Genomic DNA, 144,179 nt, shown 5'->3' on the forward strand with positions numbered 1-144,179 from the left:
AAAATTATAGGCAGATAAAAATTTAAATAAATACAATAAGAACATATACATATGCTTGTTGTTTAAAATTAGAGTTTAATTAAAGAAAAGACAAGTGACTATTTTGGGGGTAATTTTAGGAAAAAACAAATAGAAATTGCATTTATGCAAACAAATGTAGAAGGGAAAAAATTGAAAGAATAAGTGGGTTTAGGAAAATTATCCTGTAACTAAAAATAATTAAAATGCAGCATCAGTTTAGAGGTAAAGTTATGTTTATAAAGACTTTGCTTATTAAAATTGGTAGAGATTTAACAGACTTATGAGAGTTCAAAGTTGTCAAAAAAATTTGCATGGAAAAAAAAAAATGTGTAATTTAAGGGAAATTTTAAATATCCCATGTCTAAAAATAATTTCAATTCAGCATCAATTAAAAAGTCAAATAATGTTTATAAAGACTTTGTTTGTTTAAATTGGTTGAGATTTGACAAAGTTATGAAAGTTCAAAGTTGTCGAAAAATTTACAAGGGAAGAATTTAAAGAATTGATAATTTTATTAAAGTAATTAACTTAGAAAATATGAGTATTCTTAGATAAATATAAAAAATTGTATTTCAATTATATTTAATTTATTCATTATCAAATGACGGAAAAGTCTAAGGGAAAGTTCGTTTACATTATTATTATTATACCATTTTCAATCTCATTTATTTCAATAAATAGTCTAGTCTTCCGTCGAAAAACCAAATAAAATAAGAAATTTTAAAATAAATAGTTTATAGATGCGGAAACTTCTATATAAGTAACTTGCTAAAGTGCTTCTCGCAATTCGTTAGACTACGATTACTTGAGCTAGATTGGGGAACGGTTCAGTGATCAGCTTCCCTTTTCCCATACCCCCTAGTTTCCCTAGCTTTTCTGCTGTGCTGTGCTGTGGTTTGCAACGGTAGTCGACGCTCCGTTTGCTTGGCACGCGCCGTCTTTCAAACCTTACCTCGTTCCTTACCAGCGTACCAGCTTGCCACCTGTACAGGTATGAGTATGCGTGCAAAGAGGAAAGATCTATGAGCAGATACTTGCCATATATACACGAGATATTACAGACTTGTGTACATATTTACTTGCCTATGTATGTAAGGCATACAAGCAAATGAAAATCATTGTCTTTTTTACTGTAGTACGTACATATAATTATAGTTGCTTTTGGTATATGTGTATATAAACTATATTCATTCAAGAATTTCAGCGAATGCTAAAAATAAGTACGCATATTACAGTTTGGAAATAAATAATATATTTTAAAGCATTTTCGAGAAATCCCTGATCTTAATTAGCCGAAGTAGGGCCTCTCCCCTTCCCTTATGGCTTCACAAATTTCTCTGTCTTTTTCATTTTATTTTTTTAATTTTTCAATTCTCTCTTACACTAATTGTCTCTGCATTTTTGTTATCTTATAACTTTCTTTTCGTTTTCTATATCCTCTGATCTTGCGTCCTAATTTTACTTTTTATGATTCTTCTATTTATATATAAAAAAAACTCTTTGTCCTGACCTATTCACTGACTGACTAATCATTGAACATCCCAAAGCTTTATAAGCTTCTTGTCTAACCAATAAAATCCTTCTTCGGTTGATTTCGTGATTTTGTTTTTCCCCAAGCCCTGCAAGAAATTTTGGATCTATTTAAAATGTTTAAGTACCCCAGACCACAACTTTTCAACTTTTTACCCTTGCCGTTTATAATTTAAAGACATATATAAATTAGACTTATTGTAAATCTAGAATCGTATATCCTAATTTTATTTCAACTTGTAAATAATTTTTTGTCGACTGTTTGTTTAGATCTCACTTACGAATTCTTCACCTAGAGAGCTCGCTACAATCTCTGATCAATCATAATACAGTAATCGACTAGTGAAGATCGTTTCAAGAGAATTTTCTCTAAATATCAAGCACAGGGTGGAAAACTGTTGTTTCGTGGGACCAAATTTACAGAATAACAGGAGAAACCCCTGCATAAAGTCTGAATAAAAAAATACATATATATCGTGCAAGCATTAAATTAAATTCGTCAACCTGTAGAGCTCAAAAAAACGGTCGAAAAATTTGGTCAACAGAGGGTTGATGGAAACTAAGTCCCCTTACTTTGAATACAAAAAAAGCAAGCTCACTTTAAATATTGTATATAAAATCATAAGCCACAAATAACTATACAAGCAATTGTGCTGATGTGATAGTAAATAGGAGAATACGAGTATGTAAGAATGCAAAGAGAAATCAATGACCCAGCCTACCGGGTAAAGTTGTACTTTGAATACCCTTCGTGTACTCTTGTTGAATGTTATACGATTTTATAATTTTATTCGGTAATGTGTAACGTTTTGAAGTGCCAAAGTATATAAATATATGTTCTTGATCAGACAAAAATACGAACTTTGTTTATAATATTTTTGACAGTTTAAAAGTCAGGTTTTCATTTTATAATAACAAAAATAATAAATAAAAAAATGCATGTAATTGTATTAAATTTTTAAAATAACCACACAATTTTTTATAGTCTTAATCATGTTCTAAGAATTATAAGAAAATATAATAAATTAAATGAGAATTTGTATTTCCTTGTAAAATAAACAAAGGGAAAATTAATAAATTTATATATTTTTATTTTATTATAAATCTCATTACTTTTTATTTAACTTGTTTTACTATACGAAACTATAACAAATAGAATCAATTTTGTATTTTGTTAAAACGATAGCTCGAGAAAAAAGCTTAAAACAGATATGATGACTAAAACTGTTATCCCACAAAAAAAAACCTCTACACGAGTTAAAGTCTAGTGACGGAAGAAATTCAAGCCCCAAAATTTCTGATATCCAATTTTGTGACGAACAAATTTGAAATTGCTTTCGTCACTAGACTGCTCGCTTGGCTCCCTTTGCTACAGTCGAGCATACTCTACTGTCGGAGACCCCGGACTTACTATGAAAAAAAAATTTTTTTCATACTAAGACTCGGATTTCGCCCGATCGGTCCTATGACAGCTATATGATATAGTGGTCCGACATGAACTAACTTCGGTCAGGATGTATAAAACTAACTTAAAGTATTTCATTAAACAAAAAAGTTTTTATACTAAGACTTAATATTGGACCGATCGGTCTTATGACAGCTGTATGATATAATGGTCCGACATGAACTAACTTCGGTCAGGATGTATAAAACTAACTTAAAGTATTTCATTAAACAAAAAAGTTTTTATACTAAGACTTAATATTGGACCGATCGGTCCTATGACAGCTGTATGATATAGTGGTCTGATTTTAACCAACTTTGGTTAGGATATATACAACCTAGTTAAATGCATATTGTATTAGTTTATTTGAGATTTCTCATAAAACTAAAAAGTTTTTCGTACTAAAACGTGATTTTCGACCGATAGAAAAATGTAAATATTCAGTTAACAGGTAATATCTTCCCAACCCCTCAACCAAAATTTATGTTTCATATACCAAAAAATGCAAAATTTTACGTACTACAACATACTAAAATTTGATAAAAATCGTTAGAGCCGTTTTTATCATAAATCGTCACCTGTAAAATGTTACCTGAGTACTTTAGAAAAAAAATTTAAAGATATGCCTAAAAGCCCTCAAACACACCTTTCTAATGATATATAGAACATATCTGTAGCTATGGTTTGAAAACTGTTGAGGCTTTAATTTTAGCGGGACTTAGCGTTTTCCCGCTAAACTAGCGGTTTTTTCAAAAAGTCGTAGAACAAACATTTCTAGATTTTCGAAATGGAATAGATCCCTATCATTACATCTAAGCTTCTTTAGCGCTTTGATACAAACAGACAAACAGACAAACAAAGAAACTAACTTTTCATTTCATTTTGAGAAGTCCACTAAAAATTTCAAATTTTTTTTTCTTTTGATCCAGTTATCGGATTTGGGTGATCGAGGTATCAATCGACGCGTATTTTTATTTAGAGTTTTTAAAAAATAAACAATTTCAACAAGAAAGCCCAACAGCCCCGTTAGCTGCAATCATTTAAATTTTGCCCCTCCCACTTACATGCCATTTTGTAAGTTAGGACTAAACCTTTCGATCGGTATATAACTCGATCTGATCGGACAATCATAGCAAATATTCCAAATTAGCTGTATATATTGCTAGTCGCCTTTCGCACCCTTCATAAATTAAGGTGAGACTATATAATTATTTTTAGAAAAATATTTAGGTAAAATAAGCAAGGGTATTTTATGTTCGCCATGTCGAATATAGAATATATTCATTGTTAGTTTTATATAAATGTATGTTAGTGTGTACATGTTTGTGTAAAAACTCGTGCGTAATGCAACAAATGTGTGTATTGTGACTTACGAGTACATTTGTTATACAAGTTGAGTTCTCGTGTGTTATACACAATAGTATACATGTGTGTTAAGCCACGCGCGCTCTTCACATATGTATATGCATTAAATATATACGTTTCTCTCTTTCTCTGTTGATCGTACTTATAATAATAATAAAAAAAAGAACTCGTCTCGTACAGCAGACACAGGTAACACTAACGCTCCCGATTAGTCGGCCGAGCCACAGGTTTGAGTTTGAGTGAAAAGACAGCCGACCAACCGTAACAAGCCATCGGACCAGGTTTTTGAGCGTGGCTCAAAGTTCACACACACGCACACACATACACATTTTGAGTGAGAGCGCCGACTTGAGAGTCGAGAGTCGCTTCCGCCGACCATTCGCATTCAACAGCGAAACAGTTTCTCCTGAGAACTCTTTGAGTACGGTCCAACCGATCCACCTGGCAAAGAAACCTGTTACGAGGGTTGCCAATAGAATATCAAGTGGAACGCGCCTGGTACTTCCTCATCCCCCCGAAACCGAACCGCACCTCGTCAATTCCCAGCTCCGTCAACGTTTAAGTGTCATTTATTTAGATCTCAACGATCTATATACATAAATACATATATATAGAAAAGAGAGTATATATATGAATAAATCCTGAAGTTCAAGTTGTTAAAAAAAAGAAATTAAAAGTAATACTTTCAGACATACATTTTGTAATTTTAAGCCAAAATGTTTAGTGAGTGATTAGTTAGTGCATGTGATCAGCCTTTTTTGGATACCTATAAATGCAGATCAGAGATCAGAGATCAAGTACGAGTACGACTAAAGCCTTGTCCTAACAGGTGAGTAAATTTCGACTTTAGAATTTTATTAAATTTATATATTTATGAGTAGATCACTTAATTGTTTAATCACAACGAATTGGCCTTAAGTGTATAAGCCATTGTCTAAAACAGAAACAAAATGAGAAATGCCAACGCAAATGATAATTAATTTTTCCTGAAGATCAAGAGCAAAGTAACTCTTTTAATGTACGTACGTGTATGTACTTTAATTGTATGTATGTGTATTTTAGACAACGACAAAAGTTTTTTACCCACGATACTGACCTTGAGCTTATTTTTCCCGTTTTGCGCTGAGAAGTCTATTTGTAAGTCTCGTCTCTAGTCTCTAGTCTATAGTCGCCATTATTCAGCGCGAGTGTGTGAAAATCCGTTTTTATTTTCCCACTTTTATTTTTCATTCAAATTGAATGTTGTGCCGAGTATTACGCGACCAGAAAGAGAGAATACTTTTGTAGAAGATACTCTGCGGGCCTTGGCCCCGACTTCCATTCTTTTTCTGCTTCGTCTTCTCCTTCTCCTTCCATTCCGTTTGGGGTGTGACCGCCCGTGACTTTAGTAACAGTGACAGTGACTCAAATGGGAAAAAGCCGTGTTTTGTATTGTATCATGTTGTTGTATTCTTATTACGTCTATTAGTACAAATGACATCATGATATAGGGACTCTAACATCGAATTTGCATTTAAAGGTAAACATTATATACATTTTTCCCGCCACGACACCAGCCGGTATTTACAAGCATACAACTGAAGAAGAAGAACCCTACCAGGATCAAACTACACTCGTACTACACTACAAGTGGTTCTTCTGGTGGTGGTTCCGCTCTACGCTCATGAAGGTTACTCCTCAGAGGGGCAGGGAGAAAGGGCCGACGCAAAATTGTTTTGTCACTATTCATTTTCACCCATTTCAAAGTTTCCCCTTAATTCATGTGTATAATTCACCTGTTTGATTTCTCTTGTAATAAGTGTATCATATCTATCAATTTTTAGCAACCTGAGAAAACAGGATATTATAAGTTTAAGCACTTCTAGAAAAAAAACGTATTAATACTAACGCTTTCTATCAGTTTTTCTTAAATATAAAGTATATGAATAAAATAACTACCAAAATTGATTTGACTGTTGCTGTTTCCAGAATATGAAAGCTAAAGAGCTTGTGAGAAGAAAGTAATAAAATATATTGAAATAACAGCTTAATAAATATTTAATAAATATATCATTAACATATGCTTCAACTTGAGAAAATAGATTAAAAAATGTATACTAATGTATCCTATTTTCAATAGGAATATTATATCAATATATAAGAATTTTGTAAAATAAACTTTTAAAAATAGTTAAAAAAGGAAAACTTGTAAATTTGCCTAAACTATGCTGTGTCAAAATTTCAGCCTCCTTGGTCTTACAGTCAGTCAGTTAGGACCAACAGTTTTATATATAGAGATAAGAACAAAATTGGAATATACCTTGCAAGAGTAGAAAACTGAAGAAGCTCCATAAGCAATACGTTTTAATAAGGGTTGGAAAATCCGGTGCATCGTGGAAAAGCCAGTATAAAAGGAATATATATTGTCGTAATACCTAAAGCAGATGGCCTATTTGCCCATAGACAGAGACACGCTCGGCTAGGCCGATGCTCAATAAAAATACAAAACACTAAGGAGACAAAAAAAAGGCATGCAACATATGCACATTACGACGCTAACATTATTGCATTAGTCCGAACCCCTAAGATACACATACACACACACACCACAACAATGCACATGCACTTGACTCTGCGATTGACCCCTAAGAGAAAACGGCGACTCGACTCTTAAAAAGGTCAATTATAAGAACAGGTGAATGAGTTTCGAGCGCGCGCGCGCCTTCAACATATTTCTACATATAGTATAGCTCGTGCGTGTCCTGCAGGATGAATGGAAATGAAAATGGAAATGGCAGAGGGAGGACGACAGACGAAAGACGGAGGAAGGGAGATGGGAATTAGGGGAATGGGAAGGGATGGCACTGAACGGCTGCAATGCAATGAGCGGGAAAATGCCAATAGTTACATTTTGAGCACAGGTAAATTCATCATTATGTGCAGTTGTCATTAATAGATTAACAGGTCAACAAGTTCATAGATATTCGATAAAAAAAATATACAACTTTTAAAAATATGAACTTTAAGCGTATTTCGTTTTATTAAAATATATAAGATAAAAATAAAACCTTAAATACATTGTTAAAATATTGGAAATTTAATAATATTTAGTTTTATTTGAATATTTATATTTTTATGCCAAGGGGTCTTTTAATAATATAAATTCTGCTTGAAGGTCTTTGCTGCTCTGGCTATAACTATATTGTAATTGTAAGTTAGGACTCATTTCTAAGATACAATTATATAAATAAATAAAATAATAATATGAAATTGGGAAATGTGTTTAATAGACAGACTTAGGCGTGTGAGAGCCAATACTTCGATATATATTAACCAATAATACCCACAATATAGATAAAAAATTGAATTAAATATGCTTCTTGTCAGCTTAAAATGACATTTGTGTCAAAACAATTACGTGACTAATTGTATTTATTTGCTATGGCTTTTTGATAATTATTATTATAACAGTTTCTTGCTGTTATAGTTATTTTTTTTAAGTTGCTTATCTTTTCTAGATCAAGTTAAAAAAATAATAATAATTATATACATGAAGCTTAACGATTTTTAAAAATCTTAAAGAAGTGCGAAAACTTTGTTGCGATAAAATAATTTTTTGGTCAAAAAAATATCTCAAAGACGAACGCTCTCGACAACAGTGCTAGCACATTTTATTTTGATTTTTTGTTATTTATACCTTCAGACCGTTCCAATCGCCATTATTAGAACATCTTGTTCAACGTTTCGTTAGCTTAAAGCTACTACTGTTGTGAATACCTATGCACTTTCAGTTTGAAGCGATATTTCAGCGACCTGAAGTTAGAACGTGTGCCGAGTGCCTTATATACCCTGTAGTTATGCAAATTTATAAATAGGGTATAGCTAAAAAATATTTTTCTAAAGAAATTGAAAAAAAAAAAAAGATTTTATAATAATTGAAAGCTTTCTTTAATTTAAAATTAATTCTGTTATATAGCGACAACTTAAAAAAATTGTACAATAAAGTTTTATAAATATAATGAATATTTAAAAATTGAGTGTGACATAAATATACTTTCTGGTCAAAGTTATAGAACTGCCACTGATAAAATAGTAATTGAAATTTGTATTTAAATTAAAATTAATTATTTAAATAGAGACAACTGTAAAAAATGTTGCAATTACTGTATCAACATAAGTTTCTTTTATTAATATTTCTAATAAATTTATAAATTAATTATAAAAAAGATATATAATTTTCTGGACAGAGCTATAGAAAAACCAAGGCTACAAACCGGTTCTGAACCGAGCCTAGTAGAACCGGTTCGGTTCGGATTTTTAAACAGCCTGAACCGGATCATGAACCGAACTCTTTGAATTATTTATTTTGCGAATCCGAACCTAAGTCGAACCGCTTTCTAAAATAAAAGGTTCGGTTCGAAAAAAAAATTATTTCATAAATTTTATGGTTTTCTAATATCACGCAATTATTTGAGACTTCGGATTAGGTCATAGGTCATATTTATTTATTTATTATAAACAAAATATGATTTCTTAAAAAAAAATTAATTAGTTCAAAATGTGGAGAAAAATGTATAACAATACAAATATTTTTTATATAAAATTTAACCAAGGTTCGAACCCAAACCTTGGGTTCAGGGGGTATATAAACCAATTCGCGAACTGAACCGAACCGATGTCTTGCTCTATGGCTCAAACCGCCGAATCGAACCATAAATAAAATTATGAAGGCTTGCAGCTTTGAGAAAACCAATCAATATATTATAAAAGCATTATTATGATAGAGACAACTATAATAATAATTTGTTTTACAGGGTATTCCTTAGTCGCGCACTGTTGACTAGAGCGCTCTTTACTAGTTTTCTTTGGATTTTCGATTTTGTTGCTGATGTTTCTTTGGCTCGTCGTACATTACCAGTTGTTACACAAGTTTTTTTGATCAGGTGCTTGTAATAAACGTGCTCGCGGTTCAAGCGAATATAAAAGAACGGTTTTGCGCCCGTCTTCGTCTCTGTCTTCGTCTTCGTCTGCACCTTGGGTTTGTCTTTGTCTAGATTGTCGGTCCTGGTTCGGTTAACGTTTCTGAATTCAGTTTGGGGCGGTTCTGTAGGTAGCACACTTTTTCGCTAGTTATTTCGCTGGTTATCTATAATTATGAATGGTAAGTTGGATCGATCGATCGTTCGACTTTCGTTCAACAACATTTTGGTTAGATGATATTTACGGATTGGGCAGTAGCTACTACTTGTGGGTTAACATAGTTATTGAAACAGAGTTCACGCTCACTTTTTACAGGTATTGATGATATGCTTATAATGGAAATGCAGACGTCGCCACATCTTAGCCACGGGCTAACGACACTATCGCCGGTTCTTGTGCACCAGCACCAGCACCAGCATCATATTATCCATCCAACCCAGTCCCAATCTCAGTCCCCCCTCTCACTGCAACATCCGCAACATCCAAATCCCCATTCGCATCTGCATCGGCATCAACATCAGCATCAGCAACTGCAGCATCAACTGGCACAGCAGATGGGAGGAGGCTCATCAACATTGCACACACTACAAAGCTCCGCATCCTCAGCTGAGGAAACTCATCCGCATCCGCAATCGCATCCGCATCATCATCATCAAAACGCGAATAGTCTAGTCTATGCCAACTCAACTCAAATCGATGACAAGTCCAAGGGTAAGTTAAAGCTTATTATTTTTGAATTATAATAATATGTAGATCGGAAACCAAAAAAACGAATGTCCAGAAATTATACAGTACGTTCAAATTTCTATTCATTTCAAGCAAATCACCAAAAAAAAACTTGTAACTATATTTTTATTTTCCTTATAATTCAAATCCGTTTTAGTTCGAACTTCTCTATATTATTTTAAAATTGTAGTCATTAATTTATCTATATTTTATTAAATAGTTAAGAAAAAAGTGTAATTTCGCAATTTTTATTTAAGAATCAAAAATAGCATTGTTTCGTTAATTTTATTAAAAAAAAAAAAGAGTTATTCCGTACCTTTTAAATAAAAGTTAAAATTAATTATTATTTTTAGGCAATGTGTAAAAATATGAAAATATTTTTTTGCCTTATTATTAATATACAACTTTATAGTTCATATCAAAATATCCGTCAGACAGTTAACTGATAATATAATGCTTATAAATCAAACAGTCATTAAAAAAATCAATTCCAAGATCGGTTATCGTAAGCAGTTTTCTCAGTGTAAACTGTAGGTAAATCGATACGGATTACAATGAACTAAGCAAAAGATTACATTTTCATTGCATTTACATTTTCGGGAGCTTCTAGAAAAACCACCAAAAAAAAAACCAAAAAAAAAAAATTATTATACGTTTCTGGCTTGGGTAGGCAAATTGCAAAGAGGGACAAAAGCAAGTTTAACATTTTTAGCTGAAGAACAATAGCTTATGCTCGAGGACCGAGGGCCGAAGACCAAAGAATGCGGCTATCCGAAAGACAAGTGTTCACCGGTTTTCCGCTTCAGTTTGGTCAGCCAATTTTCATACTGGGCAGCAAAGGGTATTCTAGTTTTGTGCAAATGTATACAACAGACAAGAACGCATAAGCGACATTATAATCTGTATTAAAAATTCCAATCAATATATATACGTAAAGATGTGTATGGAAATTGTACGTAAAATGTTAATTAGGAGCTTGGGCGCAGGGTATCTAGTAGTCCTGCACTCCTTCATTAGATAGTTCTTACTTGTTTAAGTATAAACTTGAGATTAATTCTGGAAGCTGCTAAATGTGGTAGTTGTAAGGAAAAAGGGCGCATGTACGCTGATAAAAAAATATTAAATTTGAATATCTATTCTTGATATATTAGGCCATAAAAAATACAAAATATAAATAAATATTTGTAAACATTTTATACAAATCGATAGTGAGAACTAAATCAGCTTATGTTAGTTTAGTGATGAAAAAAAAATCAATTTATTTATTTTTGAACATGTAATATTTTATATATGTGACACAGTGATGTAAGAACATCAATTAATCGTTTTTTTTTTAAGAAATATGTATATATTTTTACATATAAATTTTACAAAAATCTTAATATCGATGTAAATGTAATAAAATATGTCTTCTACACAACTGTAGTCGTAATCAAAAGTTGACTCGTACTTCAATGCATTTTATTGCAAACGAGTACTAATTTTTTACAGTGTACAAATGGCTGCTACACTTCACAACGATGCAGACATCGTTTGTTCAAAGATTCTTTTTCTCTCTGACTTAAATGTATCGAATTCTTTCGCTGACTTCAGTCACGGATTTTCTTTCGCAATGACAGCTTATTCGACAAGCAAACAGAGTTCTAAATATAAACAAACATTGGCAAAAGGTTTCCCTAAAATATACATCTTGTGTCCATCTTAATGTCTGCATTGCATCTAAATGATATTAGAAATTTTCAAACTACAATAATTTCTTAAATAAATAATTATTCTTGTAATCGTAATTTATTTAGCTTTACTCATATGGGGAATGAACCAATAACGAAAATATTACATAGTAAAATTCTCAGTTAAAAACTAATATTATATGAATATTATATGAAATTTGTTTCCTTTTTTAACAAATCCGAGATTAATCGAACAAAATGCTCTACTTTTACTTAATAATTGAATTAAAATGAAAATAACCTATGTCAAATGGTCCTCAATCTTATTTTCAAAGTTCTCCACCTTAACATCGACTAATATTTTATTATCGAGTTTTAGAAAACATTCTGCTATATTTGGAATATTTTAAAATTGATATTTATTATGTTAGATTAGATTGGAAAAAAGCTATTTTTCAAAAGAATTGATTTGAGTGTTAAATAAAATATTGTTTCTTACCTTTCAATTTAATTTGCAGTACAAAAATTTGACGATTACTCAAATGGTATAGTTAGGGGCATACCAACACCGACTATCCAAGACTCAACGAATCCAGTTGGCAGCAGCTTTATAGGTCAATCCCAAGGTACTGTCGAATGGATAACGGCAATGAACGATGTGCAAAACAATACGGGTAATATTTTGATTTGATTAATAACATCAATAATATACATAATTAATTCCTTTTGATTTTATAGAAGACTCGCACAGTTCACAGGGCAGCATTTCTGGAGATGGTAAGTCAATAAAGACAAATAGTTTCTTAAATTAAATTTGAATTGTAATTATTAAATTATAATATTTGTAAGCCGATTCATTTTCATGATAAAAATCCACAAATGATTTTTAGTTGGTAGAAAACAGGGAACGCAAATAATAATAATGATGATAAAAAAATGTAAGCACAAAAAGAGTGAAAAAAAAACATAAAATATATTTTTGTACGGGAAATTCGAAAATAAATATTAAATATATATAATATATACTTTATAAATAATATAATAAATAATTGTTAAGGTCCCTGATAGTAAACCAGTCCCCTTTGTACCGTGTGACAAATTATAACAATTAGCCAAGGTATCATTATTTAGCTGCTTTAATCCGGCGTTGCACTTGTTCTTCTAGCCAGATTCGCAAGTTGGCCAACTGACCGTTCAATCTACTGTGGTTTTCACTTTAATTGAAAAAGAAAAAAATCACTGCTTAACCACAAAATGCGTTTTAAGTTTCCCAACGTCTGGATCTGTTAAATGTTGGACGTTTTCTTGTTCTGTTTGCTTCAATTCAATTTGAATTGAAATGTTCCCTGATCGTGAACTTGATGATGATTTTGTCTTGTCTCTAATGTACGGACTGGGGAATACTTATGTATGTGTGGGTAAGGTGTGGGTATCCGTATCCGCTGTCTGTGGATTGTTGTTGTCCCTCTGCCTATACCATTCATAATAATGCATAGTATACATTACAATCAGTTGACTGTTCTTTTCTTTACTACTTAATACTTGGTAACAAGCCGATAACCGCACAAATGCAAAACACTTGACCAACATTAACATGTGGTATTCAGATGAGATTCTTTGACGGATACTTTGACTTTTTCTTTTAGCCGGAAACGTGAGAATGATGCGACTTCATTCATCTAAAGTGCTACAGATTTCTAGATTCCTATGCGATACAATTACAATAATACAAAGTGGAAATATAACAAGATATCTTCAACCAACAGGTGCATTTTCCCATAATAGTCAACTCTTATTACTTCTTTATATACCCGTTACTTAAAAAATAAGTAAAAGTATGTATTATGTTTTCTTATCACTGCGGACGGCTGTTCACGTTAGTGACGAAAGCAGCACGAAGGGTGCGAAAGGCGACTTACATTAATAAAAAAAAAGCGAAAATTGGCATTCGGCACTGCGCAAAAAGTAATTTTTATGTACAAAGAAGCTCACACTTTTTGCTCACAGTGTACAATGCCAATATTCGCTTTTTTTTTATTAATTTATATTTTTTTGTTTAAATTTTAAGATTAAACTGAATTTTGTTCGTCACAAAATTGGATATCAGAACTTTTACCTCGTGTAGAGGTTTTTTTTTGTGGCATAATACTTAACGTTATCTATTAATATTATCAATTATCGTAGCATATTATTATATAGCACCAAGATCGGGCAAGTAGAACGGCAGTAACAGCTAATCAAAGCTATTAAAAAAAAAAAAAGGCAATACGAGCACGCAAAAAAATTCAGTACACTCAGAAAAATATGCGATCCTAAAATTAGGTACGACCGTACTTGAATTTATACCGTTTCGTTCTTAAAATTTTAAGATTGCTGTGTACTAAAAATCTTGAATTAAGTATAAAACGATCTTAAATTTAAATTTGTGACTTCACATTCGTATGGCAGCTATCCCAAATAGAAGTACGATTTTATCCAAACTTAGTCAGAATATATAAGACCATTGAAAATATATAATCCGTGAGTCTCGATAAGATACCTCCACCACCTTAGTTAATCAGCACCTATTTCGAAAGGTCGCTAACCAAGAAAATACACCATTATTTAATGGTATTTAGTTTTTGTATTTTGAATAGTATTATTACACATACTAGTGTATGTTTTAAGATTAAAGTTAATTAATTATGACAATGTTTTGTACTAGAAACAAGTACATTTTGGTCTTAGTTCAAGATTTTTGTGTACTTAAAGTAGTATGTTTTCATTTTTTTCAGACTTGAAGTAAACCCAAAACGTACTTGCGAAAACCGATCTTGAAATAAGATTTCTGTTCTCAATTTTAGAAATTCCGAGCTTAGACAGCTTTTAAGATCGTTTGTACTTAAAAATGGCCTGTTTAAGTACGGAAATCTTGATTTTTTTCTGAGTGTAGTTTTTATTAGGTAGTAATTTCTATAAAGTACTTTAATATATATTGAAATAAGGAACGGGTATTCTATGACCGGGGTCTCTATACCCTTTCCGACTTGATATTAATAGAAATTGTATCAACGTTATGTACATATATAAATACAAAATATATAATAAAAAGTTGCTTTAGCCGGAGAATTAATTAATTATATGAGATGAGAATGAGCAAACATGGGATTGATTAAGGCTCATCTGTAATTTTACATTTCCCATTTCTGAATTTCCAAATTTCGCAATTCCCAATTGTATGTTCAACTGTTATTAAAAAGACCACAGAGCGGCAGTTTCGGTAATTCAGTATTCCATCCCCCACAACGAATGCGACTCTGCTCCATTGTTAATTTTAAGTTGACAAATCACTTTTAACTTATGTTTTGACTTTTCGAAAAATATCCTTTGGGAATTGCTTTAATTATTATTGCGTTGATTTTTATACTCTAATACAAAAGCTAAAAGCTGTTACAATATTGTAATACAATTTCGTATTTCGTTCTGCTTTGGGATCTGACATTTAATTCACAGCGACAATTTGCATAATTCACTAAAATAGGGAAATGCTTTTTGTATATTTAGAGCCAGTATATCAAGTGCTTCACACATTTTATAACATGTTATAACACTGTTTAAACTGTTACATTATTGCAATAAAATGCTGTTTTAAGGAAACTGACATTTAATTCACAAGGATAATTTGCATAATTAACTATATATAAAATAGGAAAATATTTCTTGTATAGTTTATTGTTTTACGGAATCTGACATTTAATTCACAAGGATAATTTGATAATTAACTATATATAAAATATTTCTTGTAAAGTTTATTGTACGCATACCCATTTTTTTTAAATTCTTATAAATAATAATATGTTGGCATTATATCAAAGCTAAATGGTAAGATATATCTGAATAATCTGGGGCGCTCCAGAAAGACAAACCAACCAAAATGTTGGCTTTCGCTGGTTTACATTTCTGGAACAGCCCTTAAAATGACATAATGTATTTTACTATACTTTATATATCTTTTCTTTCTTTTGTTACACTTAGAAAAATCTCAAGATTATCGTTTTTAAACAGAAAGCTTTCTAAGATTTGAATTTCCAAAAATGGGTACTATAATCTCCGGATATCTTAAAATGAGAATGTTCTAGATTTAATTGGGTTTAATTTAAGTCTGTAGAAGATCGAAACTTATTAGTTTAGGTACACAAATATCTTGAATTAATCCAAAAATGTATTATACTCGTTTCTAGTACATTAGATTCTCATTTTTATGTTCTTTTTAATCTTGAGATAAATATTTTAAGTACAAAAAACAAATCTTGAGCTAGATTAGTAAAAATACCTATATTGTTTCTGGAGGTATCATAACGAAATTCACTGATTTAATGGTGGTCTTCGATACTCTAACTCTGTTTGCTTATAATCGGATAATTATTTTAGATGCTCAGTCAGAATTTTAAATTTTAAATCGATTCATATTTAATTTAAGATTTCTAGAACACAGAAAACCTAAATTTTAAAAACAAAACAATATTAATTCAAGTGTAGTCGTACTTAATTTTAGCATGGCATATTTCTCTGAATCTAGCTGTAGCTGCCGTTCGTTCAGGACAGAGATTCCGCAAGTTAATCATAATCGAATTACATATAAATCTTCAATCAACATGGGGATGATATTGTTGTAAAGTCAGTCGACTTAGTGGGTAATGGGAATATTCGAATTATGTATGTATGTATGCAGTTTTTTACATACATACATACAAGCATACATATATAGTATGTAGATTGTCTCAGTTTCAGCCAGATTCTCAAAGTGTGGATATCTGCTCTCTCATTTGCACATCAACCATACTCATTTGCAAGTGTCTGTGAGTGAGTGTGTGAGGGTGTGTGTGTAAAAACCCCGCTTGTTAATATTTTTGGCGCTAACATAATTACTTTGTCTTTATGCGACAACAACTTGTTGTTGTCATCGTCATACAAAAGAAAAACAACAACAACAACAACAAAAAGAATAGCTGAAAGCAGCAGCAGCAAACGCACACACAAACTCACACGAACAAGCACACACACACACACGAACACAAATACACTTGAACACAAGCTGGCATGTCTCGATGTCGACAAGAAAGCGTGAATGCGATAGTTATACAAGGTGAAGTCAGTGTGAGTTGGAGAGGAAGAGCGAGAGCGAGTGCGAGAGCGAGTGCGAGAGCGAGTGTGTTGAAAAATGCTTGAGTGGCAACAACAACAACAACAACAACAATAACGGGCACCGCTGTGATTGGTGGTGAGCACATCTTTGTCTAGATGCTGATTGGCGGAAATCATGCTGCGTGCCTATTGCGTTTTCTGCTCTCTATCTGCTGCTCTCTCACACTGTCTCTGTCTCTGTCTGCTTCTGTCACGGCATGATTGTGTATGACAGAATATGCATGCTTACTTTTATATGTATAAATGTGTAGTCAAGGCTAAGACCAAGGCGATAACTTTGCACTTTTTCGATATATATATATTTTTTGTTTTTAAATAGAAAACAATTGTCAATTAATGTTATTTTTAACTCGTATCACAAAATGCACATTATGATCGATACAACCTTAAGGAATTTCTATATGATTTGAACAGATACGGAAAGAAATCCAAAAAAAATAAAGAGGTACAGCACAACTTGAGGCAACAACCTCTCTGTCCGACCTAATGCCATCGGCTTAAACATTTAGCGCCAATCCAAAGGAACGCAAAAACCAACTGGCCAAAACGCTACCTTTAAAACACCACCACAATCTCAATAGTACCCCAACTCTGAGAGTATCAGCATCAGCAGCAGAAACAGCAGCAGAAACAGCAGCAGAAACGGCAGCAGAAGTGTATGGCATAGAACAGAAAGCAAATGACGGTACACTGAGAGCCGTCTCTCTGGTTTTAGTTCGTCTTCATTGGCTCGCTGCAGTGAGTCGGAGTCGGAGTCGCAGTCAGAGTCGGGCGTTCGGACGGTCGGGCAGTCGGAGTCGAGGTCGGGCAGTCGTGAAGTATGCGCAGGCCGTTGTGGTTGGGCGGGTGCGGTGGCGAAACAAGGACCAAGGACACGCGCAGCACACACCAGCTACAGTTACAGTTACAGGCACACCGATACACAGATACACGCACACCCTTACACACAGGCACACACGCACAGAGACAGGGATAAGAAACAAACCGTGCGCAGGATCTCTGCGGCTGGCAGCAAACAGTCCGGAAAAAATAGCTAGGAATATTTCACGGCACCAAAAACAAAGCAACAACAACAACAAAAAATCTCAAAATATATAATAAGTTAAACCACGACGACGACGACGACGACGACGACAAGATATTTTAACAAGCAAAAAAAAATAAAAAAAAGAATACAAAAAAAAAACAACAGAACAGAGATGAAGGAAATTGGCCCGGTTCGCGTTGACACGAATGAGAGTGTACAAGAATGAACAAGAATAAACACCTACACTACGGCAAACGTCTCGCCGCAATCCGAAGTCGCGGAACGTGAACACGGGATTCTGTATCTGCATCTTGTCTGTATCTCAGTTGATAGCTGATGTTTATGCTAATTTTTGGTATCGGTATCGGTTACAGTTACGGTTACATTTGCCGTTACCATTACCGTTAACGTTAACGTTAACGCTACAGTTACGGTTGCAGTTACACTTACAGTTTGCGTTTCGACTTGTCTCACACATTTTTCCGGCTTTTACTACTATTGACATTTATCATAGTAGTCCTAAGATTATTATCTCGAATGAACCATCGTGTTTCGCGTTTTGTAGTGCGCGATAGTCCGCGTAATCCAAAGATCTAACGTGAATCGAAAACTGTGCCATCAAATCTAACAAAAATCAAGTCCAACATCCCAAAATACAAGTGTTTTCGAGTGTCCCAGTTTTATTGTGATCTGATCCTTAAATTCGCTTATGTACATTGTACATATTTATAAATATATATCAAGTTAACAAAATAATACCGTTCAATTATGGATCTTTCAACGGCTTATCGTTACAATCAAAACATGATGGAATATTACACATGTAAATATTAAGTATTTATCTCCCCTAATTTGAGTTCAAGTGTCCCTCTCAAGTTTCATTAAATAGTCATTTAAAGAACTCGATATTACTTAATATATGGAACAAATTTCAGTAGTAGGTCAGTAGGTCTTATGGTTTGGGCTGCATCAGTCAGTGAGTAAGTGAATGATTGAGTCAGGACAAAGAGCTTTTTATATACAGATGCAGGAAGAACACTTTTAATTTAGATTGCCGATTTGCGATTTTGGTGACTGAATGAGTGAGTCTAGACAAAGTGTTTTTTATAGGATGAACACCTTTACATTAGGTTTGTCGATGTTGGTGACTCTAGCTCTTTGAATCACTTGATCACACTGAATAAATTCTCAATTAATTTCAAATTTTTAATATGTCAATACAAATAGAAATTACACAGTACTATCTATAAAATCCTTGATCATTTCCATTTAAAAGGGACAGACGTACTCGGATTCAAAGCTGGCAAATAAAGAATTCGAGTCAGCGGAAGGCACTAAATAAAATAAAATTGTACAAACAATTTCGATTGACAGAAAAGTGAAAAATAAGAAAATGATAATAGAATGATGTAACGAGGGTCAGGGTTAGACTACAGTCTACACAGCAGCAAAGAACCGATATTTGCAAGAATAGAGAAATACAGAAAAAGAGAAATAGAGGAAACCCTATGTTCGAGTACCCATTGCGTACCTGTGTGTGTGTGCGTGTGTGTGTTGTGAAACTCAATAGATACTTCATTAAATGACAATCGCATTGGCCATTTGGATTACTGCTGTCACATACAAAGGACCTATTGTCCAAATCCATCAATACAACTCGTATCCCGCTGAGCGCACAAAGCAACACAAAAGTCCTGGACACCTCTATAGAGCGATCAGTTTCCATTGCCATTCTACTCGTATTGGCGAGTGTTTTTGAGTACTATTCAAATTTTTATAGTTTTGCGAACCCCTCCTGCATTCAAAACGACAGAAATTCATGTTAAATTGTTTAGCATTGAAAGGTTTTACTCGTAGTTCGACTATTAGATAGAATTTTATGACAATTTTAGACAAAAATAACATGTATCATGCCAGGATATAAAAAAATGTGAGCTGAAACCAGAAGATCATTTTGTTTAAGGTTATGTAACCATTAGAAGTAAACAGATCTCAGATATAGAAAGAGTTACAAGTTCCCAATAAAGCGTGTATATTAAGTTAAATTTAAACAGTGATCCTTATACTCCTCGCATATTTCCAGTCCCTTCTTAAAAAGGAATAAAGCCGATATCTACAGTCATTTTTGCAACTCTGCAATGCGAATTTTTCAAAAAATCCGTTGATTATCTTATGAAATGTATTTAAAAAAAATGTTTACAGTAGTTTTATCCGTTACTTAAAAAATAAGTAAATTGATATATTCTGTTCCTTGGAATGTATGTAACAGGGAGAAGGAGACTTATCCGACCCCATATATTCTTGATCAGCGTCAACAGCCGAGTCGATATAGCCATGTGTGTCTGTCCGTCTGTCTGTCTGTCCGTCCGTATGAACAATATGATCTCAGAGACTAAAAGAGGTAAAGTAACCAAATTTGGTACCCTTTCCGCCCCCGCAAATTGCGAAAAACCACCACACCCACAGTTTTTAAGATAATAAAGTTTTTATGGTAATTAACGATATCTAGTAATATTATCTATTATCCCACTCAATCGTATCCAAATCGGACAAGTAGAACGGAGGATATGGCGATTTAATGTTTTCAAAGTACTTTTATATATATTGAAATATGTAACGGGTATCCTATTGGCGGGAATCTTTGACTATAGCCTTCCCCACTTGTTTTTTTTTTTGGTTATATTTATATATTTGAGTAGCATCCAAAATTTAAAACAAATAAGATTAAGGTTTGGCATACAGGAATATATATTCAAAATTTGTAGCCTCTAGTCTCTGAGCCTGATCTATAGCCTCTGAGATGCACTCATACAGACAAACGGACTGACAGATAGTAAAAGTATGCAGATTATACGGTCAGAAATGCGACGTAATGACCCCGAACAAAAGGCATATCCATTGCATACTTTTAGGAGCTTGTATTTCTTTAAAAATTAAAGCAACCCATACTGCCGTTCTATTTAACCAATCATGCTGCGATTAAGTATGATAATAGATAATAATAATAGCTAGCTATGGAAATTAATCTCCTATAACGACTCGACTGTTCATTATGAAGTAACTGGTGTAAGTAGTAAGAGCGCTATTAGCGAGTTTCCGACTAGAAATCATATGGTACCTAATTTAAATATATACAGGTGTATTCTACACATCTCTTACAGCGCTAAAACAGCCCAAAAGCAATTGTTCCTAAAATCAAGAAACCATTGCTTTTAAATGTCTTAAAAATTCTTGAGAGATATGACAAAATTTAAAATTTATTAAACTGAATTAAAATATCTGTAAATTGAATAAAAATGCAACAAAATGTTTGAAAATCACTGCGGACGGCAGTTCGCGTTAGTGACGAAAGCATCACGAAGGGTGCGAAAGGCGACTAACTATATATACAGCTAAGTTGGAAAATTTGCTACGACTGTCCGATCAGATCGAGTTATATACCGATCGAAAGGTTTAGTCCTTACTTACAAAATGGCATACTAAAACTTTTTCTAACCAATCTGGGTCATGAGATACGGGGGTGTAAGTGGGAGGGGAAAAATTTAAGTGATTGCAGCTAATGGGGCTGTTGGGGCCTTTTGGTAAAGTTTAGAGGTAAAGTTTTTAAAATTCTACTTAAAAATACGCGTCGATTGATACCTCAATTATCCAAATCCCATAACTGGTTCAAAAGATAAATAAATTTGAAAAATTTAGTGGACTTCTCAAAATGAAATGAAAAGTCAGTTTGTTTGTCTGTTTTTCCGTTTTCATCAAAGCGCTAAAGAAGCTTAAATGTAATGATAGGGATCTATTCCATTTCGAAAATCTAAAAATGTTTGTTCTACGACTTTTTGAAAAAACCGCTAGTTTAGCGGGAAAACGCTAAATCCCGCTAAAATTGAAACCTCAACAGTTTCCAAACCATAGAAGCTACAAATATGTTCTATATATCATTGGAAAGGTGTGTTTGACGGCTTTTAGGCGTACCTTTAAACTTTTTCTAAAGTACTCAAGTAACATTTTACAGGTGAAATAAAGTTTTTTAACTTACGTTTTGGCGATTTCTGACAAAACGGCACTAACGATTTTTGTTAAATTGTTAAATATGTTGTAATACGTACAATTTCGCGTTTTTTGGAATATGAAACATAAATTTTGGTTGAGGCGTTTGGAAGATATTACCTGTTAAGTGAATAAATACATTTTTCTATCGGTCGAAAATCACGTTTAAGTACGAAAAACTTTTTGGTTTTATGAGATATCTCAACCAAACTGATACAATATGCATTTAGCTTAGTTATATATATCCTGACCAAAGTTGGATAAAATCGGACCACTATATCATATAGCTGTCATAGAACCGATCGGGTCAAAATTAGGGTTTAGCATGAAAAACTTTTTTTTTTGTGAGATATTTTAACCAAATTTATAGCATTTGCATTTAGGTTAGTTTTAAAAATCCTGACCGAAGTTTATATCGGACCACTATATCATATAGCTGTCATAGGACCAATCGGGCAAATGTCAAGATCTACTGTGAAAAACTTTTTTGTTTTATGAGAAATCTTAACCAAACTAATACAATATGCATTTAACTTGGTTTTATATATCCTGACCAAAGTTGGTTAAAATCGGACCACTATATCATATAGCTGTCATAGGACCGATCGGTCCAATATTAAGTCTTAGTATGAAAATCTTTTTTGTTAAATGAAATATTTTAACCAATTTAATAGAATATGCATTTAAGTTAGACTTATATATCCTGACCAAAGTTGGTTCTAATCGAACCACTATATCATATAGCTGTCATAGGACCGATCGGGCGAAATCCAAGCCGTAGTATCAACTAATTTTTATGTACAAAGAAGCTTACCCTTTTTGCTCACAGTGCACAATGCCAATTTTCGCTCTTTTTTTTATTAATTTATATTTTTATTTAAAATTTTTAGATTAAACTGAATTTTGTTCGTCGCAAAATTGGATATCATAAATTTTGGGGCTAAAAATTGCTTTCGTCACTAGACTTTTACCTCGTGTAGAAGTTTTTTTTGTGGGATATTAAGTTTCTAACAGGCAAAAAGAAAGGTCTGCTGATTCCCCTGTTACATACACTGTAACGAATACAGCAAACCCTTTTACTCTACTATTAACGGGTGTTGAAAGAGAAAATACAAAAACGACTGAAAAGTGCAGAAAGTAAAAGGACTGACGTTGCAAGTACTCATAGATGCGTCGGATAAGTCTGCACTTAATTAGCGAATTAATATCGGAGAGCAGAACACATAAGTGCAAAAAATTAAATGATGTGTGAACGACTCCCGCCTTGGCAGTATGTTTGTCATTAGGTCTGTATTCAGATTCAGATTGAGATTCTTTAGATCAGTTTAGGGCGGTGGATTTCTCTTTTCTTTTCTTGGTGGTTGCCCGTGCATGACAATTATGCTTTCCTCTGAGCAAATAATTTGGATAATACAAAAATAAATATATACGCATACGTACAATGTTTGCCTGTTCCTCTCTCTCCCTCTCTTTCTCTCTCTCGTTGGAGCTTACCTTCTTTCTCTTTCATTAAATAATTACTTCTGTGAAACATCAATCCTTAAACACCTATGGGAATTTATTTGATTTTGCAGAACACTGTTCAAAAAATGTTTTAAAATCAAGATTTTGATCTCAAAACTAAGAATTTTAGAAAATACAATTAGCTTTTGAGAACATTTCAAATAAGACCAAGTTCTTTTTATAAGAAGAAATGTTTTGAAAATGTATGATATTTTAGGAAGTTTTTTAAATGCTTAATATTATTATTGTTGTTCCTATACTATGTTATTGTTTCGAAAAAGTGGTACTCGAACCCGCGCTTCTTCTCAACTGACTCGGCGACTCTAAACTGAGCGATTTTGATTCTTATAATAAGAACTTGGATTTTTTAAGTTAATATTCTTAGGTTTTAAAATGATTTTATTTTAAGAACATAATATTTAAGATGAAAGTTCTTGGACTTTTTTTTTTGGAGTGTACAGTTAATTGATTCATGTTTATAATTTTTTGCTTGAATTTTACACAGGTCACGGTGGCGTCAATCAACTGGGAGGTGTCTTTGTGAATGGTCGTCCCCTACCCGATGTTGTACGACAGAGAATCGTGGAGTTAGCCCACAATGGTGTCCGTCCCTGCGACATATCACGCCAATTGAGGGTAAGCCATGGCTGCGTTTCTAAGATTTTGTCGAGGTGAGTAACGAAAACTAAAGATTTGGCATTAACTTACTTCAATTTACATACATGTTAGAGGTTTGAAGATCAATAGTGTTAGTTTAATATGAATTACAAGTTTAGAAAGTGAAGAATTCGTAATTATTACATTTTCTGTAGAAGTTGTCTGACTGAAATAATTGTCATTTGGATTGTGGGAGTTTTATAAAAACGTATGTAAATTGAAAGAAATCTAGCAATTAAAAAATAAATACATACGTGAAGATACACATGTGTGTTTATTTGTTACTCAAATAAGAGTTGGGAGCTGGGAGACCTGACGGAGCTAAATCCGAGCTCGGCAAACTGTATAATAAATCTTTGGCGGTCACCGTGCTTGTTAAGGAGTGAGGATACATCGGGATACATTGTGCTCCGAGCTAAACGATGGCTGACATTCAAATTGTTTTTAATTGAAATGGTAAAATTGCTGGTTCCGTTTTGCAAATGGTTGCATTAATCAAAGCTTCCATTTTGTGGATAATGGGAATTTGTCTGGGTAACTAACGTACATACGTATACAATGTGCATAGAGGGATTGAAATTTGACTACCTACTCGTACCCATGATAATTAATGTCGCATCTCATTTCAGATATTACGAGACTGGTAGTTTTAAAGCCGGAGTCATCGGAGGCTCCAAGCCCAAGGTTGCCACCCCACCAGTAGTCGATGCAATTGCTAATTATAAACGAGAGAATCCCACAATGTTCGCTTGGGAAATTCGGGATCGATTACTGGCCGAAGGTATATGTTCGCAAGATAATGTTCCCAGCGTATCATCCATTAACCGGTAAGTATTGCAGTAAATATAACCTTATCTGCTTAATACAAGTAAACCAACTACAAATAGGCATTCTATAATCACATACTGAATTTTTGCAATTCGATGATGTGGTATGACTTTTCAATATTTTGATATTTTTGAATTCCTATAACTTTGTCAAATCTGAACCAAATTTAATAATCAAAGTCTTTTTAAATTATGTTTTAATTCTAAACTAATTCTGCATATAAATTATAATTAATTAAGAGATGTTTAACTTAATTTAATTTAATTTTTCTACAACTAACCCTTTTTTGTTTAATTTTTTCCTTGTAAATGTTGTTATAACTTTGAATTCTCATAGCTCTGTTAAATCTCAACCAATTTTAATAAATATAGTATTTTTAAACATTATTTGTCATCTGAGTTGATTTGCACATTTAAATTTTTTTAAATATTAAAATTTTTTATTTTTTTAATTTTTCTCAAAAATTATCTTTTTTTTCAACTTTTTTCCTTTTAAATTTTGTTATAACTTTGAACTCTCATAACTTTGTCAAATCTCAACCAATTTTAATAAGCTAATTTTAATAAGCTAAGTCTTTTTAAACATAATTTGCTCTACAAATTAATCCAAAATTTTAAATAATTTGAGTTCATTTAAAATATTTGTCAAAAATACCAATTATTTGCTTATTCCCTTGATATATTTCTACAAACTTGGAACTTTTAAAACATATCTTAACCAATATTTATATATTTTTTAACAAAATAATAAATAACTACTGAACTCGACAATTTTTGGTAGTAAAAATGGTTTGGTTCGGTAAAACTTGGAGGGTTAAAAATGAAAGCTCTTTATAATGTGTATCTGTATCTGTACATTTTAATATAAAAACAGTTGCATGATGTCAGTATTCATAGCGGAGCTAGTGTTGTGATGTTTGCTTGCTGTCATGCTGCTTACTTCCCCATCCGTATCCGTTTCCGTCCAGATCCATGTTGATGGGTGCGGTGTGGTGTAGTACGGTGTGGTGCGGTACCACCGTCATTCGCTACATGGCCAAGCACACTCTGTTGGAGCTAATAAAAATATCTAAGTAGTTTTTAGCGTTCATAATTGCGGCACAATGCTTGACACACGACCACCACAAAAGCCAGCTTCCTTTTCGTGTTCCGGTGCAACGTTCCTTGCCATCATCAACGGAACGAGGCGACGTCGGTCGTTGTAATGTATAACGTATATATATATATATATGTCGTTGACCATAATTCATTTTATTTTGGCCAAGGATGCTGCCAGCAGGCAGCTGCTCACCGAATACCATAAATTAGCTGCGCACAATATTCAACGACTCGACTGTCGACTGTCGACTGTTGACTGTTGAGAGGTGACTAAAGTCAAAGCCTAAAAGTATGCCGCACTTGTTCACACTCCGTGCGCAGTTTTAACTGGGGATTTAATTGCAACCACACACACCACACACACACACACACACACACACACACACAGGACACGTGCAGCCATTCAGAATCAATTCGCTACGAATTACGTTGATGATGCCGATGATGATGACGATGACGATGGATATGCAAAGGGCATTGGGATGTCATGTGATGAGTAATTCCAGGGAATAATGAGCATAAGCTATAGCCCTAAAGCGTCAATGTGTGTGATTCAGTGAGCGATGGATGATTCACTCTCAAATACAAGTGAATGTGAATTACCAGTCGACGGACATCATCTAGTATAACATTCCCTAGAGTGTAGCACTTAGAAAGTGACTTTGCCAGCACTCAATGTAAGCCAATCGTCCCAGTCCCAATCCCAATCCCAATCCCAGTCTCAGTCCCTCTGGTGGGCAAAACAAAAGCCAAATAAACAAATCGAAACACCACCAAAGTATCTGCAGAGCATCCCAAACATATGTTCCAATTGTGTGCACTGCCAAACTACCCAACAAAAACTCAATCCAATACAATGAAAATCCACTCTTAACCCGGTGTGATTGTCATTTTTTGAAAAGCATAATTTGATTTGATTCCACTCGACTTGGTTCCCGGTTCCCTCAATTTGACAACCCTCTGAAATTCGCAACTCAACTGCCTCTAAAAACCAGAACTCGAATATTCGAATATGGTTTTATGGATAGAGTCTATTTTCTTTAATTGAGCTGTAGCAAGTGCACAATCGCCCCTTAGTATATATCTTTTATTTCTCACCCAATTCGCTTGGCTTTATTGGATATGACATTGAGCTCCTGAGAGTTACTGAGCTTTTGGAGCGAGAGAGAGAGGACAATTTAAAACTAGCCAATTGTTTCAAGTGTTTCTTCTTCACTCATTGGTCACTCAATGCTATAAATCACATTAATGTGTCTGCATCACGTCCGAATTTCTCTCCCCACTCCCCACTCCCACACTCACGTCGATATCAATCAATTTCAATCGCTTGTTGGGTTATAAAATGAAAAAAATTGGACTGACTTTAACAAAGTTTGATATCAGATACAAAAGTATCTTTTTTATGCAAGAGTATAACAGGCAGAAAGCTAAAGAAAAAATACAACTGAAACAAAAGTTTCTTTTGTAAATGTATAAGTGTATCTTTAAGATACAAATGTTTTTGTATAATATTTACAAGATTATAACAGGCAGAAAACTAAAGAAAAAATATAGCTGAACGATACAAAAGTATATTTTGTAAGATAATTAACCTAAATACACTCTATACTAGTACTCAAGTGAGTTACTATACATAGAAAAGAACTGTATTATGTAAACTTTAAATATGCTTGAATTGAAGCTGAGTCACAGCAAATTTATTTCGATTAGAATACTTTTGTGCAAAGGGGTCGATATTCTTATACATATATATTAGAATGTATAAATGTAAATAATACATGCAAATTTATTCAAAGATTGACTCCGTGACACTGTCCAGACTTAAAAGTCACAGTCAAATCGAAGTACCAGCTGAAATTTACCATCGATTCTGTCTTCTGTAAATACAAATGGCGGATAATGTTTCGAGCAATTTAGCTTACTTGAAGAAAACCTGGCGTTTCCTGTGTATTTCAATATTCTAAAAAACAAATTTCCTCGTACTCTAGTAAAAGTATTCTCGCTTAAAATCTTAATATGCATTCAGCATTATTTTTTAGGTCAAAATATAATTAAAAATACATTACTTATTACATTTGGTTGAGACATGGCAAAGTAATGAAAGTTTGAGCTTGTCCAACAAGGGAAAAAATTAAAAAAATGAGTAATTTTAGAAAAAATTTAAATATCCCATAATTTAAAAAAATTTAAGTGCGGCATTAATTTAAAGGTCAAATTATATTTAAAAAGATTTTGTTTATTAAAATTGGAAAAGCTTTAACAAAGTTATGATAGTTCAAAGTTGTCCAAAAATTTACAAGGGAAGAAATTAAGAAAATGAGTAATTTTACAAAAAATTTAATTTCCGCATAACTAAAAATAATTTAAGCGTAGCATTAACTAGGAAAAACAAATATATTTTAAAAGACAATGTTTATTAAAATGGTTTGAGAGCTGTCCAAAAATTTACAAAGAAAAAAATTTAAAAATAACCTGTAATTTACCTTAATTAAAAATAATTTAAATGTACACTCGGCAAAAAAAAATTAAGATTTCCGGACTTAAACAGGCAACATTCAAGTACAAACGATCTCAAAAGCTGTCTAAGTTCGGAATTTCTAAAGTTGAGAACAAAAATCTTATTTCATTTCGGTTTTTGCAAGTACGGAAATCTTAAAATTAGATTTTTGGGGGATGCTTTAAGTACGTTTTGGGTTTAATTCAAGTCTGTCAAGATTGAAAACATACTACAACATGAGTACACAAAAATCTTGAACTAAACCCAAAGTGTACTAGTTTTTAGTACAAAACATTGTCATAATTAATTAACTTTAATCTTAAAACATACTCCAGAATCTTTACTAAAATTAGGCAAATTAACAAAATTAAATACCATTTAATAATGGTGTATTTTCTTGGTTAGCGACCTTTCGGAATAGGTGTTGATTTTACCAGCGATTCAAGCTCAACGTCAAGAATTCTAAAAAGAAATATCACAAAATGTACTTGTTTTTAGTACGAAACGATCTTATTTTTAACTTACTTTCAATCTTGAAAAAAACTAATCTAAGTACAAACAAATCTTAAACTAGTTTAGTACAAATAACTCAGTTGTTTCTGGAGGTATCTTTTCGAGACTTACGGATTATATATTTTCCATGGTCTTATATATTCTGACTAAGTTTGAATAAAATCGGACTACAATTTCGGATAGCTGCCATAGGTATGTGAAGTCAGAATCCTAAAACTAAGATCGATTCACACCTCACAGCAATCTTAAAATTTTAGGAACGAAACGGTATAAATTCAAGTACGGTCGTACCTTACTTTAGGATGACATATTTTTCTGAGTGTAGCAACAACTTAGAAGTCAACTACTCTTAAAAAAGACATTGCTTATTAAAATTGGCTGAAATTTGACAAAGTTATTTGATTTCAAAGTTGTCCAAAATATGCAAGGCAAAAAAATGTGTAGTAATTTAAAAAGCACTAAAAATTTGATTCCGATTGACTATACAAAGATTATCAACATAAAGACACAAAGTTTGGCATTTTTCCCATTCAATTATTACTTCTTTGAAATGAGATTTTTCCTAACTTTGATCTTCTATTCCCAATTATTGTTTTTTAATGTTGGCAATAGAATAACGAGTATTTGTCGAATGATATTTGATAGATTGTTGTTGTTTGACAGATTGCAGCACTAATACTTGTATATATCCTTGCAGGATCGTTCGGAACAAGGCCGCGGAGAAGGCCAAGCACGTCCACCATCATCAGCAGCACCAAATGCCACAAGGCCTGGCCAGTGGACACAATGCCAGTGAAAGTCTCGACAGCAGCACGGGAGCGGCAAGTGAGCAGCAAATTCAGATTCAGCCGAGCACCGCAACCGGCACCAGCAATTCCAGCAATAATAACAATAACAACAACAGCAGCAACCCATCGGCATCAGTTATTAGCCATACGCCATCTGCAACGGTATCGGGAACAGGATCAGGATCTGGATCAGGATCGAGTGCTGCCAGGCAAGAAATTGGAAGCACCAACAACAGTGTCAGTGCTACAAGTCAACAGGCTGCTGAACAGCGTTCATCTGGTTCGGGTTCTGGTTCCGGTTCCGGTTCCGGCTATAGTATAAATGGCATATTGGGTCTACAGCACGGACATCATCTGCACAACCCTAACACCAACACCAATACAAACAACAACAACAACAACAGCAATAGCACTAACAACAACAACAACAATATATCGGATCCAAACTGCAAACGCAAAAGAATCGAAGTACATGGTAAGCCTATCGAATTATTTATCTAAACAAAACTCGATTTTCGACCGTTGTTTCCTATGGCAGCTTAATTGCATATTTTGTCAGATTGGTTGAAATATCTCAAACAAGAAAAAAGTTTTTCGTACTTACACTTCACTTTCGACCGATCGTTTCCATGGCAGCTATATGATATAGTGACCCGATTTGAACCAAATTTGTTCAGTATGTATAAAGCCAACTTTAATGCATATTCAGTCAGATTTGTTAAAATATCTCGAAAAACGAAGAAGTTTTGCATCTACATACCAAGTCTGGTGACTCTAGCTCGTATAGTCTCTGAGATCTAGGTGTTCATACAGACGTCAGGAGAGCAGGACGTTAGGTCACTTGGAAATTGCTATATCGACTCGGTTATTTACGCATCCTTCTGCCTGTTACGCTCATTTTTTTTAAAACAAACGTAAAAAAGTCCTGTACTTTTTTTTATTACGGGTTCTAAAAACATAAATCACATGCTATTTCAAATGCTTATTAGATTAAAGCACTTTTGTACGAACAAAAACCGATGGAATTTCGTTCAGAAATCCGATGCGAATAAAGTGAATAGGCAATTCACCGACGGTGAAAGAAATGTCGTCTGTAAGATCAAAATTTAACAAATTTTAATTTTAAAATATCTGGGAATACTTCAAAATTGTTTAATTTATTGTAAGAATTCAGGAAGATTCAATCAAATCAATAAATAGTAGTGTAAGTTTGTGTTGGGTAGGTAAAATCATTTTTTTTTTTTTTGGTTCTTTGGCTATAGATAAAAGGCAAAGAGACGCGGCACATGTAATAAGATATACTTGACTATTCAGAAATATGCTGGGAATGAATCTCAATTTGCGATTTGCATATCTTTTAATCTGTTAAGGTCGCGAAACATACTGACAGATAGACAGCAAATGTTGTGCATGGAAATGCTTTTGTGGCCCATATTAGGGTCAGCAACCAACCGCAGCCATCGTTGTAAAATGCGTCCTTGGAATCAAACCCCAGAGCCAATTATAAATGATAATATCTTAAGTAGTAGATGGTGCTGATGATGCTGTTGCCGCCGTCGCTGTTTTTGCCTCTGAGGGATGATGGATAAAGCTGTCATTAGGCAATATGGAAGCCAGATAATTTTGTAAAAGCATCGCGACTCGCACTTGTCATTTTCAATAATCGCCCACTAATGGCAATTTCGGAAATAAAAATAAAAAAGAATAGAAATCGCACCCCAGACTGTCACGGAGTGTCCAGATTGTGCAGATTGACTGAAACTGAACCTGAACCTGAACAGCCCAAACATCAAACAATGATGATGTTCCACTAACAATACAAAACTCAAACCCTTACTTGTACCTTTAGATGAGTACTCGGACACTTTAGCCAGCCACCAGTGGGGCAATAAAAATAGCAATAAACTCGATCCCAAAAATCAACCCAAAATCTTTATCATCCTTTTTTTGTTGCACATATTCCGTTCCGTTCCGTTTTGTTCGGTTCGGTTCGGTTCGGTTCGGTTCTGTTTTCTCGAGATTGCTTATCGATTCCCTTAGGAATTTGCATTGCCTTTAAGTGTTGTAAGTACTTAGGCTTGAATTTGTGGCAAATTTGTTCAAATCATCTCGATTGACGACGCAACGCAGAACGTAAGCAAATACGAGAGGATTCTGGTCAAAAGTCCTTTGGTGTTCCTTTTGTTGTTGTTGTTGTTGTAGTTAGGGGTTGAAATGTGGGCGTGAGCATTAAGCTCCACCCTTCTAATACGACAATAGTACTCGTAACGGCAGCAACATCTTCTGTACATCTGTGTTTGTTCAGTCACATGTGCAAAAAAAATGGGAATAGGGTGTGATTTCAAAACGCAGTGCACATCCGACAATAACATAAGGTTGCAAACTGATTCAGCACCAAATCCCACAACAGGTTCGATTTTTATTTAGTTTTTAAATTTCTCCAATTGAACCATTATCAAAACCATTGACCCGCCTATATATTAACCGACCGAATCTCAATCTAAATCTCCATCCGGACTACCAAAAAAACCATTAAGACAAGATAGAAAATTGTATAGCCTTGCAGAGCCCTTTATAAAATATTTGACCTATTGTTTCTATACTCATAAGAACCTTACCGCAAAATCGCACTAAAACAGTAAATTTTAAGACTAATTTAATAATCGACCTAAAAAAGACGCCAAAATTAAGGGATAGTTTTTTAAAATAAGGGGATAGATTTATAATATTATAAAAGTTTTTATACATTTTAAGGATTAATTTTTCATAAGCTTGAAGCGAATTTTCTTAAACTATAGAAGTTTCTCTAAATTTTACATAAGCTCCTTGGTATTTCTTCAAACCGATTTTTTATAATTGAGTTTAAAAATATATATTTAAAAGTTATAAAAATATGTTAGTTAAATTTCAAAAGGTGGAAAACAGGACAACTGAATATTATTGAATAATAATAATTTTATGTAATATTAATGGTGATATCCGTCAAGACGTTGAATCGCCTGTAATTTGGTCAATTGGTTTTCTTTACTTATCTTACGCGTAGTTGTGTTTAAATGTGTGTTCATAAGTGTTTTCAAACAACAGTAAGCACAAAGTTTGTAAGACCATTACAATAATTTCTTTGAAAACACTTAAAATGTCATAATCAGCTTGTTAACCCGACCCCGATAACCTTAAGAGCCTGAGGAGAACCCTCTTGAACCAATCTACTCTACATGTGGACATGTTTATATCCATTTGCGGTATTCTGGCCTGGGTAACTCTCAATCCGTAAATGCACTTAACTGACACGTGCCGTATTTCGCAGTCAACAAAACTCAACTCTTCGATAGCGAATGTAACAGCACTAATTTAATTATCATTGAAATGAGAGGGTCGTAACTCAAAAAAAAAGATAGAGACAGACACATAGAGCGAGAGAGAGAGAGAGAGAGAGAGCAATATCAATATGCAGAATAAGAAGTACAAATAAAAATCAATATTATTTTTTATTTTAATATAATATTAAAATATTTTATTATTTATATATTTCAGATGAGAATCGTGATGTTAATATGCATTCCGAAGACGATGTCAAGCGACAGCGATTGGCCTACGGCGGAGATCAGATATATTCTAACGTAAGTGTCATCTTTCTATAAAATAAGGTTTAGTTAATCATATAGTTAGACTTCAACTTCAGTTAAGAATAAAATAGTTTAAATTTCAGAGCTGGGAATAGATATTTAATTTTTCAATAAGCGAATTTTAACTAACTTAATTACGGAAGTATTCCAGGACTACACAATTATTTTATTTAATTCGTTATATGTTTCAATAAACCATTTTCTCCATACTTTTCCGTTGACACTTTTCAAAACTTCAAACCATCATAACTTTTGGCAAATCTTAACCGAAAGCAGCACAAATTGTGCGAAAGGCTAATTTGGGAAATTCGCTATGACTGTCCGATCAGATCGAGTTATATACCGACTGAAAGGTTTAGTCGAGCTTACAAAATAGCGTACAAAACCTTTTGCTAACTCACCTGGTTCATGAAAAAAGAGGGTGTAAGTGAGAGGCGAAAAATTTAAATGATTGTAGCAAATAGGGCCGTTAAGGCCTTTTGGTAAAATTTTTAATTTTTTGAAAATTCTAATTAACTGATACCTCGATCACCCGAATCCCACAACTAAGATAATTAAATTTGAAATTTTTAGTGGACTTCTCAAAATGAGATGAAAAAATTGTTTGTCTGTTTGCATCAAAGCGCTAAAGAAGCTTAGATGTAATAATGGGGATTCATTCCTTTTTGAAAATCTAGAAATGTTTATTCTACGACTTTTTGAAAAAACCGCTAGTTTAGTGGGAAAACGCTAATTCTCGCCAAGCATTATACCTCAACAGTTTCAAAACCATTGAAGCGAGAGATATGTTCTATATATTATTGAAAAGGTGTGTTTTGAGAGCTTTTAGGCCTACCTTTAAACTGTCATTCTAAAGTACTCAGGTAACATTTTACAGGGGAAATAAGGTTTTTTAGCTGACATTTTGTCGATTTCTGACAAAACGGCTCTAACGATTTATGCGTTTTTTGGTATTTGACACATACATTTTGGCTGATGGGTTTGGCAGATATTACCTGTTTACTGAATATACACATTTTTCTATCGGTCGATAATCACGTTTTAGTACGAAAAACTATTATATCATATAGCTGTCATAGGACCGAACGAGCGAAATCCAAGTCTTAGTATGAAAAACTTTTTTTTTCTTAGTAAGTACGGGGTCCCCGACAGTAGAGTATGCTCTGCTGTAGCAACGCAAGCGAAGCGAGCAGGGGGCGGAGCCCCCTAGTTTTCTTTATAATTAAAAATTTTTTTTTAAATATGAAATACATTCAACAACTAAATTTATATATTTTACTCTTTGCCCGCATTAATTATAAAGTTACAATGTCAAAATCAAAAGCAATTGCAAAAATTTCTGATATCCCATAAAAATAACCTCTACACGAGGTAAAAGTCTAGTGATAAAAGCAATTTCTAGCCCATAAATTTCTGATATCCAAATTTGTGACGAATAAAATTCAGTTTAATCGCTGCCAATTTTCGCTTTTTTTTTATTAATTTATATTTTTATTTAAAATTTTTTGATTTGATTTTTTGTTCGTCACAAAATTGGATGTCAGAAATTGTTGGGCTAGAAATGGCTTTTGTCACTAAACTTTTACCTCGTGTAGAGTTTTTTTTCATTGTTTTGATCTCTATATTGATTCTGTATCAAAATTAAAAGATATGATATTTTTGCCTTCACTATAAATTTTTTCCGTGTAAATTTTGTCCATGTTTTGGGTATTTGTATAATTTTTATCTCTACTATTTTTCAATTCAACAGGAATAAAGTAATTTATTGTAAATAAATTTCAAAGATACTTTGCTACAATATGCAGCTTTTCCTGATACTGGTTGGGGCTCCAATATTTTTAGCTTCCCTACAGTTTTAATTGGAATATATTTATAATTATTTAATCACTATTCCCAGCTCTGATTAATTTTCGAAAACTTAGTAAATGTACATTTTCTATCCTCGATTACATTTAAATATACAATTATTCGTTAAAATGTAGATTTGGTCTGGTAAATGGTGTATCAAGGATGAGCACAAGTTGCTCTCAGAACTGGGAAATTTGACAACCGGCACTGGAAACGGAGCTCCAACCTATTATGAGGCACCAAATGGATTTCCATCGAGCTCAATCTCATGTGCGACTGTGGGAAGTACTGTTGGGAATGATTCATCTATGTTGTATGATAGCATTGCAACGATATCACAGGGACAGAGCACATTATATACTCCGCCGATAGGACCCCCAATTGGTGAGTTACAAGCTCTTTCCTTCTCTAAAAATCTCTTAGTTTAACTATTTATTTCGTGCAATTGTTTTATTTTTTAACAAATTATAATTTTTAAAATTATTTGTTCATTACTCTTATTATTTTTACAATTTTTATGAACTATAGGGAGCAGTTCTTTGACGCCCCTAGTACCCATTAGTTTACCAGATATGAAATTTAGTGCAAATATACAGGAACAGACCATCTCACCTTTCTACACAGGTAAGAAATGGCCGTATAGCCGTGTGCTAGATTCGGAAATATAATTTAAAAATGCTCCGAATTACAAATCTATATCTAAAATATGAATTATACAAATGGTTTTGCAACTTGCCTAATGCTTAGGATTCTTCAATTAAATCCAAAATTTTAAAGTTATTTTCTATAATCATTTTACTTAATGTCGTGAAAACGTAATTAATAAATTAGGAAATTCAAAAAAATCAAATCAAACACATTACTTCTCAAACTTCACAATGTTCTTCCGGCGGTAAAACATGGAATATTTCCATTTGAAATACTGTATGCTCAAATAAAAAATATAAGTTTTTGCGTGACTTTTCAATAAAAAATTGAAATATAATTATTATTTTGCAAAATTAAAAAAAATGAAATGTGAGAATAAAGAAAAAAAATTAAAATTGAAGGTTTTTGCGGATAATAGAGAGCAGAATATAAATGGAAATTATTGTGTAATCCAAGTTACTAATTTATTTAGCTAAAATTTGGTCGCATAACTGTTATTTGCGGTCCCTGGTATAAATCAAATACAATAATATAAATAAATATGTATTAATGGTTTTAATTAGCAATTGCCATCGAAAATGGTAATTACCCAACACTAACAAGCTTGGATAACGCTGATAACTCCCCGGTGATACGGGTCAATGATGCAAATACTGATTCAGCAAGCTTAGCTCCGTCAAATTCAATCGGAGTTGAACGAAATGATTCGGGAATAAAAGACTCTGTATCTATCAACGATTTGGAAAGGGAAAGAGATGAGAACGCCAACAACAAGAGTCATCCCAATATCGTTGATTTAGGCAAACATCGTGGAATTAATCATGTGAATCATCATATACCGGTAGCTCATCTGATGACTGAACAGATCGAGGATCCGCAGCAATCGTTGACCAACGTCAATACCAATACCAATACAAATACCAATACCAATACCTCATCTCTAATACTCCTGCAGTCGTCGTCTAGTGCGAATAATAACTCATCGGGCGAGGGACGTTCTGAAGTCGATTCAATTGCTAGCAATACCAATAGCACATCTATATATGCCACGCCCACAATGCTACCCAGTTTTAGCCACTACTCCGCAGGCAAGTTGCTCATCACATGGCCTAGAATTCTGTTCTCTGATCTATAGGCATATAAATCTATATAGCACAATACTTCTAAGTACTCTTGGTGGTGGCATTTTATTTTTAGATTCAAGCAATATCTCTTTAAGTATAGCTACATGTTTTATCGCTGCAAATCGAGCAATGGTTTGATTAAATTTATTATATTTTATTTATATTTTCAATAAGTTCTAAATATGCAATATCAAGTACTTATGATTTGCTAAGTTGTATTATATTTAGATTTATTTACTTTTGCACACACATCATTTCTGTTTTTTAGCACATTATAATATTAATTAATATTCTTTTTAATATAGTTATATAAATAACTTTCGCTATAATTTGTATTTGCAGCTTGTGGCTCCGTAGTGCCAAGTTCTGATTACGCATATAGTCCTGCCTATACCCAGTATGGCGGTGCTTACGGATCGTACAGTTATAACACCAGTAGCGGTCTAATCAGTAAGTAACCAAAGTGATTATGGCCCATTTATTTAAAGCCGAAATTATTTAATTTTTAAAATATTAATCTGAAATACAATTTGTGTTATGTTATATAAAAAAAATTCATTTAACTTGATCAAAATTTTTAAATAAGTAAATTCCATACTTTACTACTTAAAACCAGTCTTATGAAACAATTTTTTAGAATAATAAAAATGAATTTAAATTCATTTCAGTTAATATTTAACTATAATTTGAATACATAAATATATATCTGAAATACATTTTGTATTATTTTTTATCAAAAAAATAAATTAAACATATTTTTATATATGCTGCAATTTAATTTTTTTTTAATTATGGGTTATTTAAAAATATTCCTAGAGCTACCCGTTTTCTTAATTTATTCCTAAAATTACCAATTCTCTTAATTTTGTCTCTTGTAAGTTTTTGGGCAACTTTAAGCTCTCATAACTTTGTCAACATTTATTCCTAAAAAATTTAAAAGAAAAAATAAATTCTGTTCAGTTAATATTTAAATATAATTTGTATCAAATAAATATATATCTGAAGTACAAACTGTAGTATATCTTTTTACTTAAAATCAGTCTCATAAAGCACCTAGTTATTTGGAATAATAAAAATATACTTTGTACAGTTAATATTTAGCTATGTTTTAAAAATGGACCCCACAATAATAAACCACGTAAATCAATACGTGAATATATACAAATCTTTGTCCTGACTCACTGACTGATCATTGCACAATCCAAACCATAAGACCTAGTAACTTATATTTCTGTCTTTGGCATTACTGTTACAGACTCGTCGTACTATTATGAATGTGGTCAAAATCAAGCACCCCTCAACCAGGATTTACGATCACCCCTCGCCGCAACCAGGGCCAATTCTTTAGCCTCTGCAGCTTCGCCAACTGGAAGTGCGTGCACCAAGTCGGAAACATCAGATATATTTCTCGTTTAGTGCCTGGATCAATCTTAAATATATATGCATATATGAAACCCAATTCTGTACAAGGCGGAACATTCAGGGAAAGAGAGAATCTTTCAAAGTTACTATATGTATTTATGCGAACATATATCACCGGTTTGGTTCGGATTTCACATTTGTTTTTACCCTCCGAACCTGAACTTAAACCGAGCCGCTTTCTTAAAAAAAGGAGGTTTGAGAATGAAATACAAGCAAAATTTGGAGTATGACGATGATAGTTTAAATGGCGATGAACTGAACTCACGAGAACAATTCTCATACAATTAGTTAATTTGCATTTACAAATCGATTCACAAATATACACGTACGAGAATGTATATTCGAGTATATTACCGCTCTGATCATTATAATGTAAAAAAAAAAAACCATATAAAACTGCACAAAAATTAGTAAGTAAGTAAGATTATAAATAATAAGCATCATTATAAGAGTATAATTTAAAAAACAAAAACACAATTGAAACCAAAATGTCCGCTAAGGAAAAATTTTACCAAATACAAAAAAATGCATGCAAGTTTTTTGAAAACTTTCAAATAATTTAAGTTAGAGAGCCGTAGATAACAAATTTTCGTACATAAACAATTTGTACATAGTGATAGTAAGAGAAAGAGTGTGTGTAATATTGTTTATATATAGTGTATATTATTCTACATAGGCTATGACTTCTGTTATATGCGTATAATTGGAAAATTATAATATTGGAAAATACACAACAATAATAATGAAAAGGTACTTACATATATCGATATGTTTTTGAAAAAGAGCCTTAGATATGAATGTATGTATGTTTGTGAATCTGAGTTTAGTGATATATCAAAATTTGAAATGGAAAACATTTCAATTCAATTCAACTGCAGCTTCAATGTGCACTCATCAACCAACACTCGTAGTTGTAATTTAATGATAAGAACAATGGAAATTCAAAGGCAATTGCTTAAACGAATACATTTCAAATATTAAAATTTAATTTATTTATATTATTTATATACGAATGTACTTAAATAACTATTTATACATATATATATATATATATATATATATATATATATATATATATATATATAAAATATATCTTTAACGATGTAACGAAATATATATATTTTAAGTGCTCTCGTCTGTACATCGAATTGCAACTCGTATTTAATTCAACTTGAATCGATTACGGAGCCCGATAGTTAATAGGAAAGCACAAACCAAATTCTGTATAAATACATACTTTATAATTCTTAGAAAACAAGAAATAAACAAACAATTATATGTTACATACAAACATATGTATGTCAAGATTAAAATAAACATGAAACTACAATGTGTATTAAAGATGAACTGTCCATTTCTTTTATTTTTTCAATTTGAAAATTGAAAAGAGAAGCAAATGTCTACAACGCCATCTGTTGGTCATTGTAAATTATTCTATCCGAAATCTTTTATTATTCTTACATGCTGAAAAAGAAACCTAGTTGCTGTAACTTCTAAAAGATGGCGCTTTTTACTTTCGACACCGCGCTGTAATACTAACGGTCTCTATGGGTAGCTGTACTCAATGCTTAGCACGGATTAAAACCCAAAACCAGTAAATCTCGAAGAGCGAATTAATTTTCTAATTTTAAACAACAAACAAAGTTGTTTTAAAGGAAATATGACAAGCCATTAAAAATTCGAAATTAATTTCAAAGAAAGATAATAATAATTTAGATGAAGGTTGGCAGTTCATCAACTTCTGCTAGAAACAAATAATAATTGCACCCATTTAAATTTAACAAATAATGGTATTAAAGTTTTGTAGAGATTTATATCTCTGTTCTTTCAACGATTTTTAAATTCTTTCTCATACAGTGGTCGGCAAATTTATTTTAACAAAATGTAAAGTTAAATCTACTCATAATTTTAACTAACTTTATAAAGATTTTAACATCAATGAAAAGGTCATTTAAATCTTGTTTGAATGATACAAAACGTTCCTTACCCCATTAAGTACCCATTGACGATGGTATAATCTAGTCAAATTTTAAAACTTTTTCTCTTGGGCTTGAACAAAAAATGTTTTAATGCAAAAAGTTACTCCAAACAATTCTAATAGTGACTAAAATCTATTTGTTTATATTTTTTATGATTTTTTTGAAAATTGCTAAAATTTACTATTTTGGCCACTTTTCCTCCTTTTCATACAAAATTTTTCTGAGATCATCCCATTCAAAAAATCATAAAAAATATGAGCAAAGTGATGTTGGGAAAATTCTTTTTGCAGTCACTATTAGAATTGTTTGAAGAAACTTTTTGCATGAAAACAGTTTTTGTTTGAGCCATAGGAAAAAAGTCAAAACAGTAGATTTTTACATAATAAATTCAAAATATTCAATGGGTACTTAATGGGTTAAGGAAAATTTTGTATCATTCAACAGATTTAAGTGACCTTTTTATTGATACTAAAATCGTCATAAAGTTAGTTTAAATTAGGAGTAGATTTAACTTTACGTTTTGTCAAAATAAATATGCCGACCACTGTAACTTTCTACAGTTCTGCTTTCTTTGACTTATTATTTTTAGTAGTGATAAACAGAGAAGTTTTTCAAATGTGCAGAGTGTTTCTATTAGCATGCGCAGCACTGTATGGACATAATGCATGATAAGATCTTCATATACATACATATGTGCGAATGCATTCACAAACACATACACAAATGCATACAAGTGTGGTGTGTGTTTGTGTATGTGTAAATGTAAACACATGTGAAAAGCAATTCTAATGTGGAACCTATTAACTCTCACAAAGAGTAAGAGATATTTTTATACCCTGTAACCATATGTATGGAACAAATGGGTAGCTACAAATATATTTAGTTAATCCTTGCAGACTCCAAATACATTTACAAAAATATGTGAATTTCTGTATACATTTTAGTAACAATTTTTATGGGTCATTCAGGGAAGAGCTTTTCACAGAGTATCTATTCGTCTAACATTGTCAATTACATGGCATTTCATTATTATTTAGTGTCCGCTACTTGCATTTATCTTTTAAAAAAGAGCTCAAATCTGTTACATGTAAAAAGCATACATAAATATAATACATATGTACATAATAATAGCATATATGTATGTTTGTTTTAATATATATGTGTGTATACGAGTGCATATGTAGGAATATCTATGTTCATAAATATTAGCCCACAGGATGCGTGGGGGTGATATTAATGTTGAACACACACACACACCCAAACAAATACAAATGCCTCACAATATAATCGTAGGGTATAAAATAATCAAAATTCACATACACTCTCCTCCACTTATATGGGATCACTTATTGGTTTTACATGATCGCCAAATTGGATATCGACTAAAAATACTATGAATAACCAAATAGGGAGCACAATTTGGTAATATACAGGCCTGTTCCGGTTTTCACTTCTATTTTTATCGGATTTAAAAAAATGTAATTTTTCACGTTGCAAAGTGAATTCAATACGCAAGATATTTCCAGATTGACATAAAAACAGGTTAAAGATTTTCACTTCCGACAAATCTTGCCGAAAGTGAAAACCGGAACAGGCCCGATAAATTACGAATCAAAAGCTGAGAACACTGTATAATATTAATGATGAAAAGTTTAAAGAAAAATCAACTAATAAAATAATAATGTACACGTTTATTACAGTTTATTAAAAAATTTAACAGAATAAAAAAAAATCACAGTATAACCTTAATCTTAAATTAACGACTTTCATATATAAAATTCTTTGTCCTCACTGATTTTACTGTCTGATTATTGTGAAAGGCAAACCGTAAGACCTAGAAAGCTGAAATTTTCACACAATGTAGCTAAGACGATTTGATCGTGTAATAATAAATTTTTTTTGCAAGGCAACTTGTAAATTATAAAATAATAGATACACGTGTTACTCACTTAAAATGTAATATTTGTATTGTCATTATATGAATATTGAGCAGTGTTACAAGTGTTGATTGTGTGGGTGTCAATAGTATGTGTGTGTGTGAGTGTGTGTGTGAGTATGAGTCTGTTTATTTTGCGGCTGTTGAGTAAGCGTTTGCTTTGCTTTTTCTTTCGGGTATTTCAGTCGATTCTCAAGTGCTGGCCTAACAGGTTCCCCATCTCATCTCAATCTCAGTCTCATCTGTCTGCTATTTAGCTGTAGTCAGTCATACAAGCATACCTTCGTAAATAAATAAAATTCAACACGAAAAACACCGAGATGAGTGCGTGGAATTTGTTATTGTGAAAGAAGAATTGTATACATACCATCGATGTGTGTATTTGTATGTGTGTGTGTGTAATTAAGTATTTTCTGATAAACTGTGATCTTTCATTTAGTGTTACTGAAACTTAAATACATAGATATTTTTCCAATGAATTTGGTATCATAAGTTACAGATACAGATACATCTTCGAATATTGGATATATTTATACACATATACAAGTTTATATGCATACAAATACAAATACAAACACATAGACATATATAATAAACCAGAGCCACAAATGCAAGTTTAGTATGAGATTCTGTGTGGTGAAACAGTGGGACAAACTAAAAGTAACTAAGATCATTCAAACCATCGTTAAATCTATATATATATCACAACATAGTCCATAAGCCATTTTTGGGGCCATGTGGTATAAAAATGAAAATACGTAATGAACCTCAACGAATTGCCGAAACAATCCAAAGTATTTTGAATTGGAATGATATTTATATTGGAGTTCATTCCAAAAATGGGATAGTTGAAAGTTTTCGACAGCATTTGAAATCTTTGAACAGAGATAATCGTTCAAAGTGTTGCATTATATTGAATTTAAGGAATGTTCATCATGGTGATCATCAACAACAACGACAACGACAACGACGACGACAAAGACAGCAACAACGCAAACTTATTACATATTTATTGTACAAGTTAACACAGTTGTGTTTTGTCATTGTTTTATTATTGCCATTCCTAATAACCTACAATACATTGATACAACAAGTCAGCGGTCAATATATCAATATTGACCCAATATCTACATCTATATCAAACTCAAATGCAATTTCATTTCAAATAAACCAGAGCATTGATCTAAAAGCTGAATTTCAAACCGAACAACACCATAATAATAGTTATAAAAATAATGAAAGAAATAATCATATAACAAATAAAAACAGTTATCCCATATACACGTACAATCACCGTTTAAACGGATATAGTCTGATAATTCTAAGTCAATCTGATAATTATATCAATTCCCGAGTTGCCGATACAAGAATCCCAAGTACAAAGCCAGATAGTATATTGTATGCAAACGATTCCTTATCCTCAATACTACGCACTAAGAGATATATTGATATTAACAATAACAATAGAAGAGAACACAAAGCTGACAGCCAAATATTGAAAGTATCATTTGAGAAACACAAAGATACTAACAACAACAACAAGATGTACAAACAAATAATTAATAATAAAGAGAAACTTACCAAACTGGTTATGAACGGACTTGGATTAAAAAAACTACCGGACATGAAGAAGGTGAGCAAAATTTTTATGATAACATTCCATTAGAGTCTTCTCTTTATTTTCTTTAAATCAAATGCACAAAAAAAAATTTAGTTTTACAGAAACTTTTTTCAAATTGATGATCAAAAAATCATTATTATAAAATATTAAAAAAATATATACATAAATGGATTCAAACAAAATTGTTTTTTAAATTAGATTAAAATAAATAAAATACAATCCGGAATTTCCATTTTTATGTGTAAGAGATATACCAGAATTTAATAAGTTTTTTGAAATTTGCAATTAAATCTAAAACAACATTTTTGTTCAGTGTAGCTCATATAAATGTATCCATAACATTTAATTATACCATCTTTTTAAATACATTAAATTCTAATGATTTTTAAATTGAATTAAAATGAATACAATACATTTAAGATTTTCTTTACTGAATAAATTTCATTATATTTTGTTATTAAATCAACAACAAAATTTTTTTGACCAGTGTAGCTCTTACAAAATGTATCGATTTGCTAATCTATTTATATCTATTTTAATTTTTTACCATCTTTATAATTGCAGGCAAACATAAGTCAAATAGAATACTCTAGCAAATATTTAGAATACTTAGAGCGCCTTAAGAAAAGCGAAGTACGGAAAAGCAGCGAGAATCCGACGGATTCTGATATAAATTTACAAATTTTAAGCATTGTAACAAATAAATTTAGCGAGATAACGCGAAGGCGAAAGCGAAAGCGATCAGCCGAGAGGAGAAAGCGGAAAAGTCGAGAAAGGCGAGAGAAGAAAACGTTTAGGAAAAGCCAAGGTCATAATCTAGGCGATAGCGAGAGGACAAACATTCTATTACATTTTCCCCTGCGCCTAAATGATGAACAATTTAAATATGAGCAAATTAATGAGGCTAATGTGAGGCTAATGATGCTATATAATCCAGCATTGGCCGTCTCCTCCAGATCAGAGTCAATATCTAGAGGCAATAGGCGAAAGATCAACAACAAATCGGAAAAGGATTGTAACAACAACGATAATTATCGAGATATACCAAAATTTAACCATAATCAAAATCACAATCAAAAATTAAGCAATCGTAAAAGTAAAGTACACGTATTAAATCTTAAAGTCTATCAAATGATGAGAATGAACAAACGTCAACAATTGGATGCACGTCGTATTGAGTTTGAGAGTTCGAATTATAGATTAGGAAACTCGGATGAAACTCGGAGTCAATGGATTGAATTCGATGTAACCGCTGCGGTTCGAGCCTGGTTAAATAAGAGTCATGAGAATCTTGGCATTGAAATCCAATGCGATAAATGTAGACGTATTGGAGCTCGAATCTTAAGTGAAGTATCTACACCAACATCTACAGCACCTCAGGATCACGAAAGGGTTGAGGATAAATTTCATTTGACACCAGTTTTGAATATTATTGGACACATTGGTCGCACTCACAGCGAGGAAGCAGCTCATCCCAATCATTACAACTTGTCATCGAATACTCCTCGATATTACAATCATCGGCAAGCGAATTCTATGAACAATTCACCCAATAGTTGCTATCGAGCACGACAACGTTGCTGTCGTCATCAGTTGGATGTGGCCTTTAAGGATATCGAGGGATTCGAGTTTATACTACAACCAAAGACATTCGATGCCGGCTTTTGCAAGGGTCGTTGTCCTCCCAGACATAATCCAGCCCATCATCATGCCCTGCTGCAGAGTCTAATTTGGCAACAGGATCACAATCGGGTGCCTCGTCCTTGTTGTGCACCCTCAAAGCTCACCGAGGTCGAGATCCTGCATGTGGACGAGGAGCACAGTGATAAGCTTAAAATATCCACATGGAGCAACATGCAAGTCTTGGAATGCGCCTGCTCATAAGAATCTTTTACCTATCTATTCTACTTATTCAAGCCACATACCTACCTATATGTATATTAGCTTAATTTGCTATTAGTATTATGTACAGTGTACTCTGGGAATTATACACAACCGCAAGCAATCATGTATTTGAGTCAAATATATTACATACATAATTAAAAGCTACAAAAATGTATTCTGTTTATTGAATTAACAATCGATTAATAAGTACAAATGCTATTCAAGAAACCAGTTTCTGCCATCTGGCTTAACCCGACGAAGGTTTCCCATGATGCATTATAAATTTTACATATATTGCAACTAGAGATCAGTTGGAGACAATTCGGTAAGCAAACTATTATCAAAATATAAATTATTTGTTAAGCTAATTAAATCAAATCTTATACCTTGACGATTTTAATTCAATCATTTAAAAATTTTCGTGAAATAATAATTAATTTTTAAATTAAAAAAAAAATTGATATGATTTTTCACCAAAATTTAAATTTTATTTATTATCACTGCGGACGGCAGTTCGCGTTAGTGACGAAAGCAGCACGAAGGGTGCGAAAGGCGACTAACAATATATACAGCTAAGTTGGAAAATTTGCTACGACTGTCCGATCAGATCGAGTTATATACCGATCGAAAGGTTTAGTCCTAACTTACAAAATGGCATACTAAAACTTTTTCTAATTCACCTGGGTCATGAGATACGGGGGTGTAAGTGGGGGAGGGAAAAATGTTTATGATCGCAGCTTATGAAGCCGTTGGAGCTTTTTGGTGAAATTTTTTATTTTTTAAAAATTCTTATTATTAAAATACGCGTCGATTGATACCTCGATGACACAAATCCGACAACTGGTTCAAAGGATAACTATATTTTAAATTTTTAGTGGTCATCTCAAAATAAAATAAAGTCAGTTTTTTTGTTTGTCTGTTTGTCGATTTGTCTGTTTGTATCAAAGCGCTAAAAAAGCTTAGATGTAATGATGGGGATTTATTCCTTTTCGAAAATCTAGAAATTTTTGTTCTACAACTTTTTGAAAAAAAAAACCGCTAGTTTAGCGGGAAAACGCTAAATCTCGCAAAAATTTAAACCTCAACAGTTTCCAAACCATAGAAGCGACAGATATGTTCTATATATCATTGGAAGGTGTGTTTGAGGGCTTAAAAGTTTAAATGTTAAATAAAAATATAAATTAATAAAAAAAAAAGCGAAAATTGGCATTCGGCACTGCGCAAAAAGTAATTTTTATGTAAAAAGAAGCTCACCTTTTTTGCGCACAGCGCACAGTGCACAATACCAATTTTCGTTTTTTTTTTTAATTTATATTTTTATTTAAAATTTTTAGACTAAACTGAATTTTGTTCTTCATAAAATTGGATATCAGAAATTTTGGGGCTAGAAATTGCTTTAGTCACTAGACTTTTACCTCGTGTAGAGTTTTTTTTTGTGGGATTTAATATTCACTCTTTATTTAAAATGTTTGTTTTTTACTATGAATTTTTTAACTGAAATAAATAAGGTCAGCAGTACCAGTTAAAAATATAATTTTTATTGAAAAAAATTTAAGAAAATATCAAGAAAAAACAAGTTTAACCTGATTTCAAGATATGTAAAAATCAGGGACCGAAATAATTATAAGTTATGTTATAAAAATTACTTGGTAATGATTATATTTAATTTTTTTATGTTTTTCATTAAGAATAAACATTAGTTTTGAGTAATTTAATAAAACTTACATCATAATCATTATTATTGATCAAAAAACATAAAAATCAAAAATATTCATTATCATTGATCAAAAACTTAAACATCAAAAATGATTTTTATTTTTTTCGCTCAAAATAAAACTCAAAAAAAGTACTGGGGGTTAGCTTTGTGATTCCTGTATAAGGATACCCAATAATATTGGATAAAAGTCGAACACAGAATCCCTAAATTACTGTCAAGTTTTTTTTTAGCGAAAAAATAAAAATCATTTTTGATGTTTAAGTTTTTGATCAATGATAATGATTATTTTTGATTTTTATGTTTTTTGATCAATAATAATGATTATTTTTTATTTTTATTTTTATTGATAGAAAATAATGAATATTTTTTATTTTTATTTTTTTGGTGTAAGTTTTATTAAATTATTCAAAACTAGTGATTATCATTGAAAAAAAAAACCTAAAAAATCAGAAATCTAAAAATCGTGGCGAAAGTGCAAAGATTGTAAAATTATAAGGATTTAAGTGATAATTATATTTTCTAGGACAATTATAAGTTGGTGTTTTTTTTATTAAAAAAAAAGTAATCATTATTTACGGTCCCTGGTAAACAAATAACATTTTTCCAATCATTCCAATACATTTATCAAGTTTTATTATGATATCCCATATTTTTTTCCCATCCCTGCTTTAATGTGAAATTAAAAGTTTTCCCTAAAATTTTAATATTTTATACTAACAGACTGATCTTCTTCTTTCAACTACGATTGTTGTTTTATTTAGGTATTATATGTATGTTACGAGGATTAACATTCAGCCAGGCAAATAATAACACATTAAAAAATTATATAAAAATATATATATGGTTAAATGTTTTCGGTATTATATTTATTGATTGAGCTGGTAATTAAATCGAGATTTTGTGTATTTAATTTTTGACTGTATATTTAATTGTATAGATTACCAATTACTTAAAAAATCAAATCCTTTGGGTATTTGAACTTTTTCTGGCAATAATTTACAATTTTCGGCATGTTGTTGATATTTGGTTTCATTTTCGGAATCGGTCGAATCAGTTAAATTACCTAACAGAGTGTTTTTCGAACCCGAATTGGTTAATGGATTATAATGTTCGTCATCATCGCCATAGATTAATTCCTGAGTGGTGTTAGGATGATCATTTACTTGATCATGATCGTGATCAGGATCATTCAATTTATTCAAGGCCTTGGTTGGGACAGGTGTTAAATGTTTGGTGTCCACTTGAATAAATGGTTTATACAAATCATTGTCCTTCACAGTCATACTATTGGTATTGGTATTACTAACTATCACAGATAGATTTATTTGAGATTTGGTCTTATAACTGAATGGATATGAATGCTCGTCGCGATAATCTCCAATATTTTCATCGTGTATCATTTTTAAGCCGGTCTTTTGATAAATAAATGTGCTTAGATGTTGTCTGTCATATGTATAGATTATATTATTAGACTTTTGGCATTTCGTAGTTGCCTTCTTATTACTAACTACAGTCAGTCTGGGAACATCCTTTGAAGATTGTGATGATGGACTAATGGGATTCTTATAATATCTTATAGTTATTTCTGGTCTTATTATAGTATCATTGAGTATATCATCTTGCTCAATTGAACTTAATGTTAGCCATACATGATCATAGGCCGATTTCACTTCTCTTATATCGAATGCAATCTTCTCAGCTACCGGATTTAGATTGGCAAAATAACAATTAACTTGCTCAATTGTTGTCATTTTATTATTTCCTGAAAGAAAATGTAATTTTTTATTATTATTTTTATTATATCAATTACAAGAAATAAATAAATTTGAATTTGAATTTAAACAAAACCGTTGTTTTCGATACGTATTGATAAGTAGCACTGTGATATACCTACCATTGGTTGGTATCGATATATCCCTAAGCTAGCAATATTCTTGGTACAATTGTGAAAGTCGATGGTTGAAATTAAAATAAACGCTTTTAAATATTATATATGTTATATGATATCCTGACTAAAAATAGTAAATAATATACCTACCATTGGTTGGTATCGATATATCCCTAAGCTAGCAATATTCTTGGTACAATTGTGAAAGTCGATGGTTGAAATTGAAATAAACGCTTTTAAATATTATATATATTATATGATATCCTGACTAAAAATGTAAATGATTAGTGAATTGCATACTTTGAAACTCGTCTGTTAAAATAATAATTCGAACCACTGTATGGTCCGTTTCAGAGGCGACGTTGCTGACAAATTGCAGCTTACAGTAAACTGTTATTTTGCTATTTAATTAATGTAACACTTTTTCTTCCTTTCCTTATAAAATTATTGTTGCAGGCATAACTTGCATAAAATTATTATTAATATTGCAACAAAATACAAACGCATTTACATATGCATACACACATTGTCCACATCTATGTATATATGTACTTGTACACACAGCTAAACATTTATTTATTGCTTATATTCATTCATTTATGTACACTTTGTGTAAGAATTTGTTACAGTTTATTTTTATTGTAAGAATCTAAATGTTGCTTACCGTTTATTTTCCGGAGATAAAAGAAGAATAAATGATGCACTTCTTTCGTATAAAATATTTTTTTATTCCTAAGGTTGCCACCCAGTAAAAATAACCGATCTGGCTCGATTTCTGTACCTAAAAAAAAGGCAAGCAGAAAATACCAAAATGTTATTTTAGGTACATTGGACAGAAATAAAACATCGTGTTAAGGCGCCACATCTAAAATTTCTTAATGCAAAGCAGAGAATCAAACGAAATACAAGTTAATACAATAATTGAAAATGTATACTACAGATAAGCAATACCATATAATTTTATTGTTTAACAATACTATTACGCTAGTTAAAGATACAGATTACAATCTATGTTTAAAATAAGTTTTACATTATTGTAGAATTATATGTACACCGATATTTTCATTGATATTATTTATACATAGTTGTTTTTAATTTCAAAAAATCAATCAAAATCGAAATCAAACAAATCAAAAATTGATGACCAGGTTTTGTTAAAGACCAATTACAAAAGGGGAATTATTATTATTTATTATATTTATAATATATAGATTTTAGGCTATGTAGTTTCATAGCTGGTCAACAAGGCAGCATCGACAGGCTCCAAGCAGCTGGGACAAGTGAGACTTCTCATCAGCCAATCGTCAATACAGTGCACGTGATAAATATGCATACAGGGCAAATAACGTACAGCCTCGTCCACACAGAATTCCACCATGCAAATGACGCATTCGCGAGCTTTTTTCGAGTTACCATCGTACGTTCCAATCGGCAAGTGTTGAACAAGTCCGATGCGCTTAGCTATTTTTATCTGATCTTCCTCCGACATTTGGGTGACATTCGCAGCATTGCTGACAGAAGACGCTGGATAAAACACTTGTGGCAGCGGTTCATGCTACACAATTAATATACATATTAATTGTATTATATGAATACTTCATCGATTAATATTTGTAGAGTTAATGCAACTAAATTACCTGATATATTGACAGTGGTCCATTATCCTGTCCGATTATACTATCGCTGCCTCGCAATAGTGAAATGTCATCAGAACTATTCATCTTCAAGCAGTTACCCATTGTCCTTCAATCATAAAAAGGTACAAATTCGCATTATTCTACAACATCTTTAAAAACAACATACAAAATTGATATTCTTTATGCCTAACAGTATTTTAGCTATAAAGTAGCTCGACTTGGCAATTTTATAATTGTGAAATCTGTCTTTTTTAAAGTATTATGCTCATTATACAAAAACAAATCCTTTTCTTGACTACTTTAAAGAAATTTTGTAACTAGTTCTATCCATTTTTTTGATTTAATTCGCTTTTTTACATTTTATTATTACAGGCTAGACGAATCCTTATTTATACCACTGTTTCCTTTTATTTAATTAGTGTTTTTTTATTTTTTATAATTAAAGGCTATATATACAAAATCATTTTTTTTTTTTATTGTTTTTTAACAAATTCTATTAATTTTTTCCTTTTTGATTTTTTTAAAAAGAAATATATTTGTTCTAGCTATTTAGCGCTTTTACTGTCTATTAAATTTATTTAGACCATTTATTTTTTTTTAGATTGCTAATGCTTTTAGCGTATAAAATGTTACTTGTAATTAAAAAAAAAATCTGCTTTAAGTAAAATATTAAAAATGTAAATATCTAATATATTTTCTGTATTGCACATTCAAAATTGCAGTGAACGTTGAGTAACAATATGTCTAGTAATTGTTTTGAAAAACAACAAATTATATGTATATTTCACTTTAGAATAAAAATCCCCAATTCTTGGGTTTTTTTTTTCATTATATTATAGATTCTCCTGATCGATTGTTTTTAACCACTTTAAAACTAAATAAACAAACAAGTGCATTTCTACTTTGTCAAAACAATTGCTCGACAAACTGTATGTATCTACAGTACTTATTTACATTTAAGTACTTATGTACGTGCACACACACACATAATTACACACAAATGTATTTACTCATATTATGGGCAGACATATGTATATTTATAATTTTTCCTCTTATTCTGCTTTTCTTTAATATTAATATTAAATAGTTGCTTGAATATTTTCCTTGATTTAAATTTTACTGATGCACAGAAGTGGCAAATTGAATACATCTGTAAATATATATACACATACACACATTTATATATATTTATAGACATTTGCTTAAGTTTACACATCACATATTAGACCCTACTTCTTATAAATGCGAGTTAATTAAATTAATTTTGTAACTTTCACAACAACAACTTTTTACTTTGTTTCTGTTTTCCTTATTTTTTGTTATTGACGAGAGTACCAATTGTTGCCAATTTAGCTATTTTATAGCTAGATCTAACAATTTTCAGAACTCGTTTGCTAAAAAAAATTCTAGCTTTTTAAATATATTTTTAGCTGTTTTGCTACTAACATTTTTGGTAAAACTGTGCAAAAGGGCCCACAAAAACATATTTTTACAGCTAATTGTTTCCCCTATAATCCTGACAGCACGGTGCGAAAACACAGTTTTGGTCCAAAGGCTGCCATATGGTCCAGCCAGCTAAATTTACCGATCTGGCAGCATGTACCATTTTGGGTAAGATATCAAAATTGGTAAATTAAAAATTGTCAACCTATTTTTATTTAATTTGTTTATGTTGGAATTTACTGCATTTTCGTTAAGTTTCTGCAGAATTAAATTTGGAACTTCTCTCCCCTTAGAGTGACAAACTTCAAACGTAAATTAAAATGCTTACCTTACTTTAATTTTTTGCAGTTTTGAATTTAAAATTTAATTTATTGCATTTTGAATTTTGCAACATCTAAATTTAAAATTATCGCTAGATTTAGCGACATGACGCCCACTTATTAGAGGAAAATATAGCTGTTTTACGATGTAAAATAGCTTTAAAAAAAAGAAATTATACCCCTGGTTGGTGAAAAAACAAATTGTTGAGTTGGCAAAATATAAACAAAAATAATAAATGCTGCGACTTTTGAATTTAAAATTTAATTTATTGCACTTTGCAATTTGCAACACCTAAATTTAAAATTATAGCTAGATTTAGCGACATGACGCCAACTTTTTAGAGGAAAATATAGCTGTTTTGCGATGTAAAATAGCTTAAAAAAAAAACGAAATGACAGCACTGGTTGGTGAAAAACAAATAGTTGAGTTGGCAAAATATAAACAAAAATAATAAATACAGCGACGCACGATGACTGAGGAGACGTTAATACTTATTTTGTTGGTGGTTGTAATGCTGGTGGGTTCCTATCTATCAGGCAGCATTCCATTAGTCATGCGATTGAGTGAGGTAAATATCTACATATTTACAGAAAAAAAAATAACTTGTTTAAAATATATGTATGTGCAGGAAAAACTCAAATTTGTGACTGTGCTGGGAGCTGGTTTATTAGTGGGCACTGCCCTGACAGTCATCATCCCAGAAGGAATACGCTCTCTATATATGGACAGTAAGCGAGGAGTCGCCACCACCGATAAGTTAGAGATGGAACCACAGGATTATTCCCGCACAATCGGATTATCGCTTGTGCTGGGATTTGTTTTCATGATGCTTGTGGATCAGATTTCGCAACGAAAGACCAACAATTCAACAGGCACTGAAAATGATAAGAATATCACGGCTACTCTGGGTTTAGTTGTACACGCTGCTGCCGACGGCGTCGCTCTGGGAGCTGCCGCAACCACCAGTCATCAGGATGTGGAGATAATTGTATTCCTGGCCATTATGTTGCACAAGGCACCGGCAGCATTTGGTTTAGTTAGCTTCCTGTTGCATGCGAAAGTGGAACGGCAGCAAATCCGGCGACATCTGGGAATATTTTCATTGTCCGCACCGCTGTTAACACTGCTCACATATTTCGGGATTGGGCAGGAGCAAAAGGAGACACTGAATTCGGTGAATGCCACTGGAATTGCAATGCTCTTCTCCGCCGGAACATTCTTGTACGTGGCAACGGTTCACGTATTGCCGGAGTTAACCCAAGGTGGACACGGTGTCCATCATCATCAGCATATAGGCTATGATTACCATCTGGTGGAAGAATCCCGCGAGATTTTAAATGACCCAACGGCTCAGTCGCAGTCAACGTCGAATCAGAAAGCAGGACTGCGCTTCAGCGAGCTCATTATTATGGTATGCGGAGCGCTATTACCACTAATTATTACCTTTGGTCATCATCATTAGTATGTAAATATTATTTAATACGTCTAAAAACAAGAGACAACATTCCTCTCACATTGGTTTATTATTATTAGAGATGTAAAAGCAAACTGTCATCGAAAAATTTGACATATCGATTCTTGCATCACTATTACAACACATCATTTGTAAATAAGATTTAAAATATTAGTTTTATAAAATATGTATAAAAGTTTAAGCCATAAGCATCTCATTATCTACTTGTATATTAATTGATATATAAAACTAATTGTAATGCATTCACATGTTCCTATTAGTTTCGATTTAAAATCCTTCACATTTTGAAAATGGGCCTAAGCCATCGAGCCAAGCCTGCCAACCCGTCATGTCTATTGAAACAAGTTGGCAGCTCTACATTTGTAAATTGTAACCAGTGCTGCCAACTTTTGTTTGAAAAAAAAAAGCTGTTTTTGACGGGAGGAACGATGCAAATAAAGCTGAAAAACTAAAACAAAAGAGCTGAACAATTAAAAAAAACAGCCATAAAAAAAGCTAGTTTGTCAATTCCTTTATTTTCTAACGAGGGGGAAAGAGTGAACTCGCAAAATTAGTTGCTCAGAAATAAACTGAAGAATTTGAACAGCAGCTCCTCTTTTATTCACAAGATATGAATAATTTCATCACCTTCAAAGTATTTGACGCATTGGTTCCCGAAATGGTCAACTAGAGCAAACGATCTATGCTCGGCAATAAAAAGGCATAGGGCTTTTTTTGTGGACACTTTCGTTGGTATGAAATGACTTCTGTATAGGTTATTTGCATAGTGGTGCTGGTAAGCATCGACAAAACAGTGCCAGCTATAAATGTTTCATACTTTTGGGCATATACAAAAAAGTCTGAAAACAAGCATTTAAAAAAAAACGCCAGAATTCCCGCTGCCCGCTGTTTGCAAATTTTTTTAGCAAATGGCCTTTGGAAAAAGCCAGATTTGCCGGAAAAAAAGCAAATATGGCAACACTGATTGTAACCCGTCCAACGAATGAAAATATATGAATCTTTATATTGATCATTTATTTCGTTATATATAATAATAATATTAATGACTTGAGTATTGACGAGACTTGCCTCTAACGCACTTGATTTGTAATCGAATGTGTTTGTGTGTGTGTGTGTTCGTGTTTGTTATTGTTTTTGTTTGTGGAGCAATGGATAGGTGGAGTGAATGGAAGGGGGAATTCTTGGTATATTACATTTAGGAGATTCCTGAAACATGTGTAGGTTTTCGATGAGCTGTTCCATACAAAATGTTCCGTTTCAGGAATATCCCTAGTGTATGTCAACTGTCAATTTTAGGCCATTCATTTTAAATTTATTTATGGTGCTGACATACTATGTATATTATTATTCTTTTTTTAATTTAATTTATAATTTATTTATAAACATTTAATCAACAATTTCAAATACTGAAATCCATGTGAATTACATTTTTGAAATTCATACAACACGCACACAAACAAATGTATAAATACATATAACACACACATATGTATGGATTTTTTGTAAATGAATAGTTCTAGAGATGGGACAAATACTATTGACGACACTCGTGACCCAATTATCTTTTTAAACCGAGAATTACATGTGTAAATTGTATGTGTGTACGTATTCACAGTATATCCAGTAAATGTTTTGACAAAGTTAGTATAGTTTGAAAAAGAAAATAAAATTAGTAATAAATTCTAATTTTTTAAATTGTCAAAACAGTTACTGGACTTACTGCACGTATATATATTTTAAATTGTCAAGAATTTCAATTTGAATCTTTTGTAATATTATAAATATATATAATAATGCACGTTTTGAATGTATTTATGTATTTACGAGTATATGTATGTATGTATGTTCAAATAGGTCTGCAAATGTATCTATGTAATTTAGTATCTACAGTTGGTCTAATAATTGTTTTGACAAATTTAAAAGCTTGCACATTTAGTTAGTTAATAAATATCATTTTTTCTTTGTTTTTTTTTAGAATTGTTCTAAGTACTTATGGTATTAACTTATGAAACAGAAATAAAGGAAAAGCTTTATTGTGATTTTTGTATACTGTCAAAACAATTACTTGACATACTGTATTTCAAAGAGTAAATGTGATTGGTTGGTTGATTGAATTGGACTTTTAGACTGCAGTTTCGGTATGACTGTGCGATGATAGCCGCTCAACATCGATTTCTGGTATGGTCAGCTCATCTGGTATGTTATCGGCATACTCAATGGAAGATGTCTCCGATAGGCGTTTACTCATCGATGACTGCTTGCGCAGTACCTCTGCCAACGATGTGTTGGTGTGCTCACCGTAACGGGCGTCAAGACCTTGCCTGAAAGCGTTCACCACACGAATCTAGGCGCAAGTCAAATTGGAAAGAGAAGAACAACACCGAAAACAGTGACAAGATAGACAGAATAAGACAGTATAAGAAAGTACACTTTTTTTTAATCAGTCAGTCAACTAAAAAAAATAAAAAATACAAACAGATGTGTCTACATAACAGAGATGAGCCCAATTACATTTTAATACTTTTGTCATTATTGAAAATGAACGTAAAATTCTTTTGGTATATAATTAAAACTTTGGAATTTAAATACAATTTTTATTTCACAATTTAATCTTTATTTTCCTTCAACGTTTTTAATTTTATGCCAAAGAAAAATTTCCGATACTTTTAATTTGAGTTAAAAATTCTACCAATGCTAATAAAATGTAATTTCAATGCTAATTAAAAGGTATTGAAAATGTTTTTTTTTAGGCACATCTCGGGAATGTATTTAGTATTTATATACATTTGAGAAACAAAATCATAACAAACAATATAATAACTCAAAAACAGAGTGATGAATGAAACAATGTAATAATGTATTGAAAACATTTATGCATATGGTATAATCGCCATTTATTTGTTAATTAATTAAAATACAGATGCTCATGCTCAAATAAATAACAAGTTTTTAAAGTTTTTGCATATACATACATATATAACGACATGCAAATATTTATAAATGCAAAACGAATTTCGAAAATACGATTTGAGGGTGATAGGAGCGTGGGATCAAAAAATTTGAAAATTAAACTTTCCTACAAATGGTTTACACTATTAACTTCACAGGAACCGAATTAACGATTACTCTGATGGACGGACTGTCCTAAATTGCCTAGTCATTCATTACTGATTAAGCAGAGATATAAAAGAGTCGGAGGTGCTTCCTTGTTTATAATATTTACATAATTCTGGCTATTCATTTATTGGAAAAACGTGGTATTAAACTGAATTGACTTGTAGTCAAAGTGTGATCCATCTTTCACATGCCCTGATATTCATAGGATAAACTCATAGGTATAGCAAAATAATAGAACATATTTTAAGAAACTTTTAGTTTCTTATGCATTATAATATTGTAATTATTTGTAAAGAAATACTTTTTAGTTGTTCTGATAATTTTTCTATAAAAACAGAACAGAATAGAACAGAAATTATGATAGAACTGTTCGCATGCATTTTATTTTAAAGAAATAATTTTGGAAGTTAAAAACTGTAAAATATATTATGCAAAGGGTATAAAATTGTTTTTAAACAGGTCTTGTAAGAACGCTCTAGTCGAGAGTGCTCGACCACGAAATAACCTATGCGCACAACACTAAAATACCTTAATATATATTAGAACACACTTAAATACATGCATATATCAGCACATAAAAATACATACACACACAATCAAGCATGTTAGATATCGGTATATATATAAATATATATGTAGGTACTATCAGTGCAACTTTTTTCTTTTGCTCTATTTTTTTGTTTTGAATTTTTACTTTCGGAGCTTGGATAATTCTTTTTTATAATTTCAAAACTATCGAGTTTTGTCGTACTAATCCCTTAAAATTGTTGAAAAACTTGATACTCTCATGGCTTTGTCAAATCTTAAACAATTTTAATGAGCAATGTCTTATTAATAAAATCCATAAAATTTTGAAAATTTACGGCAATTAAATTTTTAAAACATGAATAAAAAATAAACTTATATTTTTAGCATTGATACTGATCAATAAACTATAAATGAATGAATATTATATTTTTAGAACTAATATATAAGATTATATTTATAACGGATTTTGCACTTTATAAAAATCCCTCAATCATTAGTATATTCTGATTTATATAAAAAATAATGCATATATAAGTACAATGCTTACGAAGAACATTTAATAAGCATATGAATTAAATAATATGACTTTTAGTAACTCATCCAGAAATGTTGTGTTTTAAGCTTATTCTATTGTATGTTAATGCATATATATAGTATGTATGTAACGGAGCGATCAAGTCAAAGAAGAATTGGGTATTCAAGAAGTCTTAATATGGTACTTGTCTTGGCATTGTGTACATTAAGCTTTATAGTAAAATAAAGAGAGGGCTTACAGCTTGATCAGTGTTGCTCTTGCTATAGGGAACCGGAATCAAGCGTTCTTGCAACTCGCCGCCTATTACCTTTAAAAATTGAAGAGAGAAAGTAAAATAGAAAACAATAAGTGGGAAGAGAAATACAGGTTGGAAAGTCAGTTAAGTGAAGAAATGCATTTAAAAAGTTGCTACATAGATTTGATCAATATACATAACATTGTAAGCATGGTTATAACATGTATACATATTATACATATATTATGCAAATATGTATGCATGTTAGGATTTTCATTTTTTTTTTTTAAATTAAGTATTATAATAGTAAATTACTTTAGCACAGTAGTATATGTAAGTATATAGCAATAAACCTATTGTTCTTTATTTATTTGGAAATATAAATAAATATTTCTAATAATAATGTATTTAAAACAGTGATTTTTTTCAAATTGAATTTAAATATTACAGGTCGAATTAGAGATTAATTTTGTTAATACAAATATGTATCTGAATCACTGCTATCAACATTATTATTACTTAATAAAAATGTATTTAATTACAGTGCAGTATGGTACATAGTAAAACAACTATGTATAGAATGAAGGAGAGACTGGGTATTAGGAGAGGAAGGAGCATTAGGTATGTATATAAGTTCCGAATTGGTTAGAAACAAAATAAATTCGAGTAGTTATCAAAAGAATGGATGAAAAAGCATATTCTTAAACAAAAGCCAACAATACTAATATACAATGTATTGTATGTATGTATCTGTGTTGAGCTTAATTAAATACTTTTGTAATGTATTGCTCATTCCATTAGCATTGAAATAAATTTCATAAATATAAATTTTGTAAAAACTAAATAATTATTAATACTAATAAAAATCACTTTTTAGTATAATTATTTAATGAAGAAAAATTATTTAATAAAAAAAATATTATCAACGCCATTGAAATTTAGATTTTCATCATCATTAATAATTATTAGTCATTTTGTAAAAATTAATTTACCATTAATTCTAATGAAATTCAGTTTCATTCTACATATTTCAAATAATATGAATAAGGCACTGGAAAAATATTATTATTAGACAGAATTAAATTAAATTATAAAAAATTATAAATTATAAAGCTTATGAAATTCAGTTTTACTTATAGTTATTTAATGACGAAACAAAAATGTTTTATATATTTCAAATAACATTATCAACGTCAATTTTGATTTTCATCTTCATTAATTAAATTAAAAAATTAAAATAATGAAATTCAGTTTTAATTATTGTTTTTTAAACGACGAAACAAAAATGTTACACATATTTTAAATAATATTATCAATGTCAGTGATAATAGACATTAGTTAGACAGTTATTAGACATTTTTTTTTAATTGTTCACATCGCAACAAATATGTATTTAAAGCAATGGAAAAATATTTGTAAAAACTGATGCTGTATAGTAAATGAATTCTCTGAAATAAATAACCTGATACATACATACAAGTACATGTATATAAAGAAAGTGATGTGTAATAAAAAAGGCAAAAGCAGCTAATGTATATATTGAAGTATGTACAATAATATGCATATATGTATGCACGTATTTACTAAAATACATATGTACTACTTGTGAAAATAAGACAATTTGATGGAAGACAATTTCCAAAAATGATTTACAAGTTAAGCATATGACCCATTAGGTATCGTTTCCATATGTGTATATGCGTGTGTGTGTGTTCGAATAAGCCAATTTGCCAGAAGAACCAATAATAAACACTAAAGTGTTTTTCCTTAGCATGCGCTTATTTACATACATGTTTATGTAAGTGTGTATGTATGTTTATTGAGTATGTACACTCAATTTTAGATAATGATAATGTTTTTCCCTTATACCTTGTACAATTTGAAAATGATCAGCTCATTGTTTTTTTTTTTAAACTTACGTGTGTGTTTATTATGCTCGCTATTTACTCATTTAAATACAATTTTCATTTCTTTTTACTATAAAAATATTTAAAAATAGAAAGCCGACAAATGATTGAGAAATACCAAAACTACCCAAAAAATAAGATATATAAAACAGTAACAAAATATTCAAGTTTGTTAAGGTTGGTTAATTTCAGAAATGTATAAAATAAAAATAATATGCTGATTTTTATGCTAAAAATTGAAAAATAGCTTTTAATTATAATATTTATTAGTAAAATCAAAAATAAAAGGTTTTTTCTTATTATAGAAATCAAAAATAAAAGTTATTTCTCAATTTTTAAAATAAAAATGAAAAATAAAAGTTATTTTTTAATTTTTTAAATTAAAAATAAGTTTATCCTGTTTCTATAATACTGCATCCCGAAAAAGTATTTCTAAAATTTTCCCATTCATCTAGATCATTTTCGGGCTCGATTTTACGCATTATTAAAGTCAATCCAATTCGATATTTGCAGAAATAATTTAAAAAGATAATTGAAGAAAAACAAATATGTTTACCGTACTTATCTGATTGCTGAAAAATTGTATGCTGATTAAATGATTATGACATACGTACGTATTTCATTTTATTACTGAATATTAATAGATATATTTTTCATATCTATGTATGTATGTATTGCAAAATTCTGCTACCTACGTTGAATTATTATAATTATATATATTATTATATATATATATATATATATATATAAAGTTGCTTGTACGTGCGAGTGTCCAGAAATATATGTATCTTGGATCTTTAAGCATTATCTGATCCATTTACGCTCATTCACACGCTCAACATACGCACCAGGCAAATAAAGATGCAAAATTATTTTGTTTTGTTTTTTGTTTTTGTCGTATAGTTAGTAATACGAGTAGCACAATATTTAAATTAAATTTAATACAAAAACTATAAGGTTAAAAGTATAAAAAATCATGCGTTTAAATAACATTTGCTAAGCGTTAAAATTTAGTTATCTTATTACAGTAAATAATTATCGGAATTATCGGCAAACACGGCGACTACTCTCTGCATTCCGTGTGTCTGTCTGTGTGTATGTGTTGGATTAGGCATGGATCTCATTATGATGCATTTTGCAATACATGCATATTTGATAAACATCTTTAATCTGAATGTATCTCAAGAAGATTGCCGCTAATAATATACGTACGTGCCCACATAGTTAATCTAATAATTGTTTTGACATTGAAAAGAATTTACATATTTATTTAAATTGCTTGTTTTTTAAAAAATTGAAGCCAATGAATCTTCTTACTAGTATTAAAAACCATAATCAGCTATCATAAAAAAAGAAAAAGATAGACACAAAACAAGAAAATGTTTTTATTTCTTTTAAAGATTTTTTTAATAAGAAAGAGCTAAACAAAACACAAAAAAATAATTTTGATTTCATTTTTAATTAAAATAAAAACACATAGTCAATTTTAATAAAGTAAGAATCAGATCATAGAAAATGTTTTTTAATTTCTTTTTAGAAAATTAAGTATGTGTATTATATTTCTGTCAAAACAGTCACTTGACTAAATAGATTAAGTCAAGACAAAGTTTTAGCAAAATAGAAAATTCACTTGGGTTATTTTCTTTTAATTTTTCTTAATTTATTATAGTTGCTTATTGTTTTCTGAGAACAATGAGATCCATTGAGTTTCATTATTGCCAAAAAAAAAGCATTACAAATCAATATGTTAATTTGTTTTCAATTGTCAAAATAATTGCGCGACTAACTGTGTGTATGTAAATGGACAAAAGGGCGGGAGATTTAAATTCGTGTTTCGTTTTGTCCATTTTTTTGGTGATGTTGCAGATTGTGAACGACATTTGAGAAGCCGCCGCCAACTGCAGAGCGAGCTGTGGATGTGGAATGTGGACTGGGTGTGGATGCAGTTGTGGATGCAGAGGTAGTGCGACCGTTTTGCAGATTGCGTTGCTGCTGCGGATCTTCGTCAATGTAAGATATATCGGCAGGCAGAGTTGCATTCGATTCATGCTGCTGCTGCTGTGATTGCTGCTGTGTTTGCTGCTGCTGCTGCTGACTCTTGCTGCTGTAATTGGGGCTCAGCAGATTTAAATTGTAGATCAGGTGTCCACCAGCACTGCCAGTTGCGACAGGTGGCAACCCCGTCCGAGGGCTACGCAAGCTATGCAAACTGTGTATCGAGCGGCGTTCGTTAATATCTTCCAGGGTCGAGCGGAACGCACGAATCACACGCAACTGAAACAAACGAAATTAGACAACAAACGAACAAAAACGGGGGAACATATAATAAAAAACAAGAACATAACGATAAGCATAAGTACAATAAGTAGCAATAACTAACATTCAATATTTACAAACTACCTACAAATGTATCTACATTCCGCTTAGTGCCCTTTATTTCATTATTTTTACAACAAAAATAAATGCAATTACATTTCTCTAGCATTTTTCAATATTTTTACAATAAATATTATTGAAACCACATTTATTTTTGTAAAAATAATGAAAAGAATTATGAAATCTCATTTTACTAGCATTACTATTTTCAATTTTAATGCAATTTGATTCTATATTTCATTATCATTATCATTATTTTTATTTGCCTTATAAATTTAATTATTTGGGCACAAAGCTGACACATACACAGATTTCACATCTACAGTTAAGTAATTATTTTGTACAAAATTTTAAAATCACATATTTGTCTTTTATTCTATTTGAACATCATCAATTATCTAATTATTTTTAATTTATAATTGAAATTAGAAAAACTAAATATGTGCTTTTTTTGGTATTTGGTCAAAACAAAAACTTGACTCATTGTATGTGTTGTAGAGACATATGCATGTATTTCGTTTTTCATAATTGTATAAAACAAACAAAATGATTTAGTATCAAGCCACTTGGTTTGCATACTATTATTATAAAAAATTACAAAATAAATTCGTTATAATAATAATAATATCAATAAAAACCTGTTTAACCTCTCTGGTAAAGTTAACGTTAACGCTTATGTTATTAAAACCCCCTGTTTATTAACAGCATAAATATGCATGCAAGTTAACAGCAGGATTATTCCTTTTGGAACGGAAGTTACGGACAATTTCGGGGCTAATTTGATTATAGCTGATGACACCTTATTAAGCACCAGAAGAAACAAAAAATATATTAAGATAATCAGCAAATTAATTTGTTTACAGAGCGAAAGCGCAATAATCAAAATTAGCAACACAAAAGAAGAAAAAAACGAATGTTACTTTTATATATACATAGTTCTATATATAAACACAAAAATACAGAAAATATGTTTATATATCATAGACATACACTACAGGACTTTCACTTCAAACATACATTCATTGAGCTCTAAGCGTGATTATCAATGTTTAATTAATGTTAGCTTTCAAAGGCAAATTTTATCATTAAATTAAGTTTAGTTACATTTGGTTTGAGTAATATTGTTTATTCATTTTTTTTAATTAATAACTAAAATTTTTATTTTTTTAATATATATAATTGCTTAAGAAAATGTTGGGAAAATTATAGCGATTAGGGCTCTCGATATTGTATTTATACATACATTCATATATATACACACACACACACACGCACACATGTATTTTATATAAATAATAATTTAGTTGCAAGTCGAAGATTTTAAATACATGCACTTAAATTCAAAAGGTGTAAGTACGTATTTACTTCAGAAAAAATCGCAATATGTAGAGTACATTAATACATATTAAAGAAAATAAGGTAATAGTGCAAGCAATAGGCATTCAAAAATAAAACAATTAAATGCTTAGTGTATTTACATATACTGCCGCTCTTTTAAATCGGTTGAGGCTATGATGTCGAAAAAATTCTAGGGGAGATAGTATTGAAATTATACTATTCAAATTGTTGAATAGTTGTTGACTCTATCAAAGCTATAAGGTTATAGGTAATTTGGACGGCGAATATAATTATACATGGTCGACTATTTATTGTGATGAAATAAAATATTCAGATTCAGCTTATAGTTATAATTAAATTAATTTAAATTGAATAACGGGTATTCCCAAGTCGCAGACTACTTTTTTACTTTTTCACGGACCAATTATGAATCAAATATTAACAGAATAAAATAAAAACAGGAAAAATAACTTGTTTTAAATAAAATATCTGAATTTTATATTTTATCAATACATTTATTTTACGAAAGTTGGACTTGTTGCTAAGATAATTTAGAATTAGAAGAAAGCGACAGTATATGTGCATTTGTAACTGTATTCGCAGTCTTACACAAACACAAACACACACACACACACACACACAGACAGAAAAGATGATACTGCAGCACTTTGAAAAATTGCATTACGTTCGATATTTATTGTATGTCACTGTAGACTTCTAGATATTGTTGCTATCAAGCCGAAATGATAAATAATCTCTTGTTGTGATATACTATTATGAGGGTGCATCGATTTGTATGCGACCAAAAACAATTAAAATATGGAAACCCAAATTCGTAATCCACGATCAATTCTTCAATGTTTTCACCAGGAAACCATAGTTCTAAAATTAATTCCAAGTCGCCGCTTTTTAAGCTGAAAAATGTATTTGCTTTGAAATTTTAAGCATGTTAGTGTTTTTGGTCCGATCTTGGGAACAGGACTTTCAAGATCGCATAGAATCAAAGGATCAATTGTCCCTAAATTGATTTTATAACTATGATTTCTTGTTGAAAACATCTTGGAAATGACCGCAGATTATGAATTTGGGTTGCCATGTTTTGTGAAATATAAATCGATGCGCCCTAATTATTATATTGAGTATGTATGCATGTATATGTGTGTATATGTTAAAATAATTATTCGCCTGGGGTGTCTTTAATGTTAAATTCGATATTCTTAAAGGTGATGTCTCTACCAGAAAGCGTTTTCTGAATATGAAATACATACATACGCAAATTAGACATCAGATTTTAATCTTATTGTGCAGGGTTATAAATATATCTATATGTATAGCCGATAAATTCAATTGATGGAAAGAGAGTATTTTAAAAGAGGAAGGGGCGGGAAGCACCACTACGTACATACATACTAAGTAACTAATACATAGGCAACAGTTTAGACTTCATTTCGTATATATCTCAATTGTTACGCATTTTTCTGAATGATAAATTCAATTAAAGAGTCTGTAAACTGGTGCGTATGAATATTACTTTCACGTGCACGTAATTCAGAATTTTCTACCTTTTACAGGGTGTTTTTTTTTGTATCTACAATAAATCAAATTTGTAATTTACATACGTTTTAATGCTCGTTAGAAGTTTTGTAGATAGTAGTAGAAGTATAACTAGTTGTTCTTGTGTTGTAGAAGAAACTTAATTAAGTAATAGTACTAGTTTATAGTCATAGTAGATAGTAGTAGTAGTAATATGTAGAAGTAGCAGTTGTAGTAGTAGTAGTAATAGTAGTAGCAGTGGGAGTAGTAGTAGTAGTAGAGAGAAGACCTTGTATTGTTGATGCTGTTTTGTTGTTGTTGTTGTTGTTGCTGTTGTTGCTGTAGTACTTCTTGCTATATAATTAGTTGTATTTCGATCTTGCCTTGTATTTATTATATTTTGTTGTTGTTGGTATGTCTTGTTTTTGTTTAATACCGATCAGAATTTATTATGTATCACATTTTACCAATATTTGATTAATTTATTCATTTGGTTTGTATTCATCATCAATTGCAGTTTATTCAGTCCTTGCGGAGCTATCTTCTAAAATTTCTCATTGAATTTATATTTGTATGTTTAGATGAATGTGTGTGTGTGCTTGTATGTACTGAGTGTGTTTCTTTGTTTTGTATTTATTTATATTTTTATTTTTTATTCAACAAAAATAATATAAGGGCAATAACGTTCAATATAATTGCATTTTAAAAGCCGTATAAAATATGAATATATGTGTGTACACACAAACAAATTATTACTTTGAAATAAACTATTTGAAATTAAAGGATTATTTGATATGACTGAAGCAAACGTTTTTATTGACCTTTTATTTTATTTATTTTTAACAAAGACATATTTTTTTATGCATATATTTCACGATAGTCCACATTCATATGTACATACATATATACACATATATTATATGTGCATGTATGTAGAGATACGAATAAGTATGATTATTTCATCATTACTGCTCATCATCAAATTATTTCAATAGACATTTTTAACAGTTGTCTTGTTTGTTTTACATTTAACAAAAAATCAACGAAATTTTTTTTTTGCTTTAATTTTTGATTTGTTCAATGCAGCTTAACTATTAATCGAATCGCCGTAAAGACCCAAAAATATCAACATTAACATATTCTACATATGCATGGTATGTATAATGACCAAAACTGTAAGCTTTGAGGATTATGAACTATACCTTTAAAAAAAATTAACTACATAAATTGTATACTATAATTTAACTTTGCTTTACATAAAATAATAAAAGGAATTCATTATTATAATTTGGATACCTCGAAAAGTTTGGAATCTTTTCATAAAATAAAGCAAATAAAAAAACAAAGAAAATAAAATGAAATAGGTCTGTACCGGCTTTCCATGTATGTACGAAGTTCAATCCTAACTATTCATATATATATATATAGTATGTATAATATACATATATATTCCTAATGCTATGCTAATTGAAATTCTATTGATTCTGATACGGACCATAATCTATATATATATAGGTAGAACACATTAGTTTTGATTTATATACATATATATGTATATATATATGTACTTTAATTCATTACATTTGTCATTGTATACAACATACATATGCATATATTATTACAGGCTGATTTCTATATTTTTCTGATATTTTTCAGGTATTCACACAAACATATTTATATGTATGTTCTTATGTTTTTAATTTTAATGAATAGTTTTCATAATTTTGTGATTGTTTTTTGTAATTCAGTGTGTGTGTGATTGTGTGTGTGTGATGTATGTATCTATGTAGCTCCATGTTAGTTTACTATTACATATATATAAGTACTTGATGCTTAATTATTGCATTTGTCAATTACACTTCAGTCTCTCGTATTGGTTCCGCCGGCTTAAAAATTACAAAAATTAACAACAAATATCCGGTAATTACTTTTGAAAGTTCAATTGAATTCTAAATTATGTATTTATATGCCACCAACGCAAATAAGAATGAAAAACCCCCCACAACATAATTAAATTATAAGAGCGAAACAATATAAACAATATTACAATGTCAAAAATAAAAATCCATCTAATTTTAATTATAATTGATATTTATCACATACGTTTTACTGTATGGTAAAAAAAATTAGTTTTCCTTCTGGAATTCTAAAGACTCTGAAGAAATGGAGATCCAAATATTTATGTGATCTCAATTATCATGAATTAAAGTATAGTTAAAATAATATACAATCTGATGAAATGCAAGAGTGCGAAAAACCATAAATAAAGCCTACGATCATGCTTTATTTCCTTATGTAAATTAATTGAATATAAGCTAACTTTAAATCTGATTTGTGAAACAAATTAAAAAAAAGGTCAACAAATTAAACAATAACAAAATTAAATTATATTTGAACTATATTTGAAATTATGGAAATAGAAGTACAAATAAAAAATATACATATGAACAAATACAAAACAAAATAATATAGTCGGATTTTTAAACCCAATTCCCATCTATGTTTATATATATAAATCTCTGTGTCCTGACTGAATGAGCATTGTACAGGTCAAACCGTTAGACGGACGACCTTGAAGTTTCGCAACAACAAAGCTAAGATTTTCAATTTTTTTTTAAAGTGGATTATGGAAGCGGGAGTTCGACGAATCAGTTGTTATATATATAATATCTTTTTCATATCTCTCGCTCTTCCTCTCTTTCTCATTTAAGCACACAAATACACACAATTTTGATTTATTCATGTCTAAACGCTAAACTAAAATTAATCAGAAATACTATCAAGGAGTGATATTTTTTTACTTATGAAGTTTTCCCCTGGTTTTTTTTTTAATGAAAAATTTGTGAATTTTAAGTATAATGTCAATTGTAAAGATATTTATATATATTTTATATATATACATACATTTTTTTTGAGAAATCAGTAATCAAAATCGCAAAATTGAGTAAATTTGATTTTGTTTTTATTTAAGCTGTATAACATAACAACATATACACACATACGTACAATTACATACATACATATGTGTACATAGAATCATGCCCGTTAGTGTACTCTTATGGAATTGAAACTCGAACTTCATCTCGAGTGAAAATCGAAGCAAAAGTCAGAAAAATTCAGCAAACTCAAAATTACACAAAAGAACACTCCACTCATTCATAAATATATAAACGAAATACATCTATGAAATTAATTTTTTTTTATGTTTTTGAAAATAAAAATGGTTTTCAGATGATCATCATCATTTCTCAGCTTTTAAAGATGTTCACAAATATTGATGTGTGCTGCTTTAATCCCATACACACATATATGCTTAACTCACATACATACATAAATACATATGTATACAACATACACACAGAGAAATCGCTTATGATTTATGGAATGTGGAACGGCTTAAAAAATATATTTATTTGCAGTTCGAAATACCATTTGGTACTGAAATCTTAATGCGATCTGACATATATACAAACGTGTGCGATCTTCTGGATCGGAAATTAAGTATGTGAGATATTTTATTATAAGAAATTTCGAAAAGAACTTAAATGTAGTCCAAATTTATCAAATTGTTCAGAATAAATGTTCGAGAGCCTTAAATGAAATTAAAAATCTTTGTTCTAGTTTTTAAACACGAAGTTTTAGATTTTATTCAAGAACTAGACCAGAATTTAGCGGGTAATAAATATATTACATTTTATGAATTAATACTTCCCACACGTCTGTATATATATTTTTATCAATAATATATATGTATTGATGGCACATATGTATGTAATTTATATTGCACTTGCGTAAATAATAAAAAGCGTAATTACTACTCGAACTAATGATAATAGAAATGAAAAAATATTAAAACATCAGAGAAAACAGAGAAGAAAATTAAAGCGTTTAACACTGTCTTGTGAATAAGGTTAGGAGACGAGGGTTAAGGGTAATTGCAATGTGAATTGGAGGCATAACAAAAACATCTTCTAGTTGCCAATAAATAAGTTGATATACACTTTTCTTACCGGTACTGAAATCTGGAGGTGATAGTTGATTCGCGCGAAATATATATAAATAAATTTACATGTAAATATATATATATAAGTATTCGAAGTATATATATAATAATATATATATATTCGATTTGATATAATATGAATTTTCAATTGTGGTGTTTTACGTCAATAATTCATTCATTCAATCGTTCGGGATTGGTTTTAAGCATTTTTAAAAGGAGGGCGAAAAATATGAAATGAGTATTATAAATTTTATAATATACATTTATATAGTCTGCGTGTATTTGAAATCAATTTTGTAATCTGTTATCGCTAAGCTTGTTATCAACTCTACATTTCTTTATACCTACCATACTCTTTAAACTCTATCTGTCGAATACATTTACATAGTATAACGATTATAGTTAATTCTCAATCGGAAAACAATAACAGAAAGTGTTGTCTGTATAATAATGAGTTATAGTATAAATATTTATGCAACTTAAAATCAAACAATTTATTTGGTAATTATTTAACCTCTAATAAAATTTGGGCAATTTAAATTTCACATTTGACATTTTTTGGAGTATATGGAACTATTAATTTAATTTGAACAACAAACTTTAAAAAAAATAGTGCAAATACTTTTAAAATATATATTTATATTAATAGATATTAAAATAATATTGTTAAAAACAAAATCATTAATCAATATTTTCGAAACGTGAAAAATACATTCTAATAGATTTTAAAGAGTATGTAAATCTTCGATAATCCGAAGATGGGAAAGCTTAATAAAATAAATGTTTTATGAAAAGATTGGATGGCTTAAAAATATATATATATATTCGAGTATATAGAGCTAGAAGATCTTTTAATAGCTTTGTATGTTGGTTGGTTCGAAAAGAGTTTAAAGCTTCGTATGATTAACAATTTCTGCATGCAGTGTGTCACAGGAAAAAAACAAAAAAAAGCGATATTAATTAGAAATTGATACCCGTGGAAAAAATATAGACAAAAAGAAGATGTTTTTTCAACGAAAAGTGAATAGAGGTTGAGCTAAAAACATCATTTTCTAAATTTAATTTATAGAAAATGTGAATGGAGAGGGAAATTGGGGGAAAAACGTGGGAGTTCAGAAAATGTAAAGACGCTTTCTTTACGAATAATGTTCGAATGTGTGTGGGTAGAGCTGTGATTGGTTTGCTTTTTATTTAAATTATTGATTTATTTATTTGCTTTTCTTTTTTTTTTTATGACAGTGAATGTGATTTGACCGACGATAATCCATTAGGGGTTAATATTAACGATTTCGCAACCTAAATTTGATAACATTCGAGACGAATCAAATATTATACGGAGTCGAATTTTGGGAACCTATTTCTGAATTAAATTGTATTATACATAATTTTTGTTTTCACTTAAATTATATAATTTTTGAGGTAGCAGTATCTTCAGATACATTGGATTTTTATATGTTAAAATTTAGTGACAACTTTGGAAAGTGAATAAATAAGTTATACGGAATGTTAAAAAATCTTGCAATAGTTATTGAAAAATACCAATGTTATTGTGACACCTGCATTCTAGTATTTTATGTTCACGCATTATTTAACCAGAAAGTTTAAGTCTTAGGTTTATTATACAAGCATTCAATTAAGATTTGAATAATTTATTAAACTAGATAATACAACAATTTGTTAAAACTAGTACCACGAAAACTTGAGGCAACGAAACGGAGAACAACAGTAAGACCCTAAGTTGATGGACTCAACATATATAAACAGAGACAGACGGGAAAATAAAGAGTGAGAGTCAGAGAGCGAGAGAGAGTGAGAGAGACAGAGAGACAGAGGCAAAGACAGAGATATAGAAGAAGAAAATTAGTCTGAAAACGTAGGGACAGTAGATATGTGGTTTTTTTTATTAAAACTCAAATCTAGTTTTTGAATTTTAAACAACAAGCAATAAATACTTCAAACTACTGAAAGTTATAAAAATTTTAAACAAAAATAGAAAAATTTCAATAAATTGACCCCTAAAGTGTCTCTTCTTTTCTTTTATTTATTATTTTGTAATTGGGACCGATTACAAAAGACAAATCAAATTCTTTTAAAAATATTCTTTCAGGAATTTTATCAATTACTTGAACAAGTATATATGATGAATAGAAGAAGCATATTCACATAGAATATCTAGCATTAAATTTTACAACACAATGAAATATGCATTTGACACAATTACAAGACTTGGAAAATTATCTTAAATAGATTAAGAGGTAAGAGAAAATAATTGAATAATCAGTCAAGGAAATAATCATTATTTTCTGATAAGACACAAGGAAATCAAAAGGAACTATACTGAACTCTGTGGTATCAGTTTTAAATGAATCCCTAAAAGTATGCTATAAATTCCACGCCTACTTCATTTATGTACATATCTATATCTGATAATTACAAATTTTTCGAAAAGGTATGGGGCGAAAAAAACATATGGCCACAGCTTTTTAAAACAGTTCTATAGCGAATAACTCTTTTTAAAAGAGTTTTATAGTGAATGTATCAAAATATTATAATATTGATCACGGAAATATGGAATGTGATAGCTCATATAGCTAATTATTATTAATCGAAATACGAAATATCAAATAAAACATAAAAATCAAAGTTACAACCAAATTATGAAAAATAAATATTAATAAAGAATCAAATAATAAATAATACTGTGTAAATACGATAAATAATTTTAATAAGAGTAATTATAAACAAAACAATAATTGCAATAATAATAATGATGATTATGATGATATTTGTTATTTAATTGCTGCATATGAACGTCATAACGAGCGATTTTAAACTTTAAATTAAATGAAAAATTATTCAGATTTATATATGTATCTTTCGATACATCATTCGTTATAATTACGTTCACGTTCAGCCAATTGATGAAATGGTTAACATAACATTGCCTCATGTTGTATAAATCTAGTTATTCAAAATATTATTTTATGTCTACGTTCATCAAAACTAAAAAATTTAATAAAATCAATTATCCTGTTTAGTTAATTCAGGATCCATGAATATGAATAATATGGACCCATATATTATACAAATTTCGATTTCCATTTTAAGAATTCAAATTGAAATTTGCAGATCAATGCATGGAAACAATTAAATTAATATTCAACTTAAGATAATATTAACACAAGTCCAACTATTTATTCATTAAATGTAATATATATGTATATAGGTACTCTATAGATAAGAAAGAGAATGGGGAACAAACACTTACTTGAGTTTGAAGGCGAGTTAAGCCACGAATCCATAAAATTTGTCCAGCTCTTGGTTTCTTGTCAGAATCTATGGAATCGAAACGCTCCTCACCTAAATTCATGGCATCCGTGTATTCCTCAGGATGGCCGCGTCCCCATCTAAAAAAACGACATAAGTATTTCCCCATCAATACATTTTTCACAAATTTCTGGATAATTAATAGGTAATCAAAAATATTTACATTCCGGACCGGCATGTAAGTATATTAAGCAAATATACCAAAAACCAAGTTATACCTACTTAAAATAGTTTGTGAATGTCTTAAAAATATGAATTTGTGACAGCGTTAAAATATGTTAGGCAATGAATTGTAGTTAAGATGATTGCATTAAAAAGGAATAAAGTCTTTTACATTATTTTAGGTTAATTTTTTGTATGTTTTAATATTACTTATATTCAAATAAAATTTATCTATATAAGTAATTATAACTAATGTTAAGCTAGAACATATTCATAGTCAAGTTAGGCAGCCTGTTCACTTTTATAAAATTCTAGATTTCAAAGAATACAAGAAATAGAGACAATTCATTAATGTGTTATTATAAAAAAAAAAAAAACAAAATTTATAACCAAAAATTAAAAAAAAAAAAATAAAAAATAAACAATTTAAAAACTCATGAAAAAAAAACTTTTAGTATATTTGGTAAATTAATTAAAAGTAATTTACATAGTTATATTATTATATGAATATGTTATTTTAAAAATACAATTTACTTTATTATATTCTTCCTCCTCTTGGAGATTCACCCAATCGAAAGTTCCCGAAAAGAACAACTATGCTTAAAGTTATTGTGTAAGTATTAAACAAATAAATAAGTATCTAATGTATATATTTACAAACATTTTCATCATTTGCATTACTTACATGGCATAAAAATTAAATTCAAGCGCTCAAAATTTTGTTTTAATTTGTGGAAAGTAGTCTATAGACTTTAATATGCAACACAGTAAAATTCATTTATTGATTAAAATAATATATATAAATTTACAACTAGATAAACCTTATTAAATTAGATGTATAATGGCAATTTTTAGTCTAAAAAACTAGCCGTTTAGTCAATGTTAATTGTTCAAAAAGTTCGTTTCCTTTCAATTTGTGATCATGTTATTAAACAAATATTAATATAGTTTAACAAAAATACAATTAAATATAGAACAAAATGCATGCTTATACAATAATATAACATGCGTTAATATAGATAACTTTAATGCTTTAAATACACAAAAAGTACTGTGATAGACAAACCTACTTAATTAAAAATGCAAAAATATAAAGCATAAGAATAGGCCATTTTAATAATATCTTATTTGGTAATCTGTGTGTATGTTGTGTGTGTGTGTGTGTGTGTGTGTGTGTGTGTGTGTGTGTGAGGAATCAAGCGTTATTGAATACTTTTATAATTACATTTTAATGTGTAATTAGAATATATCATGCACCCTGTTCATTATTATGGCTGTCTTAACCGATTTCCGTTTAACGTTAAGCATTTTCATAACATATTTACTCACGATAAGATTTTAGGCAATTTTCTTGTAGGCACTGAAGTGATTAATTGTCCCCAGACTAGTGTACCGATTCCAAAGAATATGCACCATAGCCATTGATCAAGAGACAGAGCTTTTGTTGAGAAAGCCATTTTACCATATTGAATGATAACCACCTATAAAAATAATAATTATTATTACATAATTATTATACATAACACATGTAAGATTTTCAAAAATATATAATCAACTAATGTAAAATAAGAACTCACCTGTGAAATCATTGTAAATATCCAGATGGTGTAAAAGATGGGATTTGTGAAAAGACCTTCAACAACATTACGTTGTCCATGGATTTTTCTTGCATTTATCTCATTAAATAGTGTCATCATGACGAATGTGTTAAATATAATTGTAAAATGTTGGGTTGGTCCAGCGTTCAGCTCTTGTCCCCGTCCAGACTCGATATCGAGTATTAAGTCACCTATTTCATACACAAATAAATATATAAATATATATTTAAATAGTGTACAATTTTGTTTTTACTTACCGACAAAAAGTAATCCAAATATGATCACCAGCTGGTATAAGGCCTGACCCAATATATTTTTCATCATTGTGCGCGATATAAGTGGTTTTGTACGACCATATGGTTTCCGCAGCAACAGATCTGGTGTTGGTACTTCTGTGGCTAAAGCAAGTGATGCCAGTGTGTCCATAATGAGATTAACCCACAACATTTGCACTGCCTACAAATAGACAGAGTGTAAAAATGTTAAACTCTAAGTATCTTTAATTTAAAATGTTTTCATATCCAGGGATTGTAATTATTATCAGTTTATTATAATAAATTATTTAATATTTATTGATTTACTTACAATATAATGATTAATTTTGAGTTCTACTGATTTTTTTTCAAGACAAATAAAACTCATCAAATAATCATTATTCCTTGAGTCTTTTTTTTTTTCTTTTAAAGAAAAATGATTATTTTTGATTTATATAAATTTTACTAAACATTTCTTCTTCTTTTGTAAGTAAATTAATAAATTATGGTGAAAATATATGTATTTCACATTCTTTTAAAGTTACTACAAAAAAAAAGACTTTTCCTATTATAGAAAAACAAAATAATCATTATTAATTCATTCATTCATATTAATCTATGCATTCAAGTATGATTTTTTGAAAGTAAACCAAAGTGTATATCAAGGGAAAGTTTTATATATATATTTAAGACTTACTTTAAGGGGCGAATCCTGAACCGCACAAGCTCCAATAAATGCAACAATGACTGCAACCACATTCACTGTTAACTGAAATTGCAAGAATTTTGCTATCGAATCATAGACATTGCGACCCCACATAACAGCTTTGACAATGCTACTGAAATTATCATCGGTTAGAATGATATCGGACGCTTCCTTAGCAACATCAGTGCCCGCAATGCCCATAGCAAAGCCAACATCGGCCTTCTTTAATGCGGGGCCATCGTTGGTACCATCGCCAGTGACAGCAACCACTTCCCGATTATCAGTAACCGCACTGTCAATCATACCTACAAAAGCAAAGCAAAATTAAATTATATTAGTTATAAATTCGTCTTAGCTATGTTGTGTGAAAATTTGAGCCTCTTAGGTCTTATGGTTTAGGTTGTGCAATGATCAGTCAGGCAGTGAGTAAGTCAGGTCAAAGAGTTTTATATATATTAATTATGAATTGGTATAAGCTATGTTGTGTGAAAGTTTTAGCCACTTAAAGCTTACCACTTGGGCTTTACGAAGATCGGCCAGTCAGTCAGTCAGTCAGGACAAAGGGTTTTATATATGTATATAGATAAAATGTATATATATATTACTTAGGTATACCTTTGACCAGCGTATATTTATCTGTTGGAGATGAACGGGCAAGTACTCGCAATTTTGGCCAGACTTTATCAATAAGATGCTGTTGGATCTACAAAAAAAAAAATTTTTTAAAATCAATTTACATAAAAGCTTCAGTAATATGTTTTCTATCCATGTACTTACATCGCCATTTGTATCTCGAATGCGTCTATTAAACTCTTTACCCTCCAGTATGAGGAAGTCATCGTTGGGTTTCAAAATACCACATTTGCTGGCGATTGATCGGGCGGTATTTATGTTGTCGCCAGTCACCATGCGAACAGTGATACCGGCACGTTGGCACTTGCGTATAGCGTCTGGTACCTCGGGACGCACTGGATCCTCAATACCAACAACGCATAGACATGTCAAATTTGTCATAATATTCTCCTCGTCATCCCAATTTGGTTCACCATCGATATGCACCTCATTAAGGGCTGCCTTGCCGGGCACAAAATCACGATAAGCTACAGAAATTGTGCGCAATCCATCGCATGCCATTGGCTCAATAACTTCACGTATTAAACGTTCCTGCATATCACGTGTGAATTTCTCCAAAGTCCCTTCATGACCATAGATGAATGAACACCTAAGAAAACAAATTGTATATTGTTAATTTGATATTTAAAAAAACCTCTTTACAGGGTAAAAGTCTAGTGACGAAAGTCTTTCCATGCCCCAAAATTTATAATATCGCATTTTGTGACGAACTATATTAAATTAAGTCATTCGGACCTGCAAAAAAAAACTATTTTTGGGTATAAGGAGTCGGGACAATATTACAACATATTGAAAATTATAAAAAGTCATTAGAGCCATTTTCTATAGAAAAGCCAAAATGTTACCTAAAAAAACCAATTTCAACTGTAAAATTTTGACAGAGTACTTTATACATTTCCAACAATATATAGGACATATCTGTAACTTCTTTGGTTTGGAAACTGTGTCAATTTTGCCTGGATTTGGCGTTCTCCCGTTAAGCTAGCGCTTTTTTTTAAAAATCGCTCAACAAATATTTCTAGATTTCCAATAAGGAATAATTCTTGATCATCAAATTATTGATTTATGTTAAGCAAATGGTTTACTTACTTTTTCATTATGATCTCCGAGGCTCCCTTCGTGTACAGTCGATAGCCGCCGTTGGGTCTTGGAATAACCGTTCCCATGCTCTTTCGTACAGAGTTGAATGTGTAAACTCGAGTAAATCTATCCTCTGGAATTTCGTCCCGTATTGATTGATATTTAACGCCCAAGCCCTTTACAAAACCGAGTAGAGCACATTCCGTCTTGTTACCAACTTGAACAGGTAGATCGCCAGGATTTGGACCCGGCTGAAAATGAAAAAATAAATTAATTTTTAAGGGAATGTACTTTAGGATCGATTGGATATACAAAAACTTTTTTCTAATATTCTGTAGATGAAAAACAAAAAATTACCATTATGTTTGAAGTATATGCCGAGTTCACAGATATGCCCATCGTTATTAAATTGCCGACCTGCTGCGGTATATCGTTGAGGGTGGGCAGAACCTTGCACAATTTCTCACATATATAAGATTGTACAACTGTCATTCGATTGGTAGTAAGTGTACCAGTCTTGTCGGAACAAATTGCCGTCGCATTACCCATTGTTTCGCAGGCATCTAAATGACGCACCAAGTTATTATCTTTCATCATTTTCTGTTAAAGAGAAATATTTAAAAATGTATTTATTAGTAGAAATCTGTATCCCATTGTATCCCAGACAGATCTTACAAATGATATGTTATACATATATGTTTATGTCATATAAAACATATACAAACCTTAACTGAATAAGCCAGTGATAATGTAACGGCCAGTGGCAGACCCTCAGGTACAGCCACAACTAATACTGTAACACCAATAATCAAATGTTTAACCAAATTATTGGCATAGGTATTCTTCCAGGGCTTCTCATCGATAACGAATGTTTTAATACAGAACTGTATTATCAGTATGATAACAGTGAGCACAGCTATGGTGGATCCAGCGTAGCCAATTTGTATGGCCAACTTTGTTAGCTTGGCCTGAAGTACAGACTTTTCCTTCTTGTGTCCCGTCTCAGCGGTTGATGTCGACGGTTGCTGGACGTGATTACCATCCGATTCAGATTTAATCGCCTCACTGGTACTCAGAGATGGCGGTGCCGCATGTTGTGATTTACCACCCGGGGGAGCTCGACCATCGTTTTCACCTGCATTTATGGTCCGCAAATCAGTATTATAGTACATTATATTTTATATTTTTATATATCAAAAAATATATAAAATATCTTATTTTGTTATACTCTTGCAGAACTTATTTAATTGAATTTACAAATCAAATGTCTATATTCATTAAAAACAAATATATTTAGTAACTGTCCTCCCCTGTCCATCTAAATTCTAAATTAATGAAGCTACGTCTCTGCTGGTCTCTATGAAATACAATGCTTAAACTCAATAGTAACTAATAAATGTGAAGTAACACTACAATATAATGAATGTAAATATAATATAAATTATATCAATTGATTTTTGGCATACCAAACATTGCTCAAATTACATAATCTAAATACATTTGATTAAAATCAACAAACTCCTGCCTCTTATATACACAAAAATATGTGTATATTAATAATTGAAGTGAATTTAAATTAGTCAGTTTCTATAAACCACATTGCAGCCTGTTTACCAAATATCAGACTTAAAAAAACATTACAAAATATAATTATAAAGATACAAATTTTCAAATTTATTACAACAACCATTTACATATAGATAACCTGTTGACAGTACTAATTGAACTAACGGACAGAATTGTAGTTGTGTAAATTTATTAACAAAGTTAACCATTAACTATATAAACCTTCTTTAGCAATTCTTGAATTAATATTACATTTAAAAAGTGTTAATTGAACCCAACTAAATGCGTAAAAAGTGTATATATTTTAAACAGATTGATTAATTCACCTGTCTGGCTCTTGGTCTTTTGTTTGTTCGCCTTTTTAATTTCTGAATTATTCAAATTGGAATATTTAATTCGTTGTTTCAATCAAAGTTCGTATCATATATAATTATATATACATAATATATGAAAATATACGATACAAATTACATTAATTTATATTATACCATTTAATTTGTTCAGTTCGATTTAATAATTTTTAATTTTCATTGTTTTTTTTTTTTGTGGTGTTTGGTGGTGGTTTGGTTTGGTTGATTGGTTGGTTTGGTTGATTGATTGGTCGGTAGATTGATTTGGTTTTTTTTTTGTAGGTAGATGAAGGAGTTTAAAGGTGGGTCAATCAATTCACGTCATGCAATTCACGTATGACAATTGGAATATGGAAAAATAAAAAATAAAACATAAACGATATAATTAAAGATTTTCGGAAGTAAGTACAGCACTTATCAATAATATATATGTATGTATGTATGTATGTATGCAAATAGTTATTTGATTCGTAAGATTGATATTTACTCCAAATGCAAGTCTTTAAATTTAAAATAAATTAATTTGGAAATCGCATTTGGAAACTAGTTAAATAAAAAGAGAATACGAATTTCCATATGCTTTTTGCAATTAAAATTGTTGCAAACTGGTTTTGGTTTTTGTCATTTGTATTTGAATAATGTAATTTAATGAATACATACCCTTCTTCATTTTCTTAATTTCAGCTTCCTGCTCATCGACAGCGGCTCCAAGTAAAGTGAATATAATACCGGCCTGAGAATTAACGCCAACGGCGGTAACAACCATTTTTCCACTGCCCTCCATAACGTGCGTACCAGATAGTACCATCGGATCGCTATCTGGACCCTTTTTAACCTGATCCGATTCACCCGTGAGCGAAGATTCATCCACCTACCGAAGCAGAGGCAGTATTCCAATTTAGAAATAAATAAATGAAGATATTTAAAAGTATTTTAATACCTTAAGATCGTTGCTTTGTATAAGGCAGCCATCGGCGGGTAAAAGGTCACCGTACTTAATCTGGGCAATATCACCAACAAGAATGTCACCAACCGATATTTGGCATACTTCACCGCCACGTATAACCGAAAATTTGTGCTCGCCTTCAATACGATTCTGTAATCCGCGAAACTGTCGCTCCTTTGAGTAATCATTAAAGGCAGTAACTATTACGACAACTATGACCGATATAAGAATAGCCAAACCCTCAATCCAACCATGGTGTTCTTCCTCCTCTTGTAGAAGAGCTATAAAATATAAATGAATGTCATTTTGCAATTAAAATTTATAACTTAATGACGAATCTAATAGCTCCTGTAACCAGTTTTGGGTACCGAGCTAAAACTTCAATGGACACTTACGCGCATCCTCATCGGCAGGCTTATAAAATGATAGACCAAGAGATACTAACGCAGCTACCTCTAAAATAATAAGTGTAACATCTTGAAGCGCCTCCCAGACTAGTGTTAAAAAGGTTTTTGGAGGCTTCGGTGGTATTACATTCGAGCCAAACGTTTCACGTCGGTGATCTTCATCAACTTTTGATCCGCTGAGGCCTAAAATAATATTTTTAATTATTATTCAATTCAATTACAAAATCAATTGCAAAACTCGCAGATTTTATTTTGCGCTAAAGAGCTGTGTTCTTAGATTTTTACAATGTGAAAATTCTATTCAAAATATTTTTAAATAAAATAAAAAATGTCAAAGTCAGGGATAGCACAATAACAGTTATTACTTTAGGAAAATTAAATGGATAAATGTAAAAATATACAATCCTGAAAACAGTATAATCTTTTATAATTTTCAATTTTGAATAAAAAACTTATTTTTCTGTTATATTTGATCTAAATAACTAACAAAGTAATAATTAAATTTCAATTTTAATTTAAGAATTATCGAATTACTCTTATTTTTATAATTTTTAGATTAAAATTAAAAACTAATAACAATGTCATAGCATTTCACATTAACAAATAAATAGAAGTTAGTTTTTAATAAAAATCATCAAATATTATTTATTTTATTTGATAGTTTATAATATTAAAATTATAATCCCTGGTCGAAGAAATGACTTGCATATAGAATTTAATAGTTATAAAAGATAATCTATGATTTTTACCTTCATTTGGTGATGTGTACAGCTTTTTGCATATCTCATGAATGCCCCCGAATTCACTTATTTTCGCAACACCTTCTCTACCGCGAACTTCCATAAGTTCGCGTAATTGTTTAAGTGATATCCCATATTGCGCCGGTCTTCCATCTATTGTGGCCATTGGTTATAATATCTAAAAGATCAACCGTTAATTTTTGTTAGTCATAATTGCAAGAACAAAACAAAAACGTATTATGCAACATTTTTAATTAAGATTTAAATATTTAATTAACTGTCGCAATGCAACATTGTTTAAACCTTAAACTAAAACGATTTAACATAAACATTTGAAATAGATTAGATATTTCATTTTTTTTTAATAAAACAGTCCAGTAATATGTCGACTGAATTAAGTTTCAAATTAAAAAACAGTTTGTATTCTTAATATTATAAATTGCTTATTAAACACTAATGTATTGTGAATCATTATTATTTAATTTTAAATGTTTAATTAACTGTGGCATTGCAACATTGTTTAAGTTAAAACGATTCAACATAAACATTTCGAATAGATTTGATATTTCACTTATTCAATTATGTTTCAACTTAGAGGACAGTTTATATTATTGCTATCAATTATTCAATAATATTCTTCGTTAACTATTAAACTCTTATTTTCCTTACGGCGTCTCGTCTACAAATAAAATTAAAAAATTTGCAAATCGCAATGTATGTATGTATACGGTATGTTTGTAATACATATATATGTGTGTATTTGTGTATAAACATGTGTGTCTGCATGTATATAATTAGAATCTCTTTTTCGTCTAAGACCACTTCTCGTTGTCTCTGTTGTCTGAAGCCGTGCACGAGACTATTGAACGATCCTATATATATATGTAAATCCATACACACATATATATAAATATATAGACGAACACTAACGTAGACATAAACAGAAATACAAATATATACAGATATTTCAAAAATAAATCAGCATTGCGCCTGGGAAGAATTTTGAGCGCTAACAATGAAAATTCTGATCAAAGAGACTTTTCTTCTTAGGAATTAAAAAAACATGAGGTACGAAAATTAGGAAAAACAGACAAACAATAAACATACTTATAGTCAGGGAATAATGCCGGAACTGTTAACCGAAAATAACCGTTTCGTATGTGTTACAGAAAAAATTACATAGTTTATAAAGAACCAAAAACATTTGGATAAAATGACGACAGCAATTAAATATGATTACATATTGGTATACATAATATACTATTATACATAATATAATATTACAGATATTACTTAAATACATACAGGTTTATGAGGTGTAATTATTATAATTATTGAATCCAAAATAAATATAAATATAAACTTATGAGATATATTTTATTCTGTAAATGCTATGCCTTTAATCCAGAAAAGGGATATTGCATTAATGCATTATTATGAATCAAGAAAAGGATAAACAGTCGACAACTGCATTTGAATGTTATTGTAGGTTCATACAATGTAATTACAAATTATAACATTATAAATAATATGCCCATATGTCCAATGCGGTTTGCCGCCCATCAAGATAAGTATATATATATATATATATTAATCATGTCGCCAGACGAGGCAAGCAATGACGTCTTTCGATAAGTTAATGACGCAACCACAACCCCGCCCAAAAGCAGATTAGACCGGTTCTAGATCCCACTTAAGTTCGAGGTTGATATTTTTAGGAATATCGCAATCGTCACTGATAATGATAACAACAAAGAACAACGTTAACTAGTAACAAAAAAAAAATAAGAAACAAAATGTAATTTTAAATCAATGCCTTAATTATTTTTATAATATCTCTCTATACATATACATATGTATATCGGTAGGAATGGACAATTTTTAGTTGACGTTGAATAAATAAATAAAAATTTTTGGGTTCGACTTTCACAGACATGATATTTGCCACCTTTATATATATAAATATTCATTTGTTTATGTATCTATATCTAGTTATATGTTTATGAGCAATACACATGATAAGGTAATGTCAATGAAAAACAAGATTGCCAAAACATAAATAAATAAAAATTATAATAATATAGTTTTGCAGATTGATCTCAGAGCAGTATCGAGTTTTGCATCGGGATCAAAAGATCTTTATTACGATTAAGAATACACAATTTTTCATTGAATTATATTGATAAAAATTTAAATATACTGTTTGAATTTTAAATAATTGATAAAAGTATGCATCAAAAATAAGAAATAAAAAGAAAGCCATGAACTTAGACAAAGTAACGCATATGTACAGTGGCTCTCAGCTTATTTTGACCCACAACTTTTTTATATATTACAAATTTTAAATAAATTCATCGTCTAATGGGAAGTTGATTTAAAAAAAATTTAAACGAATTGTTGTAATTAATATTTAAATTTATAAAAAAAATTTTATTTTATTGTTTTTAAACATACAATTATCTGAAATAAACATAGTTAAAAATGTAGTGGGTCAAAGAAGCTGTGAGCCACTGTGATGTCACATCTGCAATAAAGTTGAGAGCGCCAGAAGTGAGAGCGAGAACAAGAGAAGAAACACAAACATGGAGAGAGCTAATTTTTGTTAACATATGTACACATATATATATATTTATATATATATATATAAATATACTGAGGCACAGACATGCGCTGTATGTATGTATATGCGCTTGGCATTACAAATTCAATATTTGCTGAGTTTATGTCTGCATTAACATTAACATGCCGATCAAGTTTATTTCAATTGTTTAATGCACACACACACACACAGCTCAGCCTCACCTAAACCTGCTACTTTCTTAACGCATTCCAGTGTTGCCAGTATTTGACAAGCAAATAAAAGCTGTTTTTAAATCACTAATAACACAAATACAATTGTCATTAATTGCTTCAAAATATAAATGAATTATTTATTCCAAATTAACTTGATTTCTCTTTTTTTTTTTAAATATCAATTCACCGTTGCTTATTAACATATTTATATTTTTGTTTGGTTACAAAAATTTGGGTAATTTTTTTTTGCTCCTCAACTGAAAATCCAGATTTGTCGGGAAAAAAGCGGTTTTGGCAACACTAATTCACAGAGACCAAAAATTACGTCATACATAGAACACAGATATACATACAGATATACATACAACACTATTTTATCTGGCCGCATAATATTACTTTAGGTGTAATATGTTACACACTTGTACTGTATATATAAGTAACACATATATAATGAATTAAAAGCCTTCATTTCTCATTTACAAGAACTGTGCCAATTTTCGATACACACTTTTAAAATGGCAAATGCGTTAGATGATGATGTATTTGACATATGCACATGCATACAAACAGTCAGCCAAGTAATTTATATACATGTATTTGTTTATCATTTTTAAATGCAGTCATGTCTATTGGCATTTTATAAACGTGTTTTAAATGCAAAATAAATGTGAATTTATAATTTATTCCAAACAATTACTTGACTAACTGTATGTAGGTCCTAGTCCGCCGGATGATATCACTTTTGTACATGTGTGTGTGCATGCGTAGGTATGTTTGTACATAAGCAACAACTTCTATGTACATGTGTTTGTGTCTCTACATTCACTTATATGTATGCATGTATATATATTAAAATGCATATGTTCTGTATGTATTCATCATTAGTAAACTTGATATATATTTTATACACCACTGGAACTTTACTTTTTATTTCAATTTAATTAATATTGTTTACAATCTACAAATTGGTTTTTTGTATCCGATATATCAAAAATGTTGATTGGGTGTTGCCTCCCGATTTAAATACAGTGACTACAAAAAATAAAGCGGCAACGAAAACGAAACGACGCGATGCAACAACTCAAAATAATTAACACTAAAAAGTAATATGTTTTATATACTTTTGCAACAACTTTATAAGAACACTTTTTTTTACCAGAAATGCTTCGTTTCTTGTTTTTGCCAGCACAACGGATAAACTGGTTGGGTATACACACACTGTTGTGGCCCAATAGGTTGCCACCCGGTTAAAAGGCTGCAGCCCTGCAAAATTTTTCTGATCTGGCAACATGTACAATTTTGGGTACAATGCCAAAAAAATTTTACTTGAAAAATAAATAGCCTTCATTTTTAAACATTTCTTAATTTTAAGATTAACATTTTTAAATTCTAAATCTGATTACTGATTTAGTATTTATTAATTACCAGATGTTCTGGTATATTTTAGGTATACAATTTAAGAACCACGTTACTCCTTATTAGCATATTGCTTCGCACATCTGTACCACGTTACTCCTTATTAGCATATTGCTTCGCACATCCGTACGCGCGCGCAGTTCAAATTTGTTTAGTTTTTTTTTTTTAGCAAGAGTTTGCCAAGTTGACTAGTATTTCAGCTATTTTTCATCGCAGTTTCATCTAATTTTCGGATGCTTGCAGACAGAAATAGCTATTTTCTTTTTTAACACTTACACTTTAAAAATTATTAAAAATAATCAACCACTTGCACCTTAATATTTCACAAATAGCTTTATTCACCTCAGGTCTTTACGACGGACGACAGCCACAAAGAACTAAGCAATACTGTGGCTTGACTTCCAAGTTAACATCAAATTTATAGCCTTTTTGAGATACTTTTTGAGATATCTGGAAGAACAGATAGTCGAGCTACATATTTGCCCTACTTATCGCAGTGCTGAAAGTTATCAGTATATTGTTTGATTTGGTTACGTTAGCACTGCGGCGTTGCTTCTACCTGAGTGATAAGCTCATAGGGGACAAACAACAACAACAAAACCACAATGCGTATAATCTGCTGAGATTTGCTTATGCACCCATTGATGAATTTTAACTGGTTTTCCGTATTTTTTCTTTGTATTTCAGTTTCACTGAATTTTGATTTTTATTTTAAGCCAGATAATTTAACCCTTCATTTATAATTATATAAATATTTTATCTATGATAAGCAACCGTTAAGACTGCTGCAAGGATTCGTACGGCATGCACGGTATGTCATCTTATTGTTTTGACAAAGAAAATATGTCACATATTTACACTTTACACAATATTTGTGAACAAAATAGTAATTATTATTTTTTACTGTTCTAGGAACATAAGAATTCCATAATAAATTAAGAGAATATAAAAATAAGCAACCATAAAACTTAATTTTTTTTTGCCTAACATTTTTTACGCGAATTTTCATTGTCAAAACAATTACTTGACATACTGTATATTACGTAACATTTAATTCATACATACATCCAAAATGTTATTTTTCGGTACACTATTTAAATGGAGCTACCTTCTTTTTCAATTCGAATATTTATAAAATATTTCATTTTATAATAAATTTTTTTATATATGTTGCTTTAATTTGCTCACCTAACAAAAACTTTTAAGCTATTACTTATTTAAACGGCACAAATCGTTTATATGTTTTAATTTAAACCAAATTATTTTTTGTTTATTTTCTTTCTCTCACGCTAAGAATTTTGTATGCACCATTACTTAATTTTTTTGGGTATTTAATTTTTTTTTTTTCAATTTATTTAAACTGTATAAATCCGAACGCACGTTCACCTGTATAGCATACTTTGAGGCATAAGAAAAATCGATAGCGATTACTCATTTAACGAAAGTGCTCACTTAACATAGGTTCAATGCTGCCACACGATTAAAAAAAAAAATAAAAATCTGTAAACGGCGCGCATTTAAAAAAATAAAATTAGATAAAGTGATGGTACTTTTTTTTTTAAGAATACTGGGAGTTTGTTGTGAATTAGGGGGAGAAGTTGTTTAACTAAGTTTAATTTAATGAAATCCCAAATTTAGACAAAACTCTAACAAAAATTGAGCAAAATGTTTGAAGTTGCAGAACTTGATACATTTTGGAAATTGATCACAATCTAGCCGCGAACCAAGCCTGCCAGCCCGTTTTTTTGTTACGTCATGACCATTAAAACAGGTTGGCAGCACTGCTGTCGTATGCTCCGAGCTCCGATAGTTTGACTTTTTGATGAACGCACTCAGCGTTGCTTGTATTACTGCGAAATAGAGAAATATATATTTTATGTTAATGACTCCAAGCAACAGGAGAACGATCCCTTAAAAGAGACATTTTTTTTATTACTTATCGATAATTATAAAGCAGCCCTAGGATCCAAATTGGTTTCGTTCTCGCTTCCAGTTTCGGTTATAAAATAGCAATAAATGAATATATAAATTATTGATAATTAAATTCAATTCAATTAAAAAAGACGCAACATTTGTCTATCGCACTTTTTTTGGAATTGAAATAATTTCTTATCGATTAATCGATATTTAAAAAGCAACTCAACCAATTTCCTATGTGTGCGTCGTTGTCGTTTTCTTCGGCTTTTTTTTGCACATTGTGTATATTGTATGGCAATAAATTTGTTGACTTAAATTTGAATTACCAACAACGGTTCGGTTGATAATTTGGTAAGAATGAGTATTATGAAAAACATAATGTGTTGTTTGTTTGCATACATTGAATATTTGGAATGGTGGCAAAAAAAGAGTAAATTGATAGATTTGTACAGCGTCCATTGACGGCATTGCCAGATCAACATAAATTTGTTAGCATACATGTACATATACAGTGCGCTGTAAAAGTTGTTTTAGATGTGTACATACATAATATAATTTTAATTTATAATGTTTATATATATATATTTTTTGGTAAATATTTGCAGATGTCATAAGGGAAGATGCATTCGTGCTTCGATTCGACTAAATACGCTATTTGTAAAGAAATTTATTGAGATCGCATTTGACAACTTGTTATTGAAAACATCAACGTAAATTGATAAATTAATATATCTCTCCGTAAAATGGAAACTGCCCAATTCGCTGGATCAGCAGTCGGAGTCTCTGACGAACTGAACTCTGAACAAATTCTACGATCTGACGGCCAATCGAATTGTTTAACCCGCATCGATATGGATGTCGATGAATTTCAAACAGAAAGCCATGCTCAAAACTTGGCCAATAACCAGTCGGGATTCCGTTGGAAGCGAGTCCTTAATCCAACGGGTCCCCAACCCCGTCCCCGACACGGACATCGCGCAATAAATATCAAGGAACTTATGGTCGTCTTTGGCGGCGGCAACGAGGGAATTGTGGACGAACTGCATGTTTATAATACAGGTAAAGATTCTATATATATAAATCTCTTTTTCCTCATCCTAAATAAAATATATATTCATAACTATTTGAAATCTAAAATTAATTCAAAGATACAGCAAATATTATTCATAACTATTTATAATCTAGAATTCAAAGATGCAGTACATTTTTTTATATTTCTATTTCAATTATTTAATGCCAACGAAATACAGTTAACCTAGAGTAATTTAATATTTCAAACAAAAGTGTTGAGCATGGGCTTAAATTAAAAATTAACATAAAATATTTAAAAATTCAAAATTAAAACTGAAAAGTATGAAAGTCTGGGGATATTCAAAAGATTTTTCAATGATCCAGCAATAAGTATTAATATTGGTGTTAGTAATAATAGTTAATATTATATTATAAATAAAAATTATTAGTAGTAATAGTATTAGGAAGGTCAGGAACAAATGAAATATTGAAAAATGTATTAGTCTGGGTATATATTTTATCTTTAATTTATTTTATTTTATCGAATTGTTAATACATTTTTAATACAATAATATTATGTATAATTTAATATATTATTTATCTATATATGTGCGGGCCCAACCGTTTTGACACAACATAGCTAAGATAATATTATATTTAATAAAATTATATTATTATAGTTAGGGAATAGTTTTATGTAATCGATATAATAACAACTGTCTCTTTTAATTATTTATTGAAGATTCAGCTTTGTCCAAATTTCTTAATTTTTTATTTAAAATTTTCGAATTTTAGTTAGCAATCAATGGTATGTGCCAGTACTGAAAGGGGATGTACCGAATGGATGTGCTGCGTATGGATTTGTTGTTGAGGGAACTCGAATGTTTGTTTTCGGTGGAATGATTGAATATGGAAAATACTCAAATGAGCTCTATGAGCTTCAGGCAACCAAATGGGAGTGGAGAAAAATGTATCCGGAGTCACCAGATAATGGTTTACCGCCATGTCCACGATTAGGACACAGTTTCACGATGGTCGGTGAAAAAATCTTTCTTTTTGGCGGCTTGGCAAACGAATCGGACGATCCCAAGAATAATATTCCAAAGTAAGCAACTTGTAGCTTCGTATTTATTATATTCACATATTGACTTTATCTAGATACTTGAATGATTTATATATATTGGATACTCGGGGTGTACATAGTCACAATGGTAAATGGATTATACCCAAGACATTTGGGGACAGTCCTCCACCTCGGGAATCTCACACTGGCATATCGTTTATCAGCAAAGACTCCGGAAAATTAAGTCTGCTTGTCTACGGCGGAATGAGCGGCTGTCGGTTAGGCGATTTGTGGCTTCTGGATACGGGTAATTAGCTTAGTTTATAAGCCCAACATGCTGATAATAAAATACAACATTTTTAAATAACGTGTATTAAGAATCTTCTAAATTCCAGATATTCTTTATTTAAAAAGAAAGAGTCTGAAAGATCATAGATACTCTTTTCTAATTTAAAATTAAAAAAAAATTATTTTTTATTAAATTTTTTTATTTTTAAAAATAAAAAATTAATTAAAACAACATTTTTTTATGAGCAAAAAAAATCTTTTTGAGTTATTGGATTCGTTACGCTAAATCGGCCAAATCGACCACTGCGCATTGTATTCTTAGGATATATACATACAATGGTCGGCATATTTATTTTGACAAAGCGTAAAGTTAAACCTACTCATATTTTAAACTAACTTTATGATTTTAGTATCAATGAAAAGGTAATTTAAATCCTGTTTGAATGATAGAAAATTTTCTTAGCCAATTAATTACGCATTGAAAATTTAGAATTTATGTAAAAATCTACTTTTTTGACTTTTTGTATGAAAAGGAGGAAAATCTTTTTGCAGTCACTATTAGAATTGTTTGAAGTAACTTTTTGCATTAAAACATTTATTGTTTAAGCCCGAGAAAAATTTTTTTAAAATTTTATTCAATTCTACGTCGACATAAATTCAAAATTTTCAATGGGTACTTAATGGGTTAAGGAAAATTTTCTATCATTCAAACAGGATTTAAATTACCTTTTCATTTATGTTAAAATATTCATAAAGTTAGTTCAATTTATGAATAGATTTAACTTTACATTTTGTCAAAATAAATATGCCAACCACTGTATAAACCTGCTTTATTTAAAAAGGTATTTCAATAAGAGTTGGAAAAACCGAAGATACTTTTTTTTAATACTGATAGATTAACTAATATTTTCTAATTTTTGTATTATTTTTGATTAAAAAATGCAAACTGAATGCTCATTCGATTTCCTTGCAGATTCGATGACGTGGGAAAAACCAAGGACTAGAGGACAAGCTCCACTTCCGCGATCCTTGCATAGCTCAACAATGATAGCCAACAAAATGTATGTTTTTGGTGGTTGGGTACCATTGGTAATAAACGACTCAAAGGCGACAACTGAACGCGAATGGAAATGCACAAACACATTGGCTGTTCTCGATTTAGGTACGTATTGATGGTGTATACTTAATATTTATTGAGATTTGGATGTGGATTGCAATTGGTATTGGAATAGAGACTTTTTTAATAAGAGTTCGAGTTATGATTATAAAATATAAAAATAAAACTAGTCGGCCGGTGCTACAGTCGAGCATACTCGACTGTCGGAGACCCCGTACTTACTATGGCAAAAACTAATAATAGAAAAAATTAAAAAATATTTAGTTAACTTAAATGCATATTTTATCATATTGGTTACAATGTCTCATAAAAAATAAAAGATTTTCATACTAAGACTTGATTTTCGCCCGATCGGTCCTATGACAGCTATATGATATAGTCGTCCGATTTGAACCAACTTTGGACAGGATATATAAAACCAATTGTTATGCATATTTAATCAGTTTGGTTACGATATCTCTTTAAACAAAAAAGTTTTTCATACTAAGACTTGATTTTCGCCTGATCGGTTCTATGGCAGCTATATGATATAGTGCTCCGATTTGAACCAACTTTGGACAGGATATATAAAACCAAGTCATATGCTTATTGTATCAGTTTGGTTACGATGTCTCATAAAACAGTTTTTCATCCTAAAACTTGATTTTAGACCGATTGTTCCTATGGGCGCTATATGATATAGTGGTCCGATTCAAAAAAGAAACAAACTTGACCTGCCTGCAAGATAGAGGAATCTACTTACCAAATTTGGTGTCACTAGCTTTTAAATTGTTCCTATAATTTGGATATGAAATTTTTGTTTTCGATTTGTGAGCGATAAAGGGGGCGTGGCCGAATTTTGAAACAAACTTGATCTGCTTGCAATATAGAGGATTCACATACCAAGTTTGGTGTCTCTAACTCTTATAGTCACTGAGATCAAGGCGCTCATACAGACGGACAGACAGACGGACATTGCTATATCGACTCGGCTGTTGATGCTGATCAAGAATATATATAACTATATATATAGCTATAAGTCAAAACAAATAATTACTATAGAACTTATATCTTAAATGTCAATAATAAAAGACAATTTAATAAATCAGAAATAAAATTGAGGAAAAAAGTTATACTTTCATTTTGAAATAAATAATAAATAATTTAAAAATAATTAATAATAATAAATAAATAATTTCTTTGATTTATATCTAAAACTATAAGTGAAAACCAACAAATAAATTCTATATAACTTAATTTTATATAATAAAAAACAATATAATAGATCGAAAATATGAGTCTTAGTTTATATTTTATTGATGTCTATAGACAAAAAATATAAGAGTTACTTTTAGTTATATTTTGATTTTCAAATAAAAGTCCATATTTAACTTCATTGATTTAGTTTTAAATAAAAACCAACAAATAATTTCCATGCAACGCTTATCTTAAAGGTAAATAATAAAATACAGATTTTTAAATCAGAAATATAAAATTGAAATTAATTTAAATCATTAAATCATAACATTAACGTTTTAAGAGTTACTGTTTTAATAAATTGATTTGTATATGTATTTATTTAAATAATTGTCATCGTGAGGTTTGTTGATATATTTTCTATTTGCAGACACAATGACCTGGGAGAATGTCACCTTGGATACCGTTGAAGAGAACGTTCCACGAGCTCGAGCTGGACATTGTGCTGTTGGTATACAAAGTCGCCTATATGTGTGGTCAGGACGAGATGGTTATCGCAAAGCTTGGAACAACCAGGTTAGGGTGAGATGATCTTCTATCACGTAATATGGCCATTAAATAACATTCAACAACATACAAGTGTTTAAATAACAAAGTTTATACATCATATAATAATAATGTTTTAATTTTATAGCCTCACTCGAAATTAATTATGAAAATTCCCCTTTTAGCGACTGATAATCATAAAATTCAACGTTTTGTTTTGTTTAAAAGGTTATGAATAGTTGCAGCCAAACATAATACGTAATCTCATATAATTTCCTTGTTTATCAAGAATAATTTAATTTTTAAAGAAAAATCAATGAATAAAATATTTAAAAATGTTTTTTTTTAAGAATAATTAAAATTAAAAGTAGTAAAATTTACGAAATGCAAAATTAGGTGTTTTCTCTATATTTTGATTTATATAAATTTGGAATTTAATATTTAAATAACTTTGTATACAAATCAAAGAGTTGTTTTTCAATTTATTTGCCATCAAATGAATTAAGATTTTATAAATTATATTTAATAAACAATTAAATTTAAAATTAAAATTTTTTTAAATTTAAATAGATCATAAAAGTTGTGTTATACTGTCTGGATTTATTTTAAAAAATGTTTAATTTTTATATCAAATTTATGATAAATTGTGATTGTTAATCTTGGATTGTTTTGGATTTAGGTATGCTGCAAGGATCTGTGGTATCTGGAGGTGACGAAACCGCTCTACGCTGTCAAAGTAGCCCTGGTCCGTGCATCCACGCATGCCTTGGAGCTGTCCTGGACAGCAACCACCTTTGCTGCGGCCTATGTGCTACAAATTCAAAAGATTGAGCAAGCTCAAGCAGTTGCCACAAAGCAGCCAGCTCTGAGTTTGGTGCAACAAAACACAGCAGCTGCCGCCGCTGCCAGCGTCGCTGTCGCCACAGCGCCCAACTTGACGTCCACTGCGGCGTGTGGCGCCCCAAATGGTGCAGGATCAGAAACGGCAACGGGATTGAAATATGAAAAGACGCCAATATCTGTGCTACATTTAAGCGGAAATGCAAGTCCTGCCACCTTAGCCAAGACAACAACCACAGCTAGTACTGATCTTGTCCAGAGTCCGCCAGTAAAGGCGCCAATTTCAATGTCCCTTACTCCGACATCATCGTCGTCAACAGTGCTGCCACAAATCTCGATAATTAGCAGCAGCAATACAACTGGTACACTGCAACAGTTCCGACCCAGCACAGCAAAGATAACAGGAGCAACAATATCATCAGCAGGATCATCAACAGTATCATTATCATCAGCAGCAGGATCAGGCAATTCATTGGACACACAAAATGTGGCTGTTCGTGTGGCCAGCTCTGTGGCATCCAGTGGTGCATCAATTGTGCTCACCTCCCAAACAGCCGGATCCACAGGAGCGTTACGTATAGTACCAGGTTCCGGCATTACCACATCTACGGCGGGTCAAACATTGCGTCTAGCATCTACATATAGCAACAGTGCAGCTTCTGGTTCAGGAACCGCCACAACCACAACAATACTAAAATCCGCACAGCCAAGTGCGACTGTTCAGACATCGCTTAATCCCACAGCAACAACAACAACAACAACATCGCTGGGGGGTAAACAATATTTTATACAAAAACCCTTAACATTATCCCCCAATGTCCAATTGCAATTCGTAAAGACGAGCAGTGGAGGAATGGCAGTGCAAACCTTGCCAAAAGTCAATTTCAATATTACCAAAGGCACTGGACATGGTCAAGCCATATCAATTTGCAACCAACAGTTGCCTGCGGGATCTGCACAAATTCAGGTAACTATTCCATACCATTTTCATACTTGGAACTCTCTTAACATTGTTAAATTTCAACAAATTTTAATAAGAAATGTATTTTTAAGCATTATTAAACTTAAAATGGAGGCCGCATCTCATTTTTTTAAATGCAGGCAATTTATAATGATCTTTCTTTCTAAAATTACCAATATAATATACCTTGAATTCCAACCCTTGAACACTCAAAGCTCTGTCAAATCTCAGTATGCAATCTCTTTTTAAATAATATTTGACTTCTAAATAGTTGCATCATTTAAATTATTTTTATTTGAAAACTATTTAAATTTTAATAAGAAATCTTTCATAAAACACTATCTGGCTTATAAATAGATGCAGCATTTAAATAATTTGTATTTAAGGACTATTTACATTTATTGAAAATTACCCATTACAAAGTTTTTTTTTTTTTGAATATTTGAATTTTTTTTAACTCTCATAACTCTGTCAAATCTCAAACAATTTTAACATTATTATATTATTTATTTAAATTTAGGGCATTTTCTATTTTCTGATATGCCCAATTTTTCCCTAACCTTATAATTTTTCCTATTATTATTGTCTATAAATCAGGTAACGCAAATCATAATAATTTTAAATATAATTTTAACGTAATTTTTCGATAATATTTTGAAATAATAATTAAGTTTCAATTATTTTTCATAATCAGACCCGTAATTAAAATAACTTTTATTTTTGATTTGTAAATAAAGTATTAAATAAGTTCATTTGAATAAATTAAATTTACTTATTTATGTAACATAAAATGGGTAGAGGAGCCTATTAGATTCGTACACTACTTTGAACACCTTGATCTTCGGGACTCTAAGGGTTATTTTATTTTATTAAAGGTTTATAAATGACAAATATGTGAATGTATCACTAATATATCAATGATGATTTCAGATTGCATCTGGCAGCAGCATCAGCAACGTTCAACCGAAGACTATTATGGTAACTGGAGCAGCGGCAGCTGCAACATCGACAACATCATCAGTGGCAACAGCAGCTGGAGGACATCAACAGCAGACATTGTTGCAGCAACAACAGCAACTGCAAAAGCCAATTGTATCTGGAAATGTGTTGAAACTTGTATCGCCTCATACGGTATCCGGTGGCAAGTTGATCATGAAGAATTCCAATATTCTACAAATGGGCAAAGTGACGACCAACATGATGGGCGGCAAACCGGCGTTTGTTATAACAAATAAACAGGGTGCTCAGATAGGCAATCAACAGATTATTATCGTTACCACCGGCTCCAGTTTGCGTACTGTGCCAACTGGATCTGTGATGACCACCGCCGGTGGCAGTTCCGGCAACATTGTGAGCATTGTGGGTTCAACTGGAACCACAGTCGGACCACGTACCGTCGTATCCAGTGGTCAGAGTAATGTTAAAATGGTACGCAGCATACAGGGTGCTCAGGGAGTTGGAGTTGCTGCTGGACGACCCATAACATTGACACTGCCAGCAACATCAACGTCATCCACCACACATCAGCTGCTTGCTGGACATGGCCAGAAGGGACAGAAGTTGCAGCAGAAAACCGCTGTTTATATTGGCGGCAAACCGGTTACGGTTATGAGCGCCGGTTCAACGGGTGCTGGTACCAGCTCTACTGTCACAGCTGGTGGTAATAAGTTGGTCATGTTGCCAGGCGCGGCTGGACGCAAAGGATTTGTCAACATTTTCAATGCTGGTGGCGCTCAACGTGCTTTGACATTGGCAACACGAAGTGCTCCGGCTCCGGCTTCGGTGCAGGCTACGGCTAATAATAATAAGACAAGCACAACAACCGGCGTACAGCTTAAGGAGAAAGATAATAGTGCTGTAGAGGCAGCGGTTACCATTGCAACCATGTCGGAATCCGCTTACATTGATGCCGATCCCATGGATGATATTATTGAGCAGCTCGATGGTGCTGGCGATTTAATAAAGGCCCAAGAATCCCAATCAAATATGGATCAAGACATTGATGATGATGATGTTGCTGATGATGATGACAATGTTGACGATGCCACGTCAACATCAATATCAGCAGCTGCTGCACCTGTTGCTCCTGCTACCGCTGCTCCTGCTCCTGTTGCAGCTGGAGGAGCACAGGAAATTAAGCCGGAAACAATCGATGATATTTCGGGGGTGAGTAGCACAACTGATGCCCAGAAAACATCGACACAAGCCTGCGATGGAAACACCGATAGCATCGATACAAATGTAAGTATATCCAACGACTAACAACAATTCTTTTATAGTTTTATTTATTTATTTTCAACTAAAAGTAGTAGATGAAAACAATAAAAAAAGCATATAAAACAAAGCGATTCGAACTTGACAAAGAAAATATTAAAAAAAAAAATATCAGATATTAAATATAAAACTAGTTTAAAATATTAAAAATTTATCGAAAGTCCTCATACAATTTGTAAGTATTTATTATTTTTATTTATTTAACGCCAAATTAAAGCAGATCACAAGTGAAAATTAGTAAGCATTTAAAATAAAGAATTAAATAAACAATAAATAACTTGACAAAGTTAATAAATACATTTTGAAAATAATGTAGAACTTTACTTTTAAAGCTAAAATTAAACTTTTATCAAATCTTTAAATATTTTCAACAAAACGAATAAAATATAGAATTTTAAATTCAAAGCTAAAATAATTATTTCTTTAAACACAATTTTTTTAAATTTATTTAAATTTGTTCTATTTGTTTAACGTTATGTTTTAGATATTTAAAATAGGAAAAGGCTTGAACCTAAAGTTTACAAACAATAATACGAGTAGTAAAAATAAATCGTTAACATGCTATCCTTTATCCAATTTTGCAGCCCAATGTTTCAGCAACCGTGACAACAACTGCGTCGGAGATCAATCAGCCGACCGCGTCTGAGACTGAGGCCGCAAATATATTAACAACGATCAAGTCGGGCGAGGTTTTGGGTAACACCGGCATCTTCAAGGACTCAGCCATATCGACCACAAGCGAGACCGATGTTGAACAAAGGACCATGATAATTTCCGCTCAGCGGCAGCATCAGCATTCAAATAGTAAGTGCAGCTATCTTCTGTATATATAAAACTCTCTATCCTGACTCAGTCAGTCGACTGACTATTGTGGAGACCGAAAAAAGTAGAAATTTTCACACAACGTAGATAAACTTTCTTATTTTTTTGTTAACTTGAACTATTTACATTTTAGTGGACGATTCACATTTGGAAGCGTTAGCATCTGCGGCTGTGATGCAAGCGGCAACAGCTTCAGCGGCGGATTCAAGTCAGATTCAGACGGCGAGGAGTCTGCTCGACGGCTCCTCTTCAGCTAACCAACTTAATAATAATAATAACAGCAGCAGTGACAACAGTAAATCGAATGAACAACCAAAAAGCTGCACCGACAACAATGTATGTATTATTTTAAATGAATTTTGAATGAAATGAATGATGTCTAACTATTAAAATTATATATATTTTTTAGATCTCAATTGATGAGAGCGATAAATGGCACACGGTTGGCATATTTAAAGAGCTGTCGCACACCGTCACCAGCTATATCGACCATAAGTGCTTCAACGAGTCGCTACTTGACAACTTTGATGCTGACAATCTTCCAGACTTGGCGCAATATCCGCGCATTAGCTTGGATCCTGGCACCGCCTATCGATTTCGTCTGGCAGCTCTAAATACCTGTGGTCGCGGTGAATGGGGAGAGGTTTGTTAACGCATTATACTTTTTATAATATAAATCTCTTTGTACTGACTTACTGATCATTGCACAGCCCAAACTATAAGAAATAGTAGGCTGTAATTTTCACAGAACATTGCTGAGGCAATTTGCGAAATTCGAATTGCAAGGGGGTCAAATTCGGGATCAAAATTCAAACATTGAGAAAATTGCATTTTGTACATTTTTGTTAGTTTTAGAGTATGAGATTTTTTAAATTCCTTTTAAAATTTATTCAAGTTGCTTAAATTTATAGGAGTTTATTTTAAAAAAACAAAAGTTTAACTTGAAACACGTTTTTATATATTAATTTTCTTTTTTAATTTAAAATGACAGATAAGATGATTAAATAACAATATGATATTTGCAGATATCCAGCTTCAAGACATGTCTGCCTGGTTTCCCAGGTGCACCGTCGGCCATCAAGATATCCAAAGATGTTAAGGAAGGTGCACACTTGACATGGGAGCCACCACCGGCACAGAAGACCAAGGAAATTGTAGAGTACTCGGTCTACCTGGCCGTAAAGCCAACGACAAAAGATAACAAGGCGGCCTCTTCACCACAGCTGGCATTTGTCCGGGTTTATGTTGGAGCTGCCAATCAGTGTACAGTGCCTAATGCATCGCTTTCCAATGCCCACGTCGATTGCTCCAACAAGCCGGCGATCATTTTCCGCATCGCTGCGCGCAATCAAAAGGGATACGGACCGGCAACGCAAGTCAGGTGGCTTCAAGGTATATCTTCTATATAATATAATATAGTCAATCCTTATAAACAGAAATCCTTACAGTTATGTTTGTTTTTAATTCTAAAAATCGATCTTTTAATTGTTAATTTATGATTTATCAATATATAAATATATATTTAACTCTTTGACCTGAATGACTGACGTCATAAGTAAAGCTAAACATCATACATATCCATTGTCGGTTTTAAAAATTAAATTTTCATACATAAATGGTCTCTGTTTATGATTTTTTTATACGAATAGGAACTAATTGAATTTATTACGCAGATCCGACAACAACGAAACTGCAAGGTGCTGCCAATGCGACAAACTTGAAGCGATCGCAGGAGAAACTCCAGGGATCATCCGGAGCATCATCGGCAAGCCCGTATAGTTCACCCCAGAAGCGTGCTCGGAGCACTGGCATCCAGGGCAACGATTGAGCATCATCATCATCATCATCATTATCATTACTATGCATCATCATCATCATTATGTTCTCGATGGTGTTTACAGATTGTACAGTGCGATCCAGTTGCAAATACTATTTTCTAAAATGCTTCCACCAGCAAAAAAAAAAAAAAAAGATCATCGCGTTGCTCTAGGTTGCATTATTATTTTTAATTATATACATACTTACACAACTAGACGTACTTTAACTTAAGTCAAAAGTCGAAAGTAACACATATTAAAATGGAAATCATTAATTAACAATTAAATTAATTAGTTTGTCAATTTCGATAAAACTTTTCCTTACGGGGGGCTAATTTACATTATAATATACAATATAACTATGTGGTAAGTGAGATATATATTTATTTGTTAATGCTCTTTTGATTTGAGAGAGCAACTCTCTTTTGTCTGTGAGTGTGTGTCTGTGTATGTTTATGTAAATACATGCATAGACGCATATATGTATGTGTGTTTGTAATTCTGCCGCTCGAATTTGCCTAAAGTAGTGTCCCGAGCAACATATCCACCTGCGTTATCGACTTTTAATTAATGCTAGTGATAACTTTGTCAAATCTGAGCATCTTTTTTATGAGCATCGTCTTTTTAGTCATTGGCTTTCCTCTTTTTTGATGTTGTTTAGTGTATAACAGTGACTGTATAACAGAATAACATGTCCACCTACGTTTATACTAAGGAACTTCTCAAATAACTTTCGATCGAGGGGAGATTTTAGGGCACATCTGGTCGTTATCTTACCTATAATAATAGATATAATAAATCAAAATGCACTCCATTTTTTTATAGCTTTAATTACGTTATATACGTATAAGTATATATACATATTTGAAATCTTATTAATCTACCCTCTTTATACACATACAATTTGAAAATTTAGGTCTACATGTCGTGAATGTTGCTAGTTTTGTTAAGTACATTGCAAATCTTGAAGTCTATTGCACAATTGTTGTGTGAGTGTTTTTTTTTTTTTTATATTTATAAATAGCATTATATACCAATCTTTGTATATATTGTAGGTCTTAGTCTTAGCATCATCATCAATGTCAAGATTTTTCTCGATCTTAATTATATACGCGTACACATACATTTTGTTTTTTTTTTTTCTTTTTATTAATACTAACTCACTTTTACAACAAAATCTTTCGAAATTAATTAAAATTTAAAAAAAAAACATTATTTAATGGCATGCACTGTATTCAAAATAAATACTGTTGTACTTTTGTAAGTATATAAATTTATGAATTCAACCCGGCATCAGCATTACTTAAATAAGATCTAAAAATCAATAGCTTTTGACATTGTTTACTTCGTTTGATTATTTTGAATATACCTAGTATGTAATACATATACTAACTATATTATATGTATACAAAAAAGGTAACAACTATTGAAAATTCGTAAGTTTTAATGGCTGCAACCCTACATTATAAAAATCAGATCACTCGCTCTTTTATTCGATTTCAACGTTATAGGAACTAGGGACACATTTATAAATATTTGCTGCTACTAATCAATAAAATTGGAGATCATAACATAACAATTATAGTTTTTAATTTAAACTCATATTTATGATCTAAAAAAAAAAATAGAAATAATGTAAATACTCATATTTTCCATTTTTAGTATAAGAATGGAAAATTAAAAATTGAATGCAAATATCTTTCGAGCCTGGAAGTGATTTTAAATCAAGAATTTCATATATAATTGTTATTTACATTGTGTATATTAGATTAGAAAAGTTAAAAAATGTTTTCATATAAAAAAAATTTGGAAATAATTTATTATTGTTCAGGATTATTTTGATTTGCTTTTCTTCTTAAAACTATGTAATGAAAGAAAGAAAAAGAAATGTACTTTTTGGAGCCATTAAAACTAACAAGAATAGTTAGAAATAGGGTTCTCAAATACTTGATGTTGTAGTTGAGAATTTTAGAATCTTGATGAATCTTCTTCATCATGAAGTATTTATCTACATATGCGTATTAAACTGTTTGTCCTGACTGTCCGATGTTTGGGCAGCCCAAAACGGTAGGACGTATTAGCATGAATTTTTTGTCACAACATAGGTAAGACTAAAATGTATCGTGAAGTATTTCGAATACATAATACGATGAATATGTGAAGCGTTACGGAAATAGTTGAACAGATGTCAGAAAGTTCGTTGTACTGGGTGCTGCTGATACAGGTGAATGTCGCTATAAAGACTATAATTTTGTTGGTGTCATTTTCGCTATCGCTTTCTCGCTTTCTTTTCAGTCTCACGGACTTCATGTGCTATGTGAATTTGTTTCCGGTTCCGGTTCCTGTTTCTGTTGTGATAGCGGGTGTTGTTGTTGTTGTTGTTGTTGTGATGTATTGTGATGTAGATCACCATTAATCAGTCGCTGCTGTTGTTGTTGTTCGCTTTTAACAGCGACTGTGTGGTTGTTGCTGCTGTTGTTGCTGTTGTTGTTGCTGCTGTTGTTGCTGTTGCCAACGGCAGTTGTTGCCACCGAGGCCACCGAGGCAGCCAGACGAAATGCCGCCTCTGTGTGGGATCGTAATATGGCCTCGGCTTGTTGATGCATTCGTAGAGCCGTCTCCGGATGTTGGCCATGTTGTCCATGTTGGCCATGTTGTCCGTGTGGCATGTTGGGATGTGATGATTGGGAGTGTGAACTGGGAGTGACAGCGTGCTGTGAATAATTCGATGCCTGATGATGATGTTGCTGATGATGTTGATGTTGATGATGCAGCGACTCCATTTGATGCATGCCACCCAGTCCAGCATCCAAGGAGCTCCTCATCATGCTCATCATTACGGACGAAGTGTCCGTTTGCATTTGCAGACTGGGCACATTTAAAGTCGGTGAGCGGCGACTGTTGTTTGTGCCACCACTGTTGGCAGCAAGCGGCGACAGTAGTGGCAGATGTGCCAGCTGCTGTTGATGGTGTCCAAGTGCATGCGGATGCGGATGTGGATGTGGATGCGGATGCTGAGATTGAGATTGACCCTGTGGTTGCTGCTGTTGCAGCGGATGATTTTGCTGCTGATGGTGCAGTTGATGATCTCCGTGCTAAAAACAAAACAAATAAATAGATTGATATCAGATAAAATAAGAATTAGAGTCAGAGGTCATACAATTTAAAGTATCAATGAACAAAAATACAGAGAACGTAACGAATTTAGAACGAGTTTAGAAAATACAAATATTATGAAAAATATTTTGAAATTAATAATAAATAATAGAATATTATTATTACTCTTATTTCTATTTTTATTTTTGAATTTTAAGCCAAAAAATTAAAATTTGTAAGAGCATTTAAGATAGAATATGTAGGGATTCCCCTATACAAATGTTACCCTATACAAAAGATAATCTATGGAAAAATAGTAAGGAAAAAAATAGTAAGGAAAAATAGTAGGAAAACAAAAATGATGAAAAGTCAAATTTAATTTTTCTTCAAATTACCCTATTTTTTTAAATTTTGTTCCCTTGTAAATTTTTTGACATCTTTAAAGTCTCATACCTTTGTCAAATCTCAATCAATTTTTATTAGCAATTTCTATAAAAAAAATAATTTGACTTCTTAGTTGATTCTGCATTTAAGTTATATTAAAATCAGGGATGATTAAGTTTTTCGTAATATTATAAATTTTTTCGATTTTTTCCCTTGTTGTTTTTTTGGACAACTTTGAAGTCTCATAACTTTTTCAAATCTTAACTGATTTGAATAAGCAATGTAATTTTAAACATAATTCGCTAAATTAATGATAAATTTAAATTTGTTTTAATAAAGGGGTACTTTAATTTTTCCTACCATGACCCATTTTTTCAATATTTTCACTTGTAAATTTTTGTACAACTTTGAGCTCTCAAAACTTTGTCAAATCTTAAACAAAATCAATAAATTATATCTTTTTAAACATTATTTTACTTCTTAATTCATGCTGCATTTAAATAATTTTTAGCTAGGGGATATTTAAATTTATAATAATATGTCCCAAATTCTTAATAATTTCTATGTACATTTTTAGGCTACTCTCATAACTTTGTAAAATCTTAACCAATTTAAATGAATTATGCCTTTTTAAACATTATTTAACTTTTAAATTGATGCTGCATTTAAATAAGTTTTAATTCAAGGATATTTGAATTTTTCGTAAAATTACCCATTTTCATTATTTATTTCCACATAAATTTTTAGATTACTTTGAACTCTCATAACTTTGTTAATTCTTAATCAATTTTAATAAGCAATGTCTTTTTCAACATAATTTGATCTCTTAATTGATGCTAAATTTTAATTAATTTTAATAAAGGGATAATTAAATTGCTCCCAAAACTTTCTTAAATTAAATATTTTTTTCTTCTCCAATTTTATTTAAATAAAGCTTGGTTTTCCATTTGTTATTTTTTTTATATTAAGATTTGACTAGTTGAGTGCAGCCCTTATTTGATAATTGGTAGTATGATTTGAGAATATTGGAATAGGGAATCATACCTGTTGCTGATGAGGATTGGCGGAATTGTTCATTCGCATGGCGGCGGCCAAGTTGACGACCGCCGCCTGGACAACGGCATTGCCAGCGGAGCCGGCGTCAATGGAGTCGTCCTGGGAGTGGGAGCGGGACAGGGACACCTGGCCCGAGGAGGCGGCCACTGCGGCGGCTGCGGCGGAGGCAGCTGCCATGAGGGACATTCGATTGGCATGGAGTTCGGCGTCCATGTTGTACTGGCTGGAACTGGGCAGACGCAGCTCGTTAAGATTGATTTTAGTTGAGCTGCAGTTGTTATTGTTATTGTTATTATTATTATTATTATTGTTCATGTTGTTGTTGTTAATGTTGATGTTGTTGTTGTGGCTGCTGTTCTCATTCTCGCTCAAGCCCTGATCGTGATCGTGATCCTGATCCTGATCCTGATCAGAGGCTGACGATGACGACAGTCGTCCATTCGATGAGCACTCCGAGTTGGCCGATGGCGACGGGCACAATGAGTTGGATCCACCCACACCCAAAGGTCCTCCTACCCCTACCACTCCCCCTCCTCCACCCCCTGCTCCTGCCGATGAGGCAGCCAATGTTGCTGCCAATAAGGATTCCCGCTCGCGTTGCTCTGCCGCCGCTCGAGACTTGAATAAAATAAATAAAAATAATATAATCCAAATATAAAATAAAGAACTTGTTCTTGTCAATCTTTAAAGATTCACTAAAATTACAGGGTATTCATAATTATGTTACTTACCAGAACATATTGTGCCGCAAACTGATGCTTGGGATCCATGCGCATGTGGTCCATATGAGTGAGCAGGCCTAACGAATAACATAACGAATATATTATTATTCAATTTAGAAACAGAAATTATAACAAATTAAATTTGCTATATTGTTTTAATAAAAAAATACAAAAGTAGATCTTATTTTTTATGTGAATAAATAAATGACACAAAAATAGAATGAAAACATTATTATTTAATACACAATTAACTTAATGGTAAATACTCTAAATAAATAAATCAATGCAATTATAAATTTAATTATATAAAAGAGAAGTAATTTAATTGAAAGTAGTCTATTTTATTTAAATAACTTTTTAATAAAGATAGAAAGATAGAAAGCAAGGCTTATTATTAAATTTTAAAATAAATTTATAAAATAATAAATAAATAAATGTAATTTTTTATCTGATTAAAAAAATGATAAAATAATAACTAACGACAAAAAAATATAAAATGAATACACAATTATTTAATGCAGAAGAAACTTAATAGTTAATACTCCACACAAATACAACACATATAAGCATTTATAAATTTAATTATTTAATACAGAATTATTTTAATAATAAAAACCCTAACTAAATAAATTTATAAGTATATGCAAAATTATAAATAGAAAACGTTATGTCGATTATAAATTTATTCAGAACTATAAATTTAAAATAAAAAGAAACACAAAAAAAAAGTAATTTTATAAATGTATTATTTTAATTAAAAAAATTGAGACTGATAAAAAAGTGTTTTTACTATTATTTTAATTCTGTGTATTTTGTATTAATTTTTTTTTTAATATTTGTGTTATTATTAAGTGACTTTTTAAGTTTCATACAATTGTAATGATATTTGCAACCCTTCACAGTCATAAGCCATTAGTTTTGATGAATTTGAGACGGAATATCAGTAGTTTAAAAAGAAAAAGTTACTAACCGTTCTCGTGGGTGAAAACGGCCTGACAGACGGAACATGGCCACATGCGTAAGCTACTTGTTAGCTGTGAGGTTTCGGCATGACATGCTAGATGTTTCCTTAGGGATCCCTCGTTCACGTAATGCTTTCCACAAACGGGACAGGGATGATTGGCGGTTCTTCGTTTACCGAGGTAGCTTTCATTTAGGCTGGAACTGCTCGTTGTTGACGGTTGTGCACAACTCAATTCAGAGGCACATTGAGCGGCAAGTGATCCAGGACCATTATTTCCAGTACCATGCATACTATCGCTGAATTGTCCGGCTGCAAAAGTAATCAATCAATTGCAATTTATAGATATAAATAAGACCAACTTCTAGGATCAAGAACATTCATCTGAAATATTTGGCACTTAAAATAAGACCATTTTACTTCTAATAAAAAATTAAAGTTCTTAATACAAGAATATAAATCTTTAATTGTGGGGAAAGTATAAATGTGTACTATCTCATTTGGAACAAGTAGTTTACTCGTGACTCTCTGTTTAGAGTTGCCGCTTCAGTTGAAAGCAGCAGGCGCCGCTTCGAGTCCCACTCGTAACAACGTAAAAATTATAAATTCAAAAATCATTTTAAATATTTATATTTTTTGACTTAAATTTTAAGAACATTTATGCTTATACGAGTAATAAGAACATGTGTTTATTATACTTTTGAATTTTATGTTAGTTTTAAGACCAAAACCTTGATTTAAGAACATGTTTTTCATCAGTGTAAAATTTATAATAATTGCAAAGGAAACTTACCTGATTCGATCGGAGGTGGTGTCTTTTCTTTGTGAACATGCTTCATGTGGTCCATTAACGCTTCGGTGCCTAGGAATAGTTTGTGGCATATGGGGCAAGATGTCGCATTCGGACCACCGATCAATGCCGCATGCTGCTGCAAGACACCAAGATGCAGCTGTAGCTCCTGAGATTTTGCCATTTAGTTTCGGGTCATTCGGGTCATGAGATCGGTTTGCATTTGTGGTGCGTGCACAGTAAGAAATTATGGCGATGGTCGGTGAATTTTTGGACAGCAGACAGGGCAGAAGCACAAAAGCACAAAAGAAATGCAAGATGGATGAGATTTGGGTCGATTTGAGTTGAAATGAGTTAAGTTTCGTTTCGATTAGTTTTTTTTTCCTTTTTTTTTTATAAGCAAATTCATGATAGTTTATTAAATGCGGGAATCAGCACATAATTATAGTCTGTTATTCATATTTAATCCCAGAATTTTTATTCTAAGTTCTTGTTAAAGTTTAAAGTTAAGTTTTAAAATAAACCAGTTACATATTTTAGTGTAAGGTAGAGGAATGTATTTTTGGAAATTAAAATATAACTTTTTTCCTCCATCTTAATTTTAAAAATTCATCAAATAACCATTAAGTTAGAATTGTTATGTACAAATTATTCAATAACTCTTATTTTAATTTTTTGTATTGTAATAACTGCTAATTTTATTTTGAAAATTCAGAAAACTGTTTATAAAGTCCGACTACTGTATCACATTCTTTAAACGATATATTTAACATTTTCATTCTTGAAAATTTTCTGCTGAAATCGGTTAATCTAATGGGTAATTAAAACTACCTGCTGAATGCACCCAATGTGTTTTATACGATTAAATAATATGTATTTTAATATTATTTAATGTTTATATTATTTTTATTATAGCTTAATAAATATGGTAAAGTGTGTAGAGTAGTGATCTAATAATATTTTTGAAACTGTTGTATTGGATTAAAGTGTTGTTGTTGTTGAGGGGTCGCTCTTGGTATTCGTATTCGAATTGATGAAATAGAGCACGATCCTGATCACGAATTAAACTCTTTTCACTCACCTTGGATGTGTGCGTACGCAGGCTTGATTCCGTTGCAAATCCCTTTCCACAAATATTGCAATGAAAGGGACGGTTCTTAGCACGCTCCACCTGAGCGTCATGATTCCGCAGATGCTGCTGTAGATTCGATAGCTGGATGAAAGCCCGGCCGCAGTCTGGCAAGTGACACTTATAGGGCCGTTCTCCTGCAACAAAAATCCCAAGGTGAGCACCCGATATTAATTAGGTTCAATTTGAATATAGTATTGCATGTCAATTAATGTTGAATGTTGAAGGAGTCAAACAAAATAAAATATTAGGCTGTATCTTTTATATCTATTCAATTTCTGAAACTATTTTTTTAAGCGATTGCTTTAAGTTTTAAGCACATCTAAAGCAACTTCAATGAACCTGATTTAAATATATAATGTAGGTCGCGGTGAGTTTCAATATATTAAGTACAATTGCCATTCAAACAACGTAAATTACTGGTTTTCTTTGTACTTGTGTTCCCTTCTATTGACAAATTAAAGCTTTTACAATTTGAGAAAAAGGATGAGAACATCTTCTGAAAACAACATGATCATATTTCGTTGCGTTGCGTTCGTTGCGTTGTTGAAAATATATTCAACATCTGATGGGGTTCAAATACAGTTAAATTTACTTCATAAATAAGAATCAGAATAATTATATTAGTTACCTTAAAATATTTAACTCAAAAATTAATTAGTTTTACAATTTAAAATCAATTAAAAATAAATTATTTTAAAAGCTATACAATAAAACTAATTTATAAAAATATTTATTGATCTAAACTGATTATTTGTAAATAAGTTTTTCGTTTTAGAGCAAAACTTGTGTCAGAAAAATCTTAATTTTGACCTAGTTTAATTAGTAGCTAGGAAATAAAGAGTATCATCTAGTCGCGCACTCTTGACTAAGATACTTTAGTGCTTTAATGTATTTTAAACGTGCTTGAATTTGAGCAGAGCGTAGCTGTAATTGACTGATTGACTACATTTTAACAAGATTAAAAAGTAAATGCTTAAAAATTATGATGCAGACAGAGAGAGAGAGAGCGATAAATAGAGAGAGAGAGAGAGAGAGAGGGGGGGGGGGTTCCAATCGCTGCAGTCTTTTAAAAGTTGCAATTACGTGTTTCAGATTTTGCTAGGAAAATTAATTTCATTTGAACGCGCAATTAAATGAAAAAGTGGAAGGTCAGTGACGCAGAGATGGTCGCTCCTTTTTGGTCAGGAGAGTCGAGAAGCGTTTCGAAAAGGACTAAACCGTTTAAGCTACTTACAGTCACTTTGCTACCAGAAAATGCAAATAAATAGTTACAAAGTGCAGTCGTGTAGACGAAGGATGCGGTCGCGAGTCTCTTGAAATTCCTTTGGGGGAAACCCCTTGCTCGATTGACGCCGGCAGAGACTGAGACAGCGACAGCGGCATCGTCACTTCACACCTTATAGCATTATTTAGTCCTGACACTTTAAAGAGCCTTAAACGCGCATCTACGTGCTTTTCTAAGATACTTCGTGGCTTTACAACGCCTGCATCCTGTTCCTTACTGCTCCTTGTACTTGTACTGTCCTTAGTACTTGTGTCCGGGCTGCTTAATGACCTCTCCATTATCTGAGTGTTTCGGTCGCCCTGTTTAGACTCTAAGAAATCGTTTTGCGAAAACGCAGCGTTAGCCATTGCATTGTCTAATTACCCAGGCCAAATGCGAGGTATTCGGAAACAGAATCCGTACTCGTACCAAGATACCGTTACCGTACCCGTACCGCACCCAAAGAGTTGAAGGTCGTTGTCGCCTGTGCCGCCTGCCCGCCCTTTTTGGCGGGACTGCAAACTGGTTTTTAATTAAAGCGTATTTGATTTCTTTGCCAGTAAGAAAATGAAAAAATCAACAGTAAAGAAATGAAATGAATGGAAAAAACGAAAGAAAAAACGTTATTGTGATGTTGTAATCAGGTGTGAATATAATTTGCTTCAACTAAACGGAAGACGCCAGAGAACAAACTCAGATATACACGATACGATACGAACATGTATAAAAAATGGCATTGAATGCAGCTAATGACATTGAATAATTTCCGTCAGTCGGGCAGTCATCCCTAATTCTATTCCGAAACCAATACTCGCTTCTACACTGAACAAAATGTTTTATGTGTGAATAATAACAATATTCAATACTAGTAATGGAAAAATACATTGAAAAATCATTTTTTTCTTAATATTTCCCTTGACACGTTTTTCCTTTCCGGTTCACACTTTTTCAGAACTTCAAACCGCCATAACTTTGTCAAATCTGGGCCGAAAAAATTATTATTTTATTAATTATTATTATTATTATTATTATTATTAATTATTTATTACAAATAAAAAAAACCAAGTTGTGTTTTTTTGACAGTGTATTGCTTGCTTTCGCTACTTATTTGTTATCCTATTCCTATGGGTATTTTTTTCTTGTCCGCAGTCACAGCAGTCACAGCTGGCGCCGACCGGGAATGTCGCGACGAAAAGCACTCAAAGTTTATTTAATTATCATTGTGATTTTGTCATTTTATCATTTTATCATTAAGCTTTGCCCAGTCAGTCTTACGAAACACGAAATTTGTTCTTAATAAAAATAATTGTCGTACAGATGCAAATGTAATGCGAGAAGATGTGTTCGACTCAGAAGGCCAGGCTAGGAAGAGTAGACTGTAGACTGTAGCCTGAAGATGGCTTCTGGAATGGGTCAATACCGTTGGACAGTGCTAGAAATCATAAATTTATGCGGCACTAAGTTTGAAGCTTAAAGCGATTTTTTAAATCAAATAAAAGCACTGAAATCAGTATTTAAATTGAGCCTTATTTACTAATCATAACGTCTATTGCTTTTCTGTTTTCTGGTCTCTTTATGGAAGGTAATAATACAAAAGTTAACGATAAGCAAAAAATACTCATCGCCTTACATTTAATGAATATATGTGAGTTAGCGGCCAAAAAAAGAAGACTTTGTCACACTGTAAAAAGTGGGATTTGACCGTTTTAATTTCTTTCGAGTATTGAAGCAGTTACATCAGCTTTGTAAACCAGAGAAAGCGAAAATTGTAATTAAAAAAAGCATTAATTGGACTAAAATTTGCTATGATAACTAGTCCAGATCTCTACGTAGACTTTTTGAAAAAAATAATAACAAAAAGCAGCACAGAGACAGAAACTGGAAACTTGCTGATGTTGACTATGTATGTATGTATGTATGTAAGTAATATATAGTTTTACTTATTTCAGAGAATTTCATTTACATGCGTATAAAGTATAGGTTAAATTGATGTTTTCCTTTCCAAAGTATTGAAATAGTCGTTGGGAAATTATTAACAAGGTGATTCCATTCACTGCACCTCGTGTATCTATTTATTTCACCATTGAGGGAAATATTGCAATATACAAACAAATATGTATAAGGACAAAAAAAATATATATTCAATTTTGATGCAAAATCAAATAAGAGGTCAAAAGAAGTTAAAATTGGCATTCCACATGAAAATTGCATAAGATTAAAGAAAGTTGTGAGGGTTTGAAGTTTTAAAAAAGTGTTCACGGGAAAGTATGAAGGAAATGGACAAATGAGGACAATAAATTATGTTTTCCAATTTTTATGCCGAATTAAATAAGAGGTCAAAAGAAGATTAAATTGACATTACACAAGTAAATCGGATAAGATTTGACAAAGCTATGAGGGTTTGCATTTCGTATGTATAGAAAAAATGAAATATCCAAAAAAAAAAAAAATTAATAGTAAAGGCAAAAATATGATTTTTAGAGGCCAAAACAATATAAAATAGACATTCCGCAAGAAAATCGGTTAAGATTTGACAAACTTATGACAGTTTGAAGTTATGAAATAGTGTCTGAGCGAAAGTATGGAAAATATGGACATGGAAAAAATTGACAGTGAAAACCATATAAAATAGACATTCCGCAATGAAATCGGTTCAGTTTTGACAAAGTTACAAGGGTTTGAAGCTCTGAATAGTGTCAAAGGGAAAGTATGGAGATTCCAAAGGGAACTTTAACAATACACCTTTTACGGTTTCGATTACAGTTTTAATTCTTGTTAAAATTTGTGATATTAGTTGTAGTTGTAGTTGTAGTTGTAGTTGTAAGTACATACCGGTGTGTAGGCGCGTATGCTGCTGAACGTGGGATAACTGCTTAAATCTACGATCACAGTAGGAGCATTTGTAGGGCTTCTCGCCGGTGTGGACGCGGATGTGTTGTACTAGTTGATGGTTGCTGGAGAAGCTCTTCATGCACTGCTGGCATTGGTGGGGCTTTGTCTCTGCCCCGGGTGCCGTACCGCCCCCCATGCTAGCCCCCGTGCTGGCTACGCCGTGGGCTCCCAGTCCGACACGAGGAATTTGCTGTTGAATCTGCTGCATTGCGCTCTTGTGCATAAAAAGCTGTAAGAAGTGGACATAAATGTCCATATAAAAAAGAAGAAGAAGCCGTCGGTTACAAACGATCAATCGATAAGCATTCAAATGACCAATGTAAAGTACTATGTTAAAGTTGTATGTACAGATGTATGACATATAGATATGTGTGTTGATCATGGTTGCCGTAATACCATTCTTTTATGAGAAATTTCAATAAAATTAAAGTTTAAGTATTATGAAATTAATAAAAACACCAATACCACAACATTTTCCTTGTGTTTTGGATTGAGTTTTTTTTTTTTGAGTTAAATTCTGGCAATCATGATATCAATATATCTGTGTTTGTATGTGTCAAGGTTAAGCGCCGTTGCTTATACGGTATTTTAAGAAATTGTTTTGACTTTGAAAAAATTGCACCTATGTTTTGATATTTTTTCAAATAGTTAAACCAAATATTTCACATTATTTATTTTAAATTTTTTCCGGCTATAAAAAATAAAAATACACAGGAAATGTTTGTTATTTTTTTGTCAAAACTCTTACTTGACTAACTGTGTGCATACATACATAAGTACGAGTAGTCGTATGCATCTATTTATTATATGTTATTTCTCTCGCATATGGAATTAACTTTCCGCAACCAACTAACTGAACGCACAAACTGTTTTCGTGTCACTTTTCTGACGATAATTTATAGATTTTTATGACGATTTTTTCCAAACTAATAGCACTTTTTTTAAATTTTTTATTTATTTCATTCGTTTATTCTCTTGTTTACTTTAAGCCATGATTTTTTTTGTTGAATACTTTTATAAAAATGTGTACCATCGCATGTCGTACAAGTCAAAAACAAGTCAGCAAAACAAATTGCAATTTTTTTGTCAGTTTTTTAAATGATTAAAAATATGTACAAACAAAAAGTAATTCCAATTAAGTGCAAAAAATTATATGATAATGGGCATTTTGGTTCAAACCCAACAAGAACTGTGGACCTTAAAATTTTGTGCTGAGTTCTATAAATTTTTACTGTAGCCGTTCAGTAGCTAAGTTAAGTAAGTCGAGTACTCTATTTACGAAAAGAATAATTAATATTAAGCGAGAATCGGAGACTGACGGAAAAACCTTCGCTTTACAATTATTGAAGGTCGCAGAATGGAACTTTATCTTTTGTATGTGTGGTAATGTGTTTAAGTTGATTATAAACATGATCAACAGATACAATGTTGGAAAATTACTTAATATTGACAACAGCAATTAGATGTCTCTATATCTGACAATATGCCTATCTGAAATAGTTAATGTAACAACTTATAAAGTAAATAACATTAAAATATTGATTACCCAAAAGAATTTCAACAAATAATACTTTAAATACCAAATTTTGTAAAAAAAAACTAGATGGACGGAGCTAAAGTCGAGCATTCTCGACTGTCGGAGACCACGTACTTACTATGGAAAAAGCTAAGACTGCTAAAAATTGAAAAATATTCTGCTTACTTGACGCCCTTGCAGAGCACTGTATTACGTTTTCGACAAAGTTAGATACATATTGTGTCAGTTTGGTTACGATATCTCAAAAAACAAAAAAGTTTTTCATACCAAGGCTTGATATTTGCCCGATCGATCCTATGACAGCTATATGATATAGTGGTCCGATTTGAACCAACTTCGGTGAGGATGTATACGTCTTACTTAAATGCATATTCCATAAGTTTCGTTATGATATCTCATAAAACAAAGTTTTTTATACTAAGACTTGATTTTCGCCCGATCGGTCCTATGACAGCTATATGAACCGAACGAAAAAACAAACAAGCTTGATCTGCCTGCAATATAGAGGAATCTACATACCAAATTTGATGTCACTAGCTTTTAAATTGTTCCTATAATTTGGATATAAAACTTTCCATGTCGATTTTTAGGCGGTAAACAAACTTGATCTGCTTGCAATACAGAGGAACCTACACTCAGAAAAATATGCCCTCCTAAAACTAGGTACGACCGCACTTGAATTTATACCGTCTTGTTCTTAAAATTTAAAGATTGCTGTGTACTAAAAATCTTGAATTAAGTATGAATCGATCTTAAATTTAGAATTCTGACTTCACATTCATATGGCAGCTATCCGAAATAGTAGTCAGATTTTATCCAAACTTAGTCAGAATATATAAGACCATGAAAAATATATAATCCGTGAGTCTCGTAAAGATACCTCCAGGAACAACTGAGTTATTTGTACTAAACTAGTCTAAGATTTTTTTGTACTTAAAATAGTTTGTTCTAGATTACAAGGAAGTTAAAAATAAGATCGTTTCGCACTAAAAACAAGTACGTTTTGGGCTATTTCTTTTTCATTGTAGCACCTTAGAATTCTCAACAGGTTCGAGCGACGCAAATATGACGTTAAGCTTGGATCGCTGGTAAAATCAGCACCTATTTCGAAAGGTCGCTTACCAAGAAAATACACCATAATTAAATGGTATTTAGTTTTGGTAATTTGCCTAATTTTAGTATACATACTGGAGTATGTTTTAAGATTAAAGTTAATTAATTATGACAATGTTTTGTACTAAAAACTAGTACATTTTGGGTTTAGTTCAAGATTTTTGTGTACTTGAAGTAGTATGTTTTCAATTTTTTCTCAGTTGATTTAAACCCAAAGCGTACTTAAAATATCTCCGAAAAATCTCATTTTAAGATTTCCGTACTTGCGAAAACCGAACTTGAAATAAGATTTTTCTTCTCAACTTTAGAAATTCCGAACTAAGACAGCTTTTGAGATCGTTTGTACTAGAAAATGGCCTGTAAGTACGGAAATCTTGATTTTTTTCTGAGTGTACATACTAAGTGTGGTGTCTTTAGCTCTTATAGTCTCTGAGATCTAGGTGCTATATCGACTCTGCTATTTATGCTGATAAAGAATATAAATACTTTATAGGGTCTGCCCTGTACTTTTTTTAAGTACGGGGTCTAAAAATTAAGGGAACAAAACTAAAGAGCAACTAGAAATTGGGACAGAAAAAGAAATTGGGAAGTTCAAAATTAGGAAAATTGGCCTTTTTTTTATTTTTTGGACTGCTGCTTACTACTTAAATTGTGTTTTTATAAGAATGAAACGAAAATTGACCCCGTCAAATAAAAAAAAATTTATTACTTTTAAGTCTAAGAAATAACAAATTTTTGGGCATTCATTGTACAATGTACATAGTTAAATATAGAGTGAAAATTGGCTGATGGTGATTTTTTTGTATTAATAAATTATAAATTATTATATTGCACTCTTAATGAATTTCCTAATTCCCTTTATGAATTGCCAAATTCGTTCTACTTTGTTTTCCTCATCCTGCCTTATTAGTGTTTCTTTAAATCTTACATGAGCTCTTATTTTTTGTTGTTGTTATAATTCTTACGAATATAATAATAAAAAAAACCAATTTAAAATTGAAGATTATCAAATGCCGGTGTGTACGAGTATGTATGTACAAATATGTATGTATGTGGACACAGATACCGCCATAATCCATAGAAAAAAGAAAGGAAAAAATAGTAGGAGTAGGTGAGAGACCCGATGGTGGACGAAGACGATGGCGTTAGTCCGGTAGTCTGGCAGTCTGTCTGTCCGGCTGTCTGTCTGTCTGGCAAAACGGCAGGCAGGCAGGCAGACAGTGTTGGACAACCCGCGTGCGGTGTTCTCTGGTTGGTTGGTCCGCAAACGGTTTTTGTTTGCACTACCGCCGATTCGCTGTTGCTGTTTGCTGCTGTTCGTCATTTGGCCGAGACTGCAGTTTTTATTCATTTGGCACAGGCTCCCCCCTTGAATGTTCCCTACTCTATTTTCGTCGTCCTTTTTTTTGCAACGCGTAAGAATGGCGAACACTACAGGCTGCACTGTCCAGCCAGCCAACGGCAGTCCTGCGAATCGCCGGCAAATGAGATTGCGATAATGGTACGGTTATGGGTGCTATGAATGTAGATGTGTGTGTGTGTGTGTGTGTGTGTGTGTGTGTGTGTGAGTAGGTCTGCGTCTGGGTTAGTATATAGGGGTAAAAGAATGTGAGCGGGACAGTGAATAGTTTTTATAAGAGGGGAAATTGCAGTCTGGAATGCAGACTGCGACAGAGTCGACTAAAATAGAATAGAATCCATCAAAGTGCACTAAAGTACTTATGTAGATACATAAACTAATAAATTTTTTTTAGTTAAGAGAAAAAATTTTCGAAAGGTAAATATCAAAAAAAAGAATTCCATCTTCTTAAATGTAACTATTTTTTTTTATTATTATTTGAAACTAATACATATGTGAATTGTTTTTTTTTTTGTCTACATTATTATTATTTCACTGTGAGATCCAAAAAAAAGTTAATGCATTTCCAACAGCTGTGTTTTCTGAATTTTTACAGATGAGATTAGCTAAATATAAAACAAATATATATAAAATAAAATGTTAAAGAAGAAGAAATAAACATGATAATGAAAAAACTAATATAAAATGAGCCCAAAAAACAAATTAAAGACTTTGCTTGCCCAATTTTGCTTTAATTAAAAAAAACATTTTTAATATGAAAGAAATATATCCGCAAAAAAGTAAAAGAAATAAAAAAATATAGTAATAAAAAAATAAAATTAGCCCAAAAACGAAAAAAAAAGTTTTGTTTGCTTAGTTTTTCTTTAATTTTAAAATCCATTGTATTATAAACGAAATATATACACAAATATGTAGAAGAAATAAAAATTAATATGATAATAAAGAAGCTAATATTAAATTAACCCAAAAAGCCAAAAAGACCTCGTTTTGGTGGCTTAGGTTTTATTTAATTTAAAAATGTTATAACTGCTTACAAAAAAAATCATGCTGGTTATTCAATCGTTCAATCGTGATATATATTTTTCACACCTAAATATGTCTATTTCATTGTCCATTAATGTTTGTACATAGTACTCATGTACAATGGAACTACAAGAGAGACACCCACACTCACACTCTTACTCACATCTAAATGGTGCATAAATGTGCAGACTTTTCACACTCACAACTACACTCAAATAGTGCATAAGTGTGCAGACTTTTATTTTTAACTTTCTTTTGCCGTCCTCTTCCATTGTTTTTTTTTGTGTTCCGAGTGTTTCTCGTTTTTTTTTTGTAAATTCTTTGGAAAAAAAGCAGGATAGGGATGGTTGCAAGGGTCACTGCGCCAATGAATATCTACTGTTGCCCTCGCTCCTGTTCGTCCTGTTCCTCCTAGTCGTCATTTTCGGTCCTGTTCGTCCTGTTCGTTGTGCGGTGCCGGTGATGCTGGCCGTAAGGTTTTTTTTATTGTGTGAGTCGTTTAAGGGTAAGATACGGCTTACCCTCACATGTACACATATATGCATGTGTGTCTGTATGGGTAGGTGTATCACAATAGAACAGGGGAAGAAGTAGTAAAGGGAAGAAAAAAAAGTAAATAAAAAAAAATGAAAACAAAAGAGCAGAGAAATAGAATGAGAGTGGATGAAGGCGAGTCAAAAAAAAATGGTGTGTGCTTCTTCGTCTTCGTCGTCGTCTTCTTCTTCCTTTTTTCTTATTCTTCTTCTTCTTGTTCGTAGTTTGTGCATGTGTGTAAGTATCCCAGACATGCTAGACGCACACATGTACAATGTACTCACATACAGTCAGTCAAGTAATTGTATTGACCAAGAATAAAATCACATATTTGTGTTTTATATATATATATTTTTTCGTGTTATTTGTTTCATTAGTCATAAGCAACTGAAAATAAATAAAATCCAAAATTGCGAATAGAAGGTGTTTTTAATTAAGCAAGTGTCCAATCAATTTCTTGACATACTGTACATACAAATCGGTTATTCAGCATATTTTTTTTTCTACATGAATCTTTCATTGTCTTACAAATATACGTATGCACGTGTATGCATACATACTCGCACAACTGTAAATTCAAATCCTCTTGGGATGTCGTCTCGAAGCTCTGGTCACACTCGACACGTGAATGTCTTAATATTTGTGTGTTTGACTTCTATCTGTGCCTTTAACATGAACTTACGTATGAAAATATGTATGCAGTGTATATATGTATGTATGTATGTATGAACATGAGGGTGCATCGATTTATATCACAATAAATGGTAACTCAAATTCGTAAATTGCGGTCAATTCCACGTTGCTTTCACCACAAAACCATATTTCTAAAATCAATTCCTAGTCCCCGCTTTTTAAGTTGAAAAATGTATTTATTTTTAAATTTTTAGCCTGTTATTATTAGCATACCTTTAGTGTTTTTAGTCCGATCCTGACAAGTTTGGTATCAAAACTCTTGTTAGGACCAGGACTTTATTTTTTATAAAAACAAAGGAACAATTGTCCTTAAAACATAGGAATAAAATCGCAAGACTTTTTACTCAAAAAGCGGGGTTTAGGAATTGATTTTAGAACTACTGTAGATTACGAATATGTGCTATCATTTTATGTGAAAATATCGATGAGCCCCAATAATGAACATAATTTATGCAAAAATCAAGGTTTTCCAGTGTAAAGAGCAAAAGAAATGCGAACAAAACTATGAGACTGAAATAATGAAACAAGAAAACATAAACAATTGTAGTTGAAAAATAACTGAAACATTTATTGATTAAAGCGAACGAATTTGCATGGGAATTCAATAAGTCAACTTATTTCATGCTAATCGCTTACTGAATATAAACCTTTACAAACATAATATATTAATTTAAACTATACTTAATATATATTTATTATATGTTAAGTGCATAAATCTTTTTAATAATTTTTAAAAATTAAAAAACACAAAACATGCTTTTATTGATTAATGAAATATATATGTTTGTATAAAACGTATTCTTAGATTTACTTATTTGATATGACGATATCAAGTTTATTAAATTAAAACAGCTTTTCGGCTTTAAATATTTTTAAAACTGTACCTTAAAAATAAAAAATCTCAAATAAAAATAGTATTTGTTTTATAATTTTATATACATGTTTGTGTAATAATAGAGTATAAATAATAATGTAACATTTTCCCTATATCGTTGTATGAAGGTCGATATTTCTGAATAATTGAATGTCTAATCGAAAAAATCATATCATCCTGGGAAAGCTTGATAATTCACGAATTCGCGATCTAAGTTTCTAATTTTACTCTTTATTGGTAGGGGTTTATAATGCTCCATAAGAGACTATATCTAAGCAATGTGCGATCTTTCGGTTGCGGTGTAATTGCTGTGTGTGCGTGTGTTGAATTTGTGTGTGTGTGTGGGTTTGTATATATGATAGAAAGTACTCTGTGTATGTACATATGCAATTTGGGTTTTGTGTCTTCAACGTGGAAGAGTACTATACACAACGGAAGAGATGCCAACTCACTCGTTGCAGGGTCGACCAACATTCTTCAAGGGTTCGTTCACTGATCGCGGCTGCGCTGTTCGATCTGGAGAGCTGGAGCTGTTGAATACCATGAGAAATGAAAAATATCAATAGATTAGAATTATGTAAAAGTTGAGAGCCACATAGATTTAATATTATTTGAAACAAACTACAAACAAATTGATATTCAACAACAAATAATATGAGCAATTTAAGTTTTTAATTAAATATATATAGAATGCTTTTTAACAGTGTATTGTCTATTGTATATAAAATACAGCCTCCTCCAATGAAAAATGAAGTAAAATCACGTTGTTGTCTTAAAATATTTAGAAATCTCTATCACAATACATTACTTAATTTGTTTAATTTCAGCATTTGTACACTGAAAAAAATGCGACATACTCGTAGTCAAACTAAATAGAGAAAATAAAATTATTTGAAAATATAATATATCAAATTTGGATATAAGAAAAAGAGAAAAATATAACAATCATAAATATTTATTAAGTTGATTTGTATTCTAATTATAATTTAATACATCAACATTGCGGATAGTTGGCTTTTAAAAATTAAATATGTATACTTTTCTTGCTCTTTGCTCACATAAAATAAAATCGAATTTCAAAGTAAACATATCCAGGTGTTAGTCCAAATTTAATAGATCTATTTTTAGTTACATTATTCTAGAATATAATTTGATTGAAAGAGAACCGTCTGTTTCAACAAGAATAAGAAAACGAAGCTCAATGAATTCTGTCTGGAGAAAGAGGGGACATCTTGGGGATAAGATTCAATTAATTAGAATAACGAGAATTAGTAAATTCCTTAGGATAAATATCTTTCGTTCAGTATGGTGGAAGGAAAAATTTCCGACCTTTAAGTGTATCCTCGATCAGCATACATAGTCGATTCACTTATATTTAGATTTTATCCATTTTTGTTAAATTATTTTATTTGTTTGTAGTGTGTCTGCTACTTTCAATTAACTGTTTTTATACTTTTGTATATAACAAATCATTTTATGAATATTATTATTTATTCAAAAATTAATATGTTACATATCTACATTATTCCGTCTGTATATCTGATCTCGAAAACTATTAGAGCTAGAGCTTTGAAATTTCTTAAATTGTGTTCCTGCTGTATTGAAATATCAATCATATTTCATCTGTAGTATACATATATATGAATACTCCTAGCAAACTTACCCCTAGCTTCGCTTGTATATTAAGTTTGTTTTTTATGTTTAAGTTTGTTAAATTAGTGAATAAAGTGTGTATTATATTAGTAAAAAAAACTATTAGAATTTATTGATGGAGGTAATCCTTTCCAGAGCTGGTGTTGGTTTTTCTTTATGGAAAGAACTAGGCTATATCATTTTCGTTTAGTGCTCTCTTACTCACTTTCAGGTGTTCAACAACATTATCTAAACTGCAAAGTGTTTGAAAGCATGAATAAGATCTAGTGGGTTTATTTTATGCCTGAAAACATTTCTTAAGAGATATTCGGAAATTTAACTTTCTTTTTCATAACAATTAGTCATTTCATTCATTGTACGGTTCTCTCTTGGTTAATGTGCAAGTAATTTAAAAATCAATTTAAAAAGCAATAAAACATAATATAAAATAAAAAAGGAAATTCAACGCGAGGGGCTAATGTGAATTTTGAAAGATTTTCAATTAAAAAACAAAATTACATCGTGCTCCTTTTCACAGTCAAGTGTCATTTTTAAAAACGAGGATCAAGTCGATTCAAAATCAAACAAAATCGGAACGGAACGGAACGGAACGAAACGAATAACAGATATATATTTATATATTATATGTATTCTTTAACAATTTGTTGTTACGCGCGCGTTGTTTTTAGAATTTTCGATTACGATTGGACGACGCGTGTTTCCGGAAAATTTAAGAACTGAGTGGATCCATTGAGTACTCGTTACATTAACAATATCAACAAAAAGATATTTTGCTAAGCACATGTGTGTGAATGACATACACATACGCATGCACTGTGTGTGTGTGTGTGTATGAGTAACCGGTCTGAAGATGTCGCAGTTATCGAATTTATTTTCTTTTTTTTCTCCGATTATTACAGGTTGCACTCAATTTTATTTCTTTTTGTTAGTTTGCTTTCGTTTGGGCTTGAAGTTTTCTTAGATTTTCTTCAAGTTGTCTCGCGTTAATCAACAACACTTTTTAGTTCGCGATTTAAGGATTTCAAATGTTCCTGTTTGTGGGACCCGGAGTCACACACAACCTGACGGCCCGATGTCCTTTGAACTTCTGCAGCCGGCAGACTTTCTGCCTTACGCCTTATCCATAAACGGGATAGCAAAGCAAACGTCTTCTTTATTTTTTTTATATTTTATTTTGTTTTTTTTTTCTGTCGTCGTCGTCATCGTCGTCGTCGTTTCTGCTTTAGGTTTGTTACTAGCGTCAAATATTGCCTCTCTTTCTAATTCATCGTTACTCTATTTGTATTTGTGTGTGTATGTGTGTGTGTGTCTGTAGATGTGTGGCCGCACTATTATTGTTTTCTTTAAGAAATTTTGCGCGAGTAAAATTCACGAGTAAAAAAAATAGAATACCATAAAGGAGAAAATTGAGCTTGCTCTCACTCTCTCTCTCGCTCTCTATGTCTCTTTCTTGCTCACTCTCGCTCCCTCTAGCTCTCTCAAGCGTCCGACGCAGGAATAGAAATAAACGATTGTGTATGTGTGTGTTCTGTAGTTGTATAAAACTAAATTTTGCACTCACACCCTAAAAATACAACCCGCAGATTGAATTCCACCCCAGCCGCAAATACACACACAAACACACACACACACACACACACACAGACACAGAGAGACACACACTTATACCCAAGGAGGAGAAATAATGTATGGAAAGAACGCGGAACGCGAACTCAATCGCTTATAAATTGGGGGTTACTTGAGAAACTAAGCAAGCAAGAATTATTTTAGCTCTTTCTTTCTTGTCTTCTCCCTCTATCTTTTGCTCGTTCCTCTCCCCTTCCCCTTCCCCTTCCCCTTCATCCCTCATCCCTCATCCCTCTCTCCCTCACACTCTGTCTCTCTTGCACGTTCTCAGACTTATGAGTATGCGTAGGAAAATGTATAGTCCTAAAAACATAATTTAGTTTTTTTTTTTTTTGTATAGAAAGGGGGAAGTAGCCGTTGCTTCCTTGCGACTGTAATAGTATAAGAAAAATTCAAGACCAAATTCATGCAAACATACAGATATGCGAGTATGTTTGTATGTATGTATAAATAATAAGACTGGAAAGTTGAGAGAGAGAGAGAGAGAGGGAGAGAGAGAGAGAGAGTGATAAACAAAACGCATACTCATTATACACAACATTTGCTCAGCAGTACGAGTACGAGTAACAGTAAGCCCCTTTTTAGGGGAAACGAGGTATGTCGTAAGCTTTCACACGCGAAAGGGGTAGACATATATGCAAGTATGTGTGTATTACTGCCTGGGAAATTTATAAGGGCTGCTCTCTTACTTTCTAAACCCTCTTAATACATTCGCTGTTCTTTTCGTTTCTGTATTAGGAAAAGAGCTTTTTATTCTCTTTATTTACAAACGAAACAATTTAAATTTTTCGGAAAAAGTTTGGATATTACAATATTATTCAGGAATAAAGAACTTTTCTTCTTTATCTCCATTGCTATTAAAATTTTACATTTCAATGTAAATTTCTCTTTAATTAGTATTATTACTATTATTTTTATTAGTATTTATTTTACTTATATTTACTTATGATGATTTACTCAAGTTTTTACATTGTTGACAGTCATACTATATCCGATACTTTAATATTCAATTGCTTATGATTTCATTTAAGAAAAAAAACAAATTATATTTCTTAGTACACTTTGTGTAAGCAAGTGTCCAAGCCTACAAGTCTCTGTTTTACCGATTAGATTAGATAATTTTAATTATTGGGCTTAATTATAATAATAATTGGGGCCAAGTTAAGGTGAATTATACGGGTAAAAATATCTGATGAATGGAATGTTTCAGGGGTGCCACAGAAAGGGAAACCAACCGAAAATCTCCCAATACATTAATAATTATGTAAATAATAATTTCCAGGATCTCATTAATTTGTAATTCTGATAAGTATAATAATTGTTCAGTATAATAATAAAATAAAATATATATGCAAAATTACAATTGAATTAAAATGATGTTTAGAATTGTAGTTTAGACAAGCAGCATTAAATATTTAAAAACAGCTATATTGTATATATGGTAATTACCTGGATCTCATTAGCCAATTTTTCGTTGTTGTATTTAATATCGGGCGTTGAGCAGCCGCCAGATGGCGTTATGGAATGCTGAGGTGATTGTTGACCCTGTGACAAGGGCTTATTGAGATTTGTTAGTGTTGGACTGTGTATTGCATGTGGTGTATGTTGCTGTTGTTGTTGCTGTTGCTGCTGTTGTTGTTGGGGAATATGCGACTGTTGCTCGGCAGCAACTGTTGCTCCAAAAAAGCCACTGCTATATGCCTCTCTTTCTCTCTCCGATTGCTGCTGGCGAGGATCCTCTATATTCTGTTGTTGTTGTTGCTGTTGCTGTTGTTGTTGTTGCTGTTGTGGCGGCTGCTGTTGTTGTTGCGGTTGTCCATGCTCTTGCTTGAGTTTCACTGGAAGATTAACTGTGTTTACGTTGCTTAGATTATGCAGATTGCTGTCGGACTGATCGGTTGGGTTGTTGTTTTTGGTAGTGCTGCTGCTGCTGTTGTTGTGATTATTGAGTGCCGTCGATTTGAGATGTGCAGCAGCAGCAGCCGCAGCGGCAGCATTGAATAATAAATGATGATTCGATGTCGTTGTCATTGATTGTTGTGCTCCAAATGGTTCGTTTCCATAGCATTGTTCGAGGAGTTGTTGTTGTTGCTGCTGCTGCTGCTGCTGTTGCTGTTGTTGATGTGGTTGCTGCTGCTGCTGCTGCTGTTGCAGCTGTGTTGCCTCTAATTTGCTGTTCAATGGCAGGTGGTTATTGTTATTGGTAGGGCTCGAATGTTGCTCCTGCTGATTGCTTAAAGGGTGCGGGTGCGAGTGCGAATGTTGTTGCGGGTGTTGCTGTTGTTGCTGCTGCTGTTGTTGCTGTTGCTGTTGTTGTTGGTGCTGTTGAAGTGCCGTTGCAGCGGCTGCAGTGTGCAGTGCAAAGGGCACTCGGGCCTGCTGCCAAAAGTCTGATGCATCCATCTTAAACATTCGCAAAACCTCAAGTTTTTCACTTGCTGTCCCAAATACTCTTTCTGTTTCCGTGTTCGTTTCCGGCTCTGGTACCGGTTCTGCTTCCGGTTCCGGTTGCAAGTGCCTCCGATCGCTGGTGAACTGCGACAGCAGCCACTGATCGACCTTCACTTGCGATCGCAAAAGCAGTTCTTCCGGACCCAGGGCGGTAGTATCTATCTCTATCTGATTTAATCTACGAAATTTATCGAAGACACCGGATCCTCAAAAGCCTACAAATAAAAGATTGAATAAAAGATTGAAGATCATTAATTTATGGTACACCTAATTGTGGCCAAATTTCATGGTCGCAAGTCAAACTGTTTGGCCTGTACAATGCTCAGTCAGTGAGTCAGTCAGTTGGACAAAGAGATTTATATATAGATGAAACAACTATAGATAATTATTATCAGCAAACACAAGTGATAACAATTATTATTATTATAAATTTTATCTAATAATCTACTTAGATAGGGAAACAAATAAAAAGGCTAACAATTATACTTAACTTAAATAGTCCCAAAAATCATGACTGAACTTCTTATTTTATTTAATTAATATTTAGTCTTAAATTAGGATGATCTTTTGATGTCATCTGCTTTCTTTGCTTCTTCTTCTTTGTACTTTTTTACTCAATCTAAAGAGCTGTAAGGCAATTCATAGTTTTGGCAATATTTATTTAAACTTGTATTTGTTTTATCCGATATCGCTAATCGAACCCACACTTTAAACTACTTGGATTATATTTAGGAGTTGCTGAAATGTTATTTGTTATTCCTTTTGCAGTTGAAATAAATTTCAAATACCGCCTTGGAATAAGGTTCTTGTTGATAGAAACAGAATTCATTAAATACATTTTTAATTATTTCGCTTATGCAATATTTTGCCAGCACTACAAAATATTTGCTTTCCGTGTTTAGTTTAAGTGCAATATCTGATTAAAAATATTTTGAGACATTATCAAACCAAAAAAATTTAAATAAATCAGTATTCATTAAACAATAATTTGATTAAATTAAATTCGTATTGTTATGAAAATGGCATCCCAACTTTGTCCTTTCTGTAATTTGATCCAAAAAATTAAATTGTACTTTATTTCGGTTCATGCAAGATAGTTAAAAAATGTGAAAAAAAAATTAATTTTGGAACGGAATAGAGTTTTAGCGGCTAGTTAGATTTGATTATCTGACAATGAAAATTATGTATATTCATTATATGTTAAATTTAATGATTCTCTTGCTATTTTTAAAACTTAAATCGTTAGTATAAAGTATTGTAAGCAACCATGAGATATATATAATACATAATTGGATATTTAGAGAACTTTTGTTTGCATCGAGTATATTCAGTAATTTAATAAATATTTAATAGAAATTATTATTATATTTCAAATATTATTTGAGAATAAATTAAATGATAACCAAAATAAATATATTTACTTCTTTGAAATTTTTGTTTTTTGTTTAATCATAATTTATTGTTTTTGTTGATTTTTGAGATATTTCTTTTGCGAATTCGCGGTATTCACAGAGAGCACGAATTATTTTTGAATGTGACTTAATTGCTACTAGATAGATTTTTTATTTGTGTATATTATTTGTTATTTGACCATTTATTTATAGAAAGATTGTTGGTCAATGTTTTTGGCCTATAGAACGGAACTACAAGCAACATATTGGCACTTAAGTTGGAATTTTGAAAAGTCTGAAATCGCGAGAATTGACACTTTTAGACGGTCGAGAAGTTCGAGAAAATAGTGACACCTTAGTTCTCAGTTAAGGATAACCTGGCGGCACGCGAGTCATTGAAAAACTAATTTTGTCGCTGCCACGAAACAAGTATAAATATGACTATCACTGAGGGTTCAGACCACATCTTCTCGCGTGCTTAGAAATAGAACTTGGCCAAAAGGAAAAGGCCGCGACGCGAACGCGACGCAGTCGTTGCTGGCAGAGCAAAGTAAGTCAAACGTCTTCGTTGGCATCTTCGGGACCAAAGCGAAACCATCTTCGTGTCCCAACGTCAGAGTCTTTGGGGCTTCCGTGCATCCTCTCTTAACTTAACTCTCAAACTTGGCCAACACTCTTGCATGGCCACTACACTCTGCATTGTTAGTTTACCGGCTTTGGCTTTGGCTCTGTCAACTCAACTCAACTCAACTCAACTCAGGAGCAGTTCTCGGAGTAGTAACAGTAGATTGTACGAATATTCGGGGCAATTAAATAACGGGGCAATAACATAACGCTTAACGCCAACTACAATTTTACTTCCAAACATTTTGCCTGAGGAGATGTGTTCTTCAAAAACCGGCGGAAAAATCAACGTTTAGTATTATATCTTGTGCAGATTTAAAAAATATAATCATAATTAACATCTAAACCAATATACTAAATTGAATTTATTCATTATTTATATTATTATTTTATTCATATATATTTTTGAAAATTGCTAAAAATTACTATTTTAGCCACTTTTTCCTTCTTTTCGTACAAATGTTCTTGAGATCATCCCATTCAAAAAATCATAAAAAATATAAGCAAAGAGATTTTCGAAAAATTCTTTTTGCAGTCACTATAAGAATTGTTTGAAGGAACTTTTTGCATCAAAACATTTTTTGTTTAAGCTATAGGAAAAAATTCAAAAAAGTAGATTTTTACATAAATTCAAACTTTTCAATGGGTACTTAATGGGTTAAGGAAAATTCTGTATCACTCTAACAGGATTTAAATGACCTTTTCATTATTGCCAAAATCTCCAATTAAGCTTAAAGTTATTATATTTTATGATTTATGCCTATAAATTATTTATTGTTATTTCATTATTTTATACTTACTACATTTTAATTCAAATCATTGAGTCGACAGCTTCCAGTTGCAGATAAATAAATTTTAGTATTTTAAAAAGAAATTGAGCTTGTAACTTTTTGGACAACTTTGAACTCGTATAACTCTGACAAATCTTAATTTTAATAATTTTAATATGCAATGTCTTTTGAACATAATTTGACTTCTAAATTAATGCAGCATTTAAATAATTTTTAATTTAGGGATATTTAAATTGTTCCAAAAATTACAAATTTTCTTAATTTTTTCCTTGTACATTTCAGACCCCTTTGAGCTCTAAAAACTTCGTCAAATCTCAACCAATTTAAATAAAGAATGTCTTTTATTTTGACACCTTTTTGAACTTTCATAACTTTGCCAAATCTTAATCAATTTAAATAAGCAATGTCTTTTTAATCATGATTTGACTAGTAAATTGATACTGCATGTAATTTTTTTTTTAATTGGAGCAACTACCAGTTTTCATAAAAATCAGTGAATCAGGTCGATCGAAAATATATTCAATTTCCAAGTTTGATTATTCGCTAATCCTTCTACCTAGCTTAAATTTCCAAGCAGTCATAAAAGAGGGAATATGTGTATTTATTTAAATAATGAACTTATTAAAATTACCTACCATCGAGGCATACGCATTCGAGGACCTGGTCACGATGGACTTAAGTGTGGATATATCATTTGGAAGCGGTCAAATGTTTCGATTGACAGATAGTTAAGTTCCATGGAGGTTATTCGTATGAATCGCAGCTTTATCGGAGGCGCTTCTCGAAGTTATTAATTTTAGAATATCTTATGTGGTTTATTTTTGTAGGTTATACGTATATTAATATTATTATGTTTATGTAATATTATTGAAACTAATTTGAACTTAAGGCCAGAATAAGGCACACGTTGTGGTTTTACAATGTTGTAATTTCTAATAATGTTAATTTTCAATGTTTTGTTTGTTGAAAACTTGTTAAATTACTTTTTATAATTTGTTAATTGCGTGTTTTTTTTAATTTTATCTTTTTTTGTAAATTTTATTAATTAATTTATTTCATTTCATAATTTTGATTTATTTTCTTAATAATTTTTTATCATCACAATTTGTTAATTATTTGCATATAGACGTAGGCCAAAAATATCACCCAAATATTTAATTATTTATTTCCTTCTCAAACTCTCGCTACGTTCCTTTTCTTATATAAAATATCAAAGTACAAATGCACCTATTTTCTTAAACTGTGTTCACGAACTTTAAACTATGAATGATCCTCATACTTGAATTCACATTATTGGAAATTTATATTTCATGACTTTATATATATTCCGAATTATATAATTACAAAAAGAAGATAATTTCGTTAATATTAATGTAAAATGTAATAACAAAAGGGTGTGCTGAATCTATTTAATTAATCTTATAGTTTATAAGAGTATTGCAGTTTATGTTTCTCGTTCCTAGAACACAGATCCATGTATATTATAATCCAGAGCTATGTTTGAATTACATCCAGAGAATTTCACATTTATGATTTTTTCAATATGCTCTATACTAGTGGTTTTGGTCTCTGTCTATTTTATGGATAGTGTTATTGTTAGATTATAGCCTAATTTTATACATTGTATTATATATCGACTAATTTTATAGTATTTGATTTTATTTAATATTTCTAATAATGATTTTACAATCCTCTTTATAAATACTACTTGTTTACAACTATTTTATTGATAGGGTATCTGTGAAATCTATTTGTATACGTATGTATGGATGCGTGGTTGGTGTGTGTGTATGTGTGTATGTGTGTGTGTGTGTGTGTGTGTGCTAGCTATAGGGTATGTGGTATTCCAAACTGTCTGTTCCGGTGTCAGTGTGTTTCCGATAAGCATAAAATTTGAGTATTTTGATGCTGATCGTTGGGCTTTGAGCAATTAAAATGCTGCGGTGATTCCCGAATCAATTTTTTTTTTTATCAAACTTTTTTAATGTTTAAAGTTTGTTGTTTCGTTGATTTTGTTATGACATCAACTTGTATTTGATGAAATAAAGATCGTCGACTCATTAAAAAATCAATTAAAGTTGAAAATAAAAGAGGTTGGAAATTTTATTGATTTTGTAGGCTTAACTTTAAATAATATTGCGTGTTTCTTATATTGTTATTTTAATTATTTATTATTTTAAATATTATAGTTAACATATCTGTTTTATTATTTGTGTTTTTCTTTTCGTTTTTGAATATTACTTTTAGTGAATATAATTATCAAAATTGTGTTTTTCGTTTCGTTTTATATACTTGATCTAATTTTGTACTTTTGATTTCAATTTTGCAATTTTCTAATAATTTATTTTTGTATGTAATTTCGGTTTCCGTTGCTTGTTGCTTAATTGATCTTAAAGTGATTTTTTGATGTTGTTTCTTGCGTTCCTTTTAATGTGATGATTTAGTATTATAATTTGCGGCGTTTTGTTGTTTGTTACGTATATTTTAGCTGTTTTTGAATTCGTTTTTAAAAATTGCTCAGGTCAAGAGTGGGTTTTGTTATAATTATAAGAAGTATTTGTGAAACTGTATCCGTTCTATTGCTTTATCAAACTGAATTATGGTTAAGTTGTCGTTGAAGTTCTATTGTTGCTTGTTTGTTTGCTTCATGGCTTAAAAACTTGTTTTGGTCTATTGTTTTTTTGGTAAAATTATGATGATCTGAAATCAGAGAAATCGAAAAAGAAAAATATAATCAGTCAATGATTTAAATAATCGAATTAACGGGGTTCCGATTGGCTATGAATATAGATGGTTTTTGTAACTTTGGATGGAAGTTTAAAGGAGTTTTGAAACTATAATTTCAGCAAAAGAAAAATATCAACAGTGATTGATTTAAATGGAATTCAAATTGGATATGAATATGGATGGTTTTTGTAGTTATTGGAGGAAAGTTTTAAAGAGTTTTGAAACTATAATTTCGGCAATTATTATTATATTTGGCTGTTTTCAGAATCATCTATTCTTATTGTTTGTTTTTTGAATTTGATATTTTTTTTTGCACAATGCACAAGGTTTATTCACATTTGAGAAATAAAAATGCTCCGCGTGGTCTGGACGATCCGCAGTCGACTGTTCTACTCCATAGACTATTGCGTTTCTGAATGCGACGACCAAATAATTGAGAATAAAAATTGGCGTCGATGTTGATGTGGATGTGGATGTGGCTGTGGATGTGGATGTGAATATGGATGTAGATGTGTCCAGGTCGAGAAGGGGCAGATGTCGGGTAGGCTTATTATGAGATAAAAAATGTTGTGTCGATAAACAAAAACGTCAGCGACGTCAGCGGCAGCGGCAACTGCGGCGACTGCGACGTAAGCGAAAGCGTCAGCAGCATCAGCGGCTGCGTTCCTCCATTTTCCATTTAGTTGAGGATGTGGAAATGGAAATGGACAGGGAAATGGAAATGGTTACTGTCCAACAGTTTGCCTGGTCTATGTCCAAGACATTAGCATAAGTTGACGCTGCAGTTGCAGTTGCAGTTGCATCGGTCATCGACATTCGGCAATCGGCAATCGACAACCGACAACAATTGCAAATTTCTGATAATAATGTGGCGATATAAACAATATGGTTGCAAATCTATATATATTAAACTTTTTGTCCTTACTCACTGACTCACTGACTAACTGACTGTGTAACTGACTATGGTGTACACTATACCGTAAGACCTATAAAGTTGAAATTATCACATAAAAAAGATAAATGTTTTAATTGTGCAATATGGCAATCAGCCAAAAGTCAAAGCTCACACTTCGAGCGATTCGCTTAGTCTATTATAATAAATTATAAAGGTTTCAAAATAATATTAAAAAATAAGATTAACTTTTTAGGTATACTACATACAATTTTATACAATGAATTTAAATTATATAGTTGCTAATTTAAAAATAAAAAAAATATAAAATATAAAATCTATATTATTTTTATAGTCGAATGATTCTATTAGATAAATATTATAATGGATGTCTACATTTTTAACAATTTAATCAGTTTTAAATTATTGTTTAGGAAACCAACAACTGTATAGTTGTAATAAGTGTTTTAAAATATATTTATTGTTTTCAAAGTGTATTACCTTAGAATTCTTTAGGTTTGGGTTTATTATCCAAGGTTTATAATGAACATAATGACATAAATAAGTAACAATAAAAATTTAAGTTAATAATAATAATAAAATATTAATTATAATTAAAGTCCTGTTTGCTTAATTAATTAATTTTTATACATTTAAGTTGCCCTTAAACTTTTCAATGGTATTAAATGCTATAGAATTTCATATAATTAATTCTTAAATGTTGAGAAAATGCACCTAAATATAGTTATAGTTTTCATATATCATTTTATTGGAAGTGATTGCTGATTTTGATGTTATTTTAATGTTAGATAAAATAGGATTCTAGCCCATTGTGGCTTTCCGTTAGCTGTGGCGCCAATCTCTGTTTCTCTGCCAACTGCGACTGCGACTGCGACGTTGACGTTGACGTCGATGGCGACGTCGACGTCGGCAGCTGCAGTTGCAGTTGCATATTTGGCAGGCACATGTCTGTTGTTGGTGTTGTTGTCGTTGTTGTCGTTGTTGTTGTCGGTATGGAAAGGGGCCACAAAATTCGTCTGCTCCCATTCCACGCCCACGAGTTGACCAGACACACACACATACGACACACACACGCACACACGCACACACAAACACACGACACTCACACACACACATACTGCAGTGTCAAGTGCAGTTTTTGGCCAACGCCGAGTTGCATTCGACGAGTTGCATTCGAGTGCATCGCTCCTGCTGCACTTTAGTGCAGTAACAACCCTTATTTTGGCTGGAGCCAACATGCTACCCCTCATCAGCCTGTAACGCCCACCTCCACCTTCAGTTTCCCACCTCCGCTGTCTACAGTCAAATAGTCTCTGTCCCATTCTATCCAGCACACAATCTCATACTAACTATTCCTTTTTCACTCTGTCTCGCTCCCTTCCTCTCCTATCTATGTTTATGCAATGCAACGGCATTGCACTTGTATGTGTGTGTGTGCGTGTGTGGCAGGATGCATTTCCGCTTGTCGTCACGGCGTTGCATTTATGTGCGACTTTATGTATGTACAGTTTGTCTGTATAGATGTGTGTATGTGTGAGTGCTTAAATTATATACCGTTACGCACTTACAGCTGTACAGACATATACATATATATATGTCCATATGCATATGCATGTGAATATGTGCATGTGATATCGGCAGTCTACACATATACACCTACATACATATATATTTAAATTTATATGTAGATGCACATACATACACACAATTGGATGCATAAGTATATATCCATACATATGTACGGACATACATCCATTTATAGTCTGCTACGTCGTCGTCGCAGCTGCCCAGCCATCGATTTTCATCCAACAGGCTGGACACCCCAAATTTATTGATTTATTTAAATTGTAGGAGTAAATCTAGAATCTTAGATTTAGAAAAGGATATGATCCCGTGCAAATACTAATGCTTATGGTAATGGTAATGGTAATGGTAATGGTAATGGTAATGGTAATGGTAATGGTAATGGTAATGGTAATGGTAATGGTAATGGTAATGGTAATGGTAATGGTAATGGTAATGGTAATGGTAATGGTAATGGTAATGGTAATGGTAATGCTGCTAATGCTGCTAATGCATGCGCATGCTAATGCTGATGCTAATGCTGATGCAATGCTGATGCATGCTAAATGCTAATGCAATGCTGATGCTGATGCTAATGCTGATGCAATGCATGCTGATGCTAATGCTGATGCTAATGCAATGCTAATGCAGCTAATGCTGATGCTGATGCTGATGCAATGCTGCTGATGCTGCTGATGCTGATGCTGCTGATGCTGATGCCAATGCTGATGCTGATGCTGATGCTGATGCTTGCTGCTGATGCTGCTTAATGCTGATGCTGATGCTGATGCTGATGCTGATGCTAATGCTGATGCTGATGCTGATGCTGATGCTGATGCATGCTGATGCAATGCTGCTAATGCTGATGCATGATGCTAATGCTGATGCTATATGCATCCAGGTTCAATATATGCTTCTCTATTAAGAAGATGTCCACCCCTGCTCTACATTATCTTATTACGAATTTAGCATATCTCTAATGCTAATGCTAAAGCTAATGCTAATGCTAATGCTAATGCTAATGCTAATGCTAATGCTAATGCTAATGCTAATGCTAATGCTAATGCTAATGCTAATGCTAATGCTAATGCTAATGCTAATGCTAATGCTAATGCTAATGCTAATGCTAATGCTAATGCTAATGCTAATGCTAATGCTAATGCTAATGCTAATGCTAATGCTAATGCTAATGCTAATGCTAATGCTAATGCTAATGCGCTACATCAAGTTCAATATATTTGCAGTGCCTTCTTTGCTTCTCTATTAAGAAGATGTCCACCCCTGCTCTACATTATATTATTACGAATTTAGCAAATCTCTATATGGAGATGGATGACGGTACATTTTTGGATATGTTGTGTATCAGATTTACTGGAAAGAGATCGTCAATACAGGGTGAACCCAGTTATAAAAGTTATTAACTTTGAAGGTTCTTAGTATCCACTTAATAATTCTCATATCCGCCGGCCTCTTATCAACTTGCACATTTAATATCAATAATAACTTCAACTTCACCTTCAACGACAAAAGCGTAGAGAACGATGACGATGACGATGGCGATGGCGATGGCGACAACCAAGGCCAAATGCCTATGTCAAGGTTGTCTATGTCTATGTCGGACTTGAACTAGTTGTTCATGTGCCGCCGCCTATAAGCACCAGCAACAGCAACAGCATCAGGTTCAGCTTCAGAATCTAGTTATGTTTGTATGTTTTGTGCTCCTCCTTTTTGTTCTGGCTAGCCTCAGCCAACTGCAAATTGGGGTTTGGGGGTTGGTGCTGGAGCTGTTTCTGGTTCTGATTCTGGGGCTGGGCTGAAATTGTGATTGAGGATGAAAGCGGGTCCTGCATCGAGCCGAGTGCGGTTGACCCGTTTAAGCAGTTGAACGAGCGGCAGGAACAAGCACCAATATGCAGAAACTTTTGTTGAGCCATCAAAAATGTAGTCTGCCCTTCCATTTTATTACCAACTTGTATAACATAAATGCTGAGAATACAATGCCTTCTTTGTGAAAGTCGCTATAATCGTATTGAACTGGACTGCAGGAATCTGGCTGGCTAATGAAGAAACTAATGCATGTTTCCCAGTTTATTGTTAGATCTGTTTTATCTCATCATCCATATTAGGTGTTAATGTACTACTCGACGAAAGCTAGACGTTTCAAATTTGGAATATAGCTTATATAGGGAGTATATATTATATTTTAATCAGCAAAAAGACTGAAATTTTGTCAGTACAAATCTGACTGAAAAATATGTAATTCTAAATTTACGTACGCCCTCAATCGAACTTATACCGGTTTGTTCATAAAATAAATTATGAATTAAGTATGAATTCATCTTAAATTTAAATTTCTGACTGACCATTCATATGACCGCTGTAAAATAGTCCGATAAGATTAAGAATAAGAATAAGTCAAATATAAAATCTGTGAGTTTGGTTTAGATAAGATTTCAGTTTTGGAAATTGAGCTCAGTCAACTTTTGAGATAGCTTGTACTTGAATATCTTCTGTTTCAAATCATTATTTTTTGTTCTTTATTCTTCGTTCTATATATAATAATATATTTCGATATTTTTACATATATATTTTAGAAACAATAATTTGTCTGTGGTAGGGCTTTAAAATAATCACACTTCGGGGTCGTGGATTACAACCTATCTAAATATATACTTTCTTAAACTATATACTCAAAAACGTCTCCTTCTGCCTATTATTATTTCATAATTCATAAAATTCCTACAGTTGGCTAAATGCAATGGTCAGAGAAAAAACAAACCATTTTAATGATATCTCAACAAATAATATAATTAAATATAAATACGTATATACGTAGGTATATGTATACATATATATAAATTTTAATAGTTGGTCGCCCATGGGCCGAACCACACGTTCTACTAAATACTACCCCCTCGAAAAAAAACAAAAATCAAAATGGCGGCGCACTCGTCTGCGAATGCAAAATTCATTGTGAATAGTTGGCTGCAACAGTGAGTGCAGTCTGTATTCTGCCCTCGCTCTACATAATTATTTACTCACAACAAATTGTATTCGCCCAAACACGCCTACAAACGAATCCCAATCCATATTCAAATGCAAATGTGAGAAATGGTGGGAATGAAGGGAATGGGAGGAATGGGGAATGGAAGACACGGCAAAAGGGCTCGACGGGAGTTTATTGTGCTATTGAATCGCGGCACCATAACCATATGTAGCCATATAGTCAGATATGAATACATAAATGAAATTTTATATTTAATTTAGCTCATTTTATGAATAAATATAAATATATGCAAATAAATATATACAATCATTCCTTTATATACATGGAAATTTTCTATTTCGTAATTGAACATACATATGTACAGACATTTGTATATTTATGTATATACATACATTGCAATACATACTTAGCTGAATGCAATCGAAAATCTTTAATACAACATTAATTTATGATATTAATACTTAATTAAAATAAAATGCCGTCTGTAAATTTCTTATTTAAATGTCATTTTCTATTGGATGCTGCAAGGCTTATCGGACTGACTATAACATATAGATATACAGCCACATATCCAATCAACGGCCGATAACCGAAAAACCCAAAAAAAAAACTTGAGATTGGTTGTGATATCTCGAAAATAAGGTTTTTTTTATACCAAATGCTGATGTACTTAACTTGCTTGGCTACAAACCAGGGACTTTAATCAGTATAAGGTATATTATAAAAATTACTTGGTAATGATTATATTTAAATTTTTTACTTTTTTCTTCATTAATAATCATTAGTTTTGAGTAATTCAATAAAACTCGGACACAATTTCTTAAAAAGTCCATTAAAAATTGGTGTTTTTTTATAAAAAAAAATCTTTATTTACGGTCGCTGACACAAACAGAATGATTAAGAATTTATATACTTTATAGGGTCTCAAATCACCATATGTAAATATTTGAATTTAATTCTTATTTTCAATTTGTATTATAAAACCGGAACAGGCCTGAAAGTTTATTTTATTGTTTTTCGAAATTGCCTTACGAAAATATATTGTATGTATTTTTGCCCACTCTTTTTGGAGGCTTCTTGGCCTTCAATTTTTTAAACTCATAATTATTATTTGCGGTTCCTGATATATGTTAATATTTATAGTATAATTTAAAAATGTTGAAATGATTTAAATTTGTTAATAATATTAAGAAAACAATAAGAATTTCGACACTAACAAGGAGGTTTTTGGTTGTTTTGGATATTATAGCAAATGTTCTTTTCAAAGAGCTGCATAAAATATTTAATGAAATTATCTACGAATGCTTTAAATTTGGACAATTTTACTAGGTCTTAAGCCGAGCTGTCTTAGGTTTCTCTACAGTCCATTCCCTAGTTTTTACTGTTAACATTCCATAAAACCCCTTTCAGTTAAAATCGGCATTTAAGTAACAATTATATGAAAATCTATTCGCTGAAATGACGACATTATTCTCAGCCTTCCACTTAACTCTCCACTCTCCGTTCTCCACTCTCCGTTCTCCACTCTATCCCTCTACCCATATACCCGTCTGTTCATCTGTGGGCATAATTATCAGAAGGCTGGACCACTCTGTATCCTATTACTCGTGTATATATATAAATATATGTTTATATATGTATACAATATTGACAGTAGAATTACAAATAGATATGCACATAAATTCGAGATATACAAACCTGATACTGCACATAATTCTACTATATACTCACGCATGTACATATCGTACATATGTAAATATATATAAATGTATGTGTGTACATACTTATTTAGCCATACGCACATTCACATTATGCTGCCTATTTAATTTAAGCGCACATACTTGTACACACATTCACACACTCACACACTCACACACATACACTCGTGACAATGTTAATGCGACTATAATACAGAATTATACCTACATGCATACATACGTACATTCGAGTACACGCATTTATATGCACTCGGACATTCTGTTGGTGTTGCAGGAACTGGATAAATATATATAAATATGTATCAGCATTTTCCGTATCTACTTGTGTATATTATAAATATTTTATGCGCATAAATGGGCATGTATTTACATAGAGTAACACACACTCACACACACAAACACACACGCGTACATAAATATATGCTTACATATATACCTGAACATAACAATGCAATTTATTGTTAATGCATTCCATATCCCCATCTCTATTTATTGCACATTAAATTCACCCTCTGCGTATCCAACGCGAATCCATCTAAATACTTATATGCACATAAATATATACTCGATGGTTTAACCCGGCATTGTCCGTGTCCTTATACATATTGCAAACGTGCTAGAAGTCCACACATTTTTGTAATTTCGTTTTTTTCACCCAGGGAGTTGTACATTCGAACGTTGTCAAATAGTACTAAGAAAAAAAAAAAAAGCAATACAAAACTAGGAAAATTTTAATTTGAAAATGTAAATTAGAAACAATATTTAGGGGAAGTGTTATTAAAATATTTAATTTAAGAAAATTCCAAAGGAATCGAAAAAAATCGAAATCAAAAATATGTTTATCAATCAATTGAAAGTTTTTTTTATTGAGAAAAGATTCGCAGAATGAAATAATGTACATTACTTTATTAAACAAAAATAAAAGAAGCAGGAGTCAATTAAAAAAGAAATAAAAATTAGGAATGACAATAAGGGAAAGTGTTATTAAATATTGTAATTATGAAAATACAAAGTAAAGGAAATAAATAAGGAAAATTTCATATCAAAAATATGTTTATTAATCAATTGAAAGTTTTTATTATTGAAAAAAGATGCGCAGAATGAAATATTGTGCATGAATTTATTGAAAAAATCAGAATAAACAGGAGTCTAATTAAAAAACAGTAAAAATTGGGAATTACAATAATGTTTCTCAATCAATTGAAAGTAAACAGGTGTCAAATCGAGAATTTTCCCCACCAAAATTTATAAATTAGATTTATCCAAATCTTTTAAATTATTCTTGTTTAAATCCCCTTAATAAATTAGATTTATCCATATCATTAATTTTATTTTGCTTTAAGCCTTCCTAATAAACTTGTTCAATGTCTCCTTATATTTTCAAACTTCACATTTATTTCTATACATTTAAAGTCAAAATATCTCTAATATAGTTAACGAACTCCTCAACTAGACATTGAAAAACCGGCCCTAAATCTCCTTAATTAATTAGATTTATCCAAATCTTTTGTTTTTTAGTTGTTTAAATCTCCTAGTTTTGCATTCTATATTCTTCATTCCTATTCTTAGTTGTATGCATGAATTTAATGATCGTATCGACTATAGGGTATCCTGTATTCGAGCACTCTCTGTAGTTGTCAGTTTGACTTGGTAATGGGAATGCACTTTACTTTACTTAACATTACATTGCTGCACCAAAGTGCAGTTTAAATTTCTCCCTCAATTCGCGAACAAGATCGCGATTTGCGATCGAGTCCAGATGGTGCAGTCCACAGGTCTACAAGTCTTCAGGTCTACACAACAGGTATTCCACTCGTTCTGGTACTCTACTCCACTGACCCAGCAACGTCTTGAAGAAAGCAATTGCATAAATTCTTCCCAGATGTACTGCACGATAACTGTATTTTGTTGATTGTCTTGCGGCGCTTCAGAATAAATGAAAACATGTTTAAGAATTGTGCGAAATGATCGAATTGGCATTACCCTTCCTAAAAATTCTCAAAATTCGATATAACGTTGGTTCAGGAGAAGTTTTTATGAATTTTTTAGTTTATCTTAATAAATACATACCTATCAAATTAATTAGGTGTAAACTACAAAAATTAACAAATTAGTTTAATTCAAAAAAAAATGGTCTAATTTTAGTTCAGGTTGCGAATCTTTCTGAATAGATTTATAATAACTTTACAATACAGCTGATTTACTAAAATAACAAGAATTGTGAGTGTAGTGAAATAACAACAAACAAATTGAAGAGTAAGGGCCAAGTCGAAGAAAGGGTCGAGAGCTGCGTTCGAAATGTGTGTAAGTAACTCTTTAACGGTGCTTTGACATCCTGCCTGTTGTGCGTGTGTGTGTGTGTGCGTGTGTGTGTGTGGCAAGAGGGTAAAGAGCATCTGGCACATCTACCGGCTTTGTAAGCTTTGTGGCCTTACTCGCTTCTTCAAAACTATCCCTATTTGCATGAACATGTATGTATGTATGTATCTGTCTGTACCTGTGTCTCTAAATTCGTATGTATTTGTGTGCAAGCGATAGTACTAAAAGATTTTCTAGGATGCAACCCCTATGCTGATCAACGGTCAACCCTAAAGCTAAAGGGGTCAACAGCAGCCCCAAATTATCATTGCCCGTAGATAGACGCAGACCGTTTCATAATTTCAACACTGATAAAAAAAAGTCAACGTCTAATAACATATGAACATAATAATAAATATTCCACCTTTGATTAAAGTGGATATTTAATTTAAATTCTTTTGAATTAGTATTTGCATTAAAAACATGAATATGATAATATTTAATACATTGATTTAAATTTTTTCTTTTAAATATTTCCAATTTTATAAAGAAAATAATATCCGATATTATGTCGACATTATGTCAAACATATTTCTACATGTTTTACATTCGATATTAAAAAATTAACCTAAATACATTTATTTAAATATGTTTACAATTATTTAATTATGATTTTAAAATGGAAAATGTAAAAAAAAAACGGCTTCCAATTTATTTATTTTTAAGTATTTATAATCAATATGATCATTTAATTTACTATTTATTTTTTATTTCTTTTTGCAGTGTAAGTGCATATATTAATTTTTTTCATTGTAATGAGTACTTAAGTATTTTAGGTTTACATATGTTGAAGAAATGATTTATAAAACAGCAAAAAAAAAAAACAATTGATTTGTAAAAATATTTTAAATCAATTTCACAAAATTAACTATGCATTTTTAGCAGTGTAATTGTACATAAATTCATGTGTATCATCAGCAGATGTTGCCAGTGCCAGAGACTGAGGATTTGCATAGATTTTTTTTTATAGTTGCCATAGGTCCGATGATATTGGGAATGTGAAATGGAAATGGGAATGGAACCTACCGGACCGATCCTTCTCCAGCGAGGTCATAACGGCATTTGAAAGGGGACAGTAATTTATAATTTATGCATGAAAAGAACAACGAACCAGGACAGGACACAAGCGAAAATTCACATATGTATGAACAGATGGACACATGGACAGGTATGTGCCCAAATGTGCTACGGATGGATCTAAAGGGTTGAACACTGATTTGCCGTTATGCTTTTCCCTCTGGCCGGTTCGGTTCGGTTCGGATTGGAATTGGAATTTGATCGCCGACAGCTGGTGAGATCTAGCTACGGCCCTTGCTGTCCTTGTCCATCCCTTGTCCTGTTTAGTGACTCGGTCCTCATCTGCATATCATTCAGACTTGTCCAAGCGTCAGAACTAAAAAAACTCTGATCAGAGCCGGGATTTGCTAAATGAAAATGTTATCCAAGTTGATGGCATTTCCAGACAATTTATTCGATAAATCTTTATATTTAAATCTGTTAACTTAAGTTAAGCAAAGTTAATTAAAGTAAAGAGCTAGGAAGCTGCATTTTTTACAGTAGTTTTCTTCTCATACTTAATCTTGGACAATTACATATTGGCAAACTTGACACTTTCAAAACGTTGCCAAATCTGACCCGATTTCGATGAGCCGAGTCTTTTCAATCACCATTTTACTTATAAATTAATAAAATCTTATCGATTTGGGACAATATAAAATTTTATAGTTTTGGGAAAGTATGGGCAAAATAGACAGTGACCGAATGCATGCGAAAAATGGATAAATGGTCAAAACAAAAAAAAAATTGACGTTCCGCAAGGAAATCGGTTAAGATTTGACAAAGTTATGACGGTTTGAAGTTCTGAAAACACGAAAGTAGACAGTGCAACTCTCATAACTTTGTCAAATTTGAACCGATTTCGATGAGCATTGTCGTTGTAATCATTGTTGGCCGTCTAAATTAATACTGGAATACATTTTTTTAAAATTCCCAATTTATGTCATAATTCTTTTGGAAATCTTTAGAAATATTCGAGCTCTCGTAACTTGATAAATTTGCAATGAGCTGCTAATATTATTTTAAATGTGTTAATTAAATTAATATGCTTAGGGTCGGTTTTTTAATGTCTTCCTTAGTATTAAAAGTACATATAGTAGTTAAGTTTTGAGCTTATAATATTTTCTTAGTCATGTAAGAAGTTGATTTGATTTCAATGCAAATATGGAGGCTGCCCAATGATAATAACGGACTTAAATCAGGCATCTTGAGAATGCTTATAATGAGGAAATCCAATAATTTTAAGGGCGTTTCCTTAGTCCATCTCTTAACAAGTAAATATATTTTTTTTTGATAATATTTCTTTACAGAGCATTGTGTGTTGCGTCGTGATGTTGCCATTCAAAATTCTATCCTTTTTTTTATGAAAAAATAATCAATCATTTGTGAAGAAGAAAAATGCGGGTTCAGAGGGTTGCTGTTGTTGTTGTTGTTAAGTTTTTGTGGGTTGGGAGCAGTCCACAGTCTACAGTCCACAGTCCAAAAGGCTCTTGCTAAGATGAAGCAATTCCAAAGCAAAGTATCCAAAATAACACAAAAAGAATATCACAAGAGATAAAAATAAAAAATTACTTTTGAACAACATTTGGAAGAAGTGTGAAGGAAAAGTGAAAACGTTGCCATTTTATTTGTTTGTGAGTGGGTGAAACTGGCAGTTGAACTTCCCTTCCCTTCACTCACCCCTTGTAACTTATTCTCCCCATCCATAAGCCCGAATAGCAACCGTCCCACTCCGAGTTCGAGTCCGACTCGAAGTCCGACCAAGCCACCATTCTGAGAAGTAGTTGCCCATTTTTTGTGTTAGTCCTTTCGCTTTTTTCGAGTCTAGATTTTTGGCATGGCGCATTTCCTTCCGCAATAATGCGGCAGGAACACGAGCAGGAGTAAAAGGAGGAGTAGGAGTAGGAGTTGGGGAAGGAAGTAGTAGCAGGAGGAGCGCTGACGGATAGCGATGGCCACGCTTCATTTAGGGAATTACAGGGCAGGCCGAGGAGGAACAGGAACATACACAAAGATCCTGCGCAAATACAATTTAATTGACGGGGAGAACCGACTGTGTTGCACGTACAGAACCAGAACCATAACCAGTACCAGTACCAATACCAATACCTCTACCAGAATCAGGACCAAGGAGGTGCCGGATGTTCGGTGGGGTTATGGGGATGCGGTTCCCTTCAGTGCCACTACGCAAACTGGACTCTCAGCTCTCTATCTGTCTCTCCCTCACTCTCTCTTTCTTTCTCTCACTCTCACACATTCACTTGGTAGTGCGCACAACAATTTAAAATTTAATTTTCTTGAAAAGAATAAAAATCAACACAAATGGAAGTGATAAAAAAGAAAAAGCGCACCCGAGCGAGTGTTGATGTGCCCAGGGTTGAGGATGGGTAATTGGGAGTTGGGAGTTGGGAGCTGAGAACTGAGAACTGAGAACTCAGAAATGGAGCGGGAGAATCCCACTAACTTCTATTTCCCTTTATGCCCTATCTATACCATTAAGGCTCCTATGGTTTCTTTAAAGCAATCTCTTATTATTTCTTTATTTAAACCAAATAGTTAATGAAAGCTCATACCAATTTCAAAGAAAAACTTTGCAAGATTTGCAAAAACAAAGACCAACAATTCTTATAATAAAAATTTAAGAAACCAAAATTAAAATAATATATGAAGAAATCATAAAGTTAGAAGTAAAAAGAATTGAATAGAAACTCTTACAAAATCTTTAAAATCCAATAATAGTTTAATTAAAATGGCTTCATTTTGAAACGAAAATCAAAAATATTCGAATAAAACTTAGTTTTTTAATCAAATATTTTGAAATTTCCGCTTTTCTCTACTTTTTACTCATGTTTTGTTCTTTATTTCAATATCCTAGCTATATTTTTTCATATTATTTCCTAATTATAAAAGTCATAGTATTGTACTTATTTATTTATTTCCCAATTTTGTTATTAGTAGTAGTATTATTCGTTAAAATTGTTATTTTAAATTATTATATTACACTGCATATATATTCTTATGAAACGGCTAAGTAGTTAGGAAAAGTCTTCAATAATTTTACTACTGC

The 144,179-nt window shown here is 31.7% G+C and overlaps 8 protein-coding genes across 20 annotated transcripts; 4 read left to right on the plus strand and 4 right to left on the minus strand.

The window, feature by feature from the left end:
• Positions 1 to 18,694: 18,694 nt before the first annotated feature.
• LOC117780263 (homeobox protein 5) lies at positions 18,695 to 38,869 on the plus strand. Its single transcript, XM_034616757.1, has 8 exons — positions 18,695 to 18,749; positions 23,979 to 24,144; positions 24,760 to 24,957; positions 29,763 to 30,328; positions 33,388 to 33,473; positions 35,462 to 35,711; positions 37,442 to 37,549; positions 38,355 to 38,869. Exons 1-8 carry the CDS (start codon positions 18,695 to 18,697, stop codon positions 38,513 to 38,515), a joined length of 1,590 nt encoding a protein of 529 aa, XP_034472648.1. The 3' UTR covers positions 38,516 to 38,869.
• A 3,747-nt stretch (positions 38,870 to 42,616) lies between these two features.
• On the plus strand, positions 42,617 to 46,116 carry LOC117782356 (putative uncharacterized protein DDB_G0286901). The gene is made up of 2 exons (XM_034619496.1): positions 42,617 to 44,069; positions 44,622 to 46,116. The coding sequence occupies exons 1-2, from the start codon at positions 43,185 to 43,187 to the stop codon at positions 45,939 to 45,941; spliced, it is 2,205 nt and encodes a 734-aa protein (XP_034475387.1). The 5' UTR covers positions 42,617 to 43,184; the 3' UTR covers positions 45,942 to 46,116.
• A 2,383-nt stretch (positions 46,117 to 48,499) lies between these two features.
• Positions 48,500 to 50,304, minus strand: LOC117782586. Its single transcript, XM_034619641.1, has 2 exons — positions 50,211 to 50,304; positions 48,500 to 49,420 (listed from the first exon to the last, which is right to left on the minus strand). Exon 2 carries the CDS (start codon positions 49,407 to 49,409, stop codon positions 48,597 to 48,599), a length of 813 nt encoding a protein of 270 aa, XP_034475532.1. The 5' UTR covers positions 49,410 to 49,420; positions 50,211 to 50,304; the 3' UTR covers positions 48,500 to 48,596.
• A 179-nt stretch (positions 50,305 to 50,483) lies between these two features.
• On the minus strand, positions 50,484 to 52,650 carry LOC117782682 (RING finger protein 11). Of its 5 annotated transcripts, none has more exons than XM_034619814.1 (3): positions 52,630 to 52,650; positions 51,184 to 51,289; positions 50,484 to 51,101 (listed from the first exon to the last, which is right to left on the minus strand). In XM_034619814.1, coding segments are annotated over exons 1-3 (444 nt in total). In that variant the 5' UTR covers positions 52,632 to 52,650; the 3' UTR covers positions 50,484 to 50,765. The 5 variants fall into 5 exon arrangements, with proteins under 5 accessions (XP_034475705.1, XP_034475948.1, XP_034475872.1 ...); XM_034620057.1 differs by lacking the exon at positions 52,630 to 52,650 and adding an exon at positions 52,477 to 52,495; XM_034619981.1 differs by lacking the exon at positions 52,630 to 52,650 and adding an exon at positions 52,417 to 52,452.
• A 698-nt stretch (positions 52,651 to 53,348) lies between these two features.
• Positions 53,349 to 54,663, plus strand: LOC117782478 (zinc transporter ZIP9-B). Its single transcript, XM_034619542.1, has 2 exons — positions 53,349 to 53,515; positions 53,576 to 54,663. The coding sequence occupies exons 1-2, from the start codon at positions 53,417 to 53,419 to the stop codon at positions 54,407 to 54,409; spliced, it is 933 nt and encodes a 310-aa protein (XP_034475433.1). The 5' UTR covers positions 53,349 to 53,416; the 3' UTR covers positions 54,410 to 54,663.
• A 1,593-nt stretch (positions 54,664 to 56,256) lies between these two features.
• Positions 56,257 to 86,363, minus strand: LOC117781897 (plasma membrane calcium-transporting ATPase 1). Of its 8 annotated transcripts, XM_034619129.1 has the most exons (18): positions 81,772 to 81,928; positions 81,011 to 81,205; positions 80,610 to 80,896; positions 80,330 to 80,540; positions 79,646 to 79,687; positions 78,479 to 78,888; positions 78,111 to 78,353; positions 77,763 to 78,004; positions 76,818 to 77,262; positions 76,656 to 76,743; positions 76,032 to 76,345; positions 75,338 to 75,536; positions 75,060 to 75,271; positions 74,812 to 74,963; positions 73,262 to 73,400; positions 70,001 to 70,012; positions 58,840 to 58,908; positions 56,257 to 56,765 (listed from the first exon to the last, which is right to left on the minus strand). In XM_034619129.1, the coding sequence occupies exons 1-18, from the start codon at positions 81,926 to 81,928 to the stop codon at positions 56,544 to 56,546; spliced, it is 3,639 nt and encodes a 1,212-aa protein (XP_034475020.1). In that variant the 3' UTR covers positions 56,257 to 56,543. The 8 variants fall into 8 exon arrangements, with proteins under 8 accessions (XP_034475020.1, XP_034475104.1, XP_034475182.1 ...); XM_034619213.1 differs by lacking the exon at positions 70,001 to 70,012 and having other exon boundaries at positions 56,544 to 56,765; XM_034618890.1 differs by lacking the exons at positions 56,257 to 56,765; positions 58,840 to 58,908; positions 70,001 to 70,012 and adding exons at positions 62,296 to 63,017; positions 86,314 to 86,363 and having other exon boundaries at positions 81,772 to 81,940.
• A 1,758-nt stretch (positions 86,364 to 88,121) lies between these two features.
• LOC117779671 (host cell factor) lies at positions 88,122 to 100,106 on the plus strand. Of its 2 annotated transcripts, none has more exons than XM_034615979.1 (13): positions 88,122 to 88,239; positions 88,494 to 88,947; positions 89,695 to 90,004; positions 90,058 to 90,269; positions 91,224 to 91,412; positions 92,974 to 93,125; positions 93,769 to 94,896; positions 95,821 to 97,131; positions 97,749 to 97,968; positions 98,120 to 98,322; positions 98,396 to 98,629; positions 99,012 to 99,378; positions 99,660 to 100,106. In XM_034615979.1, exons 2-13 carry the CDS (start codon positions 88,632 to 88,634, stop codon positions 99,812 to 99,814), a joined length of 4,797 nt encoding a protein of 1,598 aa, XP_034471870.1. In that variant the 5' UTR covers positions 88,122 to 88,239; positions 88,494 to 88,631; the 3' UTR covers positions 99,815 to 100,106. The 2 variants fall into 2 exon arrangements, with proteins under 2 accessions (XP_034471870.1, XP_034471952.1); XM_034616061.1 differs by having other exon boundaries at positions 92,974 to 93,119.
• A 1,533-nt stretch (positions 100,107 to 101,639) lies between these two features.
• On the minus strand, positions 101,640 to 121,415 carry LOC117779819 (box A-binding factor). The gene is made up of 9 exons (XM_034616174.1): positions 121,386 to 121,415; positions 119,687 to 119,764; positions 112,041 to 112,329; positions 107,894 to 108,078; positions 106,816 to 106,981; positions 106,032 to 106,334; positions 105,071 to 105,138; positions 104,328 to 104,957; positions 101,640 to 102,898 (listed from the first exon to the last, which is right to left on the minus strand). The coding sequence occupies exons 1-9, from the start codon at positions 121,413 to 121,415 to the stop codon at positions 102,110 to 102,112; spliced, it is 2,538 nt and encodes an 845-aa protein (XP_034472065.1). The 3' UTR covers positions 101,640 to 102,109.
• Between the last annotated feature and the right edge of the window lie 22,764 nt (positions 121,416 to 144,179).

This window comes from Drosophila innubila, chromosome 4 (genome assembly GCF_004354385.1).
Source record: "Drosophila innubila isolate TH190305 chromosome 4, UK_Dinn_1.0, whole genome shotgun sequence".
In the NCBI taxonomy this organism is placed as follows: Eukaryota; Metazoa; Arthropoda; class Insecta; order Diptera; family Drosophilidae; genus Drosophila; species Drosophila innubila.

Coding starts and splice junctions, on each gene's coding strand:
- LOC117779819 (XM_034616174.1), bottom strand. CDS start 121,415: ATGACACTTGACTGTGAAAAGGAGCACGAT. Junction 112,330..119,686: donor GTTGGTCGACCCTGCAACGA/GTGAGTTGGCAT, acceptor CACTTCTTACAG/CTTTTTATGCACAAGAGCGC. Junction 106,982..107,893: donor TGCGTACGCACACATCCAAG/GTGAGTGAAAAG, acceptor GCAAAATCTCAG/GAGCTACAGCTGCATCTTGG.
- LOC117779671 (XM_034615979.1), top strand. CDS start 88,632: ATGGAAACTGCCCAATTCGCTGGATCAGCAGTCGGAGTCTCTGACGAA. Junction 93,126..93,768: donor CTTGGAACAACCAGGTTAGG/GTGAGATGATCT, acceptor TTTTGGATTTAG/GTATGCTGCAAGGATCTGTG. Junction 94,897..95,820: donor CGGGATCTGCACAAATTCAG/GTAACTATTCCA, acceptor TGATGATTTCAG/ATTGCATCTGGCAGCAGCAT.
- LOC117780263 (XM_034616757.1), top strand. CDS start 18,695: ATGGATCTTTCAACGGCTTATCGTTACAATCAAAACATGATGGAATAT. Junction 24,145..24,759: donor GTTTCTAAGATTTTGTCGAG/GTGAGTAACGAA, acceptor ATCTCATTTCAG/ATATTACGAGACTGGTAGTT. Junction 24,958..29,762: donor AGCGTATCATCCATTAACCG/GTAAGTATTGCA, acceptor ATATCCTTGCAG/GATCGTTCGGAACAAGGCCG.
- LOC117782478 (XM_034619542.1), top strand. CDS start 53,417: ATGACTGAGGAGACGTTAATACTTATTTTGTTGGTGGTTGTAATGCTG. Junction 53,516..53,575: donor TAGTCATGCGATTGAGTGAG/GTAAATATCTAC, acceptor ATGTATGTGCAG/GAAAAACTCAAATTTGTGAC.
- LOC117782586 (XM_034619641.1), bottom strand. CDS start 49,409: ATGACAACAATTGAGCAAGTTAATTGTTATTTTGCCAATCTAAATCCG.
- LOC117781897 (XM_034618890.1), bottom strand. CDS start 81,928: ATGGCCACAATAGATGGAAGACCGGCGCAATATGGGATATCACTTAAA. Junction 73,401..74,811: donor AAATTGCCTAAAATCTTATC/GTGAGTAAATAT, acceptor TCGTTTTTTTAG/ATGGGGACGCGGCCATCCTG. Junction 63,018..73,261: donor TAACTCGCCTTCAAACTCAA/GTAAGTGTTTGT, acceptor CGTTTGTTTCAG/TTGCGTGTGATTCGTGCGTT.
- LOC117782356 (XM_034619496.1), top strand. CDS start 43,185: ATGAAAATACGTAATGAACCTCAACGAATTGCCGAAACAATCCAAAGT. Junction 44,070..44,621: donor AACTACCGGACATGAAGAAG/GTGAGCAAAATT, acceptor TTATAATTGCAG/GCAAACATAAGTCAAATAGA.
- LOC117782682 (XM_034619814.1), bottom strand. Junction 51,102..51,183: donor GACCACTGTCAATATATCAG/GTAATTTAGTTG, acceptor TTAATTGTGTAG/CATGAACCGCTGCCACAAGT.